Source organism: Aplidium turbinatum, chromosome 1, assembly GCF_918807975.1.
Source record: "Aplidium turbinatum chromosome 1, kaAplTurb1.1, whole genome shotgun sequence".
Taxonomy (NCBI): domain Eukaryota; kingdom Metazoa; phylum Chordata; class Ascidiacea; order Aplousobranchia; family Polyclinidae; genus Aplidium; species Aplidium turbinatum.
In genome coordinates, this window is record NC_137472.1 from 47,451,383 (window position 1) to 47,595,561 (window position 144,179).

The 144,179-nt window shown below is 37.7% G+C and overlaps 6 protein-coding genes across 6 annotated transcripts in view; 3 read left to right on the forward strand and 3 right to left on the reverse strand.

The window, feature by feature from the left end:
* Window positions 1–2,128: 2,128 nt before the first annotated feature.
* Window positions 2,129–2,683, forward strand: LOC145766478 (thiosulfate:glutathione sulfurtransferase-like). Its single transcript, XM_082578204.1, has one exon. The coding sequence runs from the start codon at window positions 2,129–2,131 to the stop codon at window positions 2,681–2,683; it is 555 nt and encodes a 184-aa protein (XP_082434330.1).
* Window positions 2,684–25,722: 23,039 nt separating this feature from the next.
* Window positions 25,723–46,356, forward strand: LOC145781999 (uronyl 2-sulfotransferase-like). The gene is made up of 7 exons (XM_082593725.1): window positions 25,723–25,939; window positions 32,402–32,670; window positions 34,956–35,035; window positions 35,192–35,333; window positions 36,263–36,360; window positions 43,694–43,854; window positions 45,192–46,356. Exons 1-7 carry the CDS (start codon window positions 25,780–25,782, stop codon window positions 45,353–45,355), a joined length of 1,074 nt encoding a protein of 357 aa, XP_082449851.1. The 5' UTR covers window positions 25,723–25,779; the 3' UTR covers window positions 45,356–46,356.
* Window positions 46,357–51,144: 4,788 nt separating this feature from the next.
* LOC145781500 (CD109 antigen-like) lies at window positions 51,145–115,153 on the reverse strand. The gene is made up of 36 exons (XM_082593232.1): window positions 115,089–115,153; window positions 112,070–112,227; window positions 111,721–111,749; window positions 108,390–108,561; window positions 104,413–104,609; window positions 103,755–103,879; window positions 102,841–102,976; window positions 101,672–101,902; window positions 101,438–101,520; window positions 100,884–101,043; window positions 100,165–100,344; window positions 99,685–99,885; window positions 98,964–99,116; window positions 98,506–98,628; window positions 96,651–96,705; window positions 90,244–90,406; window positions 86,614–86,728; window positions 86,080–86,193; window positions 85,606–85,824; window positions 83,939–84,083; window positions 82,756–82,951; window positions 82,166–82,391; window positions 81,756–81,848; window positions 81,230–81,398; window positions 80,480–80,694; window positions 80,226–80,384; window positions 79,811–79,986; window positions 79,526–79,682; window positions 79,154–79,259; window positions 78,641–78,730; window positions 74,703–74,888; window positions 59,428–59,553; window positions 58,585–58,783; window positions 57,458–57,526; window positions 56,528–56,712; window positions 51,145–52,911 (listed from the first exon to the last, which is right to left on the reverse strand). The coding sequence occupies exons 1-36, from the start codon at window positions 115,151–115,153 to the stop codon at window positions 52,661–52,663; spliced, it is 5,427 nt and encodes a 1,808-aa protein (XP_082449358.1). The 3' UTR covers window positions 51,145–52,660.
* Window positions 115,154–124,441: 9,288 nt separating this feature from the next.
* On the reverse strand, window positions 124,442–129,786 carry LOC145776091 (beta-1,3-galactosyltransferase 5-like). The gene is made up of 4 exons (XM_082587499.1): window positions 129,656–129,786; window positions 128,452–128,603; window positions 126,885–127,107; window positions 124,442–125,379 (listed from the first exon to the last, which is right to left on the reverse strand). The coding sequence occupies exons 1-4, from the start codon at window positions 129,754–129,756 to the stop codon at window positions 124,776–124,778; spliced, it is 1,080 nt and encodes a 359-aa protein (XP_082443625.1). The 5' UTR covers window positions 129,757–129,786; the 3' UTR covers window positions 124,442–124,775.
* Window positions 129,787–134,416: 4,630 nt separating this feature from the next.
* Window positions 134,417–137,564, reverse strand: LOC145766487 (uncharacterized). The gene is made up of 2 exons (XM_082578216.1): window positions 135,696–137,564; window positions 134,417–134,455 (listed from the first exon to the last, which is right to left on the reverse strand). The coding sequence occupies exons 1-2, from the start codon at window positions 137,562–137,564 to the stop codon at window positions 134,417–134,419; spliced, it is 1,908 nt and encodes a 635-aa protein (XP_082434342.1).
* A 540-nt stretch (window positions 137,565–138,104) lies between these two features.
* The window catches only part of LOC145781516 (beta-1,3-galactosyltransferase 5-like), a 7,095-nt gene continuing 1,020 nt past the window's right edge, over window positions 138,105–144,179 (forward strand). The window contains exons 1-4 of the mRNA XM_082593234.1: window positions 138,105–138,236; window positions 140,076–140,296; window positions 142,500–142,719; window positions 143,354–144,179. The exon at window positions 143,354–144,179 is cut by the window's right edge and continues 1,020 nt beyond it. Coding sequence (XP_082449360.1) covers window positions 138,139–138,236; window positions 140,076–140,296; window positions 142,500–142,719; window positions 143,354–143,924 — 1,110 coding nt within the window. The 5' untranslated portion in view covers window positions 138,105–138,138 and the 3' untranslated portion in view covers window positions 143,925–144,179. The remainder of the gene's footprint in view (window positions 138,237–140,075; window positions 140,297–142,499; window positions 142,720–143,353) is intronic.

A 144,179-nucleotide genomic window follows, 5' to 3' on the forward strand; every position in this document is an offset into this window, starting at 1 on the left:
ATTAATGCCAGGGCATGCTTGCTGCTAGATCTTGATATTGCTGCCTCTGTATGACTTTAGAAATGATTAATAGCCTATTGTACAAATTTATTTAAACACATTTATATTTAACTGGCGCAAGAAAGTTTACGTAAGTCAGTACTTTTATGATTGCATGACATGATGCCCCCCCCCGATTGTTTCTCGACCTGACGACGTTTAGTCCTCTCTCAGTTTTTTCCTTGTATGTTCTTTTTTTTCCCGTAAGGCACGGCGTTTGTCGAATAGTGATGGCGTGTGTTGAGTGACCTCGTCACCGAAAAAGGCAAAAATGCCTAACTTTAATCCTAACTCTGGCAACACCTGATTGTAACCATGGAAACAAGTGTGGAAAAAGAGCCACTACCAATTGATATACAGTAGAATTCGCCTATAACGGCACCTCTAGGGGATTTGCAAAAACTGACGTTATAGCCGAATTGACGTAATAGACGAACTACCGCAAACTATTCCACAACTGTTTTTTGATTAAAGAAAGAGGTGTATAATCCTATCAGGGTTACTGTGTACCACCAAACTGACAAAGAGCTGGCAGAAAATACAGTAAACAAAGAAATTGTTTAAAAAAAAATAACCTACAGCGAAAGGTACAGAAAATTTGCGCAATACAGCTCGTTACATACAGTAGTAGAAAAGTTCATTGTTTATTAGCAAAAAAGGCATTGATCTTGAGCTGTTTCGGTTTTGACACGGATTTGACACAGCTGTAGAGCTGTTTTTTACACGTAATAGTTTTTCACGCAGAAAAAAGTTACTTAGTTTATACAGTAGGCTACTGCACGTACATTGTACAACTGTTGCTTTGGGTTGTTTAAAGGTCACCTGTAGAGCTGCTTTTTACACGTGATAGTTTTTCACGCGGGAGAAAAGTTAATTCAGTTAAAGTCCCTGCTGAGAACGACGTAGCAAAATAAAGGGAAGACATTTTGCAAGCAGCAGCGCTAACTGGATTAAAAGACTGACAGTTCGTGGTGAAGGTGATGGCTTAAAGTGACGTTATAAACAAACAAAAGACGTCTGGGGACCAATAAAGGGTGCTGTTACATGCGAATTGACGTTATAGGCGATGCTGTTGCAGCCGAACTACAATGTATGTAAAAGATAGGAATTCTGCCTGGACCGAGCAAAATGTGACGTAATAGGCGAATTGACGTTATAAACGAAGCCGTTATAGGCGAATTCTACTGTAATAACAATAACAAAACAAGGCAACATAAAGAGTAAGACTAATGTGCAAAGAAATAAGCAAATGACATATATTTTAGAAATGATTAATAGCCTATTGTACAAATTCATTAGAACACATTATATTTAAAAATATGAAATTGCTATTTTTATGGTGCTGCTTGCGATCAGAAAATTTTATTTTGTCATTTACTGTATGTTGCCAGAGCAAGAGTTTTGTTCTCTGCCCAGGACTCAAAATTTCCCAATTACAAGTTTTTGTGTTCAACGACTTTAAAGTTTTCTCATATTAAAACAGATTTTCTTATCTGGCTACATTAGGTTTGTCAACCTAGCCACGTCCTAAAAGTATTATGAGATGTTTGTTTTATTTGTTTTGGTGTATCATCCCATAGTGACACTTCATTGAAACATAGCATCTTTTCACCAAAGTAGTATTGCAGGTTCACACATTGGCAAGGCCTGTACAGTGTCCATATAGGTCACTATATGCTATGGACTCATTTGATTATTCCTTGTATATACTAATTTTGAACTGTCCTATTTTATTATTCTTTAACCATAAACAGATAAAACCAAGCAACCACACGGCATTTAACATAATATAATTTATTCAACATAAACTACAAACGTTTTCGGCCATACACAATTACACATGTTAGCCCTTTTCAAGTAACAAAAAAATAACTGATTTTACATCTACATTGAAATAAATAACTAAAACGAAATGCATAAGAATGAAATGGCAAAGCAGAGGAGAAAGGCACATCTCATGGCGGTTAATTCCGCGATGCAAACACGCATCATAATTACTCCAACTTTTAAAAGTCTTTTTCTGTTTCAGTCATCTCGTTCGGTTGTTGCTCTTTTTACTGGAGTTGCTTTATTCTTTAGTAGTAAAACAATGAATACAACTAGGAAATATGCTGTTTCGTGTTACCGGGCTCTTAGTAGCACACATTGTTTGACACCAATTCACAATTCAGCAGTCAAGCTATCAACTGCTTTTGTTGGAACAAAAACTTTTAGTTCTCCTTCAAGTTGCAGAAGGTATATTCCAATACGCTATACCCAACAATGGCTGCACAAAGAGCAGAGAAAAGAATATATTGTGCCCTTTAAAGATCTTAAACAATTAATAGACAAAGATGAGGTTTATCTTGTGGATGTTCGTGAACCATCCGAAGTTGAAGCTGGAAGAGTGCCATCAAAGAGGTATGTGAACATTCCTCTTGGAGCAATTTTTCGGGCTTTGCAGATGTCAAATGAAGAGTTTGAAAAAAATTATGGATCACAAAAACCTGAAAAACATGCTATGGACATAGTTTTTATGTGCTACAGTGGAATTAGAAGCACATTTGCCCTTCAAGCTGCACAAACCATGGGTTATACGAAAAGTAAGCATTTTCCAGGAGGGTTACAAGAATGGAACCAATCACATGAAAAAAGTCAACCTTGATTGTTAATTTTAATTAATGTGTGTTTGTTAGTGCACATATGTGCTAGCTGAGTAGTGAGTACACTAGGGTGCATCATCTGCCCTTTTTTGTTTAAATTTTGTTCTGCAGTTGTCAGAAGTGTTCCTTTTGTCAAAGTAAACACACCTGTGAAGTTTTATGCGAAATGATTTGGATCTAGGGGTACCACATCGCAAATGAATTTTTGACATATAGACGTCAAGCGAAACATGCAAAAAGCCTAGTTTCAGATGGCATGTCTGTGGTGCACATATGTACCGTTAGTCCAAAAGCGTTAAATCATTCATTTTGGGTCTGCTACTATTCGGTGAGTCCGATTCGGTGAGTCCGATTCGGTGAGTCTGATTCGGTGAGTTCCTAACCTCTAACCCTTAACCCTAACCCCAAACCCCTAACCGTAAAACGGCAATGATAGTTAGGCTACGGTACCCGATAATTTAAAAAAAAAATTGAAAAAATCCCCCGTTAAGGGATCGGACTCACCGAATCGGACTCACCGAATCAGACTCACCGAATCGGACTCACCGAAACGGGCCATTCCGTTCATTTTAGGGTTTTTCTCTCTAAACTGCACACCTTTTGATCATTCTATTGCAAAAAAATATTCGCTGAACTTTATCTAAACTTTAACATTCACTGTTTTGGTCACAAAACACCAATAAATGCACATTGTTTTGCTGAATTTGCAAAATTATGTATTTTCCGAATTGAAATAACACAGTTAGAAAAGGCACAGTTTCCTGCTCAACAAAATATGCAGTATTATATCCATTAAACATTGTTGTTCATTTCCTTCTTCCGTAAATTCGGACACTGCCGATCGCTGCATTCAACAGTCTGCAGAACAGTTGGGAATCTCTGTTCAGACTTTGCCGATGAAAGATAGTCGCATCCAAGCTTGACGCCGCCCCGTTCAGCTGCATCATTCACTACTCTCAGCTGCCTTACAACTGTGTAGCAAGCTGCATATGAAGGACAGCTGTCTTACTGAAGAACATCTTCGTCCATGAAACTTGTACAATGGCCAAGCTTTAGTGCCGCAAAAAGGAACCAGGAATCTTCATTGATTAGATCAGCCAACTTGGTGGCTGACAACATTGGAATCAACCTTGGTTTTCCAAAACCTTCTACAAATCTTTTTAATGGCTGTCTGGAACTTTTCATTTTCTTTAGTATTGCTCTTGCCATTGCTGCTTTCTCAGCTGGCAGTGTCTTGGTGCTGAAAAGGGCAAAGGGAGCAAGTTCTCCAGACAAGTACCATGTGTGTAGCATGAAATATTTGAGCGCTACCTCTGCTACCAGCTTGTCTTCTTCTTTGTATTGGTGTAAGACTTCAATAAAGCGCAAGTTGTTTGTTGGTGCGTTGACTTGGCACGGTGCTAAAAACCAGTACCAGCCATAGCACGACAAGATAAATTTGACAAGACGCTGAAACTTTGCAATTTGAATGTAATACACCATTTGCACGTCATGAACCAGTATGTCTGATAGAATGCAAAGGGATAAGTGTTCAACCATGTCGGAGTCGGTGTTTTTGTGATAGCAAAATACTGGATGTACAGTTGCTTGGGCATGTGTCCAGTGAAAGCCCTGGATTTCATTTTGCACATGAAAAGAATAATTCTCTGAAAAGTCCATTGCAATCAAAACTTCACCTTCTTGCAAATTTTCTTTTCTGGACTTGTAATAATTTGATTGTGCTTTGGACACACAACTATATGAAAGAAATTAGACCAGCTTCTCAATCAAGGTTTCTATGAAATCTGAAACACTCGTGATCAACTGATCATCGTAACAATTTCTGCTCTATCAACTGTTGTCCACTGTTTAAAAGTGATGTCTTCATCATGATCCTCAAACAGCGAGTTAAGGTGGCTTCTCAAAACTTCTGAAGATGGACAGTGGTCACTGGTCACACTTGCAAAACATGCATTCTCTTGAGGTAATATCACAGACCATTAAAGAATGCAAGTCTGTAAGATTCTGCCAAATTTCCCACCTCTATCAGTAACTTTGGGATTCTCATGAATTAGACAAACACAAACTGAATGTGTTCCGGAAGCTCCTGCCAAAACGCACCATTTTGGCCTTAATGTGCAAAATTTTGACAAACCAATCTTGATATCTGGTTGTCTTTTTTTAAACTCCTGATACAATTCACTTAGTGTCACCAAAACCAATCTGTTTTGTTGATAGCATTTTTTGCCCACAGACACTTTATTCTTTTGACCTGAAAGTAACCTACTAAATTCATCATCTTTATAGAACTTCAATTCAACACAGAATCAATAATCTCTTGAGGGAAAGCCCTTTGTCGACGTGGTTGAGGCAGGTTGAGGTTTTGGAAGATTGGTTTTGGTGACACCTAATGAGTTGTATCAGGAGTTGAAAAAGAGACAACCAGATATGAAGATTGGTTTGTCAAAATTTTGCACATTAAGGCCAAAATGGTGCGTTTTGGCAGGAGCTTCCGGAACCCATTCAGTTTGTGTTTGTCTAATTCATGAGAATCCCAATTTAACGTTGTAACTGTTGTATAAGACGTTGTAACCGGCCACGGAATTGGTTTTAACGTCTCCCCTCAGTCAGTTGTTTAAACTGTGCTACCCATCCTTCTTTCACTTTTAAAAATGCATGGTACACTTACTACAACAAACTACCTCATTTCTACTCAATTATCCCACTTCATATTTGAAAGCTAGAAAGCCAAGGAAATTATCTTTCATTTAAGCCAAGTTGCAGAAAAATCGAAGTAGAGAGTTTTTTGCTATAAGCGATCAAAGTTTCGTCATGCATGACTGATCACAAAGAGTCATGTGTGAAACTAGCCACTTGGTGGCCTATAGTGATATAACAACAAACAAAAAATATATCTTTTCAGAACCTCCTTACTTTGGATAACTCATATGCATTGGAATTTTCAAGTTACCATTTGAAACACCTTCATAATAGCCTAATAAGTCAAACAAAATTTGCAGTTAATTTTTACGCATGAGCGATCACGAAAAGGGCCAATTTTCAATCATCGATATCTCAAAAAGTACTGGGCCGATTTTGGTAAAATTGGTATCACTTTTCTCAGAATTGCACAGAGTTTCTACATATGAAATTTTATAAAAATCTACGACATATGGTTCCACAACTGTACCAGTAGCCATGAAATGACCCCAAAATAACAAAAAATGACATAATTTAATCCAATTGTGGTACCCCTAGATGTTAATGAATTCTTCTGAAAAGTTGCACATCTTCAACAATCATAAAAAGGAACATTTTAATCCACTGCAGAAAATCAAAGAAAAAAATGAGGGGCAGATGATGCACCCTAGAGTACACTACAGGGATATGTAAATTGTTCTTCGCTTCAAAGTAAGATATTATTAACACAGCGATGTATGATTAAATTTCCAAGCTGTATGATATAGATTTCTTTATTACCTTTGCAAAGTTAACATCAATATTAAAGTAGTTTGAAACAAAAGCGTTTTATTTTCCTGCTTTTACTTGTTTTCTGCAATAAGTGAGTTTTTAGCAGTGGCTTCTGTAACAAAACCTAAGCTATTGTTTGTTTTCATGCAGCTGCAACAAGACTTTCAGTTAAAATTTTTTGCAAACTTCAAAGAGGTTGATTTTGCACAATGCACTTCTCAGAATTATTTAATTACACAGCTTTATGAGATTTTTAAACAAAAATATATTTCAAAACTTTCTTGAAGTGAAAAAAACAACTGTCTTGTTTTTATTTTGCTATATTATATAATACACTACATTTCCTGTGTATATAATTTTCCTTTACTTCAACTAAACAAACTGCTGTAAATATTTATGATCACTTCTAGTATAGGACATATGTTTAATTGTTCCACCTGCAGGCCTGGGTTGTTTTTTTTTTCGCTGAGACTTTTCTGTCATTTGTCCGAAATGGTCAAATTTGGTCATTTTTTATATATATATTTTGGTCATTTTTTGTGATGAAAATATTTCCTTTCAAGTAGCTGATACAAACCAAAATTTGCACTTCCTGACTAGCTACAACATTAAGTTTTGCTGAGAAGCGTTGTTTTTTTTTCGGACATTTTGACTGAATTGACTATATTTTTTTCAGACATTTTGCTAAAAAATCGGTTAATGACTGATAAATGACCGAAAAAAAAACAGCTGCAGGCTACATTGAGGCCTATGTTAATTTATGTGGCCCACATGATACTCAGCATATTACAAAAATGTCTATCATAATTGGTTATAGGCGAATTCTTCGTAAACAATTCTTCGTAAAGCAATTCTTCGTAAAACAATTGTTCGTAAACAGTTGTTGGTGAAATGAAATCCTTAAAAGAATTTTTCGTAAAGCATTTCTTCGTATACATCAAATCTCCATTGCATGCACGAATAAATGCTTTGGGAAGAGTTGTTTTACAAAGAATTAACTTTACGAAGAATTGTTTTACGAAAAATTGCTTACGAAGAATTGCTTTACGAAGAACTGTTTACGAAGAAAACGTCGGACACCATCATAATTAAAGGTAGAGCCAGTTAAAGAAATCAGAAATCGCTTGCAAAAAATTGTAGGTAGTCAGTAGTTATACAGTGATATACATCAATCAATGATTTATTTGCCAGGAACAGTACATGGTCTAAATATGCAAGTTGTATATACACTGTACAAGCGGCACAAGTTTCCATTACTAACAGGGAGAACAAAACAACCATACACTACAGTCTACTACATCAATTTTCATTTGGTCCAAATCAAAGCAAGTTTTTTTGCTTTTTGTGATATATATATTATATATACTGCATTCTAAAAACAATGAAAACTATTAATACTACAAAAAGTGCTCAATGCTAAGCAAAAAGCCAAAGCAGAGCGAATTAAATCAAATGTAGTTATTACTATCTGAAGCCTTTACAAATTGTTTCACCTAACAATAATAATAATCACTAATAACAATAAGAATAATAATACTGCATTCTAACATGTCTTAACATGTTGAACCAGGTATAACCAGTTGTCAATTTTGATAAATCAGGGGTTCCCAACCTTTTTTTGCTGAGGCCCACAATTTGTAAATTTTGAGTTAAAAAAATTACATGGCCCACACTTATTTTATACTTATTCACAATATTTGTTTATAATTATATTTAAGCACTGCAGTAACTCATTTTCGTTCAGTCTACTGATGCCAAACATAGACAGTTAAAAACACTTAGCAAATAAAACTAATGTAATCATGAATGTTCACGTGGAAAAGTAAATGAGCAATAACAACACACTCAGAATATACAAACAAAAGTACGCTATGGCATGAAATAATTTAGTACATAAATACTTGACTCATTGCATGAAACACCTCAAACAATGTTGTTGTGAGCGATATTCATAAATGCGATGTTCATAAAAAAAGCAAGATTTTAATGCTAAATTTGTTCTTGATGCTTGTGCATTAGCTTTTCATGTTCAACAAAGTAACTTGCATTTAAATTTAATCTAACTGCTCCACGTAAATGAATTTTCAGAGCATTTCTTTTATTACTAAAAATATTATTGACTGCACTGAATTCTGCTTCTACCAACTTGTAGGATGTTGGAAATCTCACAATGTTTGGAACAGCAATTTCATAAAGGTGTCTGTAATCTTGTTTAACACTGAACCATGCGACAACACCTTCAGCTTCAAGTTTTTTCAGAAATGACTTATTTTATTTTTATCAATTCAGCTGGTATATGACCATCTTCGGAGCAGGAGGCCCACAGATGCGCTTTGGGTGTGGAAGTGCTTGGACCTCGTCCACTCTCCTTTTCATTGGAGAATCACATTGCATCAAAGATTTTCATCTTCCATTGGATCAAAACTGGCAAGATCATTTAGATCAGTAATCCAGAGAGGAAAGTTTGTTTCTATTAAGTCATTGAATCTTGCCTCAAAACCTGCTTTCATACTATGCAAATGTGCAACACAAGCAATCAAGCATCTGATTTCATATCTTCCCCATCCTTATAAAAAAATTTCAGATCGGGAAAGAGTGTCAAATCTTTTCTTTGCAAATAGTCAGCCCAAAGGTCAAGCTTATTTATAAATGCTTATTATTTTCTCAGTATATACATGTAATCAGATAAGATTTATTTCCTTGCAGAGACAAATTCAGTTGCTTAACAAGTTTAAATATAGCGGAAATTCAGATAAGACGGATCCAAGGAAATTATCAGTAAAATTTGATGTTTGAGTTTGTTTGCAATGGCTAAAGAAAAACAACAAGTCGGTGAAACGAAAGTCTTCATCTTCCAGCAATCTAACTAGTCAGACTTGGAATTTTCTCAATGTTAAGAGAAAAAGTTTTCTCCGCTTACACGACAGTAAACGGTAGTTTTCTTATATCAAGTTTAAATATATCACTCAAGTAGAATATTTTCAAATTATTACATTATCAGCAAGTAATGATTCTTGAATATTGCAAGCTTTTTCAATTGATTTTTTTGAATTTCAGTTATTAGAAATCTTTTTTGCATTTAGAAATGTCATGACCGTATCCCACAATCCAACAAATCTATTCAAGCAATCACCTTTTGTCAACCATCTCACTTCGGTATGTAGGAGTAACGTAACATAACTTTCATCCAAACTTTCACACAATGTTTTGAAGAGTCTTCATTTGCGTTTATGTAGTTTATAGCTGAAATTGCAGATTGCAAAGATTCTTCCATGTCTCCGTTCAATTTTTTTGAGGCAAGGTGTTGCCTGTGAATAATGTAATGTATGTGTTTGTCATAAGGTGCGAAATTTGCTTTTAGTTTTGTTACAAATCCAACGTGTTTCCCCACCATTGCACCAGCACTATCAGTAGCAACCTGAATTAAATTCTCCAAAAGTATTTCTTTCTTTTGAAAGTAATGTGTTACTACATTGAATAACACTTTGCCACTTGCAAACGTTTCCAAGCTTTGGAGAAAAAGCATTTCTTCTCTCACTTGGCTATCTTCGATAAACCGGACATATGCCAAAAGTAATGCTTGATTGTACATAGCACTTTCATCCAACTGCAAAGAAAAATTCTTTATTCTCAGATCATTAATCAATTGATTTTTAATGTTTTTTGCCATCTCATCTTGTCGTTATTGAACAGTATTTTTTGAAAATGGTATCGTATCTACCGGGTCTGCTACTATTCGGTGAGTCCGATTCGGTGAGTCCGATTCGGTGAGTCTGATTCGGTGAGTTCCTAATTTCTAACCCCTAATCTTAACTCCTAACCCCTAACCCTAAAACGGCAATGATAATTAGGCTACGGTACCCGATAATTTAAAAAAAAAAATGAAAAAATCCCCCGTTAAGGGATCGGTCTCACCGAATCGGACTAACCGAATCGGACTCACCGAATCGGACTCACCGAAACGGGCCATTCCGGTATCTACCAGCTTAGCTGCTTCATCACCAAGCATTTCCTTCACACATGCGACCAACCAGGGTTAGCAAGATTTTCACCTATTTAATCACTGGTTTATTTTTTTTCTCAAAATATCACAACAAATACACTGGTACATTACATAGAAGTGAGAGAGAAAGGGAGCGAAAGACCTTATGAGGTCACCAAGTCAGCTTCCACCAGGGGCGCCGGAAGCGGGGGGGAGGACAGGGGGGCATGCTTGAGGCCAAATTCATCGCTAAGACTGCATTTTATGGTAGATGTATTTACATTTGTACCTTTACACGGTTTACACAACACAACAAAGCCAATCTATTTTTTTTACTGGAGCACATGGGTGAGCGCACTGCCATCCTCCTCATCACATGGTCATCTCTTGGACTGCTAACCCTGGGTCTACCACCCTTTTTCAAGTCCACTAAACTTCCAAATTTTTTAAATTTAACTATTGCCTGATGGACTGCTGTCTTGCTGAACTTTAGTCTTTCGGATATTTTTCTTTCTGAGTACCGTACCCTTCTTCCTTTAATATAACAATGTTTGACCTCTTCACAGCTGAAAAGCTCCTTTTTTTGCCCATTTTTTTCAGCAACAAATCTTGAAAAAGAGTAATTTTTTTATTTCTGAAAGAAAAGCTCATTCATAATGGCTTAAACAGAAGTCTCTGTTACATAACACTGCATTAATGGCATATTGGCATAAAACCCAATATGAGATAACATTTAAGATGATTTTCATAGATTATTGTAAGAATCCAAAATTTTGACAGGTGGTTTTAAACTTTTGAGCGCGTCTCTATAATCTTTCATATTTGCCTCAAAATAATATATACGGCACAAAATTTTGCAACACAGTACAGGCATCTCTGGTACAGTCCTTAAAACTTTTTTTTTTTTCGGCAGCTACCGTGGCCTACCGGGAGCTCCTTCTCGGCGGCCAAATCTGCGTGCTTTGAGGCCAAAATACAAAATAAAAATAACGATAGCACAAGTAAATAGAATTAAACTTGAAACAATGCAAAAATGATCACTTAGCGTTGTTGAAGTCTGGGCCTGGGCGACGTCCTACAATAGAATCATTGCACCACGCAATAACTGCTTTATCGGGATTGTAATCCAGTAGCCTACTGCGGGACCATCTAACGACACTCGCACGAGTATCTCTAATGTGCCTGATTTTAAAGAAGTTCGCCACTCCCCTAGAATTCTGTATAGCAACGAAAAATAACGTTCGACATGTGTTGACGATGACGGCAAGGTATATAAAATAGCTAACCCTAAGTATTTCAATGATCTGAAGGACATTACTAAAAGAAGCATATTTTTGCAAAATATGATCAAAAAATGTTTTCCCCTCGGATGTCAACTAATCTAGTTCTCCTTCTTAACTAACCTAGTTCTCTTTTTTAATGTCCGACAACATCAAATCGACATAAAAACGACAATATTGTCAGCCGATGCAAATTGGCACTTCGGATTAAGACTTTGTTAAAATAAACGTCGGGAATTACAAACAAGACTAACAGCGCTGGTGATCGCAGATGGATATATTCCATCAATAACAAATATTCCCGCACAATGCAACAGTGGCGATTATGATGCGATGACCTAATTTTGCGTCACTCTTTGATATTACATATTTTCGACAGTTAATCCACGATCTTTCTATTGCGAAATTAAATAATTGGCTAGAAGAGACCGGCGGCCAAACTTGGCCGATTGAGGAGGTAGCACCGGCGGTCATTCAAGCATTACTTAGCGGCCATGGCCGCAGGCTGCTTTAAAGGCTTGACAGTAGGTTACATCATTATAACATAGCATGATGCCCTTCTTTGTATACCGGACCAAGCCTTAAAGCAGGTGCTACCTTCTCAGTCGGCCAAGTGTGGCCGCCGGTTTCTTCTAGCCAATTATTTAATTTCGCAACAGAATGAGCGTGGATTAACTGTCGAAAATATGTAGTATCAAAGAGTGATGCAGAATTAGGTCAGCGCGTCATAATCACCACTGTTGTATTGTGCGTGAACATTTGCTATTGTATATATGGAATATATCCAGTTGCGATCACCAGCTGATGATGATGGCGTATGAGAATCGATTGAGATCACCAGCTGTAACGCAGTGAGCGCATTAGGCCAACGCGCGACTCGCATTCACATCCATTGTGCGCGAATGCTCAAGTAATAGCGTTAACTACCGTGACGTGAAAGCACAAGTCGCAGGTTTGCGATTTTTTTGCATGATTATACTAGAGCAGAACTCATGTTTAATTTAACAAAGTGTTAATCCAAAGTGCTAATTTACATCGGCTGGCAATATTGTCGTTTTTATGTCGATGCAATGTTGGCGGACATTGAATCCTTGTTAACAAGGAGAACTAGACTAGTTGACATCCGAGGGGAAAACACGTGTCTTCATAGTTGAGAAATGTTTCCGCTATGGGTTAGTGACTTCACACCCTCAATTGTGACATCATAACGGTATAAATGGTCAGGTTTTATGAAAGGCGGTATTCGGTAATGCAGTTGAAACAATTTACTAAGCAGCTGAAACAATTTAGTGTCGTTAGATGGTCCCGCAATACCAGATTACAATCCCGATGAAGCAGTTATAACGTGGTACAACGATTCTATTGCAGGACGTCGCCCAGATTTCAACCAACGCTAAATGATCATTTAAGCATTGTAGCAAGTTTAATTCTATTTACTTATGCTATGGTTATTTGTATTTTGGCCTCCAAGCGCGCAGATTTGGCCGCCGAGAAGGAGCTCCCGGTAGGCCACGATGGCTGCCGGAAAAAAATACGAGTTTTAAGGCCTGCCGGACACTTGTAGGCTATCATTACTCAATACATAGTGAGCTGATAGATTAGCATTGTTGCTATATCTTATCTTGAAACGTGAAAAAAAAATTGGCCTTTTAGTAAACAAAAGTGCCCTTTTTTCGTAATCTTGCCCCCCCTCCATCAAAAATCATTCCGGCGCCCCTGGCTTCCACCCGGGCAGCAGTATTTTACAGAAAATATTACCAATGCAAATTATACTGTAAACACTTAGAGAAGATAATGAAACGTTGAATAAGGTTACAATCGCAATGTGGTGGTTAGTACATACAAGCCAAAACATGAGAAAATTGTACATGAACATAACAACAGCAAAAACATAGAAATCAAACAAAACACAAATTAGATCCCAAAAGCTGTCAGACATGTCAGATCAATTCCACCCAAAACTGCACATTGGAGTTGCATTGAGCAAGAGTAACAACCGACCAAGTACATTTGATATTGCTTTCTGAATGAAAAGGGAGACAAACATTTCATTTCTGAAGGCACCTTACCCTATGCTTGGGGTCCCAAAATGATTCTTATGCGATTTCTTATTCGGGTACACTTATATTTAACTACAGTCGCATGATAATGATCCTGTTTTAATTTTGAAAAAATTGATGATGCCCCCATCCCAATTTAATATTTTGTATTATATAGCCTGGCAGTGCAAAACGTTGCACATGCCAAACCTTCAATATAGGCTAATCAATATCTCGCGACAAGCTTAACCGTAACCCTAATGCTGTTTTTGTAACACAACAATACTACAGCACCATAATTAAAAAATTGATAGTAAAGAGCGTACCATTAAATCTTTCAATATGCTCCAGGACCAGTTGATCTTTTTAATGTGTCTGAAAATTGTTAGCAGTTTAGACTGATCTTTCATGAAACGAATCATGTGAACTTTTCAAATGCTTTTTGTGACTACTATCACAGATACGGATCTTATGAATTTTCTAGTTTAACTTAGTGGAGTTGACTTTCAGGCATATATAAATATTTTTTTTTCGTAATACAGTACTTTGACTTTCGATGCAGAATTGTGGTTGTTGCAGACAAGTTTAAATCCAATTTGACATATATTTATTCATAATCATACTAACGCCGAACGTATTTGGTGGTACTAGCAGGCCTATATGTTTTTTGTTTAAATGGTGAAACTTACATCTGTACTAAAAATCGCATGAAGCTGTTTGAAAGCTTAAGCATGGTGCAAACTAAGCTATTCTATCACAAAATGTATGAGGTGATAATCTGCTTTTATTCCGAATAAGCGTCGGAATAATAGTAGATCATCAGTCTTCACCTCATACATCTTATAATAGTTTAACTTAGTTTGAACTAGAAGAACGTATCATGTTATTTAGATCAGTAGCCACTGTTCTGAAAATTAATGCAATAAGCTGGTGCTAAATTGATATAATAACCTCCTCAACCGCAACAGGTCACCCATGATTTTATGAAATCAACACGAATCAAATGTTTTAATTGGTTTTGCTAAGAGTGCTATTTAATGCTATGCAATATACAATACACATTTGGTGATGTGCAGGAAACTATCTGACAGACTTTGATTTCACGATGATTTTTTGTTATTAACATTTTGTAACTTGCATAAACATTCTATTCTTTGTCAATGTTACAAATGTTGAGTGTACACTGTACAGCAGTAAAATGAACCACAATGCATCGTGTTGGTTACTATTCTAAGAGGTGTGCACATTGCACAGTTGTATAAAACTGATAGAATAAAGTAAACTATATTCATAATCTTCCTGTGAAAATCTTTTTTTGTTGTAATTTAAACAGGACTTTTTTTTATAAATGATTTACTTAATGCAGAGGTCTCGGCTATATAGAGTAGCCTATACTGTAGAGTGTAGATGTTTATGCCTATAAACCTTACGGCCATCATCGGTAGAAATGTTGCGGTTGATTTTGTTTTGAAAAGGGCAACCATATGGTTCAATAGAAATACTCGTACCGTACATACTTGTTTATTGTTGGTTGACTCTAAACTGAAGATGGCTATGCTTCAACCACAATTCATTTTATCATTGACAAGTGACGTCTGCGATTACTTTATATTTATAAACATTGCAGTATTTTTGCTTCCCTCAGTTATGCATTTCATTACTTTGTGCCAATTGCAAATGGGATATGTGATAGGCTACTCAATAAAAATGGGCCTGTGTGGTGACATCTGATTGTAAGTTACACACTGCAATTACAACAATTTTCTTGCATTTTACAATTGTCTTTAATTCAGCTGCTTGATGTAGTATCTTAGCTTGTATTTTTGGGATGTAGTGAAAGGCATCGTGCTAGATAATCTTGTGTAGAATAATTGATTAATGAAAAGGTTGATACTAGTGTTAAAACCATTGAGGTGCAGTATGATCATAAATCTGCCCGATTGCTCAATTTGAAAAGCGCACTAATTTGTAAACAAAGGAAGGGAAGGTCAAGCAACGCTGTTCGACTCCGGTGTTGTGCTCAACCAACGGTTTAAGGACAAACCTTCATTCAGCGCCACTTCGTGGATAAAATAACTCAAAGTTCGAAACATCACTTGTCAGTTTTGACACTAAGCTGTTGTTTTATTTCTGTATAACCACATAGTCTACTTAAAACTAAGGGCTACCACGTTTTGATCAATGTTATCGCAATTCTTCGTTGGATCCTTTCACGTTGATTGAATATTTTCAATCAGTAATGCCGTCAAGTAACTCCCAGATTGTTTCCTTGCTTTATATTTGATTGTAATAAGTTATAACTAACCATTTGTTGTAGAAGACCCGTATCTTTACTGGTAATAGACCTTTTGCACATTCAAAATCACCAGAGCGTGACGTTTGAGTTACGCGGCGGGTCTGAGAGTAAAGAATCGCTTGTTTTCTACGGTTTATGAAGGCGTTTCTTGTTATTGCAAGCAAGCGTGAGGTCGCTGGCAGGTGAAAACAAATTTTTTGTATTTATGAATTGTTGTAGGTTATCGGTACACTTCAGTTCTTGTTCGTTTTAATCATAGAGTTGGCTAACAGACTAGGAAAGGCAATTTAGGACGGCCATTGTGGAACGTGTGCATTTTGACCGGGAATTATGGATCACGTTAGTGGTACCTTGTCTTGCAATATTTTATTTTCATTCTGCATAACATATGCAACAAACCAACCACACTTCATTGGTGATGCCAAGCATAATCACTGGTATTTTCCTGTCGAAGATGTGAAATCGACGAATTTTTTTATGGCCCACTCTCTACAGTCTACATGAATGCGATGGCGTGCAATACTTCGTGTATTCAACACTTCGTCTTCACTCATTTGAGGCCTACCTAGGAACGGTGAGATATTCAAATGTAGACCAATACCATGTAGGCTAAATCTTTTTCTATAAGAAACCCTTTTTCGGCCATAACAGCATCATTGAAGTGCAGTTCATTAGCAGCTTTTTTCTGGTTCAAAAAGTGAAAAATCCACTCCTCTGACATATTTCTTTGTCACTCACATTACTAGTGTACAACTGCTGAGATACAAACATATTACGCCCATTTCTTGGATCAACTCCCACTAATCTAATGCCTTTGCAGTGTTCGTACTTATAGTTCGAGTACGTTTGCGACTGACGGTGAAGTGAGGATGGTGTTTCGAGACGTAGTTCAGTGCAGTCGATGATGATCATGGTGCTTGAGTAGCCTAGCCCTTTTTGAAGTCTGGCTTCATGGCTGCTATGATAGCATCACGATGACGGAATATGTTCAAACTAATCAACCTTAAATACATGAGAAGCATTCATAAATGAAAAACACGGTGTACAGTACGAATGCAGAACTAATACCAAACCTTGTGCCTAAAAGTAGCCTATGTATAAAACAAACCCAGGCGAAGCTTCATCAACACCAAGAAAAATTCATCTTCCACCGCTAGTAGCCTACATGTAGCCTAGATGCAGTGCTCCTGTATCATTTTGATTTTTGAGGTATTTTGAAAGTAGCATCGTCATTAAGTTCTGCATCAACATTTTGATTTGTATGCTTAGCTTTTGAAGCTGTATAATACAGGAAATTCTTCCTATCTTTGCATGGCAAGATCGCTTCCAAATCCAATACAGTAAAAAACTGGTCGAAGGTTAACACTTCTGTAGCCTAAGTTTACAACTTAAAAGAGTTTTATTTTCTGGAAAATTATACTGAAACACTGATACACGCCTGTAAAGATCACAAAACAACAGCTCAAGCAAACGTTAAACAATTTATTCGCCTGCAAACTACGCCACAAACCCTATCGCACAGCATTGCAAACAGCGGCTCGTCGTTCACGACTCCAACGTCACGCTCTGTTGGTTCGTTATGCAAAAGGTCTATTGGTTATGCTGCGTTGATCTTATTAAAGTTATTTTTTTTACTTTGTTTAAGAGCAGAAAAAGGTCTTAGCTAAGGCTAATGTTCTCCGCCGCGTTAAATGAGCAGGGAAGAACCTCCATCAATGGGACAAATTTTGCGTTTTGCTAATTTTTTTTAAATTTTGTAACGAAATGCAGTGCCTTTTTTTTACAACACTTATGCCAATGCATTTTTTTTTTTCAAATAACACTTGGTTTAATTTTATTATCTCCAGTGGTTTAGAAATAACGCGCAGTTTTTCAAGGTTACTCAAAACGTCCCATTGTTGAATCTGGCTCCACCATTGGGACAGGCAATTTCTAACAATGGGACACAATTTATTATCTGTGTAAATGCATATTATAAACTTGATATTCACTTTGTTATTGATTGTATTTACTGTAGTGCATTATTCAAGTTTTCTAAATTTTTCTCAACTTGATCATGCAAAATCTTTTTGACACCATAATGAGGTTGAAAACTTAGATTGCTTTTAAGATCATTATTTACTTGGGCTCTTTTGTATGTGTCAACCCAGTTTTTCAATGTTTGGCTTGGTAGGTCAAATTCTCTTGCTACAGGTCTATTTTTTCCGGTTTGTATTGCTTTTTCAACAGCAGTTTTCATAGTTAAAGAATCTGTGTTTCCCTTTTTACGAATAAGTCGAGTTGATTTACAGTGTCCCATTGATGGGCAAGATCTGCTGTCCCATTGTAAAATGCCATCCGCAAATGCAAAAAAAAATCAGCTAATTTCTTAAAGACTACCTCACTGACAACAACGTTTTGTCCTAAGAACTGCCAGACATATAGACTATGCTACCATGCTTTTTCAACCTGCTTCGCCTAGTAGCCTATGTACAAAAATATCTTCAAGACAAGTGACCTATCTTTTATTACTTTGGGTATCAAAAAACACACTTTCTTGGGTATCAAAAACACACATAACAAACCTGCCATGCATGCAAATTGAAGGATCCCACTGTTGGTACAAGCTATAGACTACATGGCGAATTGAAATTCGTCATATTATACGTTGTGCTCGCTTGATCAACCAAGCGTGGGAGACCAAGTGTCCCATTGTAGAATCGTCCCAATGATTGATGGAGGTTCTCCCCTAATAAAGCGCCCGCCAAAGATCAAGCGGCGCGGAATTGGCTCTCGAAGTATGCACTTGAGCAACGCATTTTAGAACTGCCCTCCGTTCAGCAGCACCTAGGAGATGAAATAATTCCCCGGCAACAACTTGCTCTTCGATAACTATCGGAAAATTCACTCTTGTCAATCTTGATAACCGGGCTTGCGTCATGGGCTTAAAGCCACTCCAAGTAGGCTATGCGAAGCTACCAGGATTAGGCCTAACCTATAACGGCTTTGTCAGTACGAGGATAAAGATGCAAAACCAACTAAGGCGTCACGAGTGAAGATAAAAAGTTTAGAAATTGCCTGTAGGCTAATTTTGAAGCTAAACTAAAGCTTGTGTCCGCTTAAATTCAACATCAGAAAGAAACCTAAGTTCAAAACTGCATTCTTGAATTTTTTTATGCCTGTCGTCTTCATAATCTGAATCGAACTATGATCTGAGCTGTAGCCTACGTTGTGATGTTTTTGCCAGCTTGGAATTCACCGAAACGTGTTTGATCGGTTGAGACGTGATGATCGACGTGTTGACCACCACTGTTTTAAACTGCATGCAAATGTTGGAAGAACCACTTCTGAACGTCGCCTGAGGCGAACGCTGTGATGCTTCACGTACAACTTTTTATAAGTATCAATGAGACTATTGGTTAAGTATGATGTGGTGGGTGTTAACTTTTCTTAGATAGTCAGAACCATTGAAGCTTTCTACTCGTGTTATTACATAAGGTGGCTATATAAAAGTCCACATGGTAAGAGCGAAAGAAGTAGCCTACCAATCTAGCATTTAAACAGGCCCACAAGCTGTAAGCAGCTGAAAATTAAACCGTGTCCGCCACAAAATCACTTAAAATACCTCAGAATGGTTCAGTTTACATAGCTTGAACTATCAGCTGCAAGAACGTAGCCTATCATTCTTTTCATAAAACGAATTCGGGACGATAGCCTATGCCAGGGGTGTGCAACCTTTTTTACAGGAGGGCCAGATACATAGCCTACGCGCCGACTTCCGGGCGGCGGCGCCCCCCGTAAATTAATGGTTGAGGGGCAACAAAAATGGTGATTACAAGTGGTGTTTTAAAGATAAAACACTTCGCGAAAGAGATTTAGATAATTTAAATGGACTTAAAGAATGCCGAAAGCAAGAAAAGCCTACGTTGCTCTTGCCCGCAAAGCAGCAGCTTTCTCATTCGGTATGGAAATTTCAAAGTAAAATAGAGTAACTTTCGCTGCTGGAATAGTCACGTCACTATTCACGGCAATATTAAGTAAACCAGCTAAATTAGACGCGCTATTTTCAACGAGGTCTTCCTGCTGTGAGATCAATTATGATTCAACAGAACACATTGTTTTCTTCGCAATGTGTGAGAATTAAATCGAAAACCGATAAAAGAAAAGGTCGTCTGAGCTTCTGGGACCGAGGGTCTATCCTTTTACCACCCCAGATTCACGATGTTCCCGGACTACACTGGAAGGCTGCTAGAGAGCAGCCAGTCTTTAGTTTCATCATTCATGACGCGCAGACCTTCCACTCCGTTAGGTGGCTTGAAGATGGTACAGTCATTGATGATGTGGTCTGCGGTCTGTTCCTCGGCACCACATTCACAGGAGGAGGAAGAAGCCATTTCCCATTGGTGCATGGTTGAGCGGAAAAGGTGTTGGTGTCGATGATGGTCTTGGTCGCAGATATTGCCTGCATTAACGACGTCTCTTACCGCTATTATCACCTAGCTAACCTGACATCATTGTTTTATGCGGCCGCGAAGATTTGACATCGACTTTAACGATCATGGAATGTTACGTAATAATAAGAACGATTATATCCTACACGCAAAAATAAAAAAATGATCTCTTAAAAGAGCTCTTTCTGTTTTGTCTCGTGAGCTTTGCATATTGCTCAACAAGTGCATAAAGTTTAGAATTGACAAGAAATCATTGAATTTGAAAATTAAGTTTGAATCACTGCAAATAAACGTATTCAAAACTTTTACTTAGGCCGACGCGATTTCACACTCCGTAATCTACGTCGACAATGATTTTTAGAGCGTTCATTTTGAAAACTGCCGAGCTGGAGACAACAGCATGTCCATGTTAGTTGAACTTGCCTTTTTGAGGTGAAAATCACTTGCGAACATCTCGACCTTTACTCGAGTATATAGCCTACTGTATTCAATAAAAGACTATAAAGACTTTCGATAAAAAACAGAAGAGAAAACACTTCGCCGTTGTCAACGCTTTGAAAGTAAGTAGCCTAATTAGCGAAACGAGGTTAATAAAACTAAAACTTTTCACTCTGCTTGAGATTTTTTGCTGATTTTTTGCGTTTTATTTCGATAACTTCACTGTCTTGATCGTTGTTATTCACTCGCACGAAAAGGAAACGAATCGTCTTGTTTTCCAACTGTTCCAATTTTGAGCTAACAATATCAAAATTATTACGACTAGGCGTACTGCATGCGCAAAACTAATCGTTTCAAGCAGCGGTTCTAATAAATTCGGTTTGCGACCTAGGTGTCAATATAAACTAGACGGTAAGCTTAATCAAAGACTATTTTAATTGAGTAAAATAGCGTTACGGTTATGACGTCATCACCTTTCTCGCCCCCCAAGGTTTTTTGAAAAGTCGGCGCCTATGGCCAGATAAAATATTTGGGTGAAACCGCGGGCCGCACGTTTATTTAACATATGCTTTCTAGTAGTTGCAGGCACAAAAAACTAGTTTTTCTGTTATTCGTGTTATTCTTATAGCATTACCGTATTAGGGGACCTCATCTCTTTGAAGAAATAATAAGTTAAGACGCATAAATTTCTGAAGAAAACTGCCATTCAAATTTATTGTCACACTGACTTTAAACGAGTTCAGTGAGAAATTTGCAGCTGGATTCTTTTCCGGACGACTTCTTCTGTTTTAGAAAAAAATTGTTCGCACAAATACGTTGAGCCAAAAAGAGCCTTTTTTGAAGCCATAAATTTTTTCAAATATGGAATGTCATCTTAGTTGAGAAGTTTTCGGTAAGAATCGCCAAGATTCATTTTTAAATACTTTGCTTTCAAACCCGTTGTTTCTTGAAGATCAATCAGTTCGTTGGATATCAGCTGGTGCTTTGTCAATGTCTGTGTTGAATGGCGAAGAAAATAAGATTGGAAGTCCTTGAAACGAGCCAAAAATTCATACAATAATTTTTCAAATTGGTCCGCTAACTCAGTTTTCTCCTCAGGATGCATTCCATAGTCTCTCAAAGTTGGAAAGTAGAAAAGATTTCCTGTCTGTATATGGGCTTTCCAATAAGTCGTAATTTGTTTATAAAGCCTTTTATGTGACCATACATTTGATTTGCATACACTGATTTTTTCGCTGCAGTCTTGTATTGAGATCAATAGATCATTCAGGTGCGTAGTTATGTCAACCAAGAAAGCTAGATCGCATATCCACTTTTTGTTATCCATTTCAGTTATCGGGTGCCCTTTAAGTTTCAAAAAATTTACGACTTCTTTCCACAGTTTGTGAAATCGTCTCAACATGCAGCCCTTGTTTTACCAACGCAACTCGGAAAAGTACAGTACATCTTTAAGTGTCGTGTTGAGATCATCCAGAAACTTTTGAAACTGACGATGGTTGAGCCCTCGTGCTCGAATGAAATTACTGCCTTAATAACCGGGATCAAGACGTGTTTGAACTTCAAGGATTTTGCGCAAAAGTTTTGCTGGTGAATGATACAATGAAAAATTGCTATGTCATCATCGATTTTTCTCTCCTTCAAGGCAGACTTCAAGAGACCTATGAATTCAATGCCAGTTCCGGACATGGATCAAGCACCATCAGTTACGATTCCGCATAAGCTGGACAAGTCCAGTTCTAGCTTCTCAAAAGCATCAATTATTTCAGTAGCCTAATGATGTCAGCACCAGTTGTCGTGCCCTTCATTGACTGTGGTGACAGAAGCTCTTCCGTTTCGTTCAAGTCTTTGTCCACTCCTTTTTACATATATGGCCATCTGTGTTGTGTCCTTCTGGTCCGTACTTTCATCGATCGCAAAACTCCATGAAACAAAGTTCTCTACCTTATCCCTGAGAGCGTCACTAATATCACAAGCAAGATCATCGATACGCCTCGCTATCGTCCACCGTGACAGACTTATTTTCTCGAACTCACTCTTTATTTTAGGCCACATTTCTTCTGCGACATCGATAAGACACTGCTTCACAAAATTACTGTCAGAATACGGTTTTATTGTTTGAGCTGTTCCCTGTGCAATTCTGTGCCTCTGAACTACTGACGTTCCAAATAATTAAATACAATCGGATTAGCGGTGGCTGGTGGGAGATTTCTAAAATGGTTAACAGAAGGTGCGAAGTGTAATCTGCAATAATCCACTCTAATGAATTGTTCGCACGTAGACTACTACCAGTAGTCTACGTAGACTACTACCAGACTAAACTAAAGTATAAACACGTTTCGCGGGCCGCACACAATTCAAAATTGGCACATCTTCGCGGGCCGCACAATTTTTCTTCGCGGCTGCATTTGGCCCGCGGGCCGCACGTTGCACACCCCTGGCCTATGCTATCAGAAAAGATATGACAGGTTTTTTTTGGTAGCCACTTTAACAAGTCGAAATTATGCCACTGAAATTGATTAGAATGCAACCGCCAACCAATCATAAGCTACGGTTAAAGTGACGTAACAAATGGCGAAAAGAAGATCATAGAAAGCAATTTAAGTGATGGATTTTTTGTCAGCTGGTTGGCTTAGGGGTTAGGGTTAGGGCTAGAAAGTAGTCATTTCATTGACGCGTGTTCGATTCTCACCACTGCTATTGCTCTTTTTCTTCTGTAATTACCAAATAAAGTTCAAAACAAGCATTAACTCTCTGGATGAGTGCTAGAAGGGTCACAATTGGACGGTAGCCTCTTATAACACGTTCTGATTGGTTGGCGGTTGCATTGTAGTCAATTTCAGTGGCAGAATTTCGACTTGTTAAAGTGGCTACCGTTTTTTTTAGGCAGCTACTGCAACGTAGTGTATGGTCTATCAATCGAATATAATGAAATTGTCCATTTAACAAGGAACAGTGAAGGCGATTTGAAAAGAATTAAAAAGTAGACAAGACCAGTAGCTTAGGTTAGCCTAGAACTCTGTAGAAGTAGCCTCAAGTCAATAAAGTCATGTTTTATTAACTTATTGCTGTGGGGTTTTAAGTAAGAGTTCTGGACACAAGGAGTAGGTTTCAAAATCTTAATTTGAGAGGTCAATAAAAACTCAATTTTTTATCGTTTGGTCAACTTTAGGTCAGTATAGGCCTAGCCCAGTGGTTCCCACCCGGGATGCCGCGGCACCCTGGGGTGCCAATTGCAATGCTCAAGGGTGCCGCGAGATATTGCAATACTGCGGCCCATTCTTTATTTTAACTTTAATCCGTTAAGTGTGGAATTTATTTATTCATTTAACTTTATTCTGCGGTAAAATTTTGTTTTATTGCCCAGGAAAAGAAAAACAGCGTGAGAGATTTTGGCTCGTTGCTTCCCATCTTTCCATAAAAACGTTTCAAACGCATCATTATTGCCATGTCTCATGATTTTATTTTGCGTTTGCACGAAGTCAAATTATAGTGATGGATTATCGGGTTGTGTGACCCAGCACGATTATAAAATAGTGCGATTGTTTATTTGTTTGCGAACCATTATAAAACTGAAAACTTTTGCATTGGGGGGTACCTGCGCATACAAGCACGATACACAGCTAATCGAAAAAAGCTAAGTTATAATTAATTTGTTCTTTAAACATATGAATATATTTTTTGAATTGTTTTGCGTTTACAATTGAGTCTCCAAATTAGTGTAGGCTAGGCCTATTTAGTAGATATCTTCGACCATTTAAATGATGTGAATGCCAAAATGCAGGGCAAAAATGAAACTCTCTTCTTCAACCGATAAAATGAAAGCACTGAGAAAAAACTGCAAATGTGGTCCTCAAAAGTGGAAAACGGAAACTTTGACATGCTTTCACACTTCTCTGAAATGAAGAACAAAGAAGTTGTCTCACTAATAAGTAGCCTAACTCAACAACTAAAGTCATTGGAAGAGTTTAAGCTTATGCACAAGCAGAAGCCTCTCGACGAGTTCTGGATAAAAATTCAAAATGAATATCCTTGCGTTGGAAAGAAAGCTATTGTGCTTTTGCTGCAGTTTTCCACGTCATACCTGTGTGAGAGTGGATTTTCCGTAATCCGTATTAACGAACATAAAAACTAAAAAACGAGAACGACTGCTTATAGTCGAGGAAGAAATGAGGGTGGCTTTATCGAATGTGCCCCCAGATATTAAGGGACTTTGTGCAAGAAGTCAAGCCCAAATTTCACACTAACTTTTGAATAAATACATTTATTTACGCGCGCTATAGGCCTACTGTACAACTTACTCATTCTGTGTTATTTCATACAGTTAAGCTTATTTGAAATACAGAAACTTCATAAAATTGATCCAGTTTTGCCAGGGTGCCGCAAACTATTTATCTCTTTGATAGGGTGCCGCAAGGTCAAAAAGGTTGGGAACCACTGGCCTAGCCTATAGTCAATTTTATGTAGCTTAATTGACACGTCAAGTCCAAGAAAAAACTGATAGCCTACTTCAAAAAAATTTTGTTCATCAATCTCAATTTGTGCTTCGTTTAGCATCTTAATATCAAAACAATGTCGACAATTCTTGAATAACGAACACTGAAAGACCAGAAAGTCAATTAAGCGTCGGTTCGACGACGCTCAAAAGCATGTGGCTGTGTCTTCGGCAAGACACTGAAAAGCGTGCCGTGTATTGCGCAATAGTGCCCTTTCGACAATAGCTCTTGATTTCTTCTGTGCTTATGAACAGTAAGCCACTCTAGAGAGAAATGCCTACGGTCCTTTCTAGGGCTATGACCTGTTGAACTTAACATTATGTCACATTTCAACTATTGTTCTTGGTGAACGTGATGTTCGTTGTGGAGTTACTTGCCTGCTTACACAGCCTTCAGAAGAGCATAATATATTTTGTTGAAGATTTCAATGTTTTTTCGTTCATTTCATTATCCTTTTTGGTTGATGTAACTTAGCTTTAGTTTAAAGATAAAATACAAAAAAACAATGGTTCATTCACTCAATTTTTATCAATAAAGTCAATTTTTTTGTATTTTAAGTCAATAAAACTTGCCTTACTTAGGCTATAACTAAGTTATTAGGAATTTTCATATTTTTCAGAAGCATGATTCTTGTGCCCGTGAACGTCCCTATAGTAGAGTATACGCTGTGCCAATGAAAAAGCTTTAAGCATGGGTGGAAAGTCATGTGGTTATAATCAATTTTTTGGTTTTTCAATGGAGAAAAGCGTTCTGCAACTGCTTATTATTTTCACATTAAACGGATTTGCATTGTATTTGCTATTTTCTTCCGATCTGAACAGGTGCAAATTATCGACATCAGAATGCAAATGTATGTAGTCTAAGCAGTTTGTAACACTGAAGTTTATAACAAAATAGATTCCAGCCGCCTAAGTGCAATAAACTTTGCCTATAGGCCTAATAACCTATTTTTTGTGGTGTTGAAACAGTGCAGTTAAATACAAAATGAAGCATCGGTTTCCATTATTTCTTCATTGGTTCAAAGCATTGTGTAACCTTGGTGCTCATATTCTACCCTACATTTAATCATATTGACTATATGGTATGGTTTATGTAACTTACACTAAGCTTATCTCTGGACCAGAGACGTAGCTACGGGAGAAAGGGAGCTTATGGGGGCAATTGCTCCACCTTAAATTATATTTTCTCAAAAAAATATGTTTTAATGCCATTATAACGTTTTAATATCATTATAATTCATGCTGAATGACGTTTGCCCCCTAATAGTTGCTTTTGACCCCTAAAATTTTCTTAGTTACGTCACTGCTCTCGACAGATGGATCTAATTATGCAGTGAAACGACCATTTATTAGGTTTTAATGAACTAAGAAACGAAGCAGCCTACATCTGCAAAACACAAGCCATAAATATAAAAGGAACAAAGTAGGCTAAGTCAGTCTCACACGATCAGACCCTTTAACTGCGACACTTTTTTTGATGCATTTTTCAGAATTTACTTTGAGCAAGGCTTTGATTTTGAACTGCTGTAGGCCTATTTTGAGAACGGTAACTGCCAGAAAAAAATTAAAACATGAAAGTTGTTGCATTTTCAACAGTCTTTTACAATATGCTTACAAATTTTGTGTATTTTTTTTAAAATGCCTTAAATTACTAAAATTTTTGACAAACTACAAAATTTTGTGTTTTTTGACTATTTTTGTTTCCGTTTAAATATTTGAAAAAAAAAACAGCTTCAAACGGCGATAAACGTCACCGCTAGACGTCAGGCAAGTGTAAAGCTTTCCATGCAGCGTTGTCACGGTAATGTTTACGGTTTATGCGAAGAAAGGGCCTCATAAACTTCACTTTACACAAAAAATAAAAATTCTCTGTAAATAATTGAAAATTGCAGAAAAACTTCAAATACAAACCTAGTATTTTTTGTTTTAGACAATACAAGTCTTCCTCTTTCTAAAAACGTAAGACCCATGCAGTTTGGCAAACAAAGACCAGAGTTATGGTGATTGCAAAAAGTGTGTATTTTTTTAAGGCTTGGACTCTTTAAAGAGCCCGTGGCAGTTAAAGGGTTAAAGCAACAGAACGTCCCTTTATTAACTGAACACTGCACAAAACGCTCTTATGAAAACGGGCTTGCTGAGATTGAGTGAGCCAAGGGGCGCGAACAGAGAAAACAATCAAGGTAAAGCGCGCCGAGCAGAGAAACCATAACGTACAAACATACATAAAATTTACAACATTCTTCCCTCCTAAAACGTAACGGGATCGCCATATCGCTGTGATGGGACACCTTTATTAGTTCGCTTGGAACGTCTGATATTGGGGTTTGCGTCGTCACAGTCTAAATCGAAGCTTTTTGTGTTATCATCAGGTGTATCAAGTCCAATGTTATTCGGGTCATTGCCAAACCTCCAAAACTGATTTAGAAAACTCATCAGCTTCCAAACGGGAATTTTCCGCGACGAATGGTTCAGGGCAATGAGACTGATCGGGAGAGTCGTACGGGCACGGCGCTAGGTCTCTTAGCGATACATTTAATTCTTTTCCATCTGGAGATATTACATTTGCATACATAGGATTGGCATCGGTTAGTTCGACCCGCCGAACCAGATCATCGTTCTTTGAACCCACAAAATTGCGCAGTAACACGGGCCATAGGCGTAGCCAGGAGGGGGGGGGGGCGAAAGGGGCTATGCCCCCCCCCAAATTTTCAAACTTTGGATTTCGAAGTTGAGCCCTTTGTTGAAAATGTGAGAAAGTTATAGGAATTTATAACGTCTTCCAAGACATCTGGCTATTAACACCCCCAAGGACTTGTTTTAGACACACAGAAAGACACCAATAAATTTTGCAAATCGTAAATCGTGCAAAATTTACGCGATTTACGTTTCTTTGAACTAATTTGTGGAAGCAATTTCAGAATGGCTACTCTGTTGGGTTTTTGTGTAGTTATTGAGTTTTTGTATAGCTGAGTTTTTGGTGTTCTCTAATTTTAGCCGCAGTTTTTGCCCGTTTGTGTGTAAGAGCTACCTTTAATAAGCCAATAGCTGTTTATCTGCTAATAAATTTCATACAAATATTACCCTAAAAGTGTTTCCAGAAAGCGCTATAATCCATTATTTGAGTGTAATTTTTTAAAAATTTTCCGGGAGAGTATGCCTCTGACCCCCCTAGAATACGCGTGCCTTCGGCACGCTCTAACCCCCCACCAGTTTCATTGCTTCCCTTGCTCAACCCACCAGGATACGCCACTGCACATCAAGTGCCGATGATTTTAATCAAACACTTTGTTGTTCTCTTCAATTCAACAAATATTGGCCCCCCCAAATATTTTTCTGGCTACGCCACTGACACGGGCCCGGGTTTCAATAGCCAAGACGGCAGTGATAACCCAGTTGGAGATCGCCGGTCAAAACGAAAGAACAACTCGTGCGGTGTAGCATGAATTGCAGTACACAACAGCGTCCGAACAGAATACAGCACAACGGGTAGTAGAGTTTTCCAACGACTAGGAGGTAGATTGCTAGATTTCAATGCCAAACGTATCGCTTTCCAAATAATACCATTGTAGCGCTCAACTTGGGAGTTCCCGATGGGGTGATAAATGGAAGAGCGACTGGTAGTTAGGCTAAGTAATTTTTGAATTTTCACGAAACTCCCCCCATTATCAGTGTGTACACAACTAGGGAAACCACACAAAGAAAATAGATTATCAAGACACCTCAACGTTTCGGTGCACATTTTTGAACATGGATAACAGAACGGAAAACGAGTAAATTTATCCACTATTACGAGTAAATACACATTGCGACTACTGGATGGTAATGGTCCTTTGAAGTCAATCGATATGCGTTCGAAGGGGCGAGTAGCTTTAACAAGAGTGCCTTGTGGCTGCGTAAAAAATCTTGATTTTAATGAATAAAGAAACGAAGTACATCTGCAAAACACAAGCCATAATATAAAACGAACAAAGTAAGTCAGTCTTTCGTCAACTTTGAAAAGAGACGCCTCTTCGGTTATTGCAGCGATCACCGAGCAACGGTCGTTTTGCTGATTAACTACAAAATCGGGTTCACCTCCTTGGTATTCAAAAATTACTCGACGATGATTTCTTTGGATGTCTGCTCCCAATAAAATGTCGCAGCACAAGTTTTGTAAAACGCCAACTTTCACACTGCTGTAGAATTTCCCGCCGACAGTGATAAAACAGTTACCTACGACTTTTTCTTTTGAGTTGTGGGTTGCCATAGAGACTTTGGAGTCGCAGCGTTCAATTTTAGGTTTTAGTTTATAAGCAGTGTCTCGGTTGATAAAACTAACAGAACTACCAGAGTCGATGAGTGACGACAGCTCGAGGCCATTAACGAAGGATTTCATTGTACTGTAGCATGAGACAAACAGCGCGGTGCGGGGTGAATTGCGCACATATAATCTGAATTAACGCAAGCGGTAACTTTTCCTCACGAAAACTTATTTTTGCAAACTTTAGCGAAATGCCCAACTTTATTACAGTGATAACAAGCTGCATTTCGGGCAGGACATCTCTTCCTCTCATGATAGGAATCCCCACAAAAGAAACAATATCTTGCGACGTGCTTACAGCACTGATAGTAGAATTGATTTTGTTCCTTCAACAACTTCGTCGCTATGGATATTTGAGCTCGAGGAGACGGCCGATACATGCAGTTGATCTTTTGAAGTACGAAATAGCCGAGTGTCTCTTGCTTGAAAGCCACATTCTTTGCTTGAAAGCTTGAAAGCCACATTCTTTGCTTAGAAGCTTTAAATTTTGAAGAAATTCATTTAAGGACTGTCCTGGGTGTTGCTTGGTAGTGGTTAGACGGTGCCTTGCAAATAAAATATTGGTAGGCTGCACATATAAATTTTGAAGAACGTTCAATGCATCGTTGTAATCTTGACAGTCTTCGATGAATTCGTAGACTTCAAAATTCATACAATTTGTGAGTATTTGCAGGTCACCCCGACGGTTTTCTCCTTCGTCTTGGACGGGGAGAGAAGCCAAGTAGTTTCCAAACGTCTTCCTCCAGTGCTTCCATTATTTTTGCCGCTGTGCTTGCGTTCCGATTTAAGGCAAGGCGTTCCGGCTTCATTAACTTGTTCATCTGAGTTCATTAAAATGAAACGACCATTTATTAGGTTTTAACAGGGGCGTATCCTCAATGGAAGCAAGGGAAGCATTGCTTCCCCTGTCAAAATTGAAAAAAGAGAAGCTGATATTTTTCAGTAAAACGATTTCATAATTTCTTTACCTAAATGCGATTTAGAACGGTTTTTAACTCATGCCCCCCCGTATGATTTTAACTCGGTTTTAATTTTAAAAAAGTTGGAAGCCAACGGAAGCGAAGATTCGTATTGCATCCGTTGCTCTCGTTTTTGCAATAAGAAGAAACAAGTTTGAAAGAAAGGAAAAAAGCAGCGCAAAGTTTTCGCAATTTACGTTTCTTTTAACTAATCGCTGGAAGCGATTTAAAAATTGCTTCCAGACGCGGGGTTGCCAGATTAGCTAAATTCCGCGAATTAGTTTTTTTTTTTAAATAACTCTTCAAAATGCATAATAATCAATATTTCTCTAATATTGTAACCTTACCAGATGAAACCATATTCAACATTGTTCAATACATGTTCTATACTTGTTTAATACTCGTAATGTGGCGGATCAAAACTCATCCGCTACTTTTATAGGCTAACTTGCTATTTTTTGGGCTACTTTCAGAATTATTTTTGCTACAATTTATTAAAATCCACTACAAGTTATAAAATATATATGTAAATTTTATTATTTTTGATAGAAACAGGCAAATATATCCATTTGGTCTTTTTTGTCTAATATTTTCCTTGTTTTGGCCTTTTCTTTGTATTCTTTTGGCTTTAAGACTTTTTCATAGTCTGGCAACTCTGCTCTGTTGGATGTTGTGCCAGTGAGCTATGTAACGAAAAAATCTAGGGCACTGTTATGGTTATACTGTAATATCGGCCTTGTAAGCAAAAGTTTGAGCCAAATGTTGGCTTTACACTGTTATCCTGGCTGGATAGACTTTGGAATAAGACAGGATATGTGAGGTCTAATCTAGACTTGACTTTGTAGCTGAGTTTTTGGTGTTCTCTAATTATAGTCGCATTTTTTGCCTATTGCCCGTTCGTGTGTAAGAGCTACCTTTAATAAGTTAATAGCTGTTTATCTGCTAATAAATTTCATACAAAAATTACCCTAAAAGTGTTTCCAGAAAGCAGTATAATTCATTATTTGAGTGTAATTTTGCAAAAATATTCCGGGGGAGCATGCCCCCGGACCCCCCTAGAAATCACGTGCCTTCGGCACGCTCTATTCCCCCACGAGTTTTATTGCTTCCCTTGCTCAACCAACCAGGATACGCCACTGGGTTTTAATGAACTAAGAAACGAAGTACATCTGCAAAACACAAGCCATAAATATAAAACGAACAAAGTAGGTCAGTCTCACACAATCAGAACATAAAGCAACAGAAAGTCCCTTTAACTGACCACTGTAAGAAAAGCTCTTATGAAAACGGTCTTGCTGAGATTGAGTGAGCCAAGAGGCACGAACAGAGAAAACAATCAAGGTAAAGCGCGCCGAGCAGAGAAACCATAACGTACAAACATAGCCTGCATAAAATAAATGTAAATTTACAACATGCAGTAGACCTAATTTAGTCACAAGGGACACTTTTTTGATTTAGCATGGCTAGTTCATTTCACATGTCTTGAAAGATTTCATACTATTAGAAAGATTACATAAAATATTATTAAGCGACAATGTGATAATTTTTTTTATTCCTTAGCGTTTTTTCGCTGAAGTGGTAACTTAGCATAAAGGCCACAGCTTTGGATTTTCTTCGCCATTTGGTTCCCAGATGGGCTTGCCCTGAGTAAAATCTACTGATTTTCTGAAACCGCTCAGTGATTAGGCTATACGCGCTCCACTCAAGATGAAGCGGCGCTGGTTCGGCTTTCGGAGCGTGCGCTTGAGCAACGTACTTCAGGACTGCTTTTCATTTAGGCTAGTGGATAAAATAATTCTCCGGCAACAACATTTCAACAATAGGAAACTTCACTCTGCGATCTCGCTAACCGGCCGTGCGTTAAAAGCCTATACAAATAGGCCTATGTAAAGCTACCTTTAATTTATCAAGGCTTTGTCAGTCCGAGGAGAAAGATTTAAAACCAACGAAACCAACTAACTTGGGTATCCAATCAAACTTGTTTTTTTTTGGACATCATGAATCAGAAAGACAATATTTACTACATATGTTAAATTTTGTACCTGTTATTGCAGGCCCGGTGCAACTACAAAGTTCTTGGAGCAATGGTGCAGTAGACGTTAAACGAAGAGATTTTGAAAAAGCAGAAAGACAAACAGCCATAAACAATGAAGCAAATGACAACAAAAATATGAGTTTGCAAATCATCTTGTACAACAGAGTTCCGAAATGTGGCAGTTCGTCCATGACTGAAATGATAAAACAACTAAGTGCAAATTTGAACTTTCAAGTGCTGGATATTAAATCAAAATATTTGATACCTGCTGTTGATAAAGATCTACAGGTATGTAGTAGAAGCTTTTATCCACAGAATTGTTATTTCATATAAAAAATGTTCTTCTTCTCTCGTGTTGTCGCTATATGTCAGGGCATCCGTTGGTTAGCCACTGCCTGGTGTCGTCATCGATAGAAACTAGGCCTTCCATACCATGAGGTGGTCTGTATAGCCGGCAATCCTTGATATGTGGGCTGCCGTCTGCATTTCACCACACTCACAAGCAGCACTCTCTGCCAAGCCCAAGCGCAACATGTCTGCACCATAGCGTCCAACACCAGTGAGAAAACGGTTACGCCTTCATGAGGCAAGTCTAGAGAGGCCATGGCCCAGCTGGTTCTCCGGCGGGGATCTGAATACTTGGCGAAGTGGGAATGTGCTGCTTGACCATTGTTCACATCATGCCGCGTGGCATAAAAAATGTTGATTCACAACTAATGAAGAATTCCGTGGTTTGAAACATGGATTGGCTGATTTAGCGAGTAAAAAATTGCTCATAGCTCGAAGCTGCAGGTTTTCGTCTGACTCTCTTCAGGAGCTGTGGTCAGAATAGAATAAACCGAACGTGGTGAAGTATTTATGGTAGAAGGAAGAATAAAAATGAAATATAAATTTGGCTGAACAGAGTAATTCAAATCAACGAAAAAATTAACGCAAGAAATCAGCCAAATTTACATTTTGTTTTTCTTTCCTTCTACCATAAATACTTCATCACATTTGGTTTATTCTATTCTGACTACAGCTCCTGAAGAGAGCCAGACGAAAACCTGCAGCTTCGAGCTACAATATGAGCAACCTTTTACTCGCTATTTTTAAATTTTGTACCACCAATCAACTCTTCAATGACTAATTTGTTTGCGTTCATTTATTTTTTTACATGTAAGCTATTTGGTTATTTGCTGATTAAGGCAGAGAGTTTTGCCGAAAAGGTTCGAATTTAATATTTTATGTTACTTTACAAGTTTATCCTATCATTATTTCTAATAATGTCACTCAACTTAATTTTGTTTGAATTTTAAAGAGGTGAGGTGTGGTTCAATTTCCACCTCTCTCCCCATACGCCACAGAAACAGAAAGCAAACGTTTGAAACTTCAAAATGACCACATATTTTTTCTCTATTTGAATTTATCAGCATTTAGCAAGACTTTTATTCTAAGCAGTTCTATGATATCTTTCGCAATGAATCTTATGCAGCTTTACACCTGTTGAAAAGTAATGGTTTTAAATGATTTTTACAGTAGGCATTTCATTCATTAATCAATATTTGTGGTTTCTCTTGCTTGTGCTTTTTCAGATACGGTACTGAAGAAGCCGCCGTTATGGTGGTGAAAGCTTTATCAATAAATTTTACAAGTTTCCAAAGTTGACCGATTTTGTTTACTTATTAGGTTAATTTAACATTGTAGCCTAACGATTCGGATTATCAAAATTATAACACTTGAGTTCAGTGGCGTAGCCAGAAAAAAATTTTGGGGGGGGCCAAATATGTGATGAATTGAAGAGAACGACAAAGTGTTTGATTTAAGACATCGCCACCTAATGTGCAGTGACGTATTCTGGTGGGTTGAGCAAGGGAAGCAATAAAGCTGGTGGGGGATTAGAGCGTGCCGAAGGCACGCGTATTCTAGGGGGGTCCAGGGGCATGCTTTCCCGGACAATTTTTGCAAAATTACACTCAAATAATGGAGTATAGCACTTTCTGGAAACACTTTCAGGGTAATATTTGTAGGAAATTTATTAGCAGATAAACAGCTATTAACTTATTAAAGGTAGCTGTTACACACGAACGGGCAAAAACTGCGGCTAAAATTAGAGAACACAAAAAATTCAGCTACACAAAAACCCAACAGAGTAAGCGATTCTGAAATTGTTTCCACAGATTAGTTAAAAGAAGCGTAAATCGCGTAAAATTTGTGCGATTTACGATTTGCAAAATTTATTGGTGTCTTTCTGTGTGTCTAAAACAAGTCCTGGTGGGTGTTAATAGCCAGATGTCTTGGAAAACGATATAAATTTATACAAATTATATTATATTTTCAACAAAGGGTTCAACTTCGTAATCCAAACTTTGAAAATTTGGGGGGGGCCATGGCCCCTTTCGCCCCCCCCTGGCTACGCCTATGCTTGAGTTTTGTGTTGATTTCTACATTTCATACTTTCATGAAGATTTTCACACGAAGATTTTATTGAATTTTTAATGTTTCCTAATGTATTACCTTATAAATCGCTTATCTGATTTCAACAAATTTATTTGTCATGCTTTGCATTTAAATACTTTAAAATTGATTTTTAGAAAGAAATCGTTACCCTAACACAAGCGTTCACCAAAGACACGTATTTAATACGCCATTTATATTTTATAGACTTTGACAGGTTAGTTCATGTTACCAAAGTATATCAAAGTTTATAAAAGAGAAATATATGTGAAAATACTTTAAAAGTTTCCTAGCAATTGGCGTGAACAAGTAGGCAAGTTTAATTATGCTATTGAGTGGAAGTTAAGAAATTGTAAATTTCTAATTCCTTTAGATTTGAGGTAGAATGGCCGATCTACATTAACATTATGCGCGATCCCATAGAAAGATATGCATCTTATTATTATTTTCTTCGATATGGATTTACAAAACTTAAAAAAGGACCAATGCATAAAGACCATCCAGGAATAAATGAGGTAAAAATCAATTTATAACTACGTAATTACTTTTCTTAATAGTATGACTCAATAACCATCAAACTTAAACACCTGTATTGGAATAGATTTCGTGCATAAAACGGCGGAGTGTCTGTTTCATTTTTTATTTTTTATGCTTTTTCGTATGATTAGGTCTAATCCATTGCCTAATTATATTATTTGAGTGGCTTGTTTACAATACATTTAGGTGATCTGAGATATGTGAAAAGCATACTTCCGGTATGAGTACGGTCAGAGATGGGCAAGATCAAGATCACCAATAATAGGTAATCTTGAAGATCAAGATCACCAAACTTTGTGATCTTGAAGATCAAGATCAAGATCGTGATCTTGAAGATCAAGATCACTTTCAAGATCACTTTTTGTGTACTTGAAAAAAAATAAAGTTTTTGATCAATGATGTTGCAAAAAATAATTGCTATAAGCAACCTGGGTAAAGGCATATTGAAATGGCAACACTGTCCAGATTAGATGGAGACTTTAAATCGTCTTTTGTTGGACGCATATCATATTAACAGTGGCTTAATGTCAGTAGTTGCCACTAACTACTTTGTACAGTACGAGTTCTCAAAAAATGACTCTATCTAGGAAGTAAAATTCAATTTTAAAGTGATCTTGATCTTATTGTCCTTCAAGATCAAGATCACACAAAAAAAGTGATCTTAGATCAAGATCAAGATCACCAAAAAAAAAAGTGATTTTGAAGATCAAGATCACTCGTGATCTTCAAGATCAAGATCACGCCCATCTCTGAGTACGGTAAACTGTTTTTCTTTATTATTTTTTTTAGGTAACAATAGATCTTGTTGACAAAATCGTAAATTTGTATCTTTTCTTATTCTTTGCACTCCGTTGTAATTTGATGGTCGTTTAGCCTTTTAATTTTAAACCTTTCTATAAACTTTTAGAGTCTTGACGACTGTCTTGATAAAAAAGGTTTTAATTGCATAAACTTTGCTGCACCAACAATTCTTGCCTTTTTCTGTGGACAAGAAATAGAATGCAGGTCAGTATTCCCAATAGAGTGTGGAGTTTAAAAGCGGAAGAGGTTTGGATTTATCTTACATTTATAAAATACCTTCTTTTTTGCTATTTGTCGTAAATGACTGGCTCATTATCTGATAAAAAATAAAGGCAAATTTATCTTTTCTGAAATGCTTGCTGATTCATTGCACTATATCTGATATACTGTGTGAGATATAGAAGTAGCATATTCAGTTTTATTTTAATCCGTAAACTTCTCGTCCAGAATAACTAAGCCTTGAAATCTCGGCTGAAAGTAAGGTTTGTAACAACAGCGAAGTCAAATAATTGCAATAAATTAATTGCATGTTGAAACAAATTAATTGCATGCTCAATCAATAGGCCACTTTGCTCAGATACCAAAACTTCCTTTAGAGAGATTTATGGTTTTGCACAGTAAAATTCTTTTCAGTGTAAGAGAGCAAAGAGCTATATTTGATAACTTTGTAATTTAGCCTGCTTTAAAATTGTAAGTTGTATAAGTACCCCAGCTCAATAAGCAATAATCTATCACACTGGTGCTAACATTTAAACAAGAGATTATTAAAAAAAATTGGTCATATTATTGTAATAGGCCAGTGGCGCCCCCAGACCTTCAACAATGGGGGGGAGGCAAAATATTGCCAGTGCAAGACAATGTTTTTATTTACTTATCATTTATCAATGTGAAGGATGATGTTGTTTCTGTGTCACGGCCAAGGTGTTTAAATCAACCGGCAACTTTGTTGATGATGTTGTGGTTAGCGCGTTGGGCTCGCAGTCGAGAGCCTGCATGTTCGACTCCAGCCACCCGCACTTGCTGTTGTTTCTCTGGGCAAGAAACTTAACGATAATTGCCTCTACCTAGTGATCGATTTCGAGTAATGGGTAGTACCAAATTTAAGTCATAAGTAAAGTAGACAACCGGAAAACAGACATTGCCGTCGGCTGCAGCGTGGGTCAGGTGTATGTCGGAAGGCGTACACCGATGCATAGCGCTCAAGTCCGCTTTCCCGCAATGCAGGATAAAGATAAACAAACAAACAAACTTTGCGTAATTCATTTTTGAAAAAAGCTGCTCACAGCAATATGTGCTTCCAAACATGCACACTACATTCTTTATAAAAGTTGGCACCTGGAACTGAATCGTATTTGGCCTTCAATATGTTTTATGTTGGATGATTGAAGTTCAATTATTTCCATTTGCATCTCATGTGGCACAGTATTGACATTCATTGAAAATGGAATGGCAAATAAATCGAATATTTTTTTTTTGATTTTTCAAATCGCAAAATCGAGATTCAAAGTTAGTTTTAGTGGAAACGATAAGTGATATGTACTGATCAGGGTTGGAGGGTTTACAAAGGCCAAAATTGGGAAAATGAGCAAAGTTGGAATTGATTAGTTGAGTTTCCCAAAGACGAAGCTTGTTTACGAAGGCAGTAATATGATCATACATCTGATTAATAAATCGCTCCTTTCCTTGTAGTTGTAAGTTTAGCTTGTTCATATGAGAAGTGAAATCAGTGAGAAAGGCTAAATCTGTTAACCAATCAGGATCACTAAGTTCATCAATGCCGAAACCTGCAATCTTTTGTTTCAAAAAAGTCACTATTTCGTTTCTCAAATCATAAAACCGTTGTAACATAGCACTGCGACTTAGCCACCTAACCTCGCAAAAATACACCAGATCGCAAAAATACACATGCTAAAGGGCTTTTGTTATGATATAAAATAAATTCATGCGTACATAATGATGAAACTTTAGTTTATGCACTAAAAGTAAGATCGTTCGAGGGCCGCAAAAAGTTTGTCCGCGGGCTGCATATGGCCCGCGGGCCGCAGTTTGCCGACCCCTGATCTAGATCGAACAAGCGATCTCAGCAGTTACAGATGGCTTGTATCCTTGCACAGTTTGACGTGAAATTACATCATAGGCTAAAACTTTTCTTGCAAACAGTGTATTAACATGCGTAAATTCAATTTGAAAGGTTGAAACCCCCAAACCCACCCTCCCTTGGCTACGCCACTGGTGCAAGACATGCAAGACAGCAGAGATGTACGTATGCGCCGCAAATTCTACGCCGCATACATGCGGCGTAGACTTTTTGTTTGCGCTAACGCTTGCGGCCACATTTTTTTGGATAGTTTGCGCTTGAGGATGCGCCGTAAAGTTTTCGCGGTTTTTTAGCGCATAGCGTCAACGCATACTTTTTAATGTCTTAGTTGTTGTTTGCAATTTTTTTTGTCAAACTGCGAAATGTTGACGTCTTGCAATTGCCCATTGTTCTAGTGTTGTGTCACAGTGACATCTATTGTTCAGTCAGCTGGAGTTTGTTTGTATATCGCACTACTGCCTTTGACGCTAGAGTCCCACGTGGAGACTGAAGTCTTGCAGAAAAAAAGAAAGAATTAGTTAAAAACAACTTAGGCCTACTGCGAAATTACTTAGTAAATTACGGGTCAGAACAGGAATGTAATGTAAGCAAGTAAGTACATGGGCGTCCGCAGGTTTTCGGTTAGGGGGGGTCAAGGTGGTTCACTTTCACCGTCAAGGATTCCAAGTCCAGTAATCTGAATGATTTATGAAGTTTTAGAATTGAAGCTGGTGATGGAATTTTGAAAGATCACATGGAGCACGCAAGTGACAATGCTAAGTATAGCCTACATCGGCTCGTACACAAAACGAGATGATAAGTTTGTGTGAAGAAACGGTTAGAGATGAAATTGTAACTGAAGCAAACAATTCCGTTGGCTTCTCAATCTTAGCGGATGGGACCGCTGACATTTCAGGAAAAAAGCATCTGGCTATTGGAGTGAGGTTTTTCGACGAAAAAAATCTCGTCATTCGAGAAGAGTTTCTTGGTTTTGCGTCACTGAACGAAATGGACGCAGAAACGATTGCAGGCACAATACTAAATCAGTGTAATAAGTACGGTCTAAATTTAAATAAACTACGTGGTCAAGGATACGATGGATGCTCCACTATTGCAGGCAAAGAAAATGGAGTACGCAGGCACGTATTAGAAGCGAGTAGGCCTATCCGTTGGCAGTATTTGTCCACTGTTCAGGCCATCGCCTTAACCTCCTGGTCAACAATCTGAATGCAGTTTCGGATGTACGGAACACTATTGGAACAGTGAAGGCTATAATAATTTTTTTTAGAGAGAGCCCGAAACGCAGATGCCTAATACCAAACACGCCCGCCATTGTTATGTGAAACGAGGTGGAGCGCGAAATATAAAAGTATAAGACTCTTCGCGGAAAATTTCACCCAAATTCACAGGCAGTTGGAGAATTTAGCGCAGCACGAATCGAATGCAAAGGGACGGCACACCGCACACCAGCTGCGGACCGCTTTTGGAACCGCTACTTTTGTAGTAACGCTATAGGTTTTGGAGCCTGTCACCCAACCTTTCAGGCAGTCCAACTGAACATGTTAGGTGTCAAGAAGCACATTGACAAACTCGTATCAATGTTTTGTGATCATCGGCAAAATGCAGAAACACTTTTTGCAGAAAACATTTATACAGCGGCATTGACGTCAGCCGAAGAAATCGGTGTCACCATATCTGTCCCACGGCAATGTGTCCATCAAGTATTCAGAGCAAATACTGGTGGCACCAGTGAGGAATACTATCGCCGCTCCATTTACGTTCCTTACATGAACTCTTTAATCCAGTCTCTGAAAAGCCGCTTCTCAGAGACGAACATGCCGGCATTCATGTTATACCGACTGCATCCATCGCAGATGGAGGAATTTGACCGTTCAGACTACAAAGCCCTGGTTAAAACCATACACCAATTCTACAACTTTGACAATTTTCAGCAGGACGCCATGTCGTGGTATGACATAACCATAAAAGGAAAATTTGTGGACTTGGTGAAAAATGTGGAACTTTTTTCAGCTGTACGCCAAGCGACGATAACATTACTGACCCTCCCCGCCACTACTTGTACGGTAGAAAGATCATTCAGCACAATGAGGCGGGTCAAAACATGGCTCAGATCAACCATGTCTCACGACAGGCTATCTGGGCTGTGTATGATGAGTGTCCACAGAAGCCGAATAAACTCGGACAAAAATTCGTTCATCCAAAAAGTCATCGAAAAATTCGGCAAAGACCCACGTCGACTTCACTTTTTATTCAAGAACTGATTAACTAAATTGGTGGCTGATTGTTCTTTTCTGTATGATTCAATGTTGCGAACAGCTTCATTGAATTCATGCCTATTTTTGCAAGTTCTCGCTTTTTCATTTTTCATCCAACAATTTTCCAGGGGGGGTCAGCTGAACCCATTTGCCCCTATGTGCGGACGCCCATGAGTAAGTAGGTAGGTTGGTAATGTCGCTCCATGTAAAATGTAAACAATGACTTGGCTTCGTAGTGTGAAGTTGTTTTAGTCAAGCAGTGTTGAAGGCGTTTGTAAGCAATTGTGAGCACTTTAATTTATATTAGTTAAGTCTTGCATTTTGGGGCAAATCAGAAACTTCTCAGGCAATGAGCAGTGCAGCCTATGTATCTAAACAAACTCAAATATTTGGTCTCCGACCGTGATTGCTTGCATGATGTTGTACTCTGTATGTTATATGTAATACATTACTTTGCCTTTGCCGGTCATTCTTGTTGTAGGCTATGTAGCGTAGTAATGTGTAGGCCTACATACAGTAGGCTATCAAGCTAAGGTAATTTTTAATTGAAAATTTATACATTCTGTTGCGTAAGTATGTAATTATATATGTTTTGTAACTTGATGAGCAGTTTAGCAAAACATGCATCCAGAGGCCAATTGTGAGAGGCTTTTGAGTAGCCTATACTGCTAATAACACTAGTAATGCTAACTATCCCTGAATGCTAATAACAAAGAGTTGTGCAGTTCAGAATCTAAACTTGCTTGTGTCTGGCAGTTTTGTCTTCCATTAACCCACTTTTTAAAAATCTTATCAAAAAAAAGCATAGAGCTTAGTGAGAGAATTATGGCATTACAAGCAACATTAGTCTTATTCAAACGGAATCATTTTAAAAATAGTGTTTTTTATAATGGATTTTTAGGGAGCGACAGTTAGTATATTACTAGGAGCGACAGTTAGTACTAGAATTTTCTTGATAGGCATATGGTACAGTTTCTTACACTACACTATTGTATTCAGGGAATAACTTACGGTAATACTAATCTCCAAGTGAAATGGAGCATGATAATACAAATCCATGGCCCTACATGGAAAAGTATTTTAAGCTCTCTTCTTCGAAAGGCAAAAACTTATAATTTCAATGCCAGATGTGCCTTCCGGCCACAAAGATAATTTCTTGTAACGAGAAATCGCGAAGTGGCTTGAAAAGTGTGTTGTTTCGAGTGGTTTATACCGTGTGAATGTTTGGCACCTAGCTAACAAAATGAGTTTGCGCTAGAGTATGCGCTAACGCTGACGCCGCCAACTTTTTTTACAAGTTGCGTTGACGCATGCGGCGTATAGTTTTTCGAACGTTTGCGTTTACGCTGACGGCGTCAATATTTTTTGTATGCGCGTACATCACTGCAAGACAGTGATATATTATTTTATTTCTCTTGTTTTCTACTGCTATTGTCTACTGCAATATAGCTTACCAAAAGTTCCACATTTTTGACATGCCTGATCTGTTGAAAAAAATAAAATTCAAAATAAATCACAGTTTGATTCCGTATGGGACTTGCAACTGCCTTGGTTAGCGAAATTCTGCGTATCTTTTTTCCAGATTGAAAAACCATTCTTTACAAATGCACTTTCTGATTATCCAACAGTCTGTTAGTTAAATATGCCTCATGATATTGACGAGTCTGTTAGTTGACAGAGAAATTATCAAATACTGTACTGAAACGCTGTGAAAACGTTTTTCCATGCCTGGAAAATACAGATGTCAAAACATAGTGGATATATCAAACGCAGAGGCGGTCACATGCGTATTGCGTAGCTTATGACATTGTGAGAATTGAGGCTAATAAAAAATTAATGGAATAAATATACTGTGACGGCCACCGGGCGTAGTTCAACTGCAATAAATACTCAGCCGGTGTTAAATGATGTTTTTATTCTTAATATTTCTTCTTCCTATCCACGAAGATTTCATCAGGAAAATGCACAATATCAAATGATAAGTTTAAAACACAACATTAGAGAACAATTTTTATATTTCTTATTAAGATGCCAAAAATGCAGTATGACAGAACAATACAGTTAAAGTCAACATGTTTCTGCGTTTATTAGACGTAAAAACAAGCTTCACTGAAAGTAAAAATATAATCAATCAAAACGCCAACCCCAGCCAGCTAAACCTGCTGATTTTACATCGATTCAACTTTGTAGGGCGTTGAATCGATGTAAAAAATGCACAATCTTGCTCGCGGGGACGCAAGTCTTCCAATTTAAAGGCAATAAGCAACGCAATATCCTCAGAAATAAAAGAATGAGAAAAGAATTTTACTACAAGTGAAACGTATTTTAACGTCCAATAAACGTAGGAACATGTTGACTTTAGTTGCATTATTTTGTCATACTGCATTTTTTGTATCTTAATACGTATATAATATAATAATTGTTCGCTCATTTTGTGTTTTAAACTTTATCGTCCTTATATTGCGCATGAAATCTTCGTGGATAAGATAAAGAAACATTAAGAATAAAAAATCATTTAACACCGATGGAGCATAGCCTAATTGCAGTTTAATATAATAAACTTTAACTAATATTAACAGGACTATAACATACCAAGCTGTTGAAAACTCGACAGGGAAAGCAAAATATGGCATCCTTAGCTTCTGAATACTCCAGCCAGAGATAGTCATCAAACCACTGGTTACTTACTGTATTACTTTAGTAGACTTCGTTGAGTTAAATCTACATTATATCCTTGAAACATTGAATGACCCACTGTTGTATGCACTGCCACCACTTAAGAACCAAGCAAGAGCCAATCTGCTAAACAGCCGGTAACAATTGTTACTTGACAGGCAGCAGGCAAAGTACGTGAATAGAATCACAAAATCGTAATAATAACAGCAGCAAGAAGAGCAAGTTTCAAATGAAAGAGAAAGATTTTACCCCCCCTCCCCCCCTTGCAAATTGAATTGACTTCAGGTTGGGACCCAAATATTAAAAAAATAATAACAATATGTATTAATATAAAATATAAATAAAAAGATGATGCCCAAAACATTGGGGGGGCAGCTGCCCCGCCTGCCCCCCCCATCTGCCGGCGCCACCGCCACTCACAAGCCTATACCTGGTTTATTGATTTTAGTTGACATTATTTACTACTCATTTTCTGGTTTGCTTTATCAACAAATGCTTTTTTTTAAAGGAGTTACACGTCAACGTATCCTTTAGTAAAAGCAAAAGAAAACGTTGAAAAGCATTACAAGACAATTGGATTGACAGAAGATTTTAATAATACATTAAAAGTGTTTCAAGCTCTGCTTCCCTCACATTTCACAGGATGGGAAAAGATTTCCCTTGATCGAGGTAAGGCTACCTTGTTTTTTAATATTTTATTTTTTCACAGGTTGTATACAGAAACTAAAAAAGATATAAAGGTTTAAGAAGTAGAGCGACATAAGCTACTTTAGTTGGAGGCTACTTTAGTTGGTTGGCAAATACTGTTAAAAACTGAATTAAATTAAAATATTAATAAATAAAGAGCAATTATTAAGAATAGTTCTGCAGGGATGTATGAGTTCATCAGGGATATATACTATTTCCATGTATCTTCAACCTGTATATTGAAATGATCCTTATACAGGTTGATGGCATGGAGGGTATCAGCGTAGGAGGTAAGAACGTATCCAACCTGCGGTACGTAGATGGCACTGTCTTGTTGGCTGAATCAGCAGAAGCTCTCCAAACAAATTTAGAAAAGATAAACATTATTGGAAAGGAATATGATATGAAAATTAATATAAAAAAGACGAAAACGATTTCTTGTTGTTAACAAGAAAAGTAGCCTAAATGCACCAAGTTTAAATATTGCCATTGACGGAATGCTGGTCGAACAAGTCAAAAGCTTTATCTATCTGGGTCACGCAATAACTGAAAATGGTAGATGTGATACAGAAATATTAATACGAATAGAAAAGCAAGAAAAAACTTTGTCAAAATGAAAAAGACATTATCAACACGCAATATTAACATCAACACTCAAGAACGATTTATGATATTCCATATCTAGACAACGTTACTTCACAATGCAGAAACATAGAAATTGTCATCACCAAAGATAAAATGACTAGAGGCATTTGAAATGTGGCTGTATAGAAGAATGCTTAAAATTTCATGAAAGGATGAAATCACGAACGAAGATGTACTATTTTGACTGCAAACCAAAATAGAAATTCTACAAACAATTGAAACAAGACAATTGACGTATTTTGGCCAAGGACAACTACTCGAAGTGAAATGAATGGAAAATGAAATAGGGGCAGACCACCAAGAATTTGAACTAATGATACTAAAGACTGGTCAGGACTTGATTACAAAACTGCAAAGAAGCAAAATCTCGCAACAGAGAAACTTGGCGCTTCATTCCCTCCAACCCTCGAAGAGAGAAAGGAACTTAAGGATGATTTTAATTAAAACTTGTTGTATTATATCTTATCATATTTCATAAGTGCAGACCTATTACTAGCCTATACCAGTAGGCTACTAAGTTACGTAAATTTTAAAGTTCTGTATGTAACAAGACAGACTGCAATAGCTGTATTTTATATTAATTAAATTATTAAAATATTTGCTTCAAATATTCGTTTGCCTCTTAAAACTCTCTATCTGGCTGTCGCTTTCATCGGTAGAAATCTGTTTTACAGTTTCATCAGAAACGACGACTTACAAGCGACCACCACTGAAACCTTATTCAATACAACTTCTCAAACAATACCTTAAATACGAAATAGAATTTTACAATTTTATTAAAAAGAGATTTTATGAACAAGTGGAAGCTCTGCGACGAGATGGACGAATTCAACGATGACATCGAAACAAGCAGCAATGAATTTCTCTACGAAAAACAATTGTTCAATTTTTTAATGATAACTTGATAAACATACAATGTTTAGGTTTTGTTGTTGATAGGGAGACAACGAAACGGCCATACGGTCAACTAGTCAGTTGCCACCCTAGAAAGAATAATTTGAGTTATGAAACCGGGATGAAACTAATCAACAATTTAACCAAATCGGTTACAATCAAAAAAGAAAACATAAACAAGACTGATACTTCGATTAGTAGCTTACAATTAATTGTCAGCTTCATAAAATTGTGTGCGAGATTTTCCAACAAATAGTAATCATGAAAATCAGTGGACACTGGACGTGGACACCATGACAATAGACATTGTTGAATGTAAGAGCTTAGGCCAAATGAAGACCCACTTGTCAAGTATCATGACTTTGCAAAGCTGAAGCTTTGCTATGTTTTTTGAAATCATAAAAAGATAACTTTTTGAGATTGCTTGGAACCTCTGACCACACCACCAGTCCAAAAACTTGTATGTTTTTTTTGCCAAATTCTGTATTAGTGCGATTAACAAAATAATTATTGTTTGATTGATATCTAGTGTTATGGTTGTGGATGAGTGAAGAACTTGTGAACAATGCACTGTAGGCAGAAGGGTACAAGTTCATGCAGACTCTGAACATGTGTTTTTTTATTTCTAGTGTACATATGTCTTCCAGCTTTAAGATATTCATTTAAAAAAAAATAATGGACTGGTATGGGCTCTATAATCGCTTTTTGTGATTATTCTTATTATTCTTTTTTGCATTTTTCTGAGAGGGTCTAGAACTTTGTTGCAAGCTTTACCCCAGCTAGTAATGCAATATTGAAGGTGGGAGTAAATTGAAGTATAATAAACGGTTGTCAATGTGTCTAAATTCACATAATCTCTCAGTTTTAATAGTGCCCAAGAACCCTTTGCAACTTTCCCACAGAGTTATTCTATGTGGTGTTTCCACGTTAACTTATTATCAATATAGACACCAAGGTACTATTACCAAATGTTTTTTCATAACGCTTTTGTACAATAGTGGTAACTAAAATCTTATTCGTACAAATTTATTTCAAAATTAATTGAAAATGATTTATATCAACTTATCAAAGCATAATGCAGAAGCATAGTCGTACGAACAAGGGGGCAGTTGCCCCCTGTTGTCAAAAAATGCCGCATGTTTGGAAAAAAATGTACAACTATCTAGGCAAACTACAGTTAGATAAATAGTTATAAACTGCCTCCGTGACCCCTTTATGAAATTGTACAAATCAATATGTGTGGGCACCAACAAAATTTGAAGTTATTTTAATCTGATTAATCTTCTATGAAACTGTTGAAATCATTGATTTGGGCACCAACAAAATATGAAAGCTTCTGAATTTTATTGATCCTTCTGTTAAACTATCGAAATCAACATATTAATTTGGGTTAACTATAAACAAACTGTAAAATTACCTAAGTCTGATTAATCCATCTATGAAACTGATGAAATCATTAAATTGGACACCAGCAACAAAATATGAAATTATCTAAACCTGATCAGTTTTTTGATGAAACTGTCCAAATCAATATGTTAATTTGGGTACCAACAAAATTATCTGAATCGGATTAATATGTATATCCCATTTACGGCCGGTGTCCTTTTAAAAAGATATCGTTTTGAATGACTCAGTATTGCATCATCCTATTTTGTTTGAATCATTTTGGACTTGCTAGTAGTTGTTTAGGGTCTGTTTTGGAAGGTGTTGATAAATATTTGAGAACAGCGTACTTTTTCTAGATTTTGTGAAAGTTTGAAGATTGTTGAAAAATGAGAAGAGTCGGAAGAGGTGAAGTGAGGAGGAACATGCATGTGTTATTGCCTATTAGTAATAGATATGAATTATGTCTCTTCATAGTTTGACACTCTATAATATTGTGCTTCCTACTGCACTCTAATTTATGTAAGGCTTTGCTTCTTTTGTTTGTTTATTTTGCTTTATATTTATTGTTGCCTTTTGAAAGGAGACCGGCCACATAGCCAAATTTTTTGGCTGATTTTTACCCTGTCAAAGGATATTGAACAACGTATAAAAGCAGCACATTGTGCTTATGGAGGACTTAACCATCGTGTTTTCAACAACCATGCTATATCTATCCGCACAAAAATTATGGTCTTCCGGGCAGTCGTTCTATCCACCCTTCTCTATACTTGTGAAACCTGGACACCATACCGTCGTGACTTTAAACGTCTTGAAAATTTCGAGCAGAGGAAACTGAGTCAAATGCTAGGCACCAGTTGGGAAGATTGTCTCACCAACGTGGCAATCCTTGATCGCGCTAGGTTGCCCAGTTCAGAAGCCACCATATTGCATCATCGCCTTTGCTGGACAGGACCTGTCATGCGAGTTGACCCAACGAGGCTTCCCCGAATAATGTTTTATGGTGAACCAGAGACAGGAAAAAGACCCCCCGGAAGACCAAAAATGAGATACAAAGACCAGCTGAAAGTCTCCCTCAACCATGCAAACATTTATCTCGATTCATGGGAACAACTTACTAGCGACAGATCACCGTAGAGAAAAATATGTAGGGAAGGCACGAAAATTTTCGAAAAAGCACGACACAAAAATCCCAAGTAAAACGAAGCAATAGAAAAGCTAAAACTACCACGTCCCCCACCCTCCATACAATGTGACTTTTGCCTACGTCTTTTCCATCATAGACTGGGCCTCCAAAGCCATATACGACATCACCATCCAAAGCCAAATTCGATTTGACGACCAAACCAATGTTCGGACACGAGCTGGAGCCGCCGACGACGACTGTCAGTGGCGTATAGCTAGGGTTTGTGCCGCCTAGGGCGGACCATGATTTTTCCACCCCTGATTGCGTGAAGTAAGAGCCAGCAAATAGAATTCAAGCCAAATCCGTTTCAAAAAAGATTTTTACTACAATTTTTTGTTTACAATTAAAAAAATTTTCGCCCACAAGCTACCGACCGGGAGGGGAGACTGCCTACTGGGGGGGACTGACCTCCCACTAGCTACGTCGATGGTTACCGTGAATATAATACGTTTATGCAATACTTTCAAAACGTCATTTAAGAAAGATATGACAAATTTTTACCGAAACAAACACTTGCTTCTGTTGAGGTATCGTGAGATTTATATTTGACTATGTATGGCCCGTGTCCTTTTAAAAGGCAAACAAAAACATGCATCAAAAAAGCAAATATCACCAGATTTTTTTTGATTTAATTAAAAAGTTATGACAATACAACTTTTTGACTGAAATATCACCTAAAAAGAGCAACGGGAACTTGTGGCGGCTTTTAATGGGATATGAAACTGTTTAAATCAATATGTTCATTTAGGCTCTCATTTTCTCACACTCAATACAAATAGCTATTTTGATATATAAGTTATGTAGTTGGGAAACGTAAAATCAGGCAGATTTGGGAAAATTTTTGTTCTGGTCCCCCAAAATATTTTAGCCCTGTACGTTATGTGCAGAAGACTTACAAAATTAAACTAAATGCATAATTTATAGCCATAAAATATTTATTAAGATATATTAGCCTCAGTGCCGGTCTTAGGATATTTCGAGCCCTGTGCAGAATATGCTTTGTGGGCCCCAATGACAATGATCCAATTCAGTAGCCTAGCTAGATATTTTGAAAGGGGAGGGGGGTGTTTTGGCGGCCGGCGGGCGAAGCCTGACGGCGTGCTCGCCGAAGACGACACCCAGCGGCGGGGGGTCTGGGGGGCCTCTTCCAAAAAAATTTGAAAAATTACATTGAAATTGATGCACTCTGAGAGCATGTTCAACAAAAATTTGGGTATGAATATTACTGTAAAATGGTGCTGTCCGGTACCATAGCAAAAGGATAAGATTTTTTCTCTTGGAAATGACAAAAATTACTGCATTTTCTGAGTAAATTGCGGGCCCCCTTATTTTCGGGCCTTGTGCGATCGCACGGTTTGCACACCCCAAAGACCGGCACTGATTAGCCTACATGGCGCATGATGCTGTATATCTTTTTGATGTAGGCTACCTGCTTTGAGTTATCCTAAGTTATCAAAGTTTCAAATGGCTAGTGAAATATTTTTTAAACCTGTATTTTTTTAAAATAAGTTCTGCAAGAAAATTTAGCAATATCGAACGCTATAACATATGAAAATAAATTTACAATTATGAAAAAGAATTTGGCCAACACAAGCATATTGATTCAATGACGGACATGCAGAAGCATTGGGTTGAGAGTGAAACTTAATCAGCATTACATAACTGTTTGTTTTAATAATTTTGTTTGATTTAAAACGTTTTGGAAACGTGAGTTTCTAGCAGGGCTTAGTTGGAGACTGACTAACTAAACGAAAAATTGAGAGTCAGTAGTATTAAAAGCTTCGAAGCGATCTTACACGATCGTGTATGTCCTTGCTGTCCAACCTATTGGTCGCGACTCCTCATGTTGAGGTCATCTAAATTTTTTCTAGGGTCTCCATAACGCACCATATGCTTGTTATTTTAGTTATTTATGTTGAAACTGAAAAGATTTTATGTGACTTGCTTCGTTAAAGGAGGCCAGGGTTAACAACAAGCATTATTATTGCGATTTTACTTTATGAAATCTTGGAAATGTCAATCGTGATCATATTTTGGAATGTGGCACCACAACGTTTAAATAGCCTTCAATGCCTTTTAAGGCTTGTTGGCCGACTGCAGACATTGGGCTACCTTGTTGTTTCAGTCTGGTTTTTGTTTTTATTTCTGACCATCACAACGTATAAGCCGGATGGCGGCGTTCAACCGGGTGGCCGCGCCTTGTTTGTAGGCCATAAATTGTCCTCCAAGGATTGGAACGCAAATTCATATCTCATGCTTTATCAAAGTGGCCACTTATTGCGTTGGTCCGTTATACGCTCTGACATAAAAACTAATTTTAATAAAAATCCTGCTGTCTCAAATTATTTTAAACAACTAATCCAAGTTCCGTTTTAGTAAAGTCAAATGCTGTAGTAAATTATAACAAAAATGTTTAAGAATGAACGGGTCTCGAGAGATATGTTGAATTGCAGCCAAGTGATATTTGCTCAATTCGCCATTACTTTAATACTTTTGTAAGCTAAACCAAATTATTGCGACACGATAAATATTTTAACTACTCCAGCTTTGCTATGGTTTCTTGATATGGACATGCATGGATATCATGTAGCCTATTCTTGCTAGTAGGCTATTTTATTGTTGTTGGAAATCTGCTTCATCTTTTTTTATTGCAACAGCTCAATTTTGTAAGGATTACTTTTTGACTTTGACAATGGAATGTTCTTAAATTAATAGAAGACTCCCTCAACACCTTCTTGTTATTTTTACCCCTTCGTAAAGATGCTAACCTGATTCACTGGAAAAATATTAGAAAAGAACCAATCTTTAGTGTCGTGACCTGAGACTTCACATCTTTCTCTCTATCTCATGGAAAGATGGTCTAGTCATTGATATGGCTTTATGTCTTCAACACCACTCACATGGCAGAATAAGCTACGCTTGTAAGTGGCTTAGCGGAAAGTTAAACATCGCTGCAGAGGGAACCTTTTTGTTTAAAGACACTTTAAAAGAAAGTTTAATCACGGCAAAAAAAGAAACTTGGCTGTATAAAATTTCAACCGCTATTTTCATTTGCAATGTACTTACTAGGCCTACTTACATAAGCCTCTTGCTTCAATCCCATGACTGGATGAAATGCGGAGTGTGGATATCACGATACCAATCTTGACTTCAATTTATGAGGATGTTTATTTACAGAAGCAAAGACTTTTCACACGTTTATGACAAGAACAAGATGAAGTATAGTAAAATAAAATTTAACTCGAGGTTTTAGTGTAGCGTAGGGGAGATAGTGGAAAAAAAATTTTTTTGATTCATTTAAGCTGCAATAGCCCTATATAGTAAATTTAGTAATTTCAGAGTTTTTTAGCATCCTTGTGTCCCATGTCACATCGTGTTGAATTTGTATTGAGCCACTCCATAACATAATAAACTTGTTCCTTGAATAACATTAAGTCTAGAAAAATTAGGACAAACTCTTCACCAATAGTAGGCGACTAGAAATGGTCAGTTGCGTGAAATTCCGAACCACAAACACAAGTCGTTTGCATTTCATGCGTTTGGAAGTTAGTTGACCATAGTGAAGACGTAAGAAAATTAATTTACTAAAAAATGATAAGTTAGGCTACATAGTTAAAGAAAAACGTTTGTATTTTATTTTAGATATTCGTTAAGCACAAGAATATCTAGAAGTGTGAAGATGTTTCATTCTATGAAAGAACAAAAGCAACGAAACAATTTTGCCAGACGTTCTTCTAAGTTTCTGAAAAATGATGTTTTTTGATAAACTTTATCTCAACGTCAATCGTGTTGCCAAATTTCTCCTGGCGATTTCTGGCAATTCATGTTTGTGAAGCGAATGGCATCAACCAAAAACCGTAACTCACAGGACACTGGGGCGGTAAAAGAATAAACCCTCGGCCCCGTGTCCAACGAAAGGAACTCATCCTCATGAAAGTCAGCACTAACAAAAGACAACATTTTTTGTTTTTTATGATGTTATAGCATTTATATATATTTCTAAATAGGTTACACGTCCTGCTTGAATTATGCTACATCATAGAAACATATAATAACATGTCGTAGATGAAAATGGTCGTTTTGAAATATGTGGCATATATCAGTCACTTAAGTATAACTGCATTCTGCAGGTCAACGTTTCAGAATTAAATTGCTATCAAACAAGTATAAGATAACATTCAGCTCTGCGTATTTAATTGTACTGATATAGTTTTCTCGGTATAAAAGACAATACGTCCGTTTCACTAGCGTGACAGAAATGTTTGGCACTATGTTATTGTTCATATCTAAGGCTGCAATCAAGTTCCAACAGGTCTACTGGCCAACAGGCCTACTGCTTCCTGTTCTTTGAAATATCGTGATGCAAAGTGGTAAGCTTAGAAGTGAAGCTGATGTAGTCTATAATCTTTAGCACCAATATTAAAGAAATTCACCAAGGACCGCATTGTTTTTCAAGTTGAGCTTTCAATGATGATAAAATGACATAAGCGACAAAATTTAATCAATAATTCAAAAAATAATCGATGAAATGATACAAGTATAAAAAGGAGAATCTATTTCTCTCTTTCAGCAGATATCTCATCCAATGCTGTAGGCCTATAACCCTGCTGCTTATTGGTCTAAGCCATTTGCCAACCAAATTGTAATCCGAGTAGTAGGCTATACTTTAAAAACGTGAAGTTAGCTGTTCTCCTCGCACAATGATCCCATTTCTTGATTGTTTGATTCATATAATGAAGAGAGCCGAGAAGGGGTGGTGAAGCAGTTGCGGTTATACTTTGGAGAGAAGAAGTGGAGGTGGCGCACTGAGAGAAGCGGTTCTTCTTCGGAGTTTATTATTGGATGGAAAAATGACGCAAGCTCCTGGATTTGATCTTGCGATAGCGTGGATGTCCAGAACATAAAACCAGAAATGGAGCCGCCAAGGTTGCCTGTTAGTGCAGCATAGGTAGAACATCAGATATTAAATCACCAATAACGCCAGTAGGCCTACATACCTGTAGCTGTATATTAAAAAAAACTGCAATATAGGCTACTTATCGCTTCATATTTGCTTTAACAGCTGAAAAAGTAAAACAGCATGTTAAAGTTTTTAGTAAATATGCTGTATTTAATGTAAAAAAAACAAAATAAATAACTTGTTTCAAGTTTAACTGTTTAAGATAATTTTTGCAGGGGCAGAACATGGTGTCCACCTGCTTGTACGCCACTGCAGCTGAATATGAACTAGGACACTAGGTTTTTGTAAAAGACTAACTCTTGACTAATTAGGCTTAAGTAGGGGTGGGCAAATAAAGGCATTTTGATAATAGTATTTCCAGGACCCAATTTTTTCATGGCCATTTTTCTCTCTGAATAAGAATCCGATGAGTTCTTTTGTCTATGACGTCATTTTAGGTTGGTTCAGTGGCCATTTTCAAAATGGCCGCTGAAAAATTGATATTTTCCATCAATCAGATGAAGATTTGATCATATGGGTCCTGTAATATGTCTAAATATATGTTGTTTGGGGCGTAGATTCTAAAAATTAACTCAGTTTTGCGATTCACTGCATTGTTGTGGCGATATCATTTGAAAGTACGAAAAAAAACGCTTTTTACATAAAAAATTAAAATTTTTTAGTGTGTTTCACCATCTAACAGAAAATAATCATACGAATATCTCATTGACAATCATTCCCGCATAATTACTCATGCCAGTTCACATAATTCTGCTCAAAAGAGAGTCCACAGTCGTCGTAATGTTGGATACTGGTTTAGTACATTTTTAATGGAGGACTTCAGTTCTTCTGCACCAAATTTTTCAACCCGGTATCGTCTGTCAGCCGCCTTAACTCGTCTCATTTGTCGAATTTCGGGTGCTATAGTTAGTCGAAGATGGCTAACTTCGGCTAAAAGTTGTTTTCCACTCAAACATTCCAATAAATCAAGTGATGTACTTGTAACTGGACCGCCATGCAACTTACACAAGTCGATCTGACATAAGGTCTTCTGTGTCTTCTTGTTCTTTAGATCTGCTTTTTTAATCAGTGAAAGCTGTTTTGTTGCCTCGACAGTAGCCAGAAAGTCCGATTCCAGTTTTTTCGCGCTGTTGACTTCTTCTGAGCATCTTGCCCATTTCCAGCGTGCTTTCTTTTCCAATACAGATTTTTGTTCAAAGCTGGAGTCCACCAGTAAGCCATTTGTAAAAACCACATTTTTCCGGGAGTGTGTAGTAACAGACGTACTCCCACCTGTAACTCTTATACGATTGTCAAATTTTGCAAACTGTGACTCGCAGCCCAAATTTGTCAGTGGTGCCTGCTTCAGTGCTTCTCTATTTACGCCCACGTTTACATCTTGCCACAGGAATTCAACTGCCGAAAGTTTCCTCTCCACAGAATCAATAACCTCCCCCATCACCGCAGCTTCCAACTTATCCAGACCACTTGGTTTGCCTTCTCACTTCTTTCATCACATTCAATTTTTGATAAGAAAATAACTTCACACCATTCCAATTTCTGTCGTCATGCCACACCTTGTTGTCAGTCTCATCAATGCCCAAAAATTGCATCAGAGGGAATATGATTACATTTCCCATTTTGGTGTAGATTTCTGAGCATCGAGTGAACCATTCATTCTGAACGTATGCGGCAACTGCAAGCACCAACTTATTGCTGTTGATGTCTACCCCTTGGTTAAAGAACGCATCTATGTGCACACGATGTTGCAAATACAACCGCGCTAAATCTGCAATACGCCCAAATCGGTTAGATACAAATCTTCTGAATCCTCGGTAATCAATATTATTATCTTCCATCCACTGTGTATAGTCATTGTAAAGCGAAACACTGTGAGACGCATGACTTGGCGAAAACAACTTAGCGAGTGCTATGAGTCCTAAGGTATGAACTGATGTGCCATGGGAGCCGAAGACTTTCTCACCAACAGTTAGTGGTAAGAGATTTTGCAATCCAACTTTCTGCTCATCATTTTTGTACACTTTATCTATGCCGTGGTCAACACACAGTAGGCTATTATGTGAGCACAACATTTTAATCGCTTGTTGGTGTCTATGTCCAGTTTGTCCAGTAAAATATTACAATCAGCCGCCCGATCAGACATCCAAAAGTCAATTTGACTCTTGATATCCTTCACAGTGCAGTTCGCGAGGACAGCTAAGGTTTTCAATTTGAAACTGTACGCTATCGCTCCGTCTTCCCTGGAATGACTCAAATTTTCCACGTAACCAGTAGTAAATGACCTTTTATCACCAGCATTTCCAACGATTGTAATGTGATCTGTTTTAACATCGTAATGACGGTGACCGGCAGCTTTCTGTGTGTCATCGAGGCCTGTAGTGATAACTTTATCATCTTTATGCAGCAGCTGTCGCGCGACGTACTCGAGATTCAAATACGATGCATCTTCCAGATAACGTGATATCGTACGTCGACTTGGGAGTACGTAAGTCAGATCACGTACTGTTTGGTCAGGTTCATCATCATTATCGTCATCGCTATTCATTCCATCATCATAATTGTTCCCGGCATTGCAGTTTTTCTCGTTCTCGGTTCGCCATTGTTGACCAAACATCATATTAGCTACGTTGACGATTAGTTTGCATATTTCATTGGGTGATGCGGCCGTTTCTGAGAAACACTGGACCAAGCAACGTATGACTGTCTCATTGAAAGATTTTCGTCTAGTCCTCACCTTCACTGACGGGAACTTTATTTCTTCTGATGTTACGGTTTGTTTCTCAGCTGACTCTTTTGACCAACGAAGCTTTCTGTTGGGAAATGTTATTTGGGATGTCAATGGTTCAGAAGCCTCGTAGCTGACATCCTTGTCTGTGTCGACTGCACAATTCATTGCTTCTATGCTCTCTAGATTATCCAGTTCTCGCTATTCTCTCTTCCTTTCCTCAATCACAAGAACCTGGACCCAGCGAAACAAAAAATCGGGATGTAAGTTTTCTTGAGCTGACGGAAGTTCGCGCGCCATTTTCGCTTCATGTGTGAAGTCCAGTGAACGAAGTTCGCGGAAGTTGACAACAGCCACGAACTAAAAGTACAAAAACGAATATCCGTGAACTTCCATGCAGTTTGAAAGTGCCTTCTCAATCTTCCTGGTAACATGGTTGCATATAACAAGAAGCTCAAACGATCATTGGCGTAATAAATACACAAATAAAAACCTAAAAATGATCTTTTCTGCAGAAAAATACAAGAAGGTGTCATGCCAGGTAGCTAAAAGTGCTTTTATTGTAATTTTTGACCCTCAAAACATATGTTTAGACATATTGCACAGATATATTCGTCTCACTCGTATGTCCTGAGAGCAAAATAGCCATTTTTGGCCGCCATTTTGAAAATGGCCACTGAACCAACCTATTATGACGTCATAGAGCAAAAAAATCAACGGATTCATGTTTACCAGCCCAAATGGCATTAGAAAAAATGGGTCCTGAAAAATCGACCTGGATTTGCCCACCCCTACTATTAATATTTGGTTCAATAAATCACAGAGTAGCTTAGGCTACATCGTCACTGAAAAAACTCTTTACCGGCTTTGTTGGAGTTGTCAAAAGTCGATTTTCCCAGATAGAAGTTGGTGTAGCGTTGACTACGATACCGGTGCTTTGAAGAGATTCGGAGTGAAACTCCTTTTGGTTTGCCATTAATGTATGCGCTTGCTCCTTCTCGTTCATTCCAAGTGATTACTATTTGCTTCCATTTACCAATGAATCCACTAGATATTCAAGAAGCTATTATTTAATCGCAGATAAGCTTTGCTGTGATTTGTAGACACATTTAATGCAGTTTTAGTGGATTTTGGCAAAAATCTTTTTACTTGCTTTGCTCATTTAATAGCATTGCATCATATTATAAACCATGCATGTTGTGTGAATAAGACGTTAGTGTTTTACATTAGCGGTGCATTTACGATTCAAGAGTTAGATTTTAGGTCGTGGCTGAAAGAAGAAGAGAAATGCAATATTCTGAAGTAAAAACATTATTCCTTCAACTCCACCAAGTTTACGACAACACTAATCTATTACAGTAACAATAAAACAGGGGCCTAGCCACGAAGGATTTGGGGGGAGCAATTGCCCCCCTCCCCTAAAAATTAAATCTTGCCTTTCTAAAAAATGTTTTAGTACTACTACAAAGTTTTACTATCATTGTAATTCATGTTGAGTGACGTTTGCCCCCCCAATAGTTCCTTTTGCCCCCTAAAATTTTATTTCAAGCTAGGTCACTGAATGAAGGTTTAAAGTGAAGTATGCTGTAAGGCAGGAATGACAATTGGCGAACGATTTTTATTGCATCTGTCACAAAACATAATTTAACCCCTAAAAAACAGAAAGGAGATCACAAATTTAATTATATGTTAATATTAATAGGAAACTTGCTGCTGCATCTCCGCAAGTCTTAGTAACTGGCAAATAGTAGACTTAGGGACTACCAATGAATTGATCAGTTGTGTTACTTACTTTGTTGGTATCTTTTTGACTCGATACCTATGATTTCCATCTTTCAGATGAAACCGCAGCTCATTACGCCTGAAAGATATCGACGCTTATCATACAAGCAAAAACTAAATTCATAAGGACAAATGTTTTGACCAACTTGAAGTGGACTGATATGGACTTGAAGCAACAGTGAATAGGCCTACTTTTAGTGTTTTTGTTTCATCCTTTATGCTATAGCAGTTAACAGTTGTTGTTTTTGCATAAGTGTTTTTTTTTCTCATACTACTTTTGTAGGGCATGATATTTTTTGATGTTTCAATAAAACCACAGGGGTCTCTCTCTCTTATATATTAATATGGTGTATGCGTATTGCTCAACTTACCCAGACCAAAATATTATGGGGTAAGTATGCAATGACCTGGGGTAAATTGAGTTACTACATTAAGTTATTAAGTTGAAACATTCCCCGACCAGCCTTTTTCATAATTGCGAGGCATTGCTTTATAAAACATCACTACACCTCTATTTTATCCAATGAAGCTATAAAACACAAATTCAACGGTTAAAAATTTAAATAGCCTACAAGACTATTTCTTTTGGGGTAAGTTGAGCAACTGCTTTAACGTATCTATTGCAATTGCACACTTTACCCCAACTTAAGTTTTCTGACAAAATTGAACATTTAATATTATTACTTATTATATCCACCAAAACAAAAAGCAAATTTGATTTACATCGTGGAAAAATAAAAATTTTCACTTTTTCAAATTTTTGACAGAAAAAAAATTTTTTTTTGACATAAGCAGTATGATTGAATGCCATTGTAAAATACAATTATTCCTGCATATAACAAATATATTATCCGTAGTAGGATAATGGGTGATATATTTATGGAAAAGAAAAAAATTCTCCCTACAAGTTTTTTCCAAAACAAGGGTTGCTCATCTTACCCCATTCCACACTTTTCCCCAGTCTCTTGATCTAGGTTGTAACCTATGCATTATGCAATCTTTATTTCAGACAGCTACTAACCTATTTATGTGCGGTAGGCTACTAATCTGTTTTAAATGTAGTAGGCCAATAGCTAGGCCTATATTATAAACTGTAGTTACAGTAGACTAAGAGTTTTTATCAGGTTAAGCACTTACCACCACAATTTTTGTAAGTAAAAAATAGGGTGTCTGCTGTTGCTTCCATAAGAAAAGTATGTCTGAGATTGGTTTTGTGAATTGACGTCTATTTTTACAAGAAAGGAAATAGAAAATCCCGTAATTCCATTCATTATTGTTCTTTGAAGCTGATGAAAACGACAAGTGATATAATCGATTGAACTTTTTAGCACAGTTCCTGCAAACATCAAAATAAAGTAATATCAGATAAGTTTTTAAGAACTACCTTAGCCTATCTAATGTATAGATTGTAAAGTAATTTTCAAGCATCAGCTCATTAACAAAAAAGACTGGGCAGCCATTTTTAATCACTGTTTATTTTCTTGTGTTTGTTTTCCATTCGTTCAAATTAACCCGGTCACCGCGTTGGTTTTAAAATTTGTCTCGAGGTGAGAAAATAATGTGATGTATATAATTTCTAGAACGAAGTCATTGAAGGACAACGGCACAATAAAATCAAAGGGTTAATGCTCACTGCTGGGGAATTTCAGCATGGCATCATTATTGGCTACACAGAGATATTTAAAGAGGCTACATCATTTATCATCATCTTCTAGATATTTCCGGGGCTGCATCAACATGTTATTTAAGAGCGTGAGATTGCTTCTACGGATTGATTTAGTCACATTAACTTGTAGTTAAAGACAAGTTCAATGTTTAGGTGCGTCTAATGATGTAGGCCTATTCGACATATGAAATAAAAAGAATCGCGGAAAACTATTCGTAGGAAAGAGAAAAGCTGCCATAGCATAAACAATGGTGCTGGTTAAAGTGGTAAAAACTGCAGAAGTTTTCTCGAAGTCAGATGGTCAGTCAACTAACCTGGTATGCCCTTCTTCGTTCTCACGTTGTATCCTCTCGCATAGCATGGGCTATCGTAATAGGGATTATAAGGGACATTAATCGTGTATGCTCGTGGTAGGTTTAACCATAGCCCGCTGGAAAGATCTGAAACGTAATTTGATTCGGCATTACAACTTATTTGACTACCACATTGATTCCACGCACGCAAACAGTAGGCTATATTTTCTATGTCTTTTTCTATAAAATGCAAGCTACCTTCAAGGCAGCGTAATCAAGCAGAAAATGCGATAGCGTATAGGCCTAGGCTACTGCGTGGGTGCTCAAAGTTTTCCATTTGAAAAAATAATAACGTTTAAACAATTTAGCCAAATACGATTTGATACCGCTCGTTGACAATGTGCTGTTACCTATTTAGGCCACTATATGATTCTGTTGTTTTCACTTTAACTCATATGGAAATTAAATAGGCTGTAGGCTACTTTAGGCCTTAGGCTACTCTATAAGCTATGTTGAAAATCTCAGCATGGTTAGATGACTTGTAGGCCAAAGCTAGACTATGGCAAACATATTTGGCCCAAACAAATAAAATAGAAACTAAAGACATTTGAAACAATTTAATTTTTGTCAAAATTGAACTCTTCACAATAACTTCATTAAAAGGGTTTTTTTAGATACACTTCCTCAGGCTAAGCCCGAATATTGGGTAAATAGTTTTGAGTTTTAAAAAAAATAACGAAATCAATTTTCACTTGAAATGAGAAAGAGAGAATTAAATAACATTATTTGCCAATCAGATTCTGTAATAGTAGCCTATAGAGCAGGGCTTCCCGATTCGTTTATCACCCCACACCCCATGGGATTGATGAAGCCAATCTCGCACCCCCTGTTTTGAAGCGAAGTAGTTCTGAGAAAAAAATTAAAAATTCGTACGAAAACAACGCAGAAAAGCAGTTCAATGGCCTTTATATGGCTAATGAATACAAAAAAGGGCAGCCTTCAACAACGCAATCACACAAAATACAAAAGCAAATAAATAAATAAATAACACAAACTGAGAACATAATGAAAAAAAGGGAATTTCGACACTTTAAACCATGATTAACGTAAAGTCAATAGAGGATCCGCGTAAAGCAGATACAAAAGCATCTAATTTAGTGGCGTTAATCAAGGTCTTTGACTTTTCTCCTGTCTCTTCATTGCACTTATCTGTTCGAAACGTGGAACCTTGTGGGACAATGCAATGCGCAGATCATTTTCGGGGTCCAGGGCGTTGCGGTATTTATTCTTCATGTAAAGTAGAGACGAAAATCCCGATTCACACAGCCAAGTGGTAGCAAATGGAACCAAAACTTGCAATGCTTTCTTAGCCAGAGTTGGATGTCCAGTTGGAACGCTGCACCAGAAAGCTTCGAGTGAGCTGGACCCATAAAGCAGCTTTGTCGATTGGCATACTTGCAATCTTGCATATCTATCAGATGTTCCTTATCTTCATCCTCATCTCCCATCTTCTCTAATTTGAAGGCAAAGGGGGTGATGATCCAAGTTTCCGGTTTTTCCAGATCTCCTGGGAAGAAATATCCGTCAAATGACTCTCTCAGGCTTTCCAAGTGCTGACTGATTTCTGCCTTGACATATCGCATTATCCCGCCACCAATCACGTGACATTCGGACCACAGCCTTTCTGTTATCAGCAACTTGTCGAGTGGTATTTCTTGTTGTTTTGCATTGTGCTGTATGGACCAACATAGAATGCTCTGAGAGATAATCACCAACTCCCTCTTTAAACAAAATCCATCTCTATATACGGTATGGCTCTTCTTCATCTGTGAATTCTCGCACCCCCAGTAACAGCTACTCGCACCCCCAGGGGGTGCGAGCACCCCCAATCGGGAAGCCCTGCTATAGAGTAAGACGGTACATAATAAGCTTACATCACAATAACATGCATTCATAAGAATAGAGGAACGCAGTAGGCTACTCTACTACTACTTGAATAATTCAATCTGATTAGCTTGGAGCTGCGAAAGACCGTAGGCTATCGTCTGCAAACAGCGTAACTGGGCAAAGCATCGAGGCTTGTGGTATTCCGCAAGTAATATCCTTAAGGTCCGATGAAGTGTCCTGGTATTTTATGAACTGATTTCTTTGAGACACATGAGATGATAATAATTTATTTATTTGTCTTCGAATGCCACAATGTTCCAATTTGTTTAATAAATTGTGGTAATTTAGGCTACAGTAGGCTTTGGTTAAACCCAGGAAAATTATTCATGCATTATGACCGCATTGTTTTTCTTCCAGCAATTTGTCATACAAGTTAGCAGAAGATAGGGTTGTTGAATGTTGTGTTTTGTTTTTTAAATCCCGACTGTAAATCAGCAATAGCATTATACTTTTTGAGAAAGTTCCTTAACCTGGTATTAATAATTTTTTCGAACAGTTTGCTAACTTAAGAGAGTAAAGAAATTGGTCGGTAGGCCTTATCATTTAGATGTGTTTTATAACTTTTTTTTATCGAATCGCAACTGCTCGCTGTACTAGTGAGTGCTCAGCCTTGTGCTGATAGCCGGGAAGAACGCCCCTTTCTTCACAATTTTTTTTAAATATTCGCACAATCTTTGCTATCTTTTGAATGTCTAGGACAAGGATGTTCAACCTTTTATTATAGTGGGCCGCAATGTCATTTGAAATAAATCAATGGGCCGCAGGACCTTTTAAATTTCAAGAAAGATAGATAGGACATAAAGAAACAATTAAAAACCATTAATTTCATTTTTGAAAATAGAAACAAATAACACACAGATAGAAAGAAACTGAAATTTATTTCTACAATACAAAGTCAATGAGATTTTTGACATTGTTTTCCAGCTAAGAGGTTATCAACATTTGCATTAAAGGACGTTGTCTTGATTCTTAGGATGTTTGCTAAGTGTTTGTCGGTCAGTCTGTTTCTTTCTGCAGTTTTGATGTTTTTCATGGATAAAAATAACTGCTCACAAGTCGCAACAATATGTGCTGCCCCACGTAAACAATAATTTTCTGGACAAATTAACTAATTTAATAAATTCATTACATGAATGTAATTCTTTACAAAATGAAGGAAGAGTGTGTTCTCTGTGGAAAGTTTTCAAACTTTCTCGATTTCGCAGTTCAAGTTGGAATTAGGGTGGCGCTTTATCACACTGAAATGAAAATGGATCACTGAATAATTTTATTCAATCTTTTTTGAAGAAAATCTGACTGTAAATTCTTCAAGCAAATCTTCACATAACTTAGCATACTTTTCATAGTTTACAGACCTGTCTTGAGCTCTTTCAGATAGACTACGAAAATGTACAATTTCGCCAGCTTTCAGTTGTGCTGGGAAAAGTTTTAATTTCCTGGTAAAGTTACTTATTCACTCGAACATTGAACTACATAACTGACCTTTCTCTTGTAAATGCAAATTGAGCTCAGCTAGCACTTCTGTGAGGTCAACTAAGAAAGAAAAATCATTCAACCATTCTTCATTTTCTATAAAGTTCACATTTTGTTTCTTTTTCTCCATGAAGTTTAAAATACTACTTGGAGTGAAAATGATTAGCGGGCCGCACAAAAATCTCAGGTAGGCCGCAGGTTGGACATCCCTGGTCTAGGAAAATACCTGCTGAAAAAGACTGATTAAACAATTGAGCAAGAATAGGTGCAATGATATCCTACACCTTGAAATTTTAAGCAGTTTTGCAGAAAAGTCCCCATTTCCTGGTGCTTTACTTATATTTGTTTCACTAGTAAGATTGATAAATTTCAAATACAAAACAGGTTTCAATGACTGACTTCAAAAAACACGCCGGCACTGCCCAAACACTATAGGCTACATAGACTGGGCAGTTTCAGCAGCCCTACATGGACTGGGAAGTTTCAACAACCACACAGAAAATCCAGCATTCGGGATGTAGATCACTTCATCAAGGATTGCCCAGCCACCAAAATCTATGGTGGATATGGAGCAGTAGCCTACATGTATGTGGTGACATTTTTAAACAATGGCTGAAGCGTCAAAGACACTGCATATGAGATGTGCATGTAGGGTTCTGTTACATGTACAAATTGTACATGTTACATGCACACCAAACGACTCTACTACCAGTGACTGACTTCTTCATAAATGACATGTAATGATCAATGTGCATTAATGTTTTTTTGATCGAGTTTCTCCTACAGTTGCGAAATGATCTGATTGCAAATGACCATTTGGTCTGGGTATTCAGTATTTTCCGCAATCAGTTGTCGTGGCTAAGTTACAGCTTTACATCTTTTCCAAGTAAATTCCTTGGTTATGTTCCATGTTTCTTCTGTGTCTGTAAGGGAATTAGGCTATTATCTACTCTTTGTGTAAAATAACTTCTTTACTCTATGTTTCCAACGTGTGTAACTGTGTAAGCATGTTTCTCGACTTTTTATACTATGCAGTTGTGATTATGTTGTGCTTTTTGTAGCTTTTGTTGAATAGCTTATTTTCATGTTTAATCGATACTTAGCTGCCTTTATTAATCTAAGATTTTTTTATAATGCTTAGACTTTTTTCTACAATTCGTCATGGAAAATGTTCTTCAATAGTTGCTTTCAAGATGCAAATAAAGTTAGTAAAGTTTATATTTGTATTAGATGTTATTATTTGTTATTCCATTTTTTGAATGGATGTTACATTAGAAGGGACTCTAAACCAGGACATGTCGACACTTTTGGCATACCTCCAGAGATGGAGACTGAAGCTCAGCGAAACCAAAACAGTGACGACAGCCTTCCACTTGAACAACCGGGAAGCAAAGCGTGAGCTCAAGATCAGCACCAATGGAAAAACCCTGCCCTTCTGCCCAAACCCTAAATATCTAGGGGTAGTCCTGGACAGGTCACTCACTTACCGTCAACATTTGGAGTCACTACGCAAAAAGATCTCAACACGCACAGCTTTGCTAAGGCGTCTGGCCGGCTCTGGCTGGGGAGTCGGAGTTGGTACCCTGCGCGTTGCCACCATCGCGCTAGTTCACGCTCCAGCAGAATACTGTGCACCTGTCTGGAGCCGCAGTGCCCACTGCCATCAAATCGACACTGCCATAAACGACGCCTTGCGTATCGTGACAGGATGCCTGCGACCTATATCATCGGAAAATCTCCATGTCCTTGCAGGCATCCAACCAGCTGAGCTTCGTCGCGAAGAAGCCATCCTGTCTCTCTCTCGTCGCGCTACAAACCCCAAACACTTGCTCTAGTCAAGTCTCTACGAGTCTGTGAACGAGAAACCTCAGCGACTGAAATCGAGACACCCATTTGTACGTGCCGCACAACTCTTGATGAAAAGTGCTGAAGACCAATCCATCAGTGCGGCTACCTGGGTGGACCACCAATGGAGCTCGGAGTGGAAGAAGAACTCAAGACTCCAAAGTTTCATCTTCGACACCAGCCACCACCCAACCGGAATGCATTTGCCAAGGAAGGCCTGGGTGCGGCTCAACCGCCTGCGTACTGGCGTCGGACTATTTCGCTTCAACATGCACAAATGGGGGATGGCTCCATCCGCGATCTGTGAGTGTGGCATGGAGGAACAAACCGTAGACCACACCATCTGTAACTGCGCCATCCACCATGCACCAAATGGTGTGCGTGGTCTGCGTGAATTGGATGACGAATCAATTCAATGGCTGCTCGACACCTGCCCAAACATCTAGACCGCGTCGCCGCCACTGCCCAAGGGTGGTAAAAGACAGAGCCCTTCGACCCTTGAAGTGGCGAAGAACAAGGTTCAAACGAAGAAGAATGGATGTTGACAATTAGTCAAAGTAGTTGGCCACATTTTGTTCGTTTATATTTCGTGTCATAATTTTTCTTACATATTTCTTACATATGTAAATTTACATATATTAATTGAGCTTTTTCTTACATATTTCAGCTTTAATTATCAAGTATTTTGGGAGGTAATCTGATATGTCATAAGTTAAGTTGTATGGACTGGTTGATTCGGAGTTATTCGTGTAGACATGATCCAACAGTATTGAAGTTGTAGTAATTCCAGTCGCTTTGTTGATGATATTTTCACATCCAAGACTACTTAAAGTTGTAATATATTGAAACACATTTTTGTTTGTATGATTGTATGAAGAGTGTAGTGAAACCATCTACAATTCCTCTATTAAGAAGTTTATTACGCTAAAATGCAACTAGGTTGTTCTGACGACATAAACTGCAAACTGAATTGAGACTGAAAATAAACACCAGTAAAAACGACAAAGGAACTTAAGGCAACGTAACAAAGCAATCAGCAACAAAGCAATCAGTAACAACGTAAATTACAATGCAACTTAAAGCAATAACATGTCATTCACCCTTTCCATAGATTATCAATAGGGATCAACAAAAATTAAAGGCGCTAATACATTAAATATATACATTTAATTAATTTACAATCTGTTTGGCGGTCGCCTTGAACGTGATGAGCGCCGGGGCATGGGGCACTCGCTGGAATCAGTCGGTATATGAGTTTCCGATGACGGGGCAGGTGCATCTTCATTGACAGGCTCATTATTAGTTGTTATTTGTTCGGGAAATTCCACAGATGGATTGTTTATCCCTTCGTTTGGACTCCCGGGATCCGGCAAACTAAGAGTCAACTCGTCAAGGCCACCACGAGCAGTTGGAGCGATGTCACGAATTGACACTGTCGTTTCGCGTCCGTTCGCGAAACGAACGTGCGCGTAGTTCGGAGTTGCATGAGTCATTTCCACTTCTTCGACAAGCGGTTCATACTTGCTAGCACGAACGTGTCGTCTCAATAAAACCTTTTGAGGACATTTAACCACAGTAGGTATGGAAAGACCTAGACTTGAACGACGCTGAAAATTAAAAAAATTGCTCGTGTGGCGTCACGTTTGTTGCAGTACATAATAAAGAGCGCATAGAATGTAAAACATCAGGTAGAACACACTCCAATTTAGAAATAGGGAGATCCCGAGTTTTCAAAGCAAGTTTTACAGAAGTCCAAATTACGTCGTTGTATCTTTCGCACTGGCCATTAGCCCGTGGATTGTATATAGAGGTTCTGCTGGTAGGAATACGCAAACTGTACATGTAAGACACAAAATCCTTAGACATAAACGATGCACCTCTATCCGAATGCACATAACCACATTTACCAAACATTGCAAAAAGACTAGACATGCACGAGATTATAGTTTCAGTGTCTACTTTACTACAAGGAAAGGCGAAAGGAAATCGAGAGTAGGCCTACTCATCTACTACAGTCAGAATGTATTTGTTATTCGTAGCAGAAGGTAAAGGTCCTTTGAAATCGATGCTTAAGCGCTCCATAGGTTGCGTAGCTTTTATCAATGGAATTTCAATTGGCTTGTAGAACTTAGGTTTCAACTCAGCACAAATTTTACAAGCGGATGTCATTTTACGGATGTCATCAATAGAATAAGGCAAATTCTTTGTTTTAACATAATGATGCATGCGAGTTACTCCAGGGTGGCATAAGGCCGCATGAATTTCATACAACGAATTGTCCATCATAGTTGCACAATACACTCTAGATAAAGTGTCGGGAGCAGTATTATACTTCCCTGCTCGATAAACGATTTCATAATCGTACTGTGATAGTTCCAGTTGCCATCTCAAAATTTTTGCGTTTTTTACCTTGCCATGGTTTTTGCTGTTGTACATGAATACCACCGATTTTTGATCTGTGACAAGTTTGAATCAGCGTCCCGCTAGAAAATGACTCCATTTTCGAATGGCTTCGATAATTGCCGTCGCTTCTTTCTCTATGCTTGAGTGAACTTTTTCACTTTTGTTGAGTGTCCTGAAAACAAAAGCAACGGGTCGCCCGTTCTGATTTAAAGTGGCTGAAATTGCAATGTCAGATGCGTCAGTTTCTACTGTAAATGAAATTTCTTCATCTATCACCCCAAGCGTAACTTGAGCCAATTCAGCTTTCAACGTCGCGAAAGAGTTTAGGGCTGCATCATTCAGAGGAAAGGTAGTGTTTCGAATTAGAGGCTGAATCTTGTCAGAATAATGCGAAATCCATTGCGCATAATTGGCAAATAAACCGACAATCCTCTTCTGTTGTTTACTACTTTCTGGAGGCGGGATTTTTAGTAAAGATTCCACTCTTTCGGGGTTAGGACTTAAAGTACCTTTAGAGATTCTATATCCAAGCAAGTCGATTGTATCTGCCGAATAAGTACTTTTTGCTTCATTGAAAGTTAGATTGCATTCTCAAGCTACTGCAAGAAATTTTGATAAATTTTGATCGTGCTCTTCTTGGGTTTTCCCGCAAATGGTAATATTGTCAAGATAAGCGTACGTACCTTTGCACTCGTAGTCTTTGATAATGTTGTCCATTATCCGTTGAAAACCAGGTACTGCATTCGTTAGACCAAACGGCGTTCTCTTCCATTGCTACAAGCTTCCATCGGCTTCGAAAGCAGTGTAATTTCGATCTTGCAGAGGAACTTCTACCTGGTGGTACGCACTTTTTAAATCTAGCGTTGTATAGATGCTGTTCCTAGCAACATTGTTCACTACGTCTGACATAAGAGGTAAAGGATACGCGTCCAAACAAGTGAATTTGTTTATGGTTTGGCTAAAGTCGATGACCATACGCTTTTTGTGATTTTCTTGAGTGACCACAAGAGGTTGTGCTCGCCATGGCGAACGACTCGGCTCAATTAAACCTTCCTTATAAAGTCGCTGCACCTCTGAAGAGATAAAACTTCTATTGGCTTGAGAATACTTTCTAGGCTTTGTAGCAATCGTAATAAAATGTAGTGAAACCATCTACAATTCCTCTATTAAGAAGTTTATTACGCTAAAATGCAACTAGGTTGTTCTGACGACATAAACTGCAAACTGAATTGAGACTGAAAATAAACACCAGTAAAAACGACAAAGGAACTTAAGGCAACGTAACAAAGCAATCAGCAACAAAGCAATCAGTAACAACGTAAATTACAATGCAACTTAAAGCAATAACATGTCAAAGAGTACGAAAATTGATGCTAAAGTTTCCAAGTATGCAGTAGCATGTATTTGCTGCTTGTAGCCTATATGTTGTGTTTGCAAACTTGTCTAAAAATTCTTCGTAACAATATGATGGCTGTCGGTAAACTTCTCTTATTGCAATTTTTTGTTGTGACTTGAAGTTTGATTTGTCACATCCTTCAGATTGTCACATCTTGTAACAGAGAAGTAAAGCTCATGTGCTTCAATATTTCTGATAGTAGCCTAGATTCTATATAAATTTCGACACCACCAACATTGGTTGAAGAATCTATTTGAGGAAATTCGTAACCTTCTAGTAGAGTTTAACACTGTCTTTGTTACCTTTCAGTTTAGTTCCACTCAGTGTTGGGCGCGATAACTAATTTTTCAGTTAAGCGATAACGATAATCGATAGCCTAAACGAAAAATGCCTAAAGCGATAACGATAAACGATAAATCAAAAAAAGTTAAGCGATAACGATAAACGATAAAATTATCGCCGATAATGTCCGACATCACATGGCGTTCAAATTACGCGAGGCAAAGACGCATCATATGACGTATCAAGAAAAGACGTTGAGTAAATAAAAAGCACCTGTCAAACATGTTCAAATAACAAACCATCCTTGGAGTCGTTTAGAATTATGCGTAAATGTTCCACCGAATTCGACACTAAAATCCACGAGGCTTTGCTAATAATATCATACAATCCTCGCCTCAATACACAATTGTTTGCCTCAGGTGCTTCTTATTTATCAATGTGAAGGATGATGTTGTTTCTGTGTCATGGCCAAGGTGTTTAAATCAACTGGCAACTTTGTTGATGATGTTTGCAATAGGTAGCCACTTTAACAAGTCGAAATTCTGCCACTGAAATTGACTACAATGCAACCGCCAACCAATCAGAACGTGTTATAAGAGGCTACCGTCCAATTGTGACCCTTCTAGCACTCATCCAGAGAGTTAATGCTTGTTTTGAACTTTATTTGGTAATTACAGAAGAAAAAGAGCAATAGCAGTGGTGAGAATCGAACACGCGTCAATGAAATGACTACTTTCTAGCCCTAACCCTAACCTCTAAGCCAACCAGCTGACAAAAAATCCATCACTTAATTTGCTTTCTATGATCTTCTTTTCGCCATTTTTTACGTCACTTAAACCGTAGCTTATGATTGGTTGGCGGTTGCATTCTAGTCAATTTCAGTGGCAGAATTTCGACTTGTTAAAGTGGCTACCTTTGCAATAGGCTACGTCATTCAAATGACGATCTGACAGGCGAGTGCGAAGTTTATTCTTTGCGTAATTCATTTTTGAAAAAAAACTGCTCACAGCAATATGTGCTTCCAAACATGCACATTACACATTTTGCATTGTCATGCAGATGAGGATAGGTGGATTTATGGACATATTCTTTATAAAAGTTGGCAATTGGAACTGAATTGTGGAAAATTACTGCATAAATCAGTTTCGCTTCTGTTACATCATAATTACACATAATCAATGAGGGCTTTCGCTTGCATCATTCCTCGACAGTGAGGTACATAATTTTGAGTAACGTCAGACCATAAATTTGAGAGATTTTGTAGCGTAGCCTACATGGGAGTTACCGAGTAATGTTGGGACACATGTTACAGGCCTTTTTGTTATGATATAAAATAAATTCATGCGTAGATAATGATGAAACTTTAGTTTATGCACTAAAAGTAAGATCGTTGGAGGGCCGCAAAAAGTTTGTCCACGGGTCGCATTTGGCCCGCGGGCCGCAGTTTGCTGACCCCTGGCTTACAACGACAATAGTGCAGTCGTGGGACCTAAAAAAGTGGTGTTTGTGGGAAAATTTTTTTATCAAGCTGATATGTTGTTCAGACCTTCCCCATATTATGCAAATGGCTCAGAAAAAAATCCCCATCAATCGGATGATGGGAAACCCCCTTTTGAACCCTTCTCCAAATGACGTCACAATCCCTTTGGGTCCAACATATGAAAATTTCAAGTTTTTCAAAATAGGACACATTATACATCATTTTTTAGCTTTTTTCAAGGGGAACAACTTTTTCTATTAACCAGAACCCTGAAAATGTACAGAAAAAGAGTTATTACCGATTAGGCAACAGGATAAATCTATGAATTTCAGGCAAATTTGAAATGATTCGTCACTGTTGGACTTATTCTTCTATTTTCTTTAACAAGAATTAAACAAAGTGAGCGAAACATAAATTGAAGCTATCATCATCATCAAAAACGTCAAAGATGTTGCTTTCCTCCTCGTCTTGTCACGTTTCATCTTTATTGTACGAGTATTCCTCTTCTTCGGTATTCTACCAACATCGCCGTTTTGCAGAAGTGAAAAAAAGTCTTCATTCTTAAGTTTTTCGTCTAGTCTCTGGAGTAGCCTATGTCGTTCATACTAATTATTACTTAGGCTAGATACGAAAATAATGTGAAACTATCTTTGTATTTCAAGCATAGGCTACTTACTGTACCATTACATTCAACACCATGACATTCACCACACGAAGAAACACATACCATTCCATAGTTACGACAGGTGCAAGTTTTCGTTCCACATGGATTTTTCGTTGATTTCTTACATCTGCATCTAATTACTTTGGTCAATGCTTCTGGTGCTATATGCATAATTGCATATCCGTCATTATTGAGACAAGCTCGTTGTTGCTATTGTTTCTCCATTCCCATTCACAAACATTGAATTTAAATTCTTCACCAGCAAGTAAAGACGTAGCCCATGGAAGTAGGCTGCTCTTTGGCTTGGTGTTAGCTTTTCCGGTGCAATTATTTACTTCGTTCAGGAGCGCTTCAATAAAACCTGGAGCATCAAAGAAGTCAACCCAAGTATTAAAGTTATCAAAGAAGATCTTCTTTTCCTCCATGCATGGTCAGGATGCGACACAACGTCATCGATATTTGGAAAAGGGAAAGGAAGTTTGGTTACGAGTTTGCAAAAATCAGAAACGCTGAAAGAGAATTCTGCAATTATCAGCAATGTCTGGAGTTCCCAAAATAAGGTCGGAGAAGCATCAAGTCCTATTTTGAAAAACTTGAAATTTTTATATGTTGGACCCAAAGGGATTGTGACGTCATTTGGAAAAAGGGCCCAAAAGGTGGTTTCCCATCATCCGATTGATGGGGATTTTTTTCTGAGTCATTTGCATAGTATGAGGAAGGGTTGAGCAAAGTATCAGCTTGATAAAAAAATTTTCCCACAAAAAATCTCCCACGACTCCACTACAACAAAAATCCACGGCTATGGAGTCGGGAAAAAATATAAGACTCCCACATTTCGGTTTATGTCTGATCGACTCCGGACACACCAAAATCCCGCCGACTTCATGACTCCGGCTGCACAGTGCACAGCCCTGGAAGAATTTGTGGTCTTGCTTCAGCGCAACTTCAACACTTGTTGAGCAGGGAACACAGCGAGCAAGAATGCGTTAGAGTGGCTGTTATTCGTTTTCTGTCAATCTATGTGAAACATCAGTGGTAGCCTATAGGCTAGGGCAGGGGTGTGCAACGTGCGGCCCGCAAAGATGTGCCAAGTTTGAATTGTGTGCAGCCCGCGAAACGTGTTTATAAGTTAATTTAGTCTGGTACGTGTGAACAATTCATTGTGGAGTGGATTATTCTAGATTTCGCACCTTCTGTTAACCATGTTAGAAATCTCCCACCGGCCACCGCTAATCCAATGTATTTAATGATTTGGAACGTAAAAATGTAGGCTATGGTCACATAAAAGGCATTATGAACAAATTACGACTTTGGGAAGCTCACGAACGGACAGGAAATTTTTTCCACTTTCCAATTTTGAGAAACTATTGAAGATCATCCTAAGAAGAAAACTGAATTTGCACACCAACTTGAACAATTGTTGTAGGCTAGGCTATGCATTTTTGGCTCCTTTCAAGAACTTCAAATCTTTTCAAGGAATTCATGAACATTTGTTTGGTATATATTCGCTTCGCCATTCAACACAGACAAAGCACTAGCAGATATAACTTGAACTGATTGATCATCAAGAGAAAACGGACTTGAAAGTAAAGTATTTAAAAAAGAATCTTGGCGATTTTTACCGAAAACATCTCAACCAAGATGACTTTCCACATTTAAAAAAATCCATGGCTCCAAAAATGGCATTTTTTGGCTCAACGTATTTGTGCGAACAATTTTTTTCTAAAATGGGCATCATGAAATTTCCCTATTGATCGTTTCTGACAGACGAACACTTGGAAAATGGACTTCGAATTGCGAGCATTTCCATTAAAGTAAATTTGAAAAAAGCCGTCGGGAAAAGAAGCCAGCTGCAAACTTCTCACTGAACTCGTTTAAAGACGGTGTGACAATAAAGTTGAATAGCAGTTTTCTTTAGAAATTTATGCGACTTAACTTATTATTTCTGCAAGGAGATAACCCCTAATAATGCCATAAGAATAACTTAAAAAACAAAAAAAACTACTTATTTTGTGGTGCAACTACTAAAAATCAATTGTTAAATAAACGTGCGGCCCGCGGTTTCACCTAGTTATTTATATCTGGCCCTCTTGTAATAAAGGTTGCACACCCCTGGTATAGGGAGTAGCGTTGACACATGGGTTCAGGGGCTACTTGTGAACCCGAGCCCGGGAACTTGAAAAACCGACAGCGTATTTTTTGGATACAATGCGTTTTCTTATAAATATCTTGATTTGGGGTCAAAGAATCTCTGGTAGGCTACCGGGCGCCCAAAGCATCCTCTCAACGTCCCTGGGTATCACGTAGAGAATTGTTCGTCTTTTCGACACTTGCAGGTGTATTGTCAACTAGCTTTGCGGGTTGTGGTAGCGTATGAGTGGCTTCTTTTGCGGTGATTACTGTCCGGTGTGTGTCATGCTTGCTCACCCTTATATCGCTTAAGCTTTATTTAAAGTTGAGGGAAAACTTTATGCTTTATTTTGGTTACTCTAACGAGTAAAATATCATTTTTTGATAATTCAAAGAGCTCTCGAGTCAAAATTGACGATTGAGACTCGAGTCCTGCGATATTCAAAGGTCCCTGTTCACATATAAATGCCTGCCAAATAAACTTATTTTACAGTTCATAACCAAATGGCAGATCTACACTAAATACGACCCCTTTAAACTTTTTTGAAAAAAAAGTAGACTTAATTAAAGCCGTTTGCCCTAGAACAGCTTCCTTTCCTGACTTTTAAGCCCTTAGTCCTAAGGCACCTGCAGCTAATAAGGCCCGGCCAGTAATAAGGCCCACCCCCTGGATCTCCGTTGTTACAAATCTTTTAAACAAAATTGGAAGCTCTGATTGGTGCTATGGTGAATTGAGACTAACTGGTAAAGTTTCACAGACTAAAGTTGAGAACTTTTTGAGTTACGGAAAGTTGAAGTTTGGGGGGGCTGAAATTGAGTGGTTTTATTAATTTTCACATATTTTAGACTGTTCTGCAGTTAACAAACCGCTTTGACTTCCGTTTTTTTGCATTTTATGTGAAAGATATGTGCATGCTGATGCAGTAAAACCAATAAATTCGAATTTTTTTTCTTATTAAAGCAAGACTGATAATGATGATCAGACTAGGCTAATTTTGATAATGAGGCCCATGGAGTAACGTTGTACACCCCTGGTTAAGAAAGTGGGGGTTAAAGACTTGAGTGACCTAAACAATTCTTGTTACACCATTAATCCAATTTGTTATTGCAATGGAAATATCATAATCAAAATACTTTAGTATCCCTACCATATCTAAAAACACCATGTCGCTTTTTAAAAAATGGAGCATGGGGCGGGGAGGGAATAGTTGTCTCTGTGTATTTAATTATTAGTTATGTGCCTGTGTTGCCGATTAGAATTTGTTTTGTGGTGTTGTTATTGTGAAAATACACCTTTTCCATCACTTTTGGTGCTAATTCAAACCGGGCCTTATTCACAACACGTACATCTAATAAGGCCCGCTTGAGATTTTTTTAATATTTTACAACTCCTTTAACTTAGAAACTTGTTTCATAGATATGTTGATAGACCCAAAGTATCCTCATTCCAAGTTTCGTTCACAATTATGCAGTATTTAGAAAAATATTGAGGTTTGAAAATTAGCGGGCCTTAATCAATTTTTAAAGTCTGGTTTAACTAATGTAAAACCATCGAACTTTGAAGTGTTGTTCCCTTATTGAGATGTAACTCCAGGGAAAAAAATCTCTGAACCTTTCAACGGAGTGAGTGTCTAGCCAACTTTTTCTAGCCCATGTCGCTTCCTGAGCTGTCTTACCTGGGCATGGAAATTTTTCTTTGACACATATTCGTACTTGGGTTGGGGTTGTATTCAAGCCGCACAAATATATATCGACTTTCCGGCCTTGGTTTGGATCGATGCATTCACGCACTCTGGTTGAGTTTTCAGGACGACACAACCTTTTGCATGGCGTCCAATCACTCCATTCAGATAAAACCACTCCTGAAATTAAATAATCACCAAAAGCCTGCTTGGTTTAATTAACGATAGGATTCATGGTAGTCCAAGGCTATAAACCCATTTGGTTTGGTAGCCTACAAGTCCTTAGAACTATCACGAAGTCACATTTTTATAGCAAACGTGACCCGTTGTCCATTTGTCACGCAATGCCTGAAATTGCAGATCAAACATTGGAAAGAATTTCTATTTCAAAAAGTCAATTGAATCTCATTTGTTATAACAAATTCCATAAGCCCTGACAACAACTTAGCAAATGCTGAAAATTGAATGAGGCTGTTCACCAGGCATTAAATTAAATGATATGAGATGTTCTACTATGAGATGTTCAGATGTTCTACTGTATACATCTTGTGATAGTTTAGCTTAATTTGCACCAGTAGAACATCTCATATCATTTAACTTAGCAAATGTTGCAATTTGTTTCAAAATAAAAAATCGATACAAAAAGTGTTCATAAAACTCAAATCACATGAAACTGAAGATTGTTACAAACATGAAGGCAACATGCAAGAGATTACTGTTGAAAATGTGGTAAAAAAGCAAAGAACGAAACTTGCAATGCGCTTTGTTGATGAACTTGCACAAATGAGTAGCCTTGGTGTAATTCATGATGTTGAAACAAAATTGCATTAGCTGGTTAAGATGGAAAAGCAAATATTACGATATTCACATAAAAGGCGACAGTCTTCTGAATACATGCCCTTGTAACCTAATGTACACATATAGGCTATGTAGGCTACTCGGAGACCACTGCCTAGGCTGCCTTGCTAATACCACTGCCTTGCCAATAATGTCTATTGATGAATAGCACTGGACGAGATGGAAGATAATTCATTAACGTTGCATCCACACGATCGAAACACTTCATTGTGATTTTTCCAAAAGCGAAACTTCGCATTTGCAACACTACAGACTGAAAAGTATAGACATACCGCAAAAAATTACACAAAGGCACAGTAAATTAAAGTAGAAAAATATAGGCCTACGTCCAGTAGCGTAGCGTTTAACTGGCACATGCCCCTCCAATCCTTTTGACAATACAGTATTTAATACAGTACAGTAGGCTAGGCTATTTTGTGATTATATTGCACGAACTAGCCTAACTTCAATCATGACCATACTAGTAGAGATGACCGGCTATGTCACATTTTGAAGCCTTAAAATACCGGGCCGAATGTTTCGTAGCAGTTCGGCAGACAAAACACATTAGACATGAATCGCAGGTTTTTGGACGTTGACTCAATGTAAGAAAAGTTCGTAAATTGAGAGCTGAAACATTGCGCAGCTGGACATTTTGCTTGATGGGAGTGAACCATGAAGTAAACTCATACGCTGTTAGTCACAGCATAGGCAAGTCTAGCAGCTAGAGTGAAAAGGAAAACAATAAAGTCGCACAATATGTGCAGTTAATTTTCATGTGATATTCTCAACAACATAGCACAGAAAAGTAATTCACGGTACCGAAATTATGCAGCTGATTACTGAGCAAATCAAGTTTCTGATATGCAATGGCTACAGACCTAGTTGTATCTTCACTTCAGCATACTTTTTACTTGCTACTGTAGCCTACTTTAACTTTGTAGTCAGTTGACGAAAAGAAAGCAGGTTAGCTTCATGTTTGCAAAACTAAACCAGATAAACCAATCGTTTTCTGTTAGCAAAATATTGTAAATATTTGACCAATGTATGAATCGTAATGCAAGTCTTGGCATGTAGGATAGCCTATACAATTATACATGACCACGAATCGGTCATGATCTGAAGTTCACTTGTTCAAGTAGATGATGGACTTGTTGCTTCATTGCATTTTATAGGAATTAAGTGACAAACTGCCTAATAAATGCGTTGCGTTTGGTTGCAAATCAGGCTACTTTACTTCTGTTACCAATATTTCTAAGTTTGCTTTTCCTCTGGATATAGTGTAGTGTTGCTGCCGCAATGAATAAAATTTGTTAACCGGTCTAACTGGGAGCCTACAAAAAGTACGTTTTTTGTATGAAACATTTTGAAGAGAAATTTATAAGTTATGGTAAAAGAAATAACCTCAAGTGGCATCTAAATCCTGTTCCGACAGTTCACTCAATTCAAGCATTAAAACGGCAGAAGTTGGCTTTACAATAGCCGGTTATATTGCAAAAAACTTGTTAAACGCTCCAAATGTGCAATGTGCAAAAGTTTACTTACAGCTGATTCTGCAGCTAAAGCTCCTTTGTACTTTCAGCTTTTGTCAAAGGGGGCTTCAATGTGCCTTCTCAGCTACTTTCCGATTTTGTTTATAGTGCTTTTGCTGCTTTAGATGTTGTTGAAGAGACGGTACGCAAATGTGGATTGCCTTGTCGAAAAGCTATGCAGTAGCCTATGTTTTCAAAAAATATATTTTCTCCGGTGTAAAGTTTGCATGTGACACACAGGTGGTCTGAGGCAACCACTTGCATCGAAAATTGTTGTTAATATTTATTATAATAATTACCAAAAGATTATAAATGAGTCCAAAAGAAAGGATGACATTGTAGCATTTAAGCAAAGGCAAAAGTAGTTTAAGATTCTATTGTAGTTATGGGATGTCTTTTTTTTCCGTCACCATGATCACTATCGTCTTTGTAGTTCCCCCCCCCCACTTCATTGAATAAAACATATATCATTACTTTCGCATGTCCTTACTCTATTTCTGTTGTAAAAAAATAGTCTGTGCTGTTTGTTATTGCTTATTTTGAGATGTTTGTTCACTAACAAATTGTTAATTTGCACCATTCATTATGTAGCTTGGTAATGCAATATGTCTAAATGTAAGGTCAGGCACCAGTTATATGCATTAAAAACGCCTAACAAGTCTGAAAAATATCTGCTTTGTTGTACCCCATGCCAGTAAGAGCAGTTTCTTTGTTCGTCAAAATTTCAAGTATTTTTCTATCGGCCCGTTGTAAAAAGGCCTTCATATGTGACATAGCCGGCCATATTCTACTAGGTGGCCATGCTTCAATATAATTCATCTTTCAAAACCAGTTTGCCGAATTCACAAAAATCAAGAAACCCTTGCAGAATTTCGATATTGTTTTCATTTTTGTCTGTTATGAATCTTTTTCGTGTTATGCAAATTCAATCTAACCCAGCAATGGCCAGTGGCTAAATTTTCATGTCAAGTTAAATATTTGTGCTTCTGAAGTGCCTCCCCCCCAGATCAAATTAGTCACCCTACGCCACTGCTAGGCTACTTCAAACAAAAATGTCACAACCAACAATGTAGTATGAAGAATTCTTTAGTGTTCAACAACACTACTATCCACCAACTAAACAGTAAAAGCAGGAATAGATCAATGATGGCATGTCAGCCTACCATGCCAACTGCAAAAACACCATTTTTAATTTGTAGTCCAGTAAGCTACTAAGCACGGTATGCTTAATGTCCATTCTCAAACAGCCAGCTTATCTGGTAGCCTTCAGATCCCTTGACTGGTCTGGTTAAAGCGATGCCCCGTCTGTTGAAGATCTGAACTAGAATACTAGAAATAGCGGCTGTCTGGTTAGAGAGCATAGCTTACGAGAAAAACTTGTTTTCCAGTTTTCTAAGCTGACAATAATTATTATTCCATGACGACAGTAACCCAACCTCCAAGAGGCATTGCTCCTGGGATAGTGCAAGCATCAGCATCTAGCTGTTCACTTTTTTAGTAGCATGGTGGTTAAAAGTGATACGATGATGAGAAACTCATGTAAATGGTGCATGGATCCACTACCTGGGCAACCAACGCACTCAGCTCCACATACTTGACAGGCGCCTGAGTCTGCCAGTCGCTCATGGGAATACAGCATTGCCACTTTTTTATCTAAACATGAAAATATCTCGTGAAGAAAACGCTCGTGATGTATTTTAGAAGGACTATGACACAAGGTTTGATTTTAAAACAACGACATCATATTTTTTTCGCTATGACTGCATTCAATTTTTGAAAACTTTAATAGTGTCAAAATATCTTTGTTGACTTGTAGCCTAAAATTAAACGATCGGTAGGCGATTTTAGGAAGGATAAAATAGAACATGGGTATTGGAGAGATAAGAATAGTTTAAAAATAAAGTTAAGCAGAAATTGGTCAACCAAAAAAACTATTGCATTTGTACTTCTCTACTTTGCAATAGAAAATCTCATAACAGAGAAACTTGGCGCTTTATGGCCTCCAACAATCGACGTGAGGAAGGAACTTAATAATGATGATGAATTGAAAGCACAGAAAATTAATTAAGTCTTCACCTGGCTTGTAATAATCTGAAGCAACGAGGCTAGAGGGCTTAACAGCGGCAACGTCAGCAAATCGCTGCAGTTCCACAGAAGCGCAGATGCCAGAGCCGGGACCAAGCTGATTGGGAAGACAAAGACTAAGTGTAATTAGATGCTATTCGAGACAGCCCATCAATCCTTCTTTACATTTACGTCTACAGATGTTGAATCAATGGCAAAAATTAGCAAGCAAAAATATCCCTTTTGCTCACTAATGTCAAAAAAACTTCAAGCAAAGCAAAAAAGAAACTTTTTGTTGTTTGCTGGAAAGCCCAATTTTATTTTAACATTTTCTTAGTTATCCAATAGTGTTAACGAAAAAAAAAAAACTTCAATCCCGCCAACCTCGTTGTAGTAAACATTGATACTTTTGTCTCCTAGCTCAACAAGCTGAGCTTGATGGTTCCTCAACACTTCTTCATCGATATTAACAGTGAACCCGTTGGGTAGGCCGACTTCAAACAGGAACATGCCAGTTGGGTCGTTGTCACCAGGTTTCAATCTTAACACAAAAAGAAAAATTAAAAATATTCTTTTGAAAGTAGGCTTTTTTGTGAAACTCAAAAGTAACAATAGTACTAACGCAAGAAGATTAAAACAAAACCATTTCCAAGCATATAAGTGACATACCGGCAGCAAAACTTCACTGAGGCTTTGTGCACGCTGTCACTAGAAAGGAAATTGTCACAATCGAAAGGTTCGTCCAAGTAAGGCTCTTCCGGTATGTTGTAGCACACAGCAAGTTGAACTACTCCCACGCCATTGCCTTTCGACACCACTTGAACTAAACCGTTTACCGGTTGCAACTGGACCAAACAAGATAGTTATGTGGGTGTGCTGCAAATACCAGCCATTGTCTTCAGCAATTAAACAAAGCACTTTGGGTCAGTACATGAGTGGTTTCAGCTTTTTTTTTGTCATCAAGACAAATGTAATTTGTAATATCGTACTGATACACAATACAGCCAGCTATGGTAAAGAAAATGACATTTAAAATGTGGAAGATGTTAAGTAGATTCTCACAAAGACTGACACAAAATTTTACCGGCAGAGTGTTATATACGATCGAATTAGTGTCGTCAATTCTGTATCGTTCCTGGAAGTTTGTCACGCCAGGCTGAGTTATTGTAACGTCGAGATTTTGCGGACGACTGATGAGTAGAGCGGCCACGCTTGATAAAGCTTGTACCGCCATCACTGTATCCTAGAAGTAAAACAGTGGAAGAGGTGACATTTATCTCATTTAAAGAGGAAGAGATGGCATTATGATCTGTCAGAACTCCATGCATGGAGCATCACCTGCGTGGAAGAATACCCTCCGAATTGGTTCTGTTTGGAAGTGAGCCATTTGATGATCGGTGCCGCGCTGGCAATGTCCCCTCGCTTTGCGTAAGTCAATAGAGCGTAAGAAGTCATTTCAATATCATTACTGGGAGCTTGATAGTATGGCGGCTGCCATGCTGCGTCGTATGATGATGCTTGAGGGGTCGCCTCGTGCCAATATTTTAGTCCACCTGAGCATAGAAATCCAGAAATTTATGGTGACGAAAACGTTAAGTCATAACTGATAAGTATTTAAATTGAGACAAGACATCAAGGTAAGGCGTCTGGTTAAAATCAACCTAATAACTGATAAGTATAGCGAAATGGTTGTAGCGAACCTTTGATAGCAGAGACAAACGCCAGGCCTATTTACCAAGGAAGGGACAAATGACTGATTGGTTTCTTTTATTAGCAATTTAGGGCTGGGAATCCTAGACAAAATCAAGACAATCTTCTTGTAAATTCATTCAGCACTATTTGTCGATTTGCTTCTCCAAGTAGCTCGTAATAAGAGGTATTTTTAGAGGTATTTTACAGTAAGTTATTTTTGCTTTCCACATTTCTGTTTTCTTCATCAAATTAACTGGTAACACGACAAGGTCACAAATAACTTCCTCAATAACCATTTAAAACAGCAACTACGGCGGCGACAGCGTTTGCTTCAGTTATTGACAAAGCGGTATTTTGATTCTAAAATTTGCTTAACAAACCAAAGCAGAAACTCACCCGAGACCGTGGCCAACTTTTCCAGGTTGCGAAGTGCTGCAGTTGCCTTAGAGCTTCCAGAGATTTGCAGCGCATAAGTGACCAGGGACAAGGCATATGTGTTCCTGACTATTTCGTTCAAATTATTCTCCAGATAACTTATCGCTTTGTTGGATGCAGCAAGAATTTCCTGTAAGAGAAATTTCATTCCAGTGATTCAGATTTCATACATAAAAGGAAATGGTTAATCTCTTTTCACTTGACTGCAATAAAAAAGTGACTTTTTATTCAACAAAAAAACCTTAATCATCGACACTAGGTCTGAGTTATAAGAAAAACATATCATCTCAGTCTTTCTTATAACTACAAAAGTGCTGGTACAATGTAGAATTAAATAAAAAAAGTTTAAAAATTTATCATAAGTAGAGACAAACATAATCCAAAGACATCAAATAATAATGACATTGATGACCAAGAGGCAAAATATTCAAAAGTGTTTTAAACAAATAAATAACGAGATAATATGTTAGCTTGTTCGTAAAATTACCAGGTCCTTTGAAGGATAATTGGCACGTAGATAGGTTTCACGCAGAGAAACCAATACATAGGCGGTCATGGTAATGTTGCTGTTGACGCCTCCCTAAAAACGTAATAACATCGAATATTTAAGCAAGCTCTGCCATGCTGAACACAACGGCCAAGCCAGAAAAGTCTTTCATGTCGAAATACATTTTTATATCAATTTTGTTGAAGTAGAAAAGATACTTGTAATCAAAAGTTGTACCATTCCAAACAACAAATCAACTGTTTTCTAGCATTGATTCCATGTCTGCACACGTTGAATCAATGTAAAATACTAACAGACCCCAACCTGAAATTATATTAGACTACCTTAAGAAACTACTGTAGATCCCCATGATTGCCGAAGAAACAGTATATAGAAAGCGTATCCATCACCTGCATAGCCCTATGGGAAACATGCCCATTTTCCACAAACGAGCCGTCCTTTTTTTGAGTTTGAATAAGGAAGTCGAGTCCTTCATCGAGTATGCGAGTCTCAACGAAATCCTCGCTGATTTGACGAGCGAAGAGAAAGCATTTCATTACAAAGGCTGTCAGCCACGTGCTGCCGGTCTTGTCACTTTTACCAAAAGCGCTGTATGACCCATCATCGTGTTTGTATCTGGACGAACACAATACATACAATCAGTATCGCTAAGTTGAACCTTCCTTCATGCCAAATATCGTTGGCTTGATTTCGACAGCTGGTCTGTTTTGAAAATCGAAATTATATTCTGTATGTGTAGCCGAAAAGGTTCGCTTTATTACGTTTTTTTTATAATGTTAAATGTTGTGGCATTGCTCCAAATTACACTATGTTCTATATAATCTACTGTAAATTAATAAAAAACACAATTCTTTTTTAAAAGTTACAAGAAATAAAAGCAATATAACTCATTATATAAGACTCTCGTTATTTATTGACAGTCGTTTAAAAAAATATACAATACCATGTTGAAAGTCTTTTAGCTTGACTTATTACTAACTTTAGTTCTATGCTATAACCATCACGTATGTGGCTGTAAGCCCTGTCTTTCGTATCCATGTCCAATGCGTTTGCACTGTCAAGGTAGATTGTGACAAACACATCAGGAGCGAATCGAAGCATATTTTGCTCTCCGCATCCTCCTGGAGTTTGGAGCAATCTTCCCAAGTTGTTCACGGTGCTTCCCAAAAGATCTCCTGAAAAAACAAACTTGAAAATGAAATATCCTTTTATGTAACAGCCAACATCTTAGCGAGACACCGACCCACTACATTGATACAACGTCTTTAAATTGATATAAAGACGTTGAATCAATGTAAAAAGCGACCGATTTGCTTGCCTGGAAAGTTGTCATTCACAAGCTGGCATCTTGGAAAGTGATAATTTAACTTTGATTTATTACGGAATTTTTCGTCTTTGGACTGGGAAGTCTAGGGAGTGAACGTGTAGAAGCTTTGAATCTTTGACGTAGCCAGGTACCCGAGCTTTTGCCTGTTCTTATTCACTTCGTAAGGTAAAAGCACAATAGGCCCACTTTCTAAGTCCAGACATATTACGTATTTCCTAAGTAAAAGCTACTGCATTAAATGACATTACAGTCGTGTTATGGTTAAGCAATTCATGTCAAGATGCTGTTTCACTTTTCAACTAAATTGAGTTTTAAATTTTGTACAAAACAAGTGACAAGCACGAAATTTGAAACCAATATCCGATATTTTAGCTCTGTGGTTAAGCGCGCAACTTTGTATGCAAAGAAACCTCAAGATCAAGGGACGATAATTCGGCTCCCGGGGTGTGCACTTGAGTAACGCATTTCAGGACTGCTCTCCATTCAACAACACCCAGTGAATGGTTTAATTCACAGACAACACTTCACCAAGAAGAAAGTCAATCTATAGCTTTATGTTAGTTGTTTGTCGTATCTAGGCTTACACCTGGTGGTTGAAGATTTAGATTAAGTGGACGGGAAGGCAAGGAAGCCAATCTTCATGTCCACCTTTATGTTAGTAGAATCCTTATAGTGGTATTGAAAATAAAGCAAGGTTGACCGCAAGCGGAAGAAGCGAAGACATAGAACAACATAATAGGTTTACATAAAAGATATTTGCAACATAAAGCACGCACTTATTATGCAATAAAAAGATAAAACAAACAAATGCTGGAAATGTCCAACAAAATCTCACCATAAACATACAAGCTAGCCTTGCCAGATCCTTCTATTATCCCCGACGGGAATCGGATTTTTAGACTTTCGGACAAAGGATCATCCAAACTAGAAACGCGATTGATTAGAGTAGAAACTGTGTAGCACTCCTGGAGTCCTTCAGGCTACAAAATAAAGAAGTGAACAGGCCAGTTTTAATGTTTGTAAAAGAATAAGCGACTACAGCTTCATCTTCTGTATTTCAACCACCCACTCACAGTACCAATGTTTTCAAAACAAAAAGGGCTACTTTTTAGGTATAGGCCTACATATCGAATTACTTTTTGAACAAAAAGCTGTTCCAATCGTTCAATCTTAATCTCTTGCTTTTCTATGTACTTGTAGCGCACCCAGGCATGGGGCTAAGGGGGCTCAAGCCCCCCCAAACTCACCACCAAAAATGATTTTTTTGTATGTTCCCCATTTATACCTTTTGCTTACAGGTTAGATATGAATAGGACACAACAATACAACAGGGCTGAGCATTATAACAATATATTTTACATATTTACAAATAGTTTTAACAGTCGAACGTTTTCGGTTTAACTTATGCCCTCATCAGAAATCTGAAAATATTTATAAAAATGCAATAAATTTCAACTTCTTGAAGGTAAAATTACATTAGGAAAAGGCAACTACATAAATAACTACAAAAAAATTTGCACCACAGGGAACGTGATACATCAAGTAAATGTTGAAGAGAATGGACGCGCCTCCAGCAAATAATTGTTTGTTTAAATTTAGGTTGTAGCGTTTGATTAACAGTGCTTCCTATCATAACAGATACATTTTAATTAAATACATTTTAATGGCAACATTTGTTGAAGCTGACTCAGCTGACTGAGTTACCAACGTTGAACCAAATGACGTCAGTTGAAACAATCTGAAACCTTGAATGGCTGTTTTATAGTTTTTAGTCTTCATTATAATTTCAATCAATTACCATATAAGCCTGCAAACATACAAATTTCCAATTGATCATGGACACTGTATACACTATACAGGGTTTTAAACCAGATTTCAAGTTTACTTTGCATGCTTAGCAATTTTTATTCAAGAAAAATTTATTTTTTAAACATTCACAATTGATGAAAATAGCTGTGTCGTAGTATCATTGTTCATATCTGTTTTATCGTTTTCTTTCTTTTTGAATGATTTTTAAATTTTCTGCCCCCCTCCGCGAAAAAAACTCTTAGATCCGCGCCTGAGCATGGGGTTCACTAGGCTAACTTCTATTCTGATTGAGAGAACGCATCCTGATGTATCGGCAACCGGTGGATTGTAAGTGCTTTTTTAAATACCGTATTAATCAAAGGGATGGGTATTGACCTATTGTCACGTCACTATTGTCGCAAATCACTCGGCCTGCATTTCTGAATTAGCCCCCCCCCCCTAAATTTTTTTCTGGGTGCGCTATTGCAGTATGTACATGTCCAATTGTCAATAACTTATTTGACAACTTTTTGTGTTGAATGAGAAATTTGGGCTAAGTCGATACGTTTATCATGGAAATTTGATAAATCTTTTGAAACGTTTAAACACACTTGCATTGTAGCAGCTGTTGGAAAGCGGATTGCCATTGAACTCAATTTTCCTTAAAACAGCATTGTAAAACTAAAACTAAAAATGGAAAAAGTTAAAAATCACCCGAACAAAGACAGTCCTTGTGATTGCGTCACCAGCTACATCCGAGGTCGCTGAGACCGTAATCCGGACTTCCCCTAGCGAGTTGATGCGCATGGGAAACTTGACCGAATAAGATTGGTCGGCTTTGACTTGAAAATATCTGTCAGGTCCTGCGACAGTTGCGTTGCTTCCGGGAAGAATAAGCTCAAACTTTGTGCTGTTCCGCAGATTGAGATAAACCTGAAGTGCAGATAAAAATAGCTGAAACTGTATTGCAATTTAAATACTTTTTTTAAATCTTCATTTCATTGCTGTTTCGGACTTTAACACCTTGCACAATTGTTTTCGCTGTGCAACTACTTAAACGTCATAATTTTTTTAACTGCATTTGCAAATAGCATTGGAGTTAAAAAAAGGGAGAATGGAAAAGCAAAAAAAAAACAATGTTAATTAAAACCAATTAAAAAAAATAGTAAAATTACTTTCAATACTCACAGATAAATCCGACTTGAAGTAATTGAACACGATTGCTTGAACAATGATTATTTCGCCGCGGGTTATCTTCAGTGGAAGGTTGAGCGAAACGAAGAAATTGCGAAAGACAGTGATCTACAAAAATGATGAGATATTTTGACAGTCCTTTACATTAAGTATTGTTCACGCTCCTTGCCATTAGGATAACCAGTTCAAAGTAGCCTATTTTTTTTTTTTATTAAAACAAGCATTTAAAAATTAAAATAGATCATTTGAAACTTATTGGTTATGAAATGCCTTCATAATGGGCGATTTTCAGTTGTTTAGGGTTCTGCTCAGTGATTGGATTGAATTCTTAGTGAAAAGGTTTGGGCAAGTATTCCTTGATTTCGTTTGCCGTTGATCAATTGACAAAATAAGGTAGCATCATAATGAACTACTGCATGTTTATCAATTGTCGTATTCTGTGTCTTCACTGCGAAACAATTAACGTGGTGATTTTGTTGAACCAGAAATGTTTACAGAGCCAGAACCTCTTTAAAATAACGTACTTACTTTGGATGTATCAGCTATTCCAAGGCCGTATTGGTCAGACACAGAGAAAGCACTGAGGACCCATGATGTGATGGTATCTGGTGCGGTTGTATGGAAGAATGCCGACCCATCACTCCTAATAGCGAAGTGGATAACATTGGATAAGTTGTACACGAGTGTTGATTGCGCATGACAATACATAGGCTACAATTGTGGGGAAAAATTACAGTTTAAGAAATTGTCGTTTCTGAAGAAAGCATCGGACATCAGAACTTTAAAGATTTTCTCTAAAATTCAAAATCTCTTCAAACATGAACAGACCTGAAGAGTTTAAAAGGATGCTGAGTTTTTCCAGGAGACAAGCTAGGCCTATATCATTTTTCGACTAGGAAATGATTCGGATATACTCGCACGATAGCTGAATGTTCTTCTTGGGGGTCACAGAAAGAAAATTTATCAATACAAACTAGTTTTAATCAATTTCCAAAATATAAATAACATTATTATTGCTTAAATGCTACTGCGAATACAACTCCAAATAAATTCATTGATTTAGGCCAAACGTTCCCATTACACTGTCAGAATAATTGATTAAATAAATCAAATAGGATAATGGCAAGTAATAAAATGGCTCCAGACAACTTACTGCGAGTGGCCGTGAAAGGAGTTTTGCATGCACATTAAACTTTAAATTGTTTACCATAATATGAAGCAATAATAATGAAGCAAATATGAAGCAAAAACAAATTTTCAAAAGAAAACCTCCAGCAAAAGACGTGCAATGGTGAGCAGGCAAACGAGAAAGCTAAAACTGAACTGAAAATAAAAAATAACCTACTTGAAAATTTCACATGAAGTCACGGTAACAAAATAAACAGTCAATGCGGGCTGCGTACTTCGAAAGTTCACTAGATTTGAAACGTCTATAACTACTGTACACATATTATCGAGTTTAACGATTTTATTTTTGTGTTTGCAGTTTTTATGTATTTGGAGCTACAGTGATGGGCGATGCTTTGACGTGTGTGATGATTTTGAAGTGAACATCAAGTAGACCCGATTGAGTGAAAATTGTATAGCGCACGTATCAGTCCTTTTTCACATTGATTCAAAGTCTGCTGTGAAAAAAGAACCGATTTTCTGGCTGAAGTATCTTCTGACAATCACTAAGTAAACCATCCAGCCTGCAAATCGGTCTTTTTTACATTGAATCAACGTATAACAGGACTGATTTGCTGACTGGGCATGTTATGATGATATTTCATGCACTGATGAATGAGATGGAAACATATTTTGACCCTTCCTCTAAAAAGACGACGTAAGTACCCAGTTATCGCGTCATCCCACAACCACGTTTCAGGAAAACGACTCCGAGGCTTTATCGGAGACGAAGCTTTCGAAGGGCTTACTGCTGAGACTCCAGGTGGATCAAACGCCAGATCAAACATTGGTTCATTGTAGTAAATCACATAGTCGTCTGAGAGTAGAGCGCACAATTGTAACAAATATTTCAACACGAAAAAACTTGCGAAACAAAATCTTTCATAAGTTCAGCTGTTTTGATTAATAAGAATAATAACACTGGTCAACAAAATGAGAAATTTTTTTTTTGGCAGGACATCTAAGAGTGTTTTCTGGGGTTTTCAAGGTCGTTGATTACGAATATGACATTGGTTTTGCCAGATTGACTCTAGTTTAGAAGATACCTATACCCGTAGATTAACCCAAATTAGTGTATTTACCCCCTAAACATCTAACCAAGAAGCACGTAAATCTTATCAATTTTGTTTGATATAACATAATAATTAGTAACGAAAGCTTATTTAAAAAGTACTGTAAAGTCCTACATTCCACATTCCCTTTTTCATTATTCTGACATTGATGTAATAGAAGAGGAGATTCCTTCGTCAGATCAACATGCAGTAGGCCTACCTAGGGTAGATAACTGCAGCGATTATGAAGAACCCTCATTTGGTCCTCAGTTATTCAATCAATCTGAACTTAGTGACTTAGTCCGAGATCTTTGCTTGTCAAAAGAGCAGTCTGAAGTTCTTGCATCGCGACTCCAAGAAAAAATCATGCTGGATTCTGGTAATAAAGTAACATTTTACAGGACACGGGAAGGCAGCTTGCTTAAGTTCTTTTTCAAAGAAGATGATCTTGTTTACTGCAATGATGTTATTGGACTTCTTGGTCTCATGGGGGTATCACCGTATCCCTGTGAGGATTGGCGGCTCTTTATAGATAGCTCTAAAGCAAGCCTAAAAATTGTACTATTGCACAACGGAAACAAATTTGCTCCTGTACCAATTGGACATTCTACCAAGATGAAAGAGGAGTATGATGCCATCAAACTTGTCCCTGAAAAGCTTGACTACAATAGCCTACCCATCAATGGCTCATCTGTGTTGACATAAAAATGGTCAATTTTCTAATTGGTCAACAAAGTGGATATACCAAGTATCCTTGCTTCCTGTGTTTGTGGGACAGCAGGACAAAAACCCAGCACTGGCGCAAGAAAAACTGGCCAGAACGCACCTGTCTTCAAGTTGTGACAGCCAATGTAATCAATGAACCTTTAGTTCCCAGGGATAGAATTGTATTTCCTCCTATGCACATTAAATTAGGGTTAATGAAGCAGTTCGTCAAATCATTAAACAAGGGGGGGGGATTGCTTCAAGTACATTTGCAGTCAATTTCCAGGACTCTCCGATGAAAAGCTTAAAGCTGGTGTCTTTGATGGACCTCAGAATTGAGACCGTTGGTTTAATGAATTTTTTTTGCAGTTTATGGGTCACTTTTTGGTGGTCGTACGATCATTTCTAGGTTACTTTCCAGAAGTTTGAAAGTAGGTTCACTGATGTTTACCGATGAAAAAATTCTGTCAAAAATTGATTAAAATTTCTCAAACAAAAAATCTTGTGGAGATAGTACAACGAAGCATTTGGGACTCGTTTGAAAGCAAAAACTCGTAAGCGATGATGATGAAATATCGCAACAACGGAAACAAAACGTTGTTGTTGAAAAGGAGCGATCTTCCTGGCGTCAGCACTACCTGCACTCGACTGCCGAGAAACACAAAACGTTGTTTGTACAAACCACGCGTAGCAACAAAAAAACATGAAGTGTGGTACAGGATTATCGGATTCGTGTTGGAAGTTGGTACAAATAAACAAAATGCCCCCCCCCCCTGCTTTTCATAAAAAAGTTGGCAATGTCAAGGTGTCGTGGGTTGAGCATGCAAATCAAAAAGAATATTGCACAATCCGTCAGCTCAATAGGTTTTGTCACATAGCGAAGACGTGGTGTTGTTTTGATACAAAACATAATCTGGTATTGATCTCGGAAATGTACAGTTGTTGGCCTTCTAACTAGGGCACTGAAGCAAATATTCAGGAAGTAGCTATTCAATAGTGTGGGCCATAGTCTTGACAGGAAGTAATCACACACCATTCAAAGCAGTTTCCCACGAGGCGTAAGCAATGGCAGCAGAGATTTAAAACAAAACGAAAGCAACAACTAATTGAAAAAAGTAAAGTAATTCAAAAGCAGCATGAAAACACATGTCCCACAAACACTTCAACTAAAAGTTGGAATCTGAGTTAGAAAATAAACGACTGCCTTTCCCACAGTAAAGTGAATGGACCTCACCGAGTTGTGGAATCCAACCATAACCAGGTTTCGGGGAAATTCTTTCTCTCTTTTACTCGGCTCTGCCCTGTGTCGCCACCTGCATTGTCGTAGTCAGATTGCAAGACAATATACCAACCGTCATCTTGATTGTCATCATCTCCATCTTCCGCAATAAAAAACGCTAATAAACATATTTAAAACTGAAAACTTGACTACGGCTTTCTAGGAATGAATGGAATAAGGTTATTTTTCTACATATTACAACACAAAACTAATACTGAGCTTAATGCCTTAAACTTATACATGTTTAGCACACGCAAGCTACAGTATGGAAATTTAAACCTGATGCTTTTATAAATATCTTGAAATGGTTACGACTAGTTATTTAACACAAGAAAAGCCTATAGGACACCTCACTCATCTTCGTACGCTTGTTGTAACTCTTTCAAGCTCAACCAATCTAATCAAGACAATACCTCAAACCTTATTTAGACTGCAACAAAAACAGTATTCAAAATAGTTCATAAGTCATGTCCAGTAATATTGGGAAAGATGCTACTTAAAGAAGTAGAGAGTAAGACATGCAAAGTAAGACAAATCCGTAAGACAATGACAAATCAAAAGTTGAACATTAACCAAACTGTTTAAGGTTATCTACACCCGCAATTAAGCATTACCCTTTCTACAGTGTTCTATGTTCTGTACACGTATTCAAAAACATTTGCCAACCGCTGTGCTGATCTTTACTTTTTGGGCTGAGTCCTTTGCATCAAAGTAAGTGGAAGGACTTCATTTAAAGGAAATGAAAACGATTTAAATTACTATTCTATGTGCTCTTCAAGTTGTCTTTTTCTAATACGACTCGCACATTCCTTTAGTTTCCAACTGTCTTCCTTGCAGTTCATGTATATTTTGCACCTTACCTATAGGAAACTTGAATAACTGAACCGCAGGTTTCGGTCTATTCAATATCAATGCATGCCGCTCTTGAGTCTTGACATTATTCACAAACTCGATTTTACTCTACTGCTTTTTATTATTTCAGTTTCGTATGCACAAAATGTCTTCACACGTATAAAATCTCTCATAAGATCAAAATGTAGAAAAAACATCTGTGTTTGCAATTCAACAGATAGTGCACCTCAGAACCATCTACAGTGACTTTTAAATGTAGGGAAATTGGTAACCAGTGGGACGCTTTACCAGTGAGGCACTACCATTTTCTTGAAACGTTGTGAACGTAAATGACAGCAAATTTGTGTGTGGAACCTAGATACTGATCAATGTTGTTTAGCGTAGTTTGATGGCAAATTTTTTTGTAGTTTAAGAATGACATCAAAAAGAGTTTTTTCCCTTGCTAAAGTACCCGTAGTAAAATTTTTTTGTATTTTTGGTTCAACAGTAACTTTGTAGGAAGTAGTTTTTAGATTGAGTTAATCTTTATAACTTGTACTTCCATTAAGCAAAAACTGCAAAGTTAAATTTTTTTCAAGAGTTGGACTGAAAGGCAAAATATTTTAAAATGGGGTTCAGGCAACAGTGGGACATTTTGTTCAACGACCTGTAGGACAGTATAAACTAGAGATGCAGCGAACCCAAAATTTTTATCCGCACACCGCACCGCAACTGACTCATCTATCCGCGCACCGCACCGCACACCGCAATTTATCTGGAACTTTGACACTGCACCGCACCGCACACCGCAAATTACAAAATTAAAAAAAAATATTTTAACGAGTTATTGTTTAGAAAGTCAATTGTAGGAAAAAGCATCCATGGCATATAACTGGTAACCTAGTACCAATACAGTTGTGCACTAATTGGCCAGGCTAACCAGATCATATTCTCTTATCAGCAATGCATCTAAGTTCTAAGACATAATACAAACTAAGACAAATAGAATGTTCCTGGATCCAGTATCAGGACTTTTGAACACTTTTTGTAAGCAATAATGCAATTATAATGCCAGTGGCTATATGAACTACACACACAAGAGTAAAACTTATAGCCTGAACTCACTGGGCTAACTGATATAGTAAATAATGCGGTAGTTGCGCTAGGCCTATAGCCTGGTAACTGAGCTTATCAGCTAGGCTACTAACCAAAAACATTCGTACAGCTTCCCTGACAAGCAAGCCCTAAAACCCTGTCAACTGCAAGCCATTTGCAATTTGCATTTGCATAGCTTTCCATCTTAGGGTTTCCGAAGGGAAAAATAACTGATCCGTGTTTCCAATTTAAATTTGAAGTTTCATAGCTGATTCTTGAAAAGTTGAAAGTTTACGTTTACGAAAGTTTAATTTCTTGAAAGTTTACGTTTACGAAAAATTAATTTCTTGAAAGTTTACGTTTACGAAAAATTAATTTCTTGAAAGTTTACGCGGCAAGCGGCGCGGCGCGGCTTTGTCATTTCAACCTTCCACGCGGCGCGGCGCGGCGCGGCACGCGGCGAAAAAGTCAAAAGCGGCCGCGTACGCGGCGCGGCTTGCATCACTAGTATAAACGTATGCATAATTGCATATACAACATATATGCATACGATACGATATATTCATATGATGGACGATGGTGTTAACACATCCTTATCTTCAAAAAAATCATGGGACCTTTAAACAATTCCGTGTGCATTCTGTTTTGTATCAAAGATGAACAGCTTGTAACGCACAAGCTGTTCGTATAAATTACGTCAAAGCAATGAAGGGATAAAATGGACTCAATGAGTATGCAGTAGACATTCCTTGTGCACATTCCACCAACAACAAAAAAGAAAAAAGAGCAACTAAGAGAGATAAAATCTTGTAGAATTGAATGTCTTGTTCAATGTTATTTGCTTAAAGCAACATATAAAGTTAAATTTAACAGGTAAAATATATAGAACAATGCCAAAGAATATGAAGAAAGCTACAAAGAGTCAACCAACATGAAGAATATTACAACAAAGATCGTCCTTAACAACACTAGCGATCTTTAGCAGTGTGGAGATATCATCAGCTACTGGAAGCAGGTACACATAAAAATAACGTAAAGGGATCCTGATAAAACTTGTTTTGAGAAATACAAAGCCCACCGTAATTGTTAAACCTTGTTTCCGGTTTGCTGATGCAGCTGCAACAAATGTAGTAAAGAGCAAGGCTCCTCTTATTACTTCAAAGTGTCAACTTCGTTGATTGATGATGTCGTTGTCTATCGTTTTCGAGAATTCTGGTTGGCGCATTAACTTGAATATATTGCAAAGGCGTCTGTTCCATTTTGATAAGTGGAGTTGGTTACATTTACTCTTAACGCACTCGTGAGCCTGATAAGCCACCAGCGTTGTCTAGTGGCAAGGTGAGCCAAGACAATTACAGCTACGGTGCATATTGCATAATCAACTTCATGTCAACCAAACCTTCAGACAGATGTCTTCGTAAAATTATCCAGCTAATACAAATGCCATCACGCTGAACCCAATGGATAACAAACATGAGGAAGTGCCAATCGAGCAATTAGTTTGAGGTTTATGCGTGATTCAATTAAATCATGAACTGAAACAATGACAATGAAGATGGCTGCTTTAAATGCTCGCTGTGTTGATGAAGCAAGCTGCCATTCCTATACCCTGTTATTTTCCTATCCCAGAGCCAGGTTTCGGGAAACAAGGTTCTGGGTTTGGAATTGGAAACGGAAGTTGGTGAACGCGAAGCAGTATTTTGGTCCACTGCAGCATCAAAATACACCCCTTCATAAGAATCTTCTAAAGCCACCGGGAAATCAAAATAGTCTAAAATGAAATATCAAAAAACTGATAAAAGATGTCGAAAATCTTCATTGCACTTCAACAAGAAATCAATGAAATTAACACCCAATTACATTCGTAGTACAATGTTTCCAAAATATCATACTTTATGTGCCAAATGAAAAAAAAATCAAATAAAACTTGATATAAGAAGCAGACAATGTTTTATTATTATCATTAAGCATTACGTTTTCAAATTAAAAAAAAAAAACTACAAGAACTACCAGGCGCACTTTTCGACCAATCATATCGAGCAACATCTTAGCGAAACCAACGAAATCTTTTACGTGACTGACACACATCACACAAGAACAAAATTACAAAGCAAAAAGGAAAGCAAATCATTTAACCTAATTATTAAATAGTTTAAAGTACCGTACGTATTTTAACATTAATGCTTTAATAGAGAGTTTGCTTTGTTGAATCATAGACAGACAATTAGTTTTTTAATACGCAGCAGACTGAAGACTATTGTGTCATTTTTACTAGATCTGCTTGGATCAATGCGACACAACTATCTGGCACGATCAGTTTTGAGACATAATATGTCATAAAAAGAATTTCAAGACTGAGACGCACATTGCAAATGAACTGATCTACAAATGAGCCCTGAGGAAACCAGGATCGGCCAGTAATTGACTGGGTAACGTATTCTTGCACTGGTTCAAAAACTGTAGTGACAATCATGAAAATGCAATGCGTCATTTGAATTGATTTTTAAAAAAGGAAAAGTAGCAGGTTGCTTGATCTAAACACAAACAACATGTCCAGCTGGCAAGAATGCAGTTAAATACATTGTTGAGCACAAAGTCAGTAAATGTTTCGATTGAAAACAATCAGTTCATATCCTAGACAGAAGTGTTTAAAGTTACATGTGTTAAGCTCCCAACCCACGGATCAAACTGCCGGCCAGTGATGCAACCTTTTTTTTTGTCTCGCAGGATTTTATTAAATGCCTTTTAAATCTGGCTAGCCGATATACTGCACTATACACAACTTTCAGTTATAAATAATAAACTAGTATAAACTAGCTTAAAATAAATAATTAGGAATTTAACGTAATTAAAACCACAGTAGACTGGACTACGCTGTATATTTGTAAGAGCCATAGTCCTAGACCAGCGTTTCTTAACCGGGGGTGCTGGAAAAGACTGTAGGTGGTGCTAAATGCATGCAGTATAATATCAAAAAAATGCCATTTTACTTTTCTGCATTTTCCGTCTTACTGCCAGTATCAGCAGTTGTCATATCAATGATAGCTGTTTCGAAGTAGCCTACATGATTTGTTGTTATTGTAGTCATCTTCCAGTCAAGTACGGAAATTGATCCTGAGTAGTTTGTGCGAACTTACCTGGTGGGTGCTTTGTTGTACCGTAATATTGTTGCTCACCTCTCGCTTCCAAAAACCACCACATGGCAAAATGCTTTCCCACAAATCACTCATATCCACAGTGGATACAGCAGCCCTTATTGGCAGACATGAGTGATGATAATAAACTAAAGAAGGAGCTGATGACATGCAGATGAATCAGAGCTGTCGGACAAAATTTCGTCAACTTCTGCTTGTTGATTTCTGGTGTGATCAGTTGATAGCATATCCTGCATTGGCACGAGCAGCATAAGAATTGATCGTTCCAATTCTGACTACCCACCTGTGTGAAAAGGCGTTCTCCACCATGCTCAAAATCAAAACAATTGGCCAGAACCGCCTTCAACGTGGGTTGCTCCACGGTATGAGAGTGGCTTTGACCAACACGAAGCCTCGAATAAAGAAATTGGTCACACATAAGCAACAAAAGAAATCGCATTGATACATGTGTAACTAGTTACCCAGCTGGGTAACTTAAGTTTTTCCATGTTCTTTCACTATTCTCGGGTTTTCCTTTTTCTTTTATCACCAATGAGTCAATGACGACAGTAGTTTTGAAGAATAAACAAAACGATCAATTTGTACATCGCTTTCCTTTCAATAGTGCAGGCCAAAGTTTAATGCCGGTGCCGAAATTTTGACATGGTTTTTAATCACTGGCGGTATATTTTGTATTTTTTTGTCGCCTAACAAACTGTGCTGTTGCTGAGAGTTGATTCGCTTACATATGGTTATAATTGAATTTCTGTTGGTGACTGAAAGTCAAATACCAAATAACTTATACCAAATACCTATGTCAAATACCTACTACCCAAATACCTATACCAAATACCTTATGTCAAATACCAAATAACCAAATACCAAATTCGTTAAAACAACTGCACAGTTTGTTAAACAACAAGAGACTTCATTACAAAATATATCGCCAGCAATCTGAAGGCATGTCAAAATTGCAGCCTCTACTAAACTTTTGTCGGCACTGTAGTAGTCGTATGTCAACGATAGTTAGGGGGTGCTAGACTGTTCAGGCCTGTTTACAGGGGTGCTAGAGTCAGAAAAGGTTAAGAAACGCTGTCCTAGACCTAGATGGTACTGTATGTTTATCAAGTTAATGTTAAGACAGTTGTTTATTGTAAACATAATAATGGATCTCAATAACACAAAATGTTCACAAACACAAAAGCACTGCATTAAAATATGCGTGACGTTTGATATAACGTAAGCATCGTAATTATTGTTCTACTTGTAATCAACAACTGAGTCAATAAGATTCACACTTACTGTGTTCGGGGCCTGAATACAGCAATGCATCTGTAAGACAAATTATCCCAGCTTTCTGCAAACGAAAAAAAAAGAAGTGAGCTTATAACAAAGCAAAATCAAACCACTCAAAACATGATATATCAGTTAACAGGACAGAAATGAAAAACTACTGGAGCCATAGAATGCAAAACCAAATCGTGCTTTACTCAAAAAATTCATTAAATGTTTTTCAAATTTTAGGCTAATATCCGATATTCAGCTGGCTTAATATCATTTCAGCTGGCTTGTTCAAACTTGCACAAAAACGAAATTCAGGGAGAATTTTATCGATCAACTCACACAACAATACAGCGGCGTTTGTGAATTTAGGCGGAACATAGACCGAGACTTGAAAGTAAATTACCAATCAGTCAAATAATTTAGACGATAATTTGGGCTAATTTGAATTTTGTCGTACTTTTTCCTTGAATACACGGCTTTGCCAGTGGCGTACGGAGAAATTTTTCTTGGATGAAGAGGCTTGAAAAAAAATTGCATGAGACCATTTTAAACGTAACCAAAATTTACTTTACGACAGAAGCGAAAGCAAACCTATAACAGGTCACAAAACGTAGGCTTGTATTGCTGTGCTAAAGCTGAGGGCTACAGGGTGGTCGAGTAAGCTTCAGTAACATGTAAGTTAGTGAAGCTTTTTTGTTAACAATTTGTTGGTTAAGTGGGCAATGCTATGGAAGGCATGAATGCAATCCTGTCCACAATCCACATGTATTGCATCCGGTATTTGATCGGTCTTTCCTGTGGAGTACGAAGATGTTTTTCATTGCAGTTACTTTAAGATTGCATTTCGTAGCATAAAGCATTTTAAATACTCGTTGCAGTGCTTTGCTTTTACTTTGCAACAGAAAAAGGTTGGTCAAAGATGATAAAAATCTCTACAAACCCTATGATGAATTGTGGGCTACTATTTATCAAACAAAACTTTGAAATACGCTGTGCCTTCTTCGAAACATCCTTAAGTGAAAGCAGTTGGTATATCTTAAAATAAACACTTTTTTACACAATCCCTCGGATTTTGATTTTTCTAAACCTTTTCTACCTTGTAGGTTACGATTCTCATGCATTATCATTTCACATTTCTTTCAAGCGCATAACGAAACCAAATTGCTATGATCTCGAAATCAAAGAAAAAAAATTGTAAAAAATGAAACAAAACAAAATTTGTTTTGAAAAGGTTTTAACGTAACTCTAAATTTGCTTATGCAAGAAGCTGTCTCATCAAACGGTGAAAACTGTCGCCTACGATAGCGAACCTGGGTCCACAATAGCCTAGTTTTTTTCAAGCATCTCTACTACGCTTACAGACAACAAAAGCAATCAAAAATTTAAAACTTCGATACCAGATACTTAATTTTTCACTTTTTTGTTTCGTCGCAAATATCATGAGACAAAGACGTGTTTACAAAACTCGATTCGCACAAAAACTAGTGATACGTTGCGTTGGTGAAGAAAAAACACATTATGACGCATTTTTATAAAGCAATAAAACAATACAAAAAATTGAAATACCAAGCTCAATGATGGGGGGGGGGGGGGGGGGGTGGTTAACTTCCAGCCCCCAACCTTAATCAATAAATTATAAAAATTCCCGAACCTGATTGCTTTTGCTTACTTGTTAAGTTAAAGATACTCAGAACTAAAAAAGAAAAAATGCTACTTTGTAAGCAGAAAGAAACACACCACTGTGAGAAAAAACCACTGCCCAACAACTGCATTTAAAACCCAATTGCTAAATAAGCTTCAATCAAGCTTAACCGTCTAACAAAAAGATGTCAGTGTAACGTGTTCAGAAACTTTGTAACATCTTCACACGTACTTGGAAAACTTCGGTCGCATCTTTGGCACCAGACGGGCGCGGGTAGTACCACCACCACCAATCGAAAGCATTTTCGTTTGAATCGTCGTCAGACACCGAGTATTTGTCTAAATCTCTAACTACCTGAAAATATTGTTTTCAACCGTCAACACCACAGGAATCATAATTTGACTACAAAAAAAATATTCAAATTGCATTGTTTCCAGCAAAAATTGTTCCTGTCTCATTGCTTCAACGTTCAAGCTCTGAAAAAATATATATATTTACTTACACGGAAATAATAAGTTCACAAGCCAGTCATGTACTCTATACAAAGACCAAGGAAACAAATGCATTTCCCTCAAGCAGTGAGTAAAAGACAGACTAACTGTTTGACAGTCTAATGACTGTTTGACAATCTGTTTGTTTGATTGACTGTTTGACAGTCTAATGACAGATTTTGCTGTTTGAGCTCATACTCTGTCCTTGGTAATGTCGTTTCCAGACTTGAGCAACAAAACACTTTGATCAATTGCACGGATCCCAACAAGCGACCCGGCAGCGTTTGTAAGGACGCCAATGCTGACGTTTTCCCCGGCGTCCACTTTTGAAGAGGATCTCGTAATCCGCACCTTCAAAAAGAATATTTTAGTTAGAAAAAAAATTGACGTTGATGCTCAAAGTGACAATGGAATATTTAGATTAGATATTTGTAACAATCCAGTTCGGGATGTCTCAAGCTTTTGTGGCATATGACTTCGCATCTAATCTGTTGAGGCAAATTACTGACAATCTACGATCGCCCAAAGCTATATGTTTCGAGACAGCAAAATCCGTCATTTTTACATTGATTCTACGTCTAAGACGTTGAATCAATGTAAAAATGACGGATTTTGCTGTCTGGCTTGTAGAATTCATAGAGTCGCCTGTTTCATGCGAGATGACGCTCTGGCTGCATCAAAAATCTTGTTGCCTTTATTTTTCGCACAAAGGCGGTAAAAATTTAGACAACTTAACGCTTTATCTAGGGTTCAAGAAAAACATGACTTTACAAAGTGAATGTTTGCTTTTGCAAGAGCTTAAGCGGATTGCTCAATGCAATGCAAATAGAAATATTTCAAAAACAGAACATAGCAAATACTTGTATGACAGCTTGCTCTGTTAGGCCATGAAACATTGGATAAAAATTTCATCACAAACCTGGTCTTCCAAGGAAAGTGAAACCGAAACTTGGACGTAATCTGCTACAATTTCGCCACCAGGCCTGACGTAAGAGACAAGAACTTGTACACCCGGCACCATGGTGTGAGTGACCGGAAAAGAATAGGAATGTTTCGTACCAGCTACCCCACCTCTTGCTGTGAAGCTCGCGTTTCGGAAAATTTCACCTCTTGCTAGTATCTGAAGTGATATAAGTTTGAAATGCTGTTGACCGACATATTTTACCAATTTGTTGCCAAAAAGTTTGAACTAGCAATGACTCAATCGAATTCGGAAGAAAGTGTTGAAGAAAACACACTTTCTATAACTTGTAGCTTCAAGGCTGGAATTGAGCATGCTGTTTGAAGAGGAAAAACAGTTACCAGGCAGCAAATCACTTGCTTTTTGCCTTGATTTAACGTGTGAAAACGTTAAATCAATGCAAAAAGGGACACTTGCTGGCCGGGACAATCTGCTCACCAGAATGTCAAAACCGTTCACTGGTTCGGTTGTTCTAACGTCAATTGACGCGATAGTTCCAGGGGATACGCTGTTGTCGGTTGTTGATATTTGCAAGAACGAGTTCGAAGGCGATTGTGCTCGTTTGGCCTCGAATTGATTGTCGAATCGACTGAACTGTGCAGTCTCGTTGGTGTAAGGCTGTAACGAGACACTTTTGTTTGCCAGGCAGCAATATTTCCAGTAGCATTATTGCACTTGTTTCTAAAAGGAAAATCTTTTTATCAGAGACTCAGAAGTAACAAAACTGTGACCAACACATTACATATACTATCGGTGCTTGCAGTCGCTAATAACAGCTGTACCACATTTTAGTGTAAACTATTGTGCAAGATTTTACAATAAAATAAAACAGAAATTTCAGCGCAACAACAGGGTGCTTTTTATGAACATTATAGTCGTCATTTTAACCTAAATCAAATTTACTGCGAACGAAACCAGTAAATAGCATATCAATTTTCCAAGCTTTTTATTCAATAAGCATTGAATTCGACGGTTTTTCCAATTCTTAACCTATGATTAGCATTCGCTCGTCATTTTCAATAAACACACACAGTAAAAGAGTTTTCTATGATTACTATCCGTTGAGCAAATACTAATTGATTCAATTTCAAAAAACAATTGACGAAAAATTCTTTGAGATTTCTAGCTGTATGCCCTGCAACCATTGAATCGTTTACCACAAACTTCATCGAAACGAATTCATCGGTTTTGGCGTCGACCGCCACAGCAACAACTCCATTGGGAGGAATATTGTAAAGCTGCATCTCCTGACGTGTACGGTAATCCCACGGCAAAGGTATGGTGGTATCTTCAGGAAACTGATGACCTCTTGGATATCTGCAAAAACGGTTCAAGACATAAAACAATCGAAATGAGAGGACAGCTGGCTGACGAAAAAAACACAATTGAAGAAAAATTGCTTGGGTTAATAGGAGCTCTCAATCTCGTTCGTCTATAAAGAATTTGTATCATTGTTTTTTCTTTTCTTTTTTCGGGATAAAATCTCCCGGTATTTATTGTTCAGTGAACTAGAAACAATAGGTTGCATACCGTACCCAACAACCAACACAATTTTTTTCCTTTTACCACTAATAACTTTGTGCGGAAATGTAGCTATTTTTCATTCGTAGTCTTGGGCTGACAGAGCAGGCACAATATCAGACAAACAAATGTCAACACTCAATAGTCCTTAAGGTGCAGAGTAAGAAAGTTAAAGGAATGGTGCACTAACTCGTATGTAATCTCGAGAATCAAATTATTGTTGAGTCGGTCCACTTCCAATAATCTTTTGCCGTCAACTTCACTGACTTCAATCTGCCAATAAAAGTAAACTGGAATTTAAAGCCAGTCGTATACACACATATTTTTAAAAATAATTGACAAAATCTGTGTCAAATATTACCCCAGTGATAAATTATCTACACGCCGCGCCATCAAAAACAACGTTTTGTTAGTAAAACCTTACATAAGCATTGTAGGTCAGTCCTGGCTTGACAGTGTCCAGTTTATACAGCGTCTTGACTTTAATATTGGTAGGCTCTGCTGCGATCTCCTGCGTGTCGTTGAATGTGGTTCCAGTAAATTTCTCTTTCACCTCTCCAAAGACTCGGAACTTTGTCGAGTAGGTTGCTGACCACTCAAGTTTATTGCGTGCTTGATCCAGTGGTATAAATACTTCCCAAGTTCCCTTGAAGTTCTATACCAGCAAAACGAAAGTCATGAAGTAAAGTAAAGCACATCGATTAGGATGCTACCGTAGGGCTATTGTGCGCACGACTCCAAATTGATCGGCGACAATCGCTGTTTTTCAACTTTCATTAAATCTTAGCAAACTAATTGTACAAGAATGAGATATGCAAGTATATCAAATAATACGCATCAATTCATTTAAGATCCGACTTAGATCAAGTGGTGCTGGTTCGGTTGTCGAGGTGTGCGCTTCAGCAACGTATTTCAGGACTGCTCTACTTTTAGCGGCACCTAGTTATGGAATAAATCTCCGGCAACAACACTTCAAAAACTATCGGAAACTTTACTGCGGCAATCTCGGCAACCTGCCTATTCTCTCAGGGTCGTTGAGAGGACAATTTTAGCCCGGTACCAATGAAATCATCGGGCTCTAAATCAAGACAGTTCTAATGAAAACTCCTAATATTCAAAAACACGCAGTGGTTGCGTCAAGTTCCCAGTCCCCTTGGAAAGGTTAGGGTTTCCTAAATCATCCTGGGTCTGGCTTCAAAAGCATCCTCTGGGTCCCCTGTCAATGCTACTGGGTCCCTATTGTAGCCACGCTGTGATTTAGAAATCTAGCGTTAGTTCATTCTATTCTTATTTCTGGCCATCACAACAAAAACAATACATGCCAAACGTAGCAAAGGTCTAGAAAAAGGTAGAAGCAACAAAAAGCAAACGTGATAACATGACGCGCTTGAGACCAAAATAGAGCAACAAGTGTAAAATTTGGCACAGTCGCAATGCCTTAGTTTAGTAGCGGTATGTAGTCTGCAATGTAGATGTGTTTACTGTATTTGCTTGGAAAAATAAATTGAAATTATAATATTGCGTTGCTCTCGACGTGATAACGTGCCTGACACCTGAATATAATTAGTTTAAAATTTGGTACGGTTACAATACCTCACTGGAATGAACAATTGAATTTTTCGTGCTGTCGGGGGACGCAAAGTCAGAAAAAGAGGGATAATACGATCTTCCAAAATTTGGTGAAATAATTATTTTAGCCGAGCCATCAACAGGTTTTCCGAAAGTGTACCTAGAAGTAATAATAATTATATAGTTTACAATAGCAATGTATTCTACAACAAAATACCGTAAATTCAAAATTTTTAATTAATTCTTCAATTTTTTAAGCATTGCATTCAGTTGAATTGATTTCTCGGCTTAAATACAAATTATGCCAAGAATTACAATTTTTTTCATTTGAAACTGGATCGTGACGGTTTAGTTTTAAAACAGTTTCAAATTTCTCAGCGTTCCAGTCAAATACTAATTTTTTGAAGAAATTTTTCGCAAGAAATGCATGGTGTTCGCTGATCCAGGCCATTTCAAACACCAAAAAAAAAATCAAAACTTTGCACTAAAAATTATTAGTTTGTAAAAACTAAATTTGAAAACACAAATGGCAAGTCATTAGCTGCAAAATTTCATTTCAACCACTTGTTTTACTGTAGCTCTTTGGTATAGTAACAGATTTAAATGTGATATGTTTTCTGCCTGTATGTATGTTGAACAAGTTTAAAATAATTAAAAAAAAAACACTTCCTTTCTATTGCGCAACCAAGCTGACCTAAAACTTAAATCACTCAGAATAAAACCAAATCCACCATAACTATGGGCCTATGGGTGGCCCTCAGCAAGTACATTTAGAGTAAAAGTGACATAACTTCTGCTGCGTCACCACCACACTGCACTGAAACTATGTATATTGTTGAGACCTGAGAACCGCATTTATGCGATTGATTGAGCGCCATATAAAAATTCACAATAAAACCATTGCAGTTAGTAGCTTGGATACGATATTTATGCCTTACGTGGCAGTTAGCTTAACAGTAAAGCCTTCCATGTTTGGATGAATGTAAGATGGAATATCTAGTTTCACCTCGAACTTTGGAAGTTTATAAACCTCAACTGTAACAGGGAGAGTTTCTTTGTATCCCTAAAGAAATAATTACATATTGTTAGCTTCATGGTGGACAATGCATATATATTATACGGGTCTGCTACTATTCGGTGAGTCCGATTCGGTGAGTTCCTAACCTCTAACCCCTAACCCTAAAACGGCAATGATAATTAGGCTACGGTACCCGATAATTTAAAAAAAAAATTGAGAAAACCCCCCGTTAAGGGATCGGACTCACCGAATCGGATTCACCGAAACGGGCCATTCCGGTATTATACATACCGTATTTCAAAAGCAGGTTTCGTTAGATATGTTTTTTTTTTTAATTAGGCTAACCAATACAAGATAGATTTTGAAATAATCAAGATTACATTATGTAAACCATGAATAAACACCTTGAAAACGTCTTTTTTGATAAGATGGTTAGAATTGTTTACATGCAAACCAAACTTGGGAGCTATGTAATATTCTCCAGCAATGGTTCTATAATACATTGTACAGTAACGACACTGAGAAGAATTATAACAGATTTCAAATACAAAACGTGATTCATTTTCCTACTGTCTCACCTGCACGATGTAACTGACTTTCCAATCCCCTTCAATCGAGTCTTTGTTAAGGGGGAACTCTCCACCAACATAACCCTGCTTAAGCGAAACATGTTTCTCAAGAAGAACAATGTTATCATTTGGATCTTGAACTTGGTATGTGACTGTTTCGTTCAATGGGCGAAGATCAGAGTTTAAACAAATCGCTCGGAACTTGACTGGAGAGTAAAAATTCAATTGGTCAAGTAAAGAAGAAAAATTATAATTAGGCTATGTGAAATAATAAACAAGACACAGGCACAAAAAAAAACGGAATTATAAAGCAAAAAAGAAAAAGTTTGTGCGATTGTTAGTCAGGTTTTGAGGTCAATAAGTGGGACAATTTTGAGCGGGACAAAAATCTTGACAATTTTTATCCTTTCATTAGGCTATACAGGTTTAGTTCGTGTGGTAAGCTACGAAATACATTTTCGTGCATTATTAAATCTATGAATGAAAATATTTCATCTATTCAAACTAAGCCACTTATGTAATAGATCGACCATCTTCGGAAACGAAGGGCGAACAGAAGAAGAGAAGAAGAAGAAGAATAGATCGACCAAACAGGCCATGTGTGATCAGCTCACAGCAAATCAGGAAGAAAGTGGCCGTCTTTCAGTTGGTTTGCCTTGCACCATCCCAGGTAACATTACATTTTCCACTGAGTTTCTTCTTTCAATGTGACCGAAGCATCGTAAGTTTTTAAACAATTAGTTTTCTGAGTTGGTAATTACATGGATCCAGGTATCGCCTATTTGTTTAGTAACGCATTCATTCGTTTTTCTTTCTCTTTAGGTTTAGCTAATGCGTGATAACCTCCTGTGACACCACATTTCAAACTGTTTTAACTTTTTAATAGTACCTACGCTTTTTGCATGTCTACATTCGCATTCGTGACCGTATGTATTAATTTATATATATACATATACATAGGCGTCGAAATAGGGTGGGCAGGGTGGGCGACGCCCACTCTGCCGTGAAACGAGGGTGGGCAAAATATGTTTCGCCCACTCTGTTTTCATGCCACTTATGAAGTGTTCGTTACAATTATTTCCGTTTTTCTTAAACGCTGGACTATCCAACCAACTGCAGCGCAACTTCTTGTTTTACGCTATGTCTCTCGCTAGGTATCCGACAGAACAAAGCAATTCCGTAACAACGCTGCGTGGAAAAACGGCGGTACGCACTGCATTGTTGTTGCTACGGCAACTGCCACAGCTGGCAATTCCTGGTGAGAGAAAGCCACGTTTGATCTTTTCTCCAAATTTGCGTCGGCAATTTGATCTTTTCTCCGAATGGTCTCACTTTCGTTACGTCACAATCAAACTTCAGTTCCCGGTCAGCGTAAGGGAATGTGAATATGACATCATAATGAACATGACAATAAAATAACCGATACAAACTAAAGACGTACGTAAAACAATCGCTTTTACAAATGCGGCAAATCCGAAGGCGCCACTTTAAAGATAACAGGTCACGAGTCACGCGCTGTTTAGGTCGCAAAGCAAAACATAAAAGAAGTTTGTTTAGTTTAGCAGCGTTCATAAGATCGCAAGATACAAGAAAGAAAACATCCAACCTATTAAAGCTTAATTGCTGCAGCGACGCTAAACGTAGTCTTTGTGAGAAAGACTAACCACACTTTTCGAAATTAGCGTCGGCAATTGCCGAGGTGATTGTAAGGACAACAAGATTACAAGAAAAAACTAATTTTCTTAGACTACACCAGACTAAGAGATTGATTAATCTTACTATTGCTGGATGTTTTATTTGGGTTACTTCCTACTTCGCCGGCGCTTAGACACGTGCCCAGCTGGGAGAATCTTTTATAAAAATATCACCCTATAATTCAGGCCTCGAAACTGAAGGCGGCCATCGCCGCGATTAACCTACAAAAACCGACATTTTGTCCGCCGGGTCTCGCCCTTCCGTCGGCCGCATTTGTCCGCCATGAAGTTCCGAGAAAATTTTACGCAAGCGGCCTTATAAATAAAGTAGTAGTACTTTGCCACTTATAATCACAAAGGACCAGAAAAGAGTTAAAGCACTCGATAAATCACAATACACCCTGTATATGCTTGAATTGTTAACATTATTGAGTGATCAAGCAGCTGATGTCTGACATAAGCTGGATGCAAGTGACATCACAATACACTTTATTGATGCGATATATTCAGTCTTCGAAATTAGCGTCGGCAAATGGCGCATTAGCGTCGGCAATGAAAATGCCGAGGCCACACGAGCGCTTGTAATGTTAGGGTTAAACATTCCTCCCAGTCGTTATGGCACAGCATAGATTTATTCCCTAGTCAACACCCTGATGGATCTTTATGAAAAAAAAGAGGCCTGTGGAGTGGTATCAAAGCCCGAAAGCCGCAAAACGTGGACGCTTCATTGCGAACGGCAAAGACGATATAGATTTACAGCCAAGCTATGAGCCTCTTGATGTGTCTGATTCCAGTGATGACGCGACAACCTCGTGCTCCGATACAGCATCTGATGATTCCGATTCTGACAGCTAGTTCTTTATCAAACAGACTTTTTGTTGTTCGCAGTATCGCAATTGCACCGAAATTATGTTAGTGTATACGTAAATCGAGGCAATCTTCTCGCAGGGAGCTATTAATTTGTTACCTGTATCTGGTTGAGCAATTTACGTTATTTTATGATAATTCAACGTTGCTAGATGTCGAATTAATGTAAAACAAACGTAACTTTCTTATTGGGCATTGTTGTTACGCAATATAACCGAGCGGAAAAATTAAATCGATTTGTGCTGACTCGAACGTTGAATCAACCCAAAATTAACTTACTTTTCCCCGTGAGTTATTTAACGTGAATTCCTGCAACAGCGTGCCACGTGCGTATCTTGTAGCTCGCTTTATCGCTACTTTTGGCATTATTACATCACAACAAATCAAACAGTGCGGTCGTGATAGACTACTCTAGTATATTTTTCGCTTCTGCCGAAGTAAAAATGTGTGTCGAAGTTCCGATGGCCGCCATGTGCTTGTGATTGGCCGCCGAACAGCTTGCTTCAGTCGTACACGTTTGGCCGCCGGAAAAAAAAGGTGTTTCAAGGCCTGCTATTTGCATTGATTTAACTCCAGTAGACGTCAAATTATTGTAAGCATCTACTCCTTGTTGCGCCTCGCTTTCCGTTATCTCGTCCAGCTGATACAGCATCTGATGATACCGATTCTGACTAGTTCATCAAACAGACTTTGTGTTGCTCGCAGTGTCCCAATTGTGCCGAAATTATGTTGGCTTATAAGCTTACGTAAATCGAGGCGATCTTCTCGCAGGGAGCTATTAATATGTTACCTGTACCTGGTTGAGTAATTTACGTTATTTTATGATAATTCAACATCGCTAGATGTCGAATTCATGTAAAACAAACGTAAATTTCATATTGGGCATTGTTGTTACGCAATATAACCCGCCGGAAAAATTAAATCGATTTGTGCTGACTCGAACGTTGAATCAACCCAAAATTAACTTACTTTCCCCTCCCCGTGAGTTTTTTAACGTGAATTACCGTAACAGCGTGCGTATCGCGTTGCTCGCTTTATCACTACTTTTGGTATTATTACATCACAACAAATCAAACAATGCGTTCGTAATAGACTACTCTAGTATATTTTTCGCTTCTCGTTTTACATGTTTTAGTACAATCTTTTCCTAATAAATATTCACAGTAATTGCCGAGGCAATTTCAAATTTTGCCGTTTAGCCTTGGCAACGTTTTTGCCGAAGTAAAAATATGTTCATTTTGAAGACTGAACCATTGCGAATTTGCAAACACACATTCAATGAAATCTGTTTGAAAACTCTTGCCCACCCAGAATTCCTTAAGAAAAAATCGACGCCTATGTATATATATACACAGACACAGTTTGTTTTCTTATTACTTCAAACAATAAGTATATATACATATAAAATGGAAGAAGTGTTTTTACTTGTATGTCCAGGTTTGTAGATCGCTTTATCAGTCTGAATGAAAATCGAAAACGACTTTGTTGCAAAAGTGAAGTCTTCAGTCGAGTTTTGAAAAACTTCAGTATTAGAAACACTATCCACTCCAGTGATGTTCAAAACAAATTTTGTGGATCCCGAGTAACCAAGCGGTATCTGGTGGCATATTTTAGACAGTACTTAGTTAACTTGAAGTTAGCCTACAAGTAAATCAGGATGTTGAACCATAGGCATACGAAGCCGAGTAACGTGATTAAGTTTAACATCTTCAAGTTTATTACATATAAAAACACAAAACTACGCAACAAATTAAGTATCGAACATTTTCTACATCACAAGATGTCCTCTTCAGGAATAATATACATACAACTTAACTACACCTGAATAAAATACAATGGTTAAACTAAATCTATAAACAGGAAAAGACGAAAAACTGCACAGTACTTCTGACTAGCTCAAACTCAACGACAGGCTCCACGAAAATCAAAGGTAACTGCATCAACGTTCGATACTTAATTTGTTGCGTAGTTTTGTGTTTCTATATGTAATAAACTTGAAGATGTTAAACTTGATCACGTTACTCGGCTTCGTATCCGTATGGTTCAACAAGACAAACTCTCTACCGAAGCTCTAAATCAGGATGTGCTGATAACCACAGATTTTGCAATTGATCCATATAGGCCTAGACTAGGGTGTGACAGCCGCCCCGACCTTTTTAGAATTTGCCTACCTTTTTTTTTGGTGGTGAGGTTTTACCTGTATAAGATTCCTGTAAAGTTTCAAAAAAATTGGTCAAGGTTTAGAGGTGGCCCGTGGCCACTAAAGTTTATGGGGGGTGCGCGATGCATTTTTAGGGGTGCTTTTGCTATATCTCGGCTCCTAGACATGATAGAAGGTCGTTCTATAGCTCAATCGATGCAGAATAAGCAAATTTGTATTAGACTTGTGAAGAAACTATTTGCCTAAAATGTTTAGTTTTTGAGTTATATATTATAAAAACCCGTTTTTTGCACAAATTTTGTGAAAAATTGTTACATATGAATTGAATATTTTATCATTTTCACTTTTTCTTCTTCTTAGGAACACCTGGAGAAGTACAGAAGATGTAACTCTTCAAAGTTTAAACCTAAGTGACCTCATGTTTTGTTTTGTTAGAAGCATAGAAACTGAACACTAACATTGTGTTTACTGTTAAGGCAATTTTTATGGTGGTAAGTGCTAATTTATATTACATGCTATGTCACAGTTTAAAGATCATCATCATCAACCAATTTTGATTATATCCCCTTCCACACCTCATTTATTGGGTTGACAGAGTTCATGTTCAGGGCTACAAGGTCATGTTTTACAAGTTCTTCCCAAAAAAGTTTTGGTCTACCTTGACCCCGCTGTGCTGCGATGTTAACACATCTGACCTGTGAGATCCAGCTTGAGCTGCGCTCAACGAGACCAAGCCATCTCAGTCTGCCTAATTGGAGGACTTCACTGATGTCTTTTATTTTGAGCTTTGATAGAAGTGTCCCAAACTGGATGTTGTCTTCAGGCTTGACTAGGCGAGTCCATCTTACCATCAGAGCGATGGCCAGCAGATATGAGGATCAAGAAGGGGATGATTGTGAAGGTCTGCTATGAAGCCCTAGCACAGGGATTTGTGATGGATGATTATGAGGAGCTAGTCAAACTAGTGCTTTTGCATCTTGATGAGGGAGCTGAGACCTTTGGAGGTTTTCTACATCCGGGTGCTTGTCACCACGCCAGATGGATGGCCAAGATTTTATACTGCATCAAGATCGTTCTTCTCACTAAAGTTATTACTAGAGATCTTCCTGCAGGTTTTATATGTTCAAAGCAACAGCTAAAGAAAATCCAAAAATTTGTTCAGCTTGTTGTATATTCCTGTGCCATGGTGGCTAACCACTTTTGTGTCAATTCTGCTCCTTGCAACGCACCTAGAACTTATCAACGTCAACGAGTATGAATAAATCGAAAGCAGTATGGCCAAAGCAGCTCTTAAAGCTCTAAAGGGGCACATGTGATATCTTAGTGAAAAACTTATCCCCCTTATCCTTTTCGATAGCAGTGTGTCTGACAGGACAAAGCAGAAAATTGTTCAAAAGCTGACAAGCTTCGAAGATCCTGGACATTCTTTGAAAAGAGAAGCAAGTGATTTTGGCAAACCCTCCTTTCCTTCCGTTGCTACAAAACCAACAGATGACTTGAGCTCCTTTGTTGGAGAAGATTCTTGGAGCTTCTTCAGAATCTTGAGGATTGACACGACCTTTTTAAGTGTTGGTGTTGTTGATTGGTGCCAGAACGGCAGCTACTGTGAAGCAAAGAAACGGGTTTCAAATCTTTGTGTTGTTAATGATGCAGCAGAAAGGGGTGTCAAACTGTGCCAAGACTTTATAGACACTACTAAAACAGAAGTTTCATTTCAAAATATTCTTCAAGTAGTTGAGAACAGCAGAAATTCTATGCCCAATCAGCGTAAACAATACTTACATTCATCTCGGTGTTGGTTTCTCACATTGTGATTTTTATCATCGCTGTTCCTTGCTCTTAAATGTATTTTGTGATTTTGTTTAACATTAACAAAACATGTGAATTTATCATTTCATTGATTTTCCATGTGTTTTAACCCAAAAAGAAAAAGTGCTAAGAACATTTTTCTCACAAATATGCAAAAAACAGGTTTTTCTCAAATAACTCAAAAACTAAACATTTTAGACTGAACATTTGTTCACAAGTTTGATATAAACTTGCCTATACTGCATCGATTGAGCTATAGCATGACCTTCTATCATGTCTACGAGCTGAGATATGGCAAAAACGCCCCTAAAAATGCATCGCTCACCCCCCAAAAACTTTAGTGGCCATGGGCCACCTCTAAACCTTGACCAATTTTTTTGAAACTTTACAGGAATCTTATACAGGTAAAACCTCACCACCAAAAAAAAGGTAGGCTCTGTGAAACCAAGTTTTAAAAATCATGGGGCGGCTGTCACACCCTAGCCTAGACTCTACGTGAAGCCAATATTCACAGTCAATTTATAAAGTTTTGCGGGGACAATGCCCCTACAGCAAATAACTGTTTGTTGAGCTTGCGTCCTTTTTTATGCAGTGCCTCGTGAATTGAACGTCTTCGGCAAAACTCCTCATTCTTATTTTATCTACAAAAATTTCAAGCTACACCGATATTACAATCACCAACAAATCCAAAGTACCGTAAGCCAATATGTACAATTCATAATGATTGTCACTGTAAAATTTTAAACAATTATTGTCAATTAAAAAAATATATAAATCGTAACTCACTGTGCCCAAAATAATTCTTGCACTTGCACCTAAAACACATGAATGTGACTAAATTTATTGTATAATAATAGCCTTGCAAAAAATCAGCCTTTCTCCACATTGATTTAATGTAAGAAAAATACATTGATTCGATGTGAAAAAGGATATATTTGTGGCTGGTCAAGATGACTCAATAAATGGTAACAACATGAGACAAAACAGTTCAAATTGTACACTAGGCAGACTTTTGTCAAGTTTACTGCAGAACAGTTAAAAGCATAATTCAACAATTTTTTTCATAAGTTTAATCCTTTCAAATATGGTTAATTATACAAGCCGTTCAAAATATCATGTTATCCTAGAAATTTACCATTTGCAACAGTATCAGTCACTTGTCTTTGAAATGTGTTATCAGAAGATTGAAAGTTTGATGTTACTACAACAGGATTGCTTGTATTGAAAATTGAAATGGTATAACCGATTTCAAATCCCAGTCGGATGTTGCTTGGTATGTAAGCTGTGTATGTGCTGAAAAAGAACAAACTACATCAGAGAGTTTTTCACTGTACTATAGATTTTAGGTTGCTTTATGATGTAAAATGATTATTTAACGACAATTTATCTGCGAGAGTGCAGAGCCTTTCAAAAAAACAAATCAATGTCAATTTATTATTATCACCACAGTCGAGTAATGAGTTACCTTTAATCTTTTTTATTACATCGATTTGTTGCAGAGAATGTATGTATAACAAGAAATTATTTTTTGAGATTAAGAGACATATCATAAATAAAGTTATCTATAAAAATAACATCATCATCATCATAATCCATCGTCGGTTTGTTCCCCACTAGTGGGGGTGGCCGATTGTTTCCGCGCAGCAATTGTCTTAATCCCTTTTCTCCATTTCACCCTGTCCCTTGCATCTTCCTCCTTCAGTCCGACTTTTTTAAACTCATCCTTCACTTGTTGTTTCCACGTTCTTCTTGGACGACCGCGTTTCCTCTTCCCATCCACCTTTAGATCTAGTGCCTTTCTAAGAAAACTTTCTTCCTCCCTCCTTATCACATGTCCATACCATCTTACTCCATTTGCCCTTGCCAGTTGGTCTATGGTCTCTCTCATCTCTAGCATATCCAACAATTCTTCAGTCCTTTTTTCCCTTCTCGTTTTCACCCCACACATTGCTCTCACCATTGACCTTTCCGTTCTTCTCAGGATTGCCAGTTCACTCTCTCTCAATACCCATGTCTCGCTACCATATAGCATTGCAGGCCGCACACAGCTCCGATATACTTTTCCTTTTATCCTTAGTGAAAATTTTCTGCCATACAACATTTCCCCACATTCCCTGAACTTTGCCCAGCCCAATCTTGCCCTTGTTGTCACCGCTGCTTCACATCCACCACTTCCATTTATCCGATCACCCAGATAACAGAAGTCTGTCACTGTTTCGATGCCATGGCAGAACTCATCATCATGGCCTTCCACTTCATTCCTTCCTTTACTGCATTTCCCACAAACAAAACACTTCGCCAATCTTGTTGCGGCTCTCTTGACATTAGCACATCTTGCATGTACCCACTTTCCACATTCCTTGCATTGCATTGAATTTCTCATCACTCTCTTGCCACATATTCCACAGGGATCTACTTTGCTCTCAACAACTGTTCCTTCTGCTCCACTCACCATCACTTTTGTTTTTTCAAGATTCACCTTCATACCCTTGGTTTCAAATGCTTCTTTCCATTTCTCAAACTTTCTCTCCATTCCCTCCATACTATTACTTGTCAAGACCAGGTCGTCTGCATACAAAATCTCACTCAATAAGCCCTCCCTCACTCCTTCAGTTACAACGTCAACCACAATAGCAAATATCAGAGGTGACAAAACTGATCCCTGGTGTACACCAACCTTCACAGAAAACTCGTTTGAATAATTTGATCCAACTCTCACTTTTGTTCTTGCATCCTCATACATAGACATCACAGCTCTCACTAATACCTCCGGTATACCTCTTTTCCTCATTGCCCATTCCATCACTTTCCTTGGTACTCTGTCAAATGCTTTTTTCTAAGTCGACGAAACACATATATAATTTTCTCTGCTTCTCTCGGTATTCCTCCCGCATTCTTCTCAATATAAACAGAGCATCCACTGTACTTTTTCCTGGCATAAACCCAAACTGCATATCATTTAATTTCACCAATGTTCTCAACCTCTTTTCTAGTATTCGCTCCACAATTTTCATTCCATGCTCTAGTAGTTTTACACCTCTACATGCACTGCAACTTCTCACATCCCCTTTTCTCTTGAACAGTGGAACAACAATACTATGCTTCCACTCCTCCGGCATTCCCTCTCCATCTAATACCCTTTGGCTAAGTTGTAGCATTACTTCAATTCCCAACTCTCCACTTGCTTTTATCATCTCTACGCTCACTTCTGATGGACCAGCTGCTTTATGCAGTTTCATTTGTCCCATTGCCTCCACCACTTCATCACGAGTAACCTTTCCCACTGGACCCTCCACCAGATCAACCTCTGTCATATGATCCCATACATTCTCCTTATTCATAACATTTTCCATATGTTCCTTCCACACTTCTCCTCTGCTTTCCGGGCTGAAATGCAACTTCCCATCTCCACTCCTTATACATCTTCCCCCTACAATATCTTTCCCATCCTTTTTCATTTGCTTTATGAGTCTGAATACTTTGTTTTGGCTTTCCCCCATTTTATTAAGTTCCTCCTCAGCACCATTCTTCATAGCTCTTGCAACAACCCTCTTTGCCTTCTTTTTCATACTCTTATACTTCTTTTTATTCTCTTCTGACCCATTTTTGCGCCACTGCTTGTATGCATCTCTTTTCTGTGAAATCGCATGCTTCACCTCCTCATCCTACCACCATGTGTCTCCACGATCCCTCCTCACTTTCTTTTTCCCACATACTTCATCACATGTTGCTAGGACACCTTTCTGAAATGAAACCCACAAGTCCTGCGCACTCATGTTTACCAGCTCTTTTGCTCTTTTCACAAACTTAATTCTCGTTTCTTTTTCCTCCAGTTTCCACACATTTCTCACAAAAACTCGTTCTTTCTTCACAATTTTCTTCACTTTTTTCATATTTAAGTCTCCTACTACTAGTCTATGCTGCAACTCCCACGGAATTACTTTCACATTCTTCAAGTACTTTCTCTGTTCCTGCCCAAACACAATAAAATCACAAAAACATGACAAATGCAATTACAGTCTATCGAATAAGCTTATTTGGAAATAAACTATGTCACACAAGAAAATTCTCAGATGTCAACATTTTAATTGCTTCTTCCACAGTCATGTTTCAGAGCTTTATATCTCAAACATGTTAATTTGTTTAATGCTTACTTTTGAGCACTGCTTTGACTCCATACCACAACAAAGGTTAAGACCAGAGTCCAGCACCACTTCATTTTAAACTATGCAATAACATATATGTTTAATTAACAAAAAACCTTAACCTTCAATATTACTGCCTGAATTATAAATTATACTTGTGGCTAGTAACTAGCCTAGATATGTAACAACTTCTGGCTTCGGTTTCAACCATTTTCTTTTTATTTTCTCGAAAGTGTATGCGCAAGCTCACCACCTTGTTTCTACTAATTGTTAAACTGCAAACAATTGAAGATTAAGGATAATCGGGCATCACTTCATAATCGTTAATTGTGTAGACGTCCGAGTGGCAAGAGCTCTGATATGCATTTGAAAGATCGCTGCTTCAACCCACTCAAAATCATGAGGCTGTGTCTTGGACAGGACACTTAAAGGTATGCCCAGGGTGGACAAAAACGTTAGCTTCTTTATTTTCTTGTTTACTTGATATAATTCTTGAAACATTGGGCATAGACTAAGCCCGGATACAAAAAAATCATAATCATGTTATTTTCACTAATCACAGCAATTTGTCTCTTAGTGACCTGTGACTGTGATCTAGTTAATCATCATCATCATCAACAGTATCATAGCCGATGCGGCCTTTGATGAACTAGATGCTCAGTTCGTAAATTTTTTCCAGTGTTCCCTTTGTCGCGCAGTGTCCCAAAGTGTTCTTGGTTGGCTGATTGATGTATTGAAATTGGATATAAATGTTGTTCTTTGTCTGCCACGAGCACGTTTCCCGAGAAGGCGGCCGCTTAGACAGAGATTTTCGAAATCTTCCTTTCTGATAATGTGACCGAGAAATTTGAGTTGCCTTTGAGTTATGTTGTTCAATAGTTCCTTATCTTGATGTACTTGGTTCAAAACTTCTGCATTTGTGATGTGATCAGTATATGAAATCCTGAGTTACATATGTTAATAATAAAATAGCATATCATAATAAAATCTAGTTAATAAACGAGCAAATTCAATCTTTTGTATCATGGTACCGGTAATGGGTCTGCTACTATTAGGTGAGTCGGTGAGAGCCTTTTTCGGAGAGTTCCCTATTCAGTGATTTTTTGACTTTTTTTTGAAAATTATTGGGTGCCGTAACCTAATTATCATTGCCGCTTTTACATCGTTGTAACGTCGCTAAACGTTGAAATAAGACCCTAACCCTGAAACGGCAATGATAATTAGGCTGCAATACCATTATAATTTTAAAAAAAAACATCGAATAGGAAACTCTCCGAAAAAGGCTCTCACCGAATAGGGAACTCACCAAATCGGACTCACCGAAATGAGCCATTCCGACCGGTAATATTGTAGTGATGCAAGAATACACATGTTGCCTGTAACAATGCATATGTAACTTTGTAAGATTGAAAATAGGATCAAGGAAATCAATAAAAATTCTTCAATATTTTTAATTTACTAAATCTGGTGAATAGCCAGAAATCATTGCCAAATTATAAATCTACCAAAAGATAAAGTATCACTGCTTCACTGTTCGGTGAGAGTGGTGTACCAACAACCGCTCGGTTGGAATTGAGTACAGTCTATATAAGTTATAAAATAAACATTACTGAGGCTGGCAGCTCTGACTTCCAGCAAAGATCTTAAATTCGATGTGTCACTATTAACAACATAGGGACAGAGGTGGGCACCCGCTACTTGGATCAAAATAGTGCGCGCTACCGCTACCCGTTACCAATTTACAAAAGTAGTGCGCTACCCGCTACTCGGACCAAAGTAGCGCGTGCTACCGCTACTTTTGTCTAAAATGACACTAGGAAACACTCTTCAAGTCTCTAGTGACGCAAAAATGACATTGAAAACAAATGTTATTATTCGTTTACACTGTCATTTTAACGTGGTTATAGAAAACACATTCTAAGGGAAATTTATTGTTATGTAATATACGCATCTTTCAAAAACACTAGCATTTCAAAATGAGAGTCACTAAGTCCTGCCGCTTTGACTTAAGCACATCTTTTCCAACAGAGAAAAGTCTCTCCACCGCAGCACTGGAAGGAATGGGGATGTTGTATTTAATGAACAGATGTTTTAACTCGGTATTCGAACAGCTCAAGGACTTGCTCCTGTCTGAAAAAAAGGCTTCCACAATTGCTGTTTCCTTCTGCAACGACGTTTCACGGGATGGCACCAACACTAAAAAATTCATCCTTGGAGTCGTGACTGGGTTACTGGTTGGTGTCACTCTTCTCGGTATCAACCTGGCTTGATCTCTCCCGCAACAGTCAAATTACATTTGTCTTGACTTTTTCTCGCAGTGCGTCAGCAAGTGTTGCCAAAAAAACGAGTATTTTTTTCACTTTAAATTAAAAAGTAGCAGGTAGCGGGAGTGCAACTGAAAAAAGTAGCGCCTCTTCTGCTATCGCTACTTTGGAAAAAATAGCGCCGCTACTCCAACTAAAAGATAGCGCCGCTACCGCTACTTTTGCCAAAAAAGTAGCGCGCTACTGTCCACCTCTGCATAGAGATAACTAACATCATAGAAAAAGAAAGTCAAGAATAAAAGAAATATATGATAATATAGGCTTACAAAACAGACACAGCCAAAATAACACTAGGTAAACAGACCAAACAAATTAATGTCTACATCAAAACGTAATTATTCATTTTAGTTTTTAGACTTACCAACAACGTTTTAATATGACAAAATTATATTTCTTAAAATATAACTTAAATATTAATGCCTAGCTTACCTCATACAATAAATCAATTATTATCCTTTGTAGAACAAGTAGGCTACAGTAAGTTGAAATAAAAATTAAACCTCAACAATCTATGTTTCAAAGTATGATACAAATAACTCACTATCTTTCATCATCATCATAATCCATCATCGGTTTGTTCCCCACTAGTGGGGGTGGCCGATTGTTTCCGCGCAGCAATTGTTTTTATCCCTTTTCTCCATTTCACCCTGTCCCTTGCATCTTCCTCCTTCAGTCCGACTTTTTTAAATTCATCCTTCACTTGTTGTTTCCACGTTCTTCTTGGACGACCACGTTTCCTCTTCCCATCCACCTTTAGATCTAGTGCCTTTCTAAGAAAACTTCCTTCCTCCCTCCTTATCACATGTCCATACCATCTTACTCCATTTGCCCTTGCCATTTGGTCTATGGTCTCTCTCATCTCTAGCATATCCAACAATTCTTCAGTCCTTACTATCTTTGACTTGTGAAAACAAACTTGCCTTTTGATATGGAGAATGGAATAGACCTATAGACAAGCACGAAGACTCAGTATCTCAAAAATCCATTAGCTGCAATTACTATTTTTTGAAGTTAGGTTTCTCCCTATCTGTGACATTTTTAGTTAGGCATACATTAACTTCAACACACACTTTAGCCTACTTTCAGCCAGAAAAAAGCAGCTTTTCAGTGGCCCACAAGAACACATAAAGTGATGAAAAATCGTGCATCTGAGGAGGAAAATTTGGGCAACTTAATCTTTTTCATTTGTTTCAAAATCAAAATTTTGATAAATGCTACTAATAGGCCTATTACGGTATAACTAATCTTAGTGTTTTTGTCCATAATAAATTTAGTTTTATCTAAGCCTGTTGTTCACATCATATGTAGCCTAAATTTTGTGATTTTACAAGTTCTCTTTCCTTTTGTTGGTTTTCTTTCAGCATCTTATGTTAATATGATTACCGGTAATGTATTAATATTGCATATTGACAAAAAAAAACTGAATGGAATTGAAATAAAACTAAACAAACACCTGAAATTGACAACTACACTTGCAACACAAATTCTTGCAGTTGCAGCCTCTGGTTAATAATAGAACTTGGCCATAGAATCACAAGGAAGAAATTTTAATTTCCAGTTGTCGAAACCCACACTTTTTTATTACAGCTCATGCTTCTCTTTCTTCCTGAATGTGCAATGGTTTACCTTTTCGAGACTCACACTATTTTTTTCTTACAGCTTATGCTTTACTTTCATCTTTGTCGATTCTATGGTCGGGTTCTAGACTAGTGTTTACCGTAGCCTGCAGAGTGCAGTTACAGAGTGACCACTGACCAATATGACAACCCTGTTGCAGACTATTTCGAGCGAAAATGTTGTAAGCAAGAACAGTGTTGCCAAAAAAGTCATTTTACAGCTTTTTCTTGTGGCAGATTTTGTGATTATATTTGGGAAGATTATTTTGTTTCTAGGCGGGCAATGAAAACATATTATTTATAATAATTTGGTTGTGGTAGATTATGTAGCATATACAACACACCGTATAGGCTACACAAATTGGCCAACAAAACATTGTCAAAGCTTAAAGCGTGATTCAACTGGGTGCGTCTATCACTGAAGGGAAGGGTCGTTTCAGTTTACATAAATTCCATTATGTTAACTCTATTCTACTTCATACAACAATAAACCTGTTTAAAAATCAAAAGATTTCGAACTTTTTAGCTTTTCCCATTGTTTTTCATAATTTTGACCATAAGAAATCCGAAAATGACAACTATTTTGTTCTCAGATAATGAAATATCCTGTCTCATTGTGGCTTAAACACTTTCATTTTCGCCAAAATCACCTACTTTTAACTTCTTAAGCCAGCGTGGTCCAACTACTTTCGACTTACGGGCCACTCTACAAAAACGTGACAACTTGCGGGCCATTTCCAGTAAAATGATAGTGAGTGCGTAATCGAAATTGTTAAACAATAGCAAATAGAAATTTATTGCAAATCTCTATCAGTGAGATGCCTGTGGTCGAGGTTTCTCTGATAACTTACTATCGTTTCTACATCAATTTCAATGTTAGTGGTAGCAAGTCGGAGACTACCTTCCAGTGTTTCGTCTATCATTCGATTTCTGTTTTTACACTTGACTTGCTTCATTCTAGATTCTAAAAAATGTAGGCTACTCTCACATATCCTTTGTATGTTCTTCCAAACATTGAGTGCAGTTTTAACACAAAAATTTTCAGTTTGGGAAATCTATCCTTGCTGACTAATTTTCAGAAGCACTCTGGAGGTTTCATGTCCTTGACAGCAAGAATTGGTTGCACTGAAGCTCGCAGAGTTCGAGCTAAAGGTCTGGTAGCTGTGTTTCCACATTAACATCCATAGGATTGTTATACAAATGGAGATTAGGTTTTAATCTGTTAAAATCTGTAAATCTATGATTCTCAAATTCAGAAGATAAATCCTTAATATCTTTCACAAAACGAGAGCATTCCACTTCATAATCATCTACCACAAGTGCATGCAAAGGATCAAAGTGTGAAATATCGTTATTTTTCAAGCATATAGCAACAAGGCGCAGTTTCCTCTGTTTGGCTTCAATGTGTCCAACTAACTGTGAAATAGTTTGCTTTCGCCCCTGCAAATTAAGGTTTAACACATTCAAGTGCATTGTCATACTCATGTCTGTAAGGAAAGCAAGAGTGCACAGGACGTTCTTCTCGCATAACTGAGTTTGGTAGCCTACATCTAAATACATTTTATGAAAAAATAAAAATTAAAATAAAAAAAGCGTTTGTTTTGTGAAAGAGAATATCAGGGCGATTTTCAATCGAATGCGTTAGCCTGCTAACTGCGTGAATATCAGTAGATCACAGTCGCCCACATATGTTCTCATAAAAGCAAAAAATCATTGCCAAAAAATCAACATGACACCAGAAACTACACCAGATTGAGAGCCATACGCCTATGCTAGCAGAAGTAGGCTTATTGGCACCGTAGTTGTAAAGTTGAAAGCAATTTGCTTTTAATCACAATAAAACTTATGCTTAAACTAGATGCTGTAAATTGCACTTAACTACTGCACTAAACATTTATAGCTACCAGAAGGAATTAATACAAAAATATTTGTTAGCTTCAATTAAATTAGGTGGTCATTTAATAAACCCGATGGAAAACTTGTGGCTAGCATGCTGAAATTGTCAGCGATTGTTGAGCTTGTAGTTGTAGGCTACTGGGAAACATTTAAACGCGAATGTAATAAGCTACAACAAAAATGCCACCAAAAACAACGATGAGAAATATGCAGAGAACTTCCTTTCTTCAAAAACTCCTTTTGGGTTTTGTTTTATTGATTTAAATCGTAGCCTACTTTTCCAATAAAGAATAGGCTATAAACTTATAAAGTGAAATAGGCTACTGGGTACGAAATGTGTTCTTTTCTAGAATAGGAGTCAACCTACCTAACATTTTATTAGTGCGGCCCGCCACTCGCTCTCCTTAGTGCCAAAGTGGCCCGCATGCAAAAAAGGTTGGTGACCCCTGCTTTCTTGAAACTCTGATTCTTCTCCAACTTTTGTTTAGATCCGCTACTGCATTGTCGGCATTTTTCATATTTTTTTCTGTAAAATCTTAACACTCTTTACTGAAATAATACATGTGAATTTTTCCCTACATTGAAAAAGTATGCGGCCAAAACTTAACGCTTTCTTGTCCTATCTTTAAGAGCCATAAGTAAACATAGGGGCTCACTACTGGATTTCGGGAGGGGGAGGCAAGATGGTGCTCACACGGCCCTGCATAAGGCTATCAACAGCATCAAATGAAAAACTTTTGCCATAAAAAATTAAAACTTGTACTTTTGTTGTTTCTGTCGTGCGTTACTCAGGCTATTAAAAGAGAGTTTTTATTGATTTCGTTACACTCACGAAAAGTCATGGGCTACTGTAAATTTCATGTAGATTTGTGCCATAGTATTTTATATAGTATACCATTACTCAAAAAACTATTAAAAATTGACTAGGCCTACATGAGTATTTTGATTTAGGCTATGGTGTATTACTTAGATATAAGCCAGTTAATTAATTTACAATTTCTTTGTGCGAAGTATAATTATTAGGGTGTTTCATTTTTTCACCATTTTTGAAATTCAAAATGCCTGGGGTCCCATCTGGTGGTATTTGGGGAAAAAAGTTTACACCCCAATTTTTTTTCAATTATGACGTCATATTGAGGTGGTCCACGAGGTTTGAAATTTTTGGGCCTCAAAATCTCGAAATTTGGCCGTATCTCCGGAACCACACATCATAGATCGACAAAATTAGTATCAAAATGCGCAGAAGGGTCGGTTTCCTATACCAGATGTAGAGGATATTAAGGTCTATGTGGTTCAGAAAAAAAGTTATTTCAAAAAATCTGATTTTCGGTCAATTTTCTCCTGATGAACAAAGATCAGGTGATCAAGATAAGAAATTTTTCTGTATTTTCCATTCTTGGAAGTTGCTATTGCGTAATAATAGTCCTTGTTTGTTTTGCGAGAGATGAAATGGTAATTTGAAGGTATTACTATTATAATATTAATGTAACCGTTGAGAAAGAGGTATGCTGCTCACCTGCTTTAGATTAAGTGTCATTATGGCATTAAGGTCAGGTATCAGTATGTCGATGCAAAACTTCAAGGAATTGGAGAGAAATGTGCTTCTCCTTAATTCAGATATAGTCAGTCACTATTTTAACTTGAGGAAGAAAGTAGCCGAAACTAATCCTAAGTTTTTGAAGAAAATACCCCATTTCCAAGATTTGAAAGATGAACTGCTGAAAGATGTAGTTGGCATATGGAACAAAGCTGGTCTTCCAATGCTCAGCAAACAGAGAAACCTAGCACTTCTGGCATACAATCTGCCAAAGCATCGGCACTGGTATGTTTGAAACAGAGAAAAAGAAATGAAGTAGTTAGATGTCTTCTACACAGTAGCGAAAGCGACTCTGATGGGGAAATGAATTGGGAAGATGATAAGGAATACGAGCCTCTGAAACCAACTGTTTGGGGAAAAGTGTACAAGAAAGTACATTCTTTTTCAATAAATGATAGAAGTTGTGTACTTGCTGATCGTAGGATGACTTCGGTACGCCAGCAGTCAGATCTTATGAGGTCGGTTCTTGGAAAAGATCAAGTAGCTGCAATGCTGCATCACCTTCGACAGCATACCGCCAACGACAAAAAACGCGAGAAAAATTTCTGATGGAAAGTGAGAACCTTTTCAACTCAGCTTCTGCCATGCAGTTATGTTATGATGGGCGCGTTGTCGATAAAATAGATCGATACGTTTTCTTGGGTCAACTTGTTGATGATAATGGCATGAAGCACGGAAGTGTGCTTCTTGTTAAATCTTTTCCCAAAAGTGTGTCGGTCACTGCAGAACTGATTTTTGGCACCATCATCCAGGAGGTTTGCAGAGTTCACCTATCCCAAGTATATTCAGTCATGGCTGATACGACTGCTCTCAACGCAGGAAAAAAAAGTCCGGAGAATACTCGACTGGTCAATTATCTTAATGATGAAGTTGGTCATGATATTCATACCCTTTAATGCATGTTCCACATAAACGAAATGTATCTTTCCCATGTCATTTCTTTTGTGGACGGCGCCAAGAAGGGTCCCGGAGCAATGCAAGATGGGGCTTTGCTTAACCAGATAGCAAGACTAGACAAGCCCAGTACTGAAACATTAACACCAACTATTATTACGCAATAACAGCTTCCAAGAGTGGAAAAATACAGAAAAACTTTATCTTGATCACCTGATCTTTGTTCATCAAGAGAAAATATACCAAAAATCAGATTTTTTTAAATAACTTTTTTTCTGAACCACATAGACCTTAATATTCTCTACATCAGGTATAGGAAACCGACCCTTCTGCGCATTTTGATACTAATTTTGTCGATCTATGATAAGCGCTTCCGGAGATACGGCCAAATTTCGAGATTTTGAGGCCCAAAAATTTCAAACCTCGTGGACCACCTCAATATGACGTCATAATTGAAAAAAAATTGGGGTGTAAACTTTTTTCCCCAAATACCACCAGATGGGACCCCAGGCATTTTGAATTTCAAAAATGGTGAAAAAATGAAACACCCTAATAATTATACAGAATGTCAAAGCGATCTTAAATTTATTTATTGAAAAAAGTTTTTCAACTGCTGCAGTTAGCTCTAAAAGTAGGCTAAATGTCCGCCCCGATAGCTCAATTGGTTAGCGCGTCACTTCTGGAACGAAGAAGCTTCAAGATCAAGCGGCGCTGGTTGGACTCTCGGGGTGTGCACTTGAGCAACGCGCGTTAAGGACTGCTCTCCATTCAGCAGCATCTAATGGATGGAATAGTTCCCCGGCAACAAGACTTCAACAATCGGAAACTTCACTCTGTCAATCTCGGTGACCGGGCCTGCGTCAGTGATTCAAAGCCTCTACAAGTATGCGAAACTGCCAGGATTAAGCTCTGCAAGAAGCTTTCCCAGTCCGAGGATAAAAATTCAATCAATCAATCAAATGTAATTGAAATTTTGACCAACATTTTTAAAATAAAAATTAGGCCTACATTACAACACAAAGTTTCAAATACAGTATGTTGACTTTGTATTTTTGACAAACTAAACAAATATTAAATGACACCAAACTTCACAAATTTTTCCAAGTGCGAATACAGCAGCTAAGAGTAAGAGACAATACACACAAGCCTACATCACAAAAAGCGTATTTTTTCTACTTTTTGCCACGTATTTTTTCTAATCGCGCATCCGTACAATACCTAAATAGGTAATAGACAAATGCATTCAATAAAAAAAAAAAAACACTGCCAATGTATGGCCGAATCATCACAAGCAGCAAAGGGCAACATTTGTTTTGAAACAATGAAAACGTGTTCATACAAAGATTAGAAAAAGAACTAGACCTACATTTTACATTGTATCCGATTCGGGGATCGCGCCCCAGTCTGTCAAGTCACAAGTACAGAATCCTTTAGTTTTTGCATATTGGTACATTTTTTTCCAATGATGTTGCATCATTTCCTTTATAGCATTAGGTTTTTCTGCAGAAAATCCATGAAAATGGCGGCAAGGCGTGGGCCTAGCTTCGACAACCATTTGCTTGTTTAACCCAATTTTTTCGCGCAAAATACCGGTGATCCAAACATCCGATATTGAAAATGGTGTCTCAGTGCGAGAAGCTTTCCATAAGTCTCTCGCAATTGGAATACTAACGACATACATTCCTCCGAGACAATAATCTGGCCAAAACGGCCATTTGTATTGCTCTTCAGTGTAGAAATGTTTTTTGTTAGCATCTCTGTTTGGAGTTCCATAATGTTGCCTTGTGTTCATGCAAACCATGGGGAATTCTGGCCAGTTCTTCTTTGCAGAAGTTGTTTTGAATTCAGAAACATTTTCTTCTACATGTCCTAAATTAATCAAGACGTCATCATCAGCTTCAGCGTAGAAATAATCACCCGGGAGATTTTCTGTGGCCCAATACATCGAAGCTAAAGCCTTTTCATGAACGTTACTGCAAGAAGTTCAATATATCATATTTAATGTTTTAGTAAGCACATTTCATATTAGATTGAATAACGGACTGACCTGCAACAGTGGAAGCGCTACCAAATTTAACTCGGGGAAAGTGGTGTAACGTGGACCAGTGTGTAATTTAGACCAGTCCCCTAACTCAAAAAATAAAAATCGTTTTGTCAGTATTTTTGAACAGCTTGAAAGAAAACATAATAATAGCCCGGATGTAAAAAATCAGCTCATTAGGTTTAGAAACGTGGACGGGAGATTGGAATTTGTGGTTTTGGGTATGCTGATGTTATTTTGGGGAGTTGATTGCTAAGCGCTGAGACGTTATTGGCATGACGTTTAAGTCTGATATGATGTTGGTATTATCTTTAACCTATAAGGAGACGTTGTGCTCAATTACAAGACTTGTAACCAAGTGTGAAAGTCATAGTTGGTAATTTTTAACAGTGCATGACAGTGTGTAATTTGGACCAGTCATCTCACCTATGCAGCATCGCGTCAGTTCAAAATTCCCAAAGCTGTAGTGTTAAAACATGTCCATAACAGGCTACCAATAAATATGCTACACAAGTGTCAAAAACCATTGGTCGACAACTTGATCTTCCCGAAAATATTGAAGATCAACTGGTCAAACATGTTTTGGAAATGGAGTGAAGATTTTATGGTTTAGGGGCCATAGATTTAAGAAAGCTTGCCTATGACATTGCGTCTGCCAATAATATCAATACCCGCTTCAACAGTGAAAAGGGTCTGGCTAAAAAAGATTGGCTTAAGGGATTCTTGAACCGTCATCCAGAAATTTCATTTCGAAGACCTCAAGCAACTTCAGTTGAAATTACATACTCCAATGGTCCAAAATACACACCCCAATGGTCCAAAATACACACCATATGTGTAATTTGGACCATTTTTGAACATTTTTTATTGCTTAATTATTCTGTAATTTTTTATTGTATGTGATTTATATTTTCTACACCGGTTTGCAAGTACCTAGACTGTATCTGGGTGAAAAATAATACACATTGACCGGAAGTTGGCTGAGTTGTGCTTATTTTTCTTTAAGGGGTTCAAAATACACACCTTTCCCCTATATAAATATTTCGCCAGATGTTAAGTGTAGGCTAAGTATTTCACGCACTTAAAATTGGCCTCTAGAAAAATGTAAATTATTCGATTGTGGGAATCTTTATCCTCGGACTGAGACAGCTGCCTTAAAGGGTCACCTTGGCGGCATCGCATACTTGCTGAGGCGTTGAGTCACTGATCATGGACTTCTAAATAGTAGCACTATTTAGAAGTCCTTGCACTGACTCACGATCGGTCACCGAGATTACCAGAGTGAAGTTTTCGCTCGTTGCCTTGTTGTCTGATAACTAACACCCACCAATGTGCCGCGTTGCTCAAGCGCACGCTCGAGAACAGATTTCACGTTTCGCAGTATTCAGTTGAAAGCACTTAACTATAAAAATAATATATTACTATAAGCACTTTTACCCATAGACATCAGAAGCTTCTATTTGAAGAATGTCGTGATATCTTTGCTCCTCTTCGTCCAGCAAAGATTGTTTGTTTAAATCAGTGTTTCCAACCACAAAAACAGTTTGAAATTGTGCTCCACCCACCAAGCTCAGAGATCCCCACGTTCGACGAATTATTTCACGAAGAGCAAAATTCCGAGCAGAAGATTTCACGAAAATTACCATCTTCCATTTGATACCTGAAATATATCCCAATTTGTATGCTCTGATAAAATTTGAAACGGCATAACATGTCAATGTGACAACTGTGCAGTGCACAGACAAAAGCTATTTGCAGCTGGCATGTCCGAAACTCTGTATAAAGTTTTTTTTTTTACGTTTAGAAAGCGCACCACTGCTCTTATAGGCTACTTCTTACAAAGCTGTTCATGAAAATCTAGCGGATTTGAAGCCGAAATTTCCTTTTATTCTCTTTTAACTTTCATGTATTGCCAGCCTATAGTGGTAGTACCATTACAAAAATCGTATTAATTTTCATCATTGTGTCTATAATAAGTTTTCATTAATTATTGAGCGTACTATTTCCATTATGTAGTCCGGTAGCGTAGCCACAAAGGAAGGGATGGACTTCAACCTTGTTCGACCTTACAATCAACAAATTAACACCAATAAAGCTAACATTCATATTATTATTTTGTATTGATTCCATTTTCCTAACGTCATTCAGGAAGACGATTTGAATAGGTGTTTGTAACCCTCTCTAGCTACGCTATTGCGATAGCCTATAGTAGGCTACAGTAGAATGTCTCTGGCATTTTTTCATATTTTTACAAACTTACAATTTGGGTAGAGAGGTAACTTTTTTAAACCATAAACAGATATAACCCACCAACAACACTACATTTAACATTATAAAAACAAAAAAACAATAAGCTAACGTTTTCGGCTAGTCTTACAGCGCTTTTCAAGCTTATGAGAAAAATATTTTTAAAAGAAATACTAAAAAATCATACAGTATCACAGCAAAAATGTGGACATATCTAAACATTTGATAAACTTGCTTTAACTATAGCGCTCACAAAATAATAACTGAAAAATTACGCAAATTCTCGTAATGTTACTTTGTTTGTGCCACTATTTCGTGCTGTGCTTCTGTCCATCTTGCGTAATCTGCTTGAGTCCTTTTCTGAATAATTATATAATTAATTTTACCTCTCAAATACTTGACCCGTTGCGCTGCGTAATTTTTTCAGTTCTCATTTTGTGTGAGCTAGTTCAACAAGTTTCTCAAATGCTTAGATTTGTCCATATTTTTGCTGTGATAGTGTATTATTCTTTAGTATATATTTCTTTTAAAAATATTTTTCTAATGGGCTTGAAAAGAGTTGTATGACTAGCCGAAAACGTTAGCTTGTTGTTTTTGAAATGTTAAATGTAGTGTTGTTGCTGCTGGGTTATGTCTGTTTATGGTTTTAACAAACGTCTTTGGTTATTTCATGACAGGAAAATAAATTAAACTGTAACAATAGTGAATAGTGATAGACCACTGTGGTCGACTTTTTAATAATATGAATAGAACGCACGTTTCGACATTACACATAAGTTTTTGATGCAACTTGAGTTTTTCAACTGTGGTTCCTTCAAAAATATTGGCCTGCCTCGTAATGTTTCGCAATGCGTTCTTTCAGATGATACTCGAAGCTTTTGAATCGCCTTTCTTGACTGAACAATTGCTCTGTGGAAAGTTTTTGTTTAGTGTGTAATTTAACAAATATAAATGGGTCATATGTTCAATAAGTTAAAGTCTGAATACTATATCAGCAGGCAGTGGTTTACGCAAGATTTTCGTGAAAAAAGGTCTCTCACAAAATGGTTAATATTTTTAATGTCTTTTTATTAATTATAACCAGCACAGAATTACCATACTCATCCTACATTTTAACGATACCAATTTTTAAATTTGAATCAGCTAGATTACTTCGAAATGATCTTGCACTGAAAGAAATTTAGCTAGATATGGCTGTTTCTAGGCTGAATAACCTTCATCTGACTTTGCGCCGCACTGGCACACCGCTAAAAGCACCAATCCTTACATGAGCGTTTTAAAGTTGGAGAAACCAAACTTAGGTGGCAGCAATTAGCAATTCAGCTCATTCACACCGAGTTAAAGAATGCGACATCTCAAGACGAATTAATTATCAAAACGATTTAAAAAAAACAAGATCTACATCAAAATGCTTCAAATCGTTTTTCATAAAACTCAGGTTATCCGCAATTCATTCAAAGGGGTCTGACAACTGCACAAGTTTCACGGGGTTCAGTGTGTAACAAGTCTAGTTCTTTTTCTAATCTTTATATGTAGGTCTAGTTCTTTTTCTAATCTTTGTATGAACACGTTTTCATTGTTTCAAAACAAATGAAAAACAAGTAGAAAAATTAAAGTTTTCAAACAAACTTGGGAAACTTTTAAAATAATTTCTTCTTCGCCTTTTTCCATGTGTCACCAGTATTCAAAACTGCACGATTGCATTGAAATTCCGTTAACGTTTATAAGCAGAAGTTTTGCCAACATGAAACGCAACTACTGTAATATTCATGTGAATGCAAAGACTTACTTAGAATAAATATGGGCTATTGTGTTGTGCTGCCTTTTGTTTTACAGTATTCCATATGCATAAATTAACTATTGAAGGTAGGATCAAAATATATTTCTGTATATCATTGATTTTCGTTTATTATGTCTGTGTGGAATAAAAACTGCAACTTGTAGCTGATTAGTTTTGTTACCTTTGCTCGTTGATATGTCCAAAAATCTCTGCAGCAATAAGAAAGACGATTATAAAAATAAGGCCAGCAATCAAGGGCTTGTAAAAATGAAAAACTTTCATTCTTGTAGTAACTTAGGTATCAAAATCGCTGAAAAATAACGTCATGAACAGGCGAAAACAAACTTACAGCAGTATCGTCTTAGTGCCATGCAACGATACAGCCATAACATCGACAATGCCATTAACAACGCCCTGAGCACATTGACCGTATGCCAGCGTCTTACACCACTGGGCAATCTCCTTATCTTTGCTGGCATCTAACTCGGTAAGCTTAGTCGTAAAGAAGTCCTCCGTCCTTCGGTCGACGGGCTTTTGCAGCCAACACACCTACCTATCCTAACCCAAGGTCTCTGCTCCCTTAAATAAGCAACACCATCGATTGAAATCAAGACACCCTTTGGTGCCAGTTGCACAACTTCTGCTTAGTAAACCTGAAAAACTAAACATCGCTGCAGCTAATTGGGTTGAGCATAAATGGAAGTCAAATGTCACCACACTCCATTCTTTCATCCCCGAGACAGACATCTGCCCAATAGGGCTGTCTCTACCGAGACAGGCATGGGTGCACCTGGTGTACGGTCGTTTGGTCGACAGACATTTAATCGACAGGACGTGTGGTCGACAAGACATTTGATCGACAGAACGTTAGGTCGACAGAACGATTCATTTGGTCCTGCATTGGTCTTGCAAAATATATTGCACTAATAATGACATTTGCTCAATTCGCTTTCAATTTAACACTTTTCTACGCTAAATCCAATTATGCGACGTCATAGATACCATAGGTCCAGGACAAGATTTTGATCTCCTAATGAAGAAGAATTTGCTAAAGTCAGTTTGTTGCAGACGTTGATTATATGGTGTTGCAGTCTGTTTATCAGCATCACTCTATATGGATGAGCGGTTGACCGGAAATTCCCGGCACTCGTACGAAGACGGTTGAGGTGCACCAGAGATTATGACGTCGCATAATTGGATTTAGCGTAGAAAAGTGATAAATTGAAAGCGAATTGAACAAATGTCATTATTAGTGCAAAATATTTTGCAAGACCAATGCATAGAGCCTATTTTACTGTAGTATTTAATATTATCAGATTAGGATTAGAAATTGTGTCAGTTGCTCAGAATAGTTTGAGAAAAATGGATGTGAATTGAAATTGGTTCACTAAAAAAATTATTTTGAAACGAAAACAAGATTAAGAATTTCCCCTTAAAATGAAATATTTTTGTTTCGAATATCGCTTTAAATTACAATTATGCTGAAGAATTTCGTTCCGTTCAAACAATGCATTGAATATATTCGTATTTCCTTTTATCTGTTGAATCTGCTAAGCTAAACCAAACAACTTTTTACCAATGTCATTGTCACTCTTGGTTGGAGTACAACCAGTGGCGGCCTTAAGGCTTTGTGGGCCCTGGGCAAGAAGTAATATGAGGGCCCCCTACAGCCCGGTATCGACAAATTAAAGTACGCAATTCAAATTACCATAAATCACAATAACACAAAAATGAATTAACACGATACAACAACAAACAGCGATGGTAAGCGAAAATGGTGTATTTCATGCTGTGACATCTTCACACCACTCTGATGCTATGTTGTACCCCCACACCCAGTGCCCTCCCAGTCCTACACCAACCGTCTGCAGCACTTACACAAAATGCACCTTTCTAGCTTTTATTGCGGCAAACTCTTTAATAAGAGAAGCATTGTCCAAGGTTGTGCCCATGTTGTGCTCAATTGAAACAACAGCTAGTCCAACCAATCGTTCTTGGCTCATTGTAGAACGAAGGTAATTTTTTATCAACTTTAGTTTAGAAAATGATCTTTCTCCTGAAGCTACAGTAACTGGCACAATAAGAAATAGGCTTTGTCACAAACACAAGTTAGGGCACACAACATTCAGTTTGTTTTGATACAGAATGACCTACTGTAAAACAGAGAGAACTGTGGTTTCTTTTGTTTTCAATGGTGAATATATTCTTGTGAAGCTACGCCCTTCGTCCTACGTCCGCCCGATAGATCAGTGATTACGCGCCCGGTTCAAGATCACGCGGCGCTGGTTCGATTCTCGGGGTGTGCGCTTGAACAACGCATTTCAGGACTGTTCTCCATTCAGCGGCACCTAGTGATTGGAATAATTATCCGGCAAGAACACTTCAACAATTGGAAAACTTCACTCTGCCAATCTCGGTAGCCGGCTCTATGTCAAGAGCCTCTACAAGTATGTGAAAATACCAGGAATAAGCTATCAAGGCTTTGTCAGTCCGAGGATAAAGAATCAAAACCAACCAACTAAGCTCTGCACTTCAGTCTAAAGTTCTTCACTGTCAAGGTCTCCAGCAAGTTCTGGGGATGCTTCAGAGCATTCTCGAAAAGTTTAAGATAGCTTACTGCTTTCTGCTAGTGTTTGCCCAGTTTTCCCACCCCCAAAGGCCACCACTGAGTAGCCTACAACCCTTCTACTGACAATCTATACTGCACTCTACATCAAACGCTCGATATAGCCTACACATAAACACGAACACTAACAACAACTGGACTGCATTTCTGCTCAATTATCGGTAAGTTTGCTGAAATTAGAAACTCTAAAATGTCCCTTGTTTTGGACTCTAATGGTTTTTGTTTGAATGAGTTTGGTCTTTTATCTAACAATGATCATTGTTTTTGTTACGTAACACTACGATTTAAAAACTCTCCACAAAGCACATTTCATAAATTAAGGTCGGCTTGAGCCTGTGACAGCCAGGGCAAAAACAAGTTTTTTAGCCGATTTTTAAAAAAAAAAAAACGATGCAGAATTAGTCTATTAGTCTCGGTTTTCCTGTTTTATTTAAATTAATTTGTCAGCCACAACAGCAGCTTGTTGTATTTGTTTGACTGTAGTGTAAGCATATTTCATGACAAGCTATCTTCCTTCTGTATAGGCTACACAGACTTTTCATACAGTATTAATTTTTTAATTAAGCTAAATGGCCTTACATGTTAGGACGATAAGCACAGTATTATGTGTACTGTGCTCCACCACTTTCTGTTGAGTAGATCCAGTATATTTTAACGAGTTACCCTAGAATTCTTGGATGGAAATGTACCGCTGTGTGTTGGATATTGCAGCCTAATGGCGAAATGTACATCGGCTGACCGCAACCTAGTTTTTACTGATTGTTTTTTACGAGAAGTTGCCTTTACGTAGGCTAGTAAAAGAATAACATAGGATTATAGCAGAGAGAGCGAGAGAAAACTTGTAGCCTACAGTATTTCGTATGTTGCGAGCATAGTATTAGTAGCCTAAGGTACAATTATGAACAATACGAATAAAATAGCACCATAGCAATCTAGATAACACAATAGACGGGAAGCAGCGAAAGACTGTATCAGCCATGCATCAGCTGCTTCCCTGTTAATGTGCAAATGTCAAGCATCAGCAAATTACGTTGAAACAATATAGGCTGATGTTCAGTGTTCGATTTTTTTTTGATTGAAATTAAATTTTGTTTGCTTTATGTCAGTTGAAGAGTGACATGTGCATTTAAATCGTCATAAATTGTTATTTTGGGCTTAAACTTTGTAACGATACGTTACCTGGATTTGATTTGTTAAATTTCATCTGAAGAAAAATTATTGACATATTGTGTTATTCGCTTATTTATACTCAATTATTTCTCATTTACATTCCATTTAATTTCTTTCTCAATTTACATGGTCACCTTGAGCATAGGCGTAGCCAGGGGGGGGGCGAAAGGGGCTATGGCCCCCCCAAATTTTCAAAGTTTGGATTCCGAAGTTGAGCCCTTTGTTGAAAATATAATAAAGTTTGTAGAAATTTATAACGTTTTCCAAGACATCTGGCTATTAACAGTTAACACCCCAAGGACTTGTTTTAGACACACAGAAAGACACCAATAAAGTTTGCAAATCGTAAATTGCGCAAAATTTACTCGATTTACGTTTCTTTTAACTAATTTGTGAAAGCAATTTCAGAATGGCTTACTCTGTTGGGTTTTTGTGTAGCTGAGTTTTTGGTGTTCTCTAATTTTAGCCGCAGATTTTGCCCGTTCGTGTGTAAGAGCTACCTTTAATAAGTTAATAGCTGTTTTTCTGCTAATAAATTTCATACACATATTACCCTAAAAGTGTTTCCAGAAAGCGCTATAATCCATTATTTAAGTGTAATTTTGCAAAATTTTTCCGGGGGAGCATGCCCCCGGACCCCCCTAGAATACGCGTGCCTTCGGCACGCTCTAACCCCCACCAGTTTCATATCTTCCCCTTGCTCAACCCACCAGGATGGACCACTGCACATCAGGTGGCGATGTCTTAAATCAAACACTTTGTCGTTCTCTTCAATTCATCAAATATTTGGCCACCCCAAATTGTTTTCCTGGCTACGCCACTGACCTTGAGCTAGTTTCGTGCAGCCTAACAGGTCAGAGAGTCAGCTCAGCCATTTCTTCTATGACAGAACAATAGGCCTATTCCTTTTTTAAAATTGTGATTATTTTTGTAATGCTGTACTGAAAATTTTTATGTACTATTTATTGGCTTAAACTCTTATTGGTTGTATTGAAATTTAAACGCCCTTGCTAGCCTATAAGAGTTTATTAATTTCAAAAGTTTTCTTTTTTCTCTATGATTTTCAAACACCCAAAGTAAAGTTTATATTGAAATAAAACCGCAAGACTTTAATTGAGGATCGCAACAGCACATGACTTCTTTTTTTCACCGAACATCAGCCTCATCATTAGTCGTTATCTCCGCCTGCGGCAGATTGCGCATCAACATGGCTTATTTGTTTCCAAGAGTGGCGATTTTGAGCCAACTCGCCCAGTGTCGTCAAGTGGAGTCCGGTCCATGATTGAATGTTGTCTTGCCATCGTTTTGGTTGTCTGCCACGTTTTCTTTTTCCTTCTACTTTGCCTTCTGTGCAAAGTTTGCTGATTCCGAATTGTGATCTTTTAGTGTGGCCGAACAGTTTTAAAACGTTTGATTTTATTATTGCTGCAATTGGATGTAGTTTTGTCATAGTTAAAAGATCTTCTATTTTTATGTGATCAAGTAACCTTTTGTTGGTCATGCTTCTCATGATGTGATTTTGGAAGGTAGTGAGTTTTTTCATTGTTGATGATGTCCAATTTACGCATTCTAGACCGTACAGCACGACTGGTAAAACGTAGGTGTTGAAAATTTTTGCTTTCAGTTTGATTGGGAGTCTATTGGATGTTAGAATCTTTTTGTTCTTTTCAAATGCTGCCCAGCCTAAGCCAATTCGGTGTTGCACTGCAGTCTTTCCATCGTTGGTTGCGGATAGTCGGTGGCCAAGATATATGAATTCTGGTACTTGTTCTATTTGTTTTCCATAGAGAGTGAGATTGAGTGTGTTGTTAGTTTTGTCGGTTGTCATACATTTGGTTTTGGACACATTTATTTGGAGGCCGAATTTAGCAGCATTTTTTGACAGAGCATCTAGGTATTCCTGCATTTTCAGTTTAGAATTATTCAAAATGGCCATATCGTCTGCGTAGCTTAAGTTGGATATTACATGACCGCCGATGGTGAATCCAGTTGTACACTTATTTTCTGTTTCTGAGATTATTGCAGCCGCTACGATGCAAAACAGGATAGCAGACAAGACATCTCCTTGCTTAACACCTTTTATAATATCAATTCGTCTGGTTGTTCCGATGTCTGTTTTGATTAGTGCTTTAGAATCGTCGTACGTTGCTTTCAAGAGGTTGATGTATTTTTTGTTGATGGAAGTTTTATCCAGAAGTTGCCAAAGGTAGGGTAATTTAACACTGTCAAACGCTTTTTTGAAGTCAATGAAGGTGATATGAACGGGATTGTTGAATTCAATAGACTTTTCTATGATTTGTTCCAGCGCTAAGATTTGCTCGATTGTTCCTCTTCCTGGTTGGTAGGCTGCTTGTGTAGGGGGGAGGGATGCATATAGGTCATTTTTTACGCGTGCCGCAATGATAGTGATAAAGAGTTTGTATACATGACTGAGTAGACTTATTGGACGGTAGTTGCTGCAGTCGAGTCTATTGCCTTTCTTGTAGATTACAATTATTAGAGCTTCTTTAAAATTGCTGGGTATCTTTTTCGTTGTTAAGATAGAATTGAAGAGATGAAGCAGTGCTGTGATTAGAGGTTCGCCTCCTGCTTTGAGGTATTCCGAGTAAATGCCGTCTATACCGGGAGATTTGTCATACTTTAAGTTGCTTATAGCATTAGATATTTCGCTTCTTAAAATAGATGGGATTTCGTCAGAGGCAGAGTCATCGATGAGTATCTGTTGCGGATTGTCGTGATAGAGTTCTTCATAGAATTTTGCCCATCGTTCGAGGATACAGCTTTTGCTCGTGAGGATGTTTCCTTTTGCATCTTTAATTCCCCAACTGATGTTTTTAGGTTTTGCTTTAAGTTTCTTTATGGCAGCATAATAGATTTTGTGTGGAGGTAAGGTGTTGAGTTCATCGATTTTATCTTCTAATTGCTTCATTTGGTCTTTTTTCACGAGCTTCTTCGACTCAGATTTAGCGATTTTATATTGAGTAGATGAGGATCCATGTTGTTTTCTAATTTTGTGTTTAGATTGGATGGCTTTTTTAGTTTGTTGCGACATCCAGTTCGGTTGGTCTTGGTGCATATATCTGGGAAGAACAACTTCTGATTCTTCCCGTAGTCCTGCGGTTATAGCTTCTTGTATGGACTCTGGGTCTGTCATTTGCTGTAAGGTGGCATATCTGTTTTGTAAATTTACTTGGAAGTGTTCAGCGACTTCTTGTTGTTTCATAAGGTGGGGTCTCTGGATTGGTTTCCGCTTCTGCTTCTGAGGCCATGAGAAGCTTATTCTAAATTTTGTACGTATCATTCTGTGGTCTGATATGTCAGGAGTGTTCAAGGTAGAGCTGTTCAGGACGTTTAGTCTAGAAGACGAGGTGCGTGATAGGATAAAGTCTATTTGGTTTTTTGTCTTCCCATCAGGAGAGGTCCAAGTAAACAACATTTTCTTTTTCTTTTGGAACCATGTGTTAGTGACTTGGAGGTTGTTTTTTACGCAGAACTGGCCCAGTAGTTCGCCTCTTGTATTTGCGGTCGCCAGAGTGTGTTTTCCAATTGATGACGGGAATGTTTTATGTAGTTGACCTAGTTTGCAGTTGAAGTCTCCCATAATGAAGAGGTGATCTCTTTTTGGTACGTTGTCAATGATAGCTTGGATTTTGTCATATAGTTCTTGGACTTCCTCATCGTGGTGGGATGAGGTAGGGAAATAGCACTGTATGAGAACTAGTTTTGAGAATTTTCCTTGAAGACGTAACACAGCAAGTCTGTCAGAAATAGGTTGGTATCCTTCCACAAAGGGAGCATAGGATTTGTGTACCAGGAAGCCGACTCCGTTAGATCGAGAGGTTTCATTACTTGATAGGAACAGTTTGTGATTAGAAGTGTTATGAGTTGTAATTTGGCTTTTCATGACTTTGGTTTCAGCTAGGCCGACCACATCCCAATTCACATTTTCGAGCTCATGGAACATTGTTTCAAGTGCGTGACTGTTTAAGTCATTGATTGTCCTTGGGTTGTATGTGCATAGGTTGAAAATTTGTTTATTTTTCTTCTTGTTTCCTCTGTTCACTTGTCTTACATCAGTCCGAGGCTGCTGATGCAAACCCCTGGTCGTAACTGTCACATCAGTCCGGGTCTGCTGATGTGCCCTCCTGGTCGACATGCGAGGGTCCGGAGGTAGCCTCCTCTTAGTGGCGATACTAGTGGTTGACATATTATTCCATGTGATTTCACGAGCCGTACTGCTTCCATGCTGGCTCATGGCAGGTTGGAAGAGAGTGGTTTGATTTTGTGACACCATCACTAGGAGATAGTCTTACTGGACTAGAGGGCTCTCCTGCCCTGGTCGAGGGACTACGTTTTGTCTGGCCTCTACCTTTCGACCAACCTGGCATGGGTGACCCTACCAGGAGCAGATGCTCCTGCCAGTACAGCTCTAGAGGTCATCGAGGCACTGAAACTCTCTCACCGCGTTAAGGTAGTAGTCCAAGAGAGAGTAGTAGTCCAAAAGAGAGAAGTAGTCCAAGAGAGAGAACATCAGCCTATCTTGTTTCAATGTAATTTGCCGATGCTTGACACTTGTCACATTAAGAACAGGGAAGCAGCTGACTCGATGACTGATTTCATATACAGTAGTCCTTCGTTGCTTCCTGTCTGTCGTGGTAGCCTATCTAGATTGCTATGGTGCTATTTTATTCGTGTTGTGTATAATTGTACCGTACTATTCTCTCAACAGACAAAATAAAAGGCTTTATTGTCAGTAAAAAAGAAGTCATGTACAATGTACAATTTGTACATTGTGCAATATGCATGTAAATAATGCTTTTTTTTCAAAGCTGATGTGGACTGTAGCTTGTGTTACTTTATGGATTGCCATGCACAAGCCTAAGTTTTGTAAACAAATTTTAGTGATTATTTTTATTGGCGTGTTGTGGATATGTTCTCGAAGAATGACAAGTCGAAAATTTCCAAAGTAAGATGCATTATAAGCAAAAGTAATTTAGCTTCTTTTGCATTCAATTGTTAAATGTCGTAAGCCCTAAGGCAGTGCTTCTCAACCTTTATTTGTGGCGACCCAAATATTAATGTTAAATTAATAGCTAAGATTTGGCGACCCTGGTTCCAAAACTACGTTTCGCACAACGTTTTTTGTAGCATGAAAAAATGAGCTACACTCATATAACACGATTAAACACAACAACAAAATGTCGAATTTCATTAATATGAGTTTTGACTTTGTATTGTTTCAACAACTTTGTCAAAGTTTGGAGCTATCTTGCTCAGTGCCAATCTCATGTCATCTTCAGGATGAAGACAATTTTTTTCCTTTGTTTGATGTGAGTAAGCGCAGAATGTCAATAAACTCCTCTTGAAACCCAAAAATGCTTTGGTAGTTTTCATGCAGAGTATCAACGTCAATAGCAAATGGATTTCGCACCCATTCCAAATCCTTCGCATTTTTAGGGAAAATCAACTCAAATTTTCGTATCAATGAACACAAATGCTTTTCTATAACAAGCTGGACATTGTTAAAGCCGAACTCCGTATCTTCCAGTAACTGATTCAAAACAGTAAATGATGCTGTTTTCTGGGACACGATCTTCCATTTCCACAACTTTAGCTTTTCCTTAAAAGCAATCAGTTTTTCAAATAGGCTATCGACTAACATTATATTTGGTCCTTGCAAAGATTTATTCAAAACGTTCAGCTGCGAAAATATATCAGAAAGATATGCCACAAACAAAAGCCACTTTTAATCAGAAAACTTTTCGCCCAAGTTATGCTTCTTGTTTATCAGAAATTCCTTCACTTCCTTGCGCACCTTTTTCCTTCCTTGAAAGGAGTGCGGAAATGCATTAATTTCTTATTTGATAAGGTTTAAAACAATTATATAATTGTCCAATTTTACCAATTAATTGTATTTGTTTGGTGTGATGTTTGAAGCAATTAATTGTTACAATTCCCTAGTCTAGTGTGTACTGTTGTGTACACTTCACCGCACAATGCGTGTGGCAAAATCGTCGGATGAAACCTGCGGCGTAGAGTGAATAGTGGAAATTACGAAAAATAAATTAGTGGTAGGCAGTTTTAACTTTGCTCAAGAGACATTATCTTTTTTTTCTTTCATCACCACATCATACAGCGACCCAGCCAAATGAAACGGCGACCCAGTTTTGGGTCGCGACCCAGGGGTTGAGAAGCACTGCCCTAAGGAATTGCTTTCTCAATATATCGTTGTGGCGGCCTGCGGAATTACTGAGATGAATTTTCTTTATAATAGTTAGAATCAGAATCAACAATAACACGTTATCACTCAGTTCTGTTCAGTTGTTTTTATTTCTGCACTGGCACTAGACCAAAACCTAAAACAAACATGAAAATAAATATTTTTGTAGAAAATAAATTAGAGCCCCAGAAATGAATACTGTTACAGGAAGGTGGCTAGCAGTTTTACAAATACTCCGTCTGTTGTGATTAATCGACATCTTAAGCAAAGCTGTTCTGCTCTGCCAAAAATTCTCCACCCTTCCGCAGTCCCTACCTAAAACGTTAGACCTCACTAATACTATCTCTGTTGGTATTGTTACCCTTATATTCTTGACGTGCCATAAATTAGAAAATCGATTATCTTTTCATTAATTAAATTATAGTTTGGTACCGTACTACAAATAATTTAAAATAGTCCATATTTTCGATTTTCGATATTTTTTATAGCCTTACTCTGCCTCAGCTTTATTCCTTTGCTGAAACTTAGATTTAAAAATAGGACAATATGTAGAGTAGGCTAAACCTTCTAGTTTTTTTTAAATAGGTCTGGTTTGAAAACGGACTTTGAAAAGCTGATAAACTATGAGGCAGTGCACATGCAGCTAAAACGAAATGGCTCCAACCACAGCACCATGTCAACGCTGACCCCATCAATGGAGAAGGACATCGACTGCAAACTGGTCAGATCTAAAATATCATATCAGATAATTCCTTTCACGGATACTTATTCAACTTGTGAAAAGAACTCCTGTTTCAAAAACAAATGTGAGTAAAACCAACAACGTATTCTTCTTCAAGATTGGCAGGAGTGAACATTCCTTTTTTTGTCTCTTACCAAACGTGCTGTTGCCTACTGTTAATTGTTATAAGATACTGGAAATACATTTTTCAAAATGAAGATTTACAAAAATCTGATGTACGTAATGTGCTATTTCAAGTCATCAGGCCTCTAAACTCCTTTTTCTGGCGACCAAGCATGGCCTACCGGAGCTTCTTCTCGGCGGCCGATTTCTCGCAGTGGCAGCCCATACAAAAAAATCCTTAAACAATCGTGTCTTTAAAAATCCGTTAATTGTGATAGTGTATTTGCTTTTACCCAGGTAAGATCAACGTAAACGTGACCCTAAAACATATTTGCGGTTGTATTTAAATGCACTGCTTCTCAAGTAGCCTAGGTGTAGAGTAAGGGTCAAATGCAAATTGCTTTGAGGGCCAAATAAATACTTGTAAATGAACCCTAGGGCGGCAATACCTTTTTGCATTTCGGAAAGTTAAGCCTGTCTCCCTGTCCCGTTTCGATTTTCAAAAAATTTTGGACAGGTCAATGTTAATATATAGTCAATCCTGCTTATTGTCTTTAAGACTACAGTACTGTACCTAATTTCAAAGTTTGAGAAACTTTTCAGGTCTTGAATTTTCTAAAGTTTTAATCGCCCTTATTGCAAGTGGTAATAACATTGTACGCACGTTTTTTTTTTGTAAAACAGAGAGAAACTGAGAAAAAAGAGCATAGTAGGCTATGCATGCATTTTTTTTTATTTTATCGTATCCTTGCTTTTGATTATTTTTTTCTAAATTCGTGCGGCGGTCATACTGAGCCGGTTTCCTGTAATTTTTGCCTTGCTGAGTCTTTTATGCCATCACTTTTTTTTAATGCTTTTAAGACTCTCAAAGCAAAAGTTTAGGAAACTTGTCAGCTTTTAGATTTCTTCTTTGTGTCATAAAGTTTAATTGCACTTGCAAGTGTTTATTGTAATTGTAGTAGGCTATATTTTCACAAAAAAAAAGTTTTTTTTCTATCTCGCTTCTAGGTTTGGTGGCTGTGCAATTTTAAGATAGTGGTAACACTGTTTTATCGATGCATATTTTAAACCTTTAGGTTTTGCCATCTTTCCCTTTTGTTGGTGTCAAATTCGTATGTTTACTTTGCCGTTCTGTACATGTTTGCGCCAGCAACAAAAAATAAATTGAATTGAATTGAATAATAGAAATGATAGATGAGATGCAAACAAAAATAATGATCTCCCCCCGATTATCGCAAACCCAAAGGTCAAGAAAGCAAATTATTCTCAGAGATCCCAAAAAATCTCAAAATCTTTTGTTAATGATTGTCTCCAAAACAGTTATTCATTTTCAACAACTTATCCGCATAATGTAACCCAATCAGACTTAAAACTACGAAAATATTGGTTGTATATTCACCAAGCATAGAACGTGTTTACAACCTTGTTGCTCATATGATCATAAAAATGATTTTCCAGGGACATCTAACACACTCCCAAACCCATAAGCTACAATACGGTAGGTTAAAAAACTGGATACATTTATTGCAGCAAACTCGAGGTCATGAAAACACTGCTCACCATGCGGATTGCGTAGGCGTGTGTCATATATGAGCAACGCAAAAATTGAAGCGTTATACGAGTTTTCACTGGAAAAAAAGCATATAAATATTTGGGAAACCATACTGGGTACTTGCATTGTGGCCCCAACTGGCGAAGTTATGGCCTTGGCCTGAATACAACCAAATGTTTATTCCAGTCTTTGTGATGAACGTTGCCTTTGTGTCGTGTGCTATCGTGTTCATTAGGAAACACCATAGTGAGAACAACTAGGCTATGCACCTATTGTATGCAGGTTACATATTGGTATTGTTTCAATCCAAGTTCCATTGTACGCAGTGATGAGATTCTATTAAGTTACCAACCGGTTTGCTTTGACTAAAATTAGACACATCTGGCAACCCTTCCTACGGTGATTACAGTACTGTATATTGGGCCACTCGGAAAAGTTGGCCGGATACCGGATCTGCAAAGTTTTATATTTTTTAGGAAGCAGTTCGCGCAAACCTGCAAAATCTCACCGACGGTTGTACGTAGGTTACAGTGTGTTATTTTGCAGATTTATAAAAGCTGTAGGTTGCTGATGAATTTTCCCACAAAGTTAAAAAATGCATTAATTTTTTTAGCAATCGATTGGAATATTGTTAGCTTTGTGAAGTCGCATGCCTACAACTTTGAACAAAGAAAGATAATTCGTCGCACGTGGGGTTCTTACAGATATTTAAACGGTGGCCTATTCCGAACAATCTTTATACTTGGTGCTGTCGGGCCAAATACTCAAACTAAGATTGTCGAAGAGAGCAGAAAATACGGAGACATTCTGCAAATTGATAAAAAAGAAGCACAGTGAGTTTGGAATGAGTTAGAAATAAAAGTTAAATTAAGTATTTGTTTTATTACGGTACGTTTTATTAGTTACTTTGTAACCTCATTATATGACTAAGGATATCGGTGCATATTACCCTGTAGGCCTATAGCATAAACAACAGTACAAGCAACATTTTTTTCAAAAAGCACTCAAATAAATGGATATGCGGAAAATGATGGATTTAGAGGCGGAGAATGAGCTTTGGTTAGGAGAGTGGCATGGCCGCCTCTAACCACGATTGAACAAGTATAGCCCATACCATGGCCACCTAGAGATACAGAGCTATGCCAACACTTAAAAATTTCAGCCACAAAACAAAAGGACTCGCACAGTTGCGATTTTGAGCAGTCAACTAAAATTGTTTTGTACTTGACCAACTAATTTAATTGCGAATATGTATAAAAAGAACTTAAAAGTCAATACTTCTCATTTTTTGATCAATGTAATTGTTTGATTTACATTTATATCGAAAGTAAGATATTTTGACTGGATTTCATTCTCACAATCAGTGACAATATTTTCACAAAAACAAAGCCCATAAAATTATGTTTATCTTGGTGTTTTATATTTCTTCAAATTATTCAGGTATTGCCAGTAGGCTTTATTTTGCAGAATTGTGGCGAGGAAAACACTAGCTGGAATGCAATGGGCTGCTGACAATCTCCCTAATGATTTTCTGTACGCTTCTGTCGATGGAGACTATCTGATAGATCTTGGTGGAGTTCAAAAGACTATCGACAAGTATATTGAGTTTTACACAAAACGGCATTGGCCTGAGTTCCCTATAATATGCATGGCAGGCATCAGGTTCACAGTATATCCAAACCGCAAGCCAACAAGCAAAGACTACGTTTCCAGACGTCAATACAAGTGGCCCTACTATCCAAAGTTTTGTATTGGAGGGATGTACGTAACCACCGTCAAAGTTGCTCATCTTCTTTATGACGCCTCCAGAACAGAAGAGCTGCTGAGTAGAGATGATGTATGGATAACAGGAATTTTACGTATGAAGATTGGAATGAGCGCAGAAATGATTTTAAATGTTCAACCCATTCCAGCCCATCACTACCATGCTCAATATCAAAGAATGTCTGAAAATACTGTAAACTTCTTTACCAAGGAATGGAAACAAATTTTAAAAAAGTTTAATAATTTGCCTTACTGCAGGTGTGTTTCGGACTGACTTGCAGCATCTCATTGTATGTACTTTACGAATTTCTGTGAATTGCGAATTGTACGTTCTATAATCTAGATGTACATTCAAAAAGCAGTCGAATTGTGAAAGTATTTATCAACATTCGGAATGAACAAACAATCCAGCAGGAAAAAGAGCTCTAAGCACATTATACTATATTCTGTGGGCTTGGGATGTAAAAAAAAAGTAGGGCCTGGGTCAAAAAGAATTGGGGAACCACTGGTGTACACTTGCGTCCCGATG

Excerpts from the sequence above, each read along its gene's own strand:
- LOC145781500 (XM_082593232.1), bottom strand. The coding sequence starts at position 115,153 with ATGAAGTGGTGCTGGACTCTGGTCTTAACCTTTGTTGTGGTATGGAGT. Across the intron at positions 108,562-111,720 it reads CAAGAATTATTTTGGGCACA|ATACCGCTTGGTTACTCGGG; the intron begins GTGAGTTACGAT and ends ATATGCCACCAG. Across the intron at positions 103,880-104,412 it reads AAGTCAGTTACATCGTGCAG|GGATACAAAGAAACTCTCCC; the intron begins GTGAGACAGTAG and ends TTATTTCTTTAG.
- LOC145781999 (XM_082593725.1), top strand. The coding sequence starts at position 25,780 with ATGGGTGGAAAGTCATGTGGTTATAATCAATTTTTTGGTTTTTCAATG. Across the intron at positions 25,940-32,401 it reads ATCGACATCAGAATGCAAAT|GCCCGGTGCAACTACAAAGT; the intron begins GTATGTAGTCTA and ends CTGTTATTGCAG. Across the intron at positions 43,855-45,191 it reads AAAGATTTCCCTTGATCGAG|TTTCATCAGAAACGACGACT; the intron begins GTAAGGCTACCT and ends TCTGTTTTACAG.
- LOC145766487 (XM_082578216.1), bottom strand. The coding sequence starts at position 137,564 with ATGGTGTCACAAAATCAAACCACTCTCTTCCAACCTGCCATGAGCCAG. Across the intron at positions 134,456-135,695 it reads CAATAAGTCTACTCAGTCAT|GCGGAGATAACGACTAATGA; the intron begins GTATACAAACTC and ends AATCTGCCGCAG.
- LOC145776091 (XM_082587499.1), bottom strand. The coding sequence starts at position 129,756 with ATGAAAGTTTTTCATTTTTACAAGCCCTTGATTGCTGGCCTTATTTTT. Across the intron at positions 128,604-129,655 it reads GGACATATCAACGAGCAAAG|AGCAATTGTTCAGTCAAGAA; the intron begins GTAACAAAACTA and ends AACTTTCCACAG. Across the intron at positions 125,380-126,884 it reads GAAGCTTCTGATGTCTATGG|TAACGTTCATGAAAAGGCTT; the intron begins GTAAAAGTGCTT and ends AACTTCTTGCAG.
- LOC145766478 (XM_082578204.1), top strand. The coding sequence starts at position 2,129 with ATGAATACAACTAGGAAATATGCTGTTTCGTGTTACCGGGCTCTTAGT.